The 113,502-nt window shown below is 34.9% G+C and overlaps 7 protein-coding genes across 11 annotated transcripts in view; 4 read left to right on the forward strand and 3 right to left on the reverse strand.

The window, feature by feature from the left end:
• The window catches only part of LOC117321585, a 10,060-nt gene extending 664 nt beyond the window's left edge, over positions 1 to 9,396 (forward strand). The window contains exons 2-4 of one of the 2 annotated variants that reach the window (XR_004531382.1): positions 793 to 886; positions 4,176 to 4,487; positions 6,703 to 9,396. Coding sequence is in view for 1 of the 2 variants with exons in the window: in XM_033876052.1 (XP_033731943.1) it covers positions 793 to 886; positions 4,176 to 4,450 (369 nt within the window). In the remaining variant the exon portion in view is untranslated. Of the gene's footprint in view, positions 1 to 792; positions 887 to 4,175; positions 5,074 to 6,702 lie in introns of those variants that run through there. The other variant, XM_033876052.1, reaches the window with a different exon arrangement.
• A 10,847-nt stretch (positions 9,397 to 20,243) lies between these two features.
• Positions 20,244 to 23,058, forward strand: LOC117321586. The gene is made up of 3 exons (XM_033876053.1): positions 20,244 to 20,346; positions 21,831 to 21,870; positions 22,176 to 23,058. The coding sequence occupies exons 1-3, from the start codon at positions 20,320 to 20,322 to the stop codon at positions 22,637 to 22,639; spliced, it is 531 nt and encodes a 176-aa protein (XP_033731944.1). The 5' UTR covers positions 20,244 to 20,319; the 3' UTR covers positions 22,640 to 23,058.
• Positions 23,059 to 32,351: 9,293 nt separating this feature from the next.
• On the reverse strand, positions 32,352 to 40,299 carry LOC117321588 (LIM domain-containing protein WLIM2b-like). Its single transcript, XM_033876054.1, has 3 exons — positions 40,182 to 40,299; positions 33,596 to 33,720; positions 32,352 to 33,194 (listed from the first exon to the last, which is right to left on the reverse strand). Exons 1-3 carry the CDS (start codon positions 40,194 to 40,196, stop codon positions 33,098 to 33,100), a joined length of 237 nt encoding a protein of 78 aa, XP_033731945.1. The 5' UTR covers positions 40,197 to 40,299; the 3' UTR covers positions 32,352 to 33,097.
• Positions 40,300 to 41,417: 1,118 nt separating this feature from the next.
• Positions 41,418 to 70,557, reverse strand: LOC117321589. 2 transcript variants are annotated; one of them, XM_033876055.1, is made up of 6 exons: positions 69,431 to 70,557; positions 56,124 to 56,141; positions 52,456 to 52,546; positions 47,809 to 48,738; positions 45,456 to 45,549; positions 41,418 to 43,787 (listed from the first exon to the last, which is right to left on the reverse strand). In XM_033876055.1, the coding sequence occupies exons 1-5, from the start codon at positions 70,372 to 70,374 to the stop codon at positions 45,481 to 45,483; spliced, it is 2,052 nt and encodes a 683-aa protein (XP_033731946.1). In that variant the 5' UTR covers positions 70,375 to 70,557; the 3' UTR covers positions 41,418 to 43,787; positions 45,456 to 45,480. The 2 variants fall into 2 exon arrangements, with proteins under 2 accessions (XP_033731946.1, XP_033731947.1); XM_033876056.1 differs by lacking the exon at positions 56,124 to 56,141.
• Positions 70,558 to 70,985: 428 nt separating this feature from the next.
• On the forward strand, positions 70,986 to 93,600 carry LOC117321590 (phosphatidylinositol polyphosphate 5-phosphatase type IV-like). Of its 3 annotated transcripts, none has more exons than XM_033876059.1 (13): positions 70,986 to 71,082; positions 74,536 to 75,791; positions 76,228 to 76,348; positions 76,916 to 77,013; positions 78,850 to 78,974; positions 79,227 to 79,346; positions 82,081 to 82,098; positions 86,236 to 86,337; positions 86,744 to 86,914; positions 87,509 to 87,624; positions 87,907 to 88,043; positions 88,361 to 88,407; positions 88,812 to 93,600. In XM_033876059.1, the coding sequence occupies exons 2-13, from the start codon at positions 74,590 to 74,592 to the stop codon at positions 88,892 to 88,894; spliced, it is 2,340 nt and encodes a 779-aa protein (XP_033731950.1). In that variant the 5' UTR covers positions 70,986 to 71,082; positions 74,536 to 74,589; the 3' UTR covers positions 88,895 to 93,600. The 3 variants fall into 3 exon arrangements, with proteins under 3 accessions (XP_033731950.1, XP_033731949.1, XP_033731951.1); XM_033876058.1 differs by lacking the exon at positions 82,081 to 82,098 and adding an exon at positions 85,222 to 85,245; XM_033876060.1 differs by lacking the exon at positions 82,081 to 82,098.
• Positions 93,601 to 93,873: 273 nt separating this feature from the next.
• Positions 93,874 to 99,353, reverse strand: LOC117321592 (DNA-directed RNA polymerase I subunit RPA12-like). Its single transcript, XM_033876062.1, has 4 exons — positions 99,135 to 99,353; positions 95,986 to 96,086; positions 94,548 to 94,657; positions 93,874 to 94,209 (listed from the first exon to the last, which is right to left on the reverse strand). Exons 1-4 carry the CDS (start codon positions 99,265 to 99,267, stop codon positions 94,185 to 94,187), a joined length of 369 nt encoding a protein of 122 aa, XP_033731953.1. The 5' UTR covers positions 99,268 to 99,353; the 3' UTR covers positions 93,874 to 94,184.
• Positions 99,354 to 99,536: 183 nt separating this feature from the next.
• Positions 99,537 to 103,978, forward strand: LOC117321591 (multifunctional methyltransferase subunit TRM112-like protein). The gene is made up of 4 exons (XM_033876061.1): positions 99,537 to 99,675; positions 100,678 to 100,779; positions 102,421 to 102,513; positions 103,305 to 103,978. Exons 1-4 carry the CDS (start codon positions 99,598 to 99,600, stop codon positions 103,404 to 103,406), a joined length of 375 nt encoding a protein of 124 aa, XP_033731952.1. The 5' UTR covers positions 99,537 to 99,597; the 3' UTR covers positions 103,407 to 103,978.
• The last annotated feature ends 9,524 nt before the right edge of the window (positions 103,979 to 113,502 follow it).

Below are 113,502 nucleotides of genomic sequence, written 5' to 3' on the forward strand. Positions count from 1 at the left end.
GCACAAGTTGATCAGAATTTCAAAATCTGTTTTTATTTCCGTTTATTCCAAAAAAAGCACATAAACAGTGAGATTTAATGTTAATTTATGGGTAAAAAGTAAAATACTTTAAAATTCGTCTCATATAGGCGACGAAGATATTTTGACCCAATGAATCGGTGAATGCATCCCACAAGGATGTTGGGTGAGTACTAATGAACGCTTCAGTTTGACACCTTGATACAGTGGTATCTATATCATAGATGTTATACATGGCTGCTCAAACCAGTTAGAATTGAGTCAGGTACATATAGAAAATTTGAAGTTTAGCAACACAAGTTAAAAATCTCATGTAAGCATCGGTTGTAAATAAAACTACATGTTACTTGCAACGTGCCACAAACATACAAATCCGCTTATCGTCCACAGATAACGATAACAACTATATATATCCAACTATTGAATAGATAACTGGTTTTAACAGGAAAGTGCTTGACAATTTATGTGTATAATTGTGTATGCGTATTTAAGGAGACTAAGGATGTGTCACCAGATAGTATAAAAATATAAGGTTTTGTAGAGTATATCACTATATGTACCAATGGTGTACAAACATTTCCTGTGTAATGTTACTGTACAATAATTATTTAATCGCGTTTCAGTATGGGTGTCCAGATGGTTCGAGTAACCATTTTAAGTTTTCGCAATACCGACACAAACACTTCCTGCTGTCTTTATAAATATTTTGCACTGAAGGTATATTCTACGGGTTTCAGATCACGACATGACACACATGATTCTGGTCTTTTTCAGACAAGAGGTTTGGAAGGCTGTTCTACCAGACCATGTCCTAAACAAACCAGATGTATACCAATAAAGAACAACAACTACACATGTATCATCTCAGGTACGTAACACCCTATACAGGCGAGACATCTCAGGTACGTAACACCATATACAGGTAAGAAAATTCAGGTACGTAACACATGTACACGTGTGACATCTCAGGTACGTAACACCATATACAGGTGAGAACTCTCAGGTATGTAACACCATATACAGGTAAGAAAATTCAGGTACGTAACACATGTACACGTGTGACATCTCAGGTACGTAACACCATATACAGATGAGAACTCTCAGGTATGTAACACATGTACACATGTGACATCTCAGGTACGTAACACCATATACAGGTGAGACATCTCAGGTACGTAACACCATATACAGGTGAGAAATCTCAGGTATGTAACACATGTACACGTGTGACATTTCGGGTACGTAACACCATATACAGGTGAGACATCTCAGGTACGTAACACCATATACAGGTAAGAAAATTCAGGTACGTAACACATGTACACGTGTGACATCTCAGTTACGTAACACCATATACAGGTGAGACATCTCAGGTATGTAACACATGTACACGTGTGACAGCTCAGGTACGTAACACCATATACAGGTGAGACATCTCAGGTACGTAACACCATATACAGGTGAGAAATCTCAGGTATGTAACACATGTACACGTGTGACATCTCAGGTACGTAACACCATATACAGGTGAGAACTCTCAGGTATGTAGCACATGTACACGTGTGACATCTCAGGTACGTAACACCATATACAGGTGAGACATCTCAGGTACGTAACACCATATACAGGTGAGAAATCTCAGGTATGTAACACATGTACACGTATGACATCTCGGGTACGTAACACCATATACAGGTGAGAAATTGCAGGTACGTAACACATGTGGCATTCAGTGTCGTGCATTAAAACTGCCACCAAATCATCCCTTTTCGTGTTGAAATAAGCTAAAATAGACAGGACCATTTCTAAAATGTTCACAAAAACAAATTTTCAGGGTGTCCTATCAATGGTAGCTATATTCGCTTTAGGGCCCCGCATTACTGGTGCTATATATTAATATATCATGTCTTTCCTTATTTTATGCTATATAAAACGTAGACTATTTGAACACATTCTCCAAAAATGTTATTAACTGGTTTAATAGTCAAAAGTGCTATTTACCCAGAATGAGCTCTTAAATCCGCATTTAAATTTTCGCGTTTTTTTCCCTCGTTCATTCAGATTTGACAATGCATTTGTAATATCCCTTCGGATTGTCTCTATCGCCATCACTCGTATTACGATACAGCCTGAAAGCGATTTAAAAACCAAGACGAAGCTGACACACTTTGTTTACTTACATTGTTCGAGTGAATGCTACAGCAACATTTCTGAACACGGCTTCATCTACAAGATTCTATAATATGTTTGAAGAAGCGATGGAGAGGATTGTTTCTGAAAAAAGATAGCGGTAACACACTAGTTGTAATAAAAATGGCAGTTAGCATAATGAAAGATTATCTTCGGAAAAAGCATTAGGAACACTGGAGGATCCCCGAATGTGAACACTGGTTCGAGAGATGGAATAATTTATATGTGAGTATAATAAAACAATTATTGTACGAGTATTTTCGGAATTAACACTTTTAGTGTCCCCTTTGACATTATCTATTTCCCCGGCTTCGACTCAGGAAATAATTAACGTCACACAATACAATAACTGTTAGTGTTCATCTGTACATCTGTCCGTCATCACTTTCGTTTCCAGATCATTTCTCAGAATCCGTAAGACCAACCTTTCTGAATCTTCATATGGTGTTTTGTTGTGAGTATAAGGACAGCCTCTGTATCACCAATCTGATTAAAATCAACTGTTACTTGGCTACGTTTATTAAGTATTAAGACTGAACATCTGAAGGTGCTCCGATTATGTTCACGTTCAGGTGACCTTTCGATTAGCCAGTCACATTGCCAATGGCAAAATCTTTCCAGAACTTCGATATTCCTCGTGACGGTACACTTAGCCATGATAAGATCCGAAAGAAATGGAACAGAACTCAGCGAAACAACACAATATGGCGGTGGCAGCGACGCCCAGGAAATCGCACGAATTTTGTAATTTGTGTGTACTTTGCGGTTTTGCCTTTGTTCAATCATTGACACACATTTTATGAAAGAAAACTGAAATTTGCCTATCGCTTTATTTAAATCTGCCTTATTTGTCGCATCTTGTGTTGATAATCAAAATGCAACTAAAGGCTTTGGAAAGGTCATCTCTGATCGACTAATATATAATGAGCATTCATTGTCGAGGGGGTCACCTGAACGGGACCTTGATAGGTGAACCTTCAGATGTTCAGGCGTAGTACGTAGTAAACGTATAAACCATGTCACAGCTGATCATAATCAGATTGCGGTAACATGGACCAATAAACACTAATAAGGTTGGCTCCTGTCTCTCCTCTAGTATTAATGTCTTCTCAGTTCTCCTATTGATGTAGAGCTCGAAAGTTTCCTTTGAGTCTTGTGTTTTTGTATTTTCTGCTTCGACTATGAGTTCATATATTGTTTGGCGGTATTGACGACGTTTGATGGTAGCATACAGTAATTGTATGAATGTGGGGAAACAGCACTTTTATTGTCAAGGGGGACAATGAAAATGCTATTTCAAGAAATATCCATATTTTATTATGCCAACATTTAAATCATTCCATCTCTGAAAGCTGTAGTGTTTATATCACCCCGTGTTCCTAATGCTTTTTCCCGAAGATAGTCTTTCAGTATGTCAACCGACATTTTCACTTGCATGTTAGCGCTGTCTTCCTCTCCTTTCCTCTCCATCGCCTTTTCATACATATACTAGAATCTTGTAGATGAAGACATTTTCAGTAATGTTCCTGTATCATTCACTCGAACAATTTTAGTTAACAAAGTGTGTCAGCTTCGTCTTGGTCTCGAAAACGCTTTCGATTTCGAAAGCCCTTTCGGACTTTATCGTTATACGAGCGATGACGGTAGAGACGATTCGAAGGAATATGACAAATGTATTGTCCAATCAGCATGAAGGAAGCAAAATAAGCGAAAATTCGACGGGGTTAAATAGCTCATTCCGAGTAAATAACACTTTTTACTATTAACCCGGTTAATACTATTTTTGAGGATGTGTTTCAAATATCATTTCTATTGCCTACTTTTACATAGTGTAACATAAGAAAAGGTATAACAATACATGCTTTTACCGCATGTTCAAATGTGGTTCGGCTGTATTGTGGCTTTATAGATACGATATGAATGTTATGCAAATTTTATCACTATTAACAATCATGTGTGTATTTCAGAGTGTGATTTTGGTGTGAACATTGACTATCTAACGGGATGGAATTGGCGGCCAGTAGGTCGGACGAAGACTTTAAAGTGTCGTTCCAATTATTATCTTAATGGAACTGCTATTACAAGTACATGCCTTGCGAACGGCACTTGGTCATACACGGATGAAATCATCGCTGAATGCCTGCGCATACCGGAAACTACTACAGTGGAATATAATACAACACTTCCCACGAATGACTCCTCTACGACGGACGTTCCGTTAAATACCAGTACCGTCCCGTGATATGTATTAATGACTGAGAACTAATTGGTTATTTGAGGTATATACATTTAGAATGTATTATTACAGTCGTTTTTTTTTTTAATTTAAAGTGGGATTTGATTGAAAAATGATATGCATTATACAAATATGTTATCATTACACAAAATAACAACTGAGAATACAAACATTAAAGCAAAACTGCGATGTTAACTCAAGATCGAAGGCAAACAAATTTAATTTTACATTGGACCACTCCTCAAATTACAAGTCCGAAGTTTTCTTCTGCTTTATCGACAACCATCTTTTAACATCAGACAGGACTAACAAACGTCTTCACTTTCATTTATCTTTGTCTAGACATAAGCGTATCACGACTTTTACTCTAAATTATTTATATTTTCACGTTAATACGCGAGGAAAGTCAATCGCCAATTCAAATCCTCCGCGATTATTTGTACGGAAATAACACCTTGGGATGGCGACCAAGCTACCGGTTACCGAAATAGAAATCTCGTAGAGTCCATGGCTGAAAAGCTCATCATTTGCAAATAAAAAAGAATATTTCTACATCAACGTTTGAGAAATCATGTATTCGCGAATATGTCTGAATACGTAAGTTCGTGAAATAAAGTTTTTGGGATTTTTACATTTTTGTTTATGAACAGCAAGCTTATCCATGCACAGGTTCCATATTATGAGTTTATTTATGTTGGTATACTCATTGATTTTTTTTAAGTTAAAAGTCAAATTCGTAATTAAGACATACTTTTAGCGGTGATATCCGGGATCTTGGGCTCGGCGTATAAATACAGACGAAAACGATTGGCAGTATTACCATATTTTTACCGTAGTCTGGTCGTGAATGTATATATGACAGTATTTACCTATCTAGGTTGTATATATGACAGTATTTACCTATCTAGGTCGTATATATGACAGTATTTACCTATCTAGGTTGTATATATGACAGTATTTACCTATCTAGGTAAAATATATGACAGTATTTACCTATCTAGGTCGTATAAATGACAGTATTTACCTATCTATGTCGTATATATGACAGTATTTACCAATCTAGGTCGTATATATGACAGTATTTAATTATTCAAGTCGTATATATGACAATATCAATTTATCTAGGTCGTATATATGACAGTATCTACTTATCTAGGTCGTATATATGACAATATTAACTTATCTAGGTCGTATATATGACAGTATTTACTTATGTAGGTCGTATATATGACACTATCTACTTATCTAGGTCGTATATATGACGGTATGTACTTATCTATATCGTATATTTGAAAATATTTACTTATCTAGGTCGTATATATGACAGTATCTACTTATCTAGGTCGTATATATGACAATATCAATTTATCTAAGTCGTATATATGACAATATCAATTTATCTAAGTCGTATATATGACAATATCAATTTATCTAGGTCGTATATATGACAGTATTTACTTATCTAGGTCGTATATATGGCAGTATTTACTCATCTAGGTCATATGTATGATAGTATTTACTCATCTAGCTTGTATATAAGTGATTATGACAATATTACTTATCGTGGTCATTATTTGACATAGCTACATTATTATAATATCATTAACGCAAAAGGTTGGATAGATCCTTATAAAGCTCTGTATTAATCTTTCTAAATACATGCTTTGATATGTATACTTCTCATAAATGAATGATATCTGTTCATTCTGACCTTTGCCTTTGTGGTGGCACCTGCTGTCATTACCATATCTGGTACATGTAAAAGATACATGTAGTAGAAATTCAGTACAACACCAAACAAATTCTTCTTGACATTAAACTCTAACGCTTTTGAAGATTTCCTTTTTTGAAAGAACTATGCATTTCGTAAAAAATATTAACGATTTGTGTCTTGATTTTATTGATGCGTATGTGAAAAGGTTTGTTAACTTAAAATCCTGACTTTACAGTTATAGTGAAATAATAAAGTCATAAATTTCGACACACATTTCACGGGACATTGATGATGGCACCATGAAAATGATTCACAGCAACTTAGAACTTCTTAAACACTTTTTGAAAGTATATGAGAAAAATAACCATTCATTGGTCTGATCAATGGACAGGGACATATAAACCCTTGTGCAAAGGACTGGCTGGTCATTAGGAGGTAAGCCTCTAGCTGGCAAGCCGAACACTTACTCTCAGGTTGGAATATTCTTGTCCCTGTCCTTGAAGCAGGGTCATGTAAGATTCTAATATTCTGTCATACTTTACAGGGTGAAGAAAAGACTTTACCGGTCTTTACCGGGGAAGGGAACAGCTCAGATCACATGCACTACGATGTCGTAACAATGAATTTTTGACATGACGGCATTGTATTGTTTCCGTGACGACAAAGAATTGTTCTGAATGGGGGATCCCTGTGTCAACCCTATGATTGTTGTTTTTTTGGGGGATGGATTTCAAATATAATAATTTTGACTGGCACTTTGTATATTGATAAATATGCAAAAAATAAATAAATGGTTGACGAGAGGCTATTTGGTGTTTCTCTGACGTCATAAAATGAAAGTGAATGAGTAAGTCTCCGTTTCAAGCCTGGATGGGTTTAGATAAGGAATCAGATCGTTGTTTATTCAACTGGGATAGGTTTATCTGTAAATATGTGAGAAAAATTATCAAAATACGAGTCTTTACAAAAAATGGATAGGAATATCTCAACCTTAGCGTAAAAGAGTTTTGCAGGCAAAGCGAAAATCTTACACTCGGGTTGAGATACCCCTGTCCACGTAACAGACCTAAATACAATTGTATCTATGTCGGTGCCTGCTTTGCGCTGAAACTGTATGATATATATATGGCATCTTGGCATACATTTTACTTTGAGTCTGAATGAGATCATAATAATTCTCGGTTACCCCTGTCGCTAACATAAAGCGCCCATGGATCAGGTATCAATAATAGTACACTATATTCAAGGTTAATACCATGTATTGGGTAGCATCCTCAACACAAAGTGTCTTATTATGTTCTACAATAGAACAATGCTTAATATCAAATGACGACGTCCGTGTCGTTATATTCACAGGGAGACAACTCTCATTTGGATTAAAATTAGTGACAAATGTAGACAAACAAAGATTGTTTAGAAGCTAATTCACAGTAGATTGCACTCTCGTTGTAATATACTGACAAAATGTGTGAACATCCAGTGTATATGATAACGTGGATGTAATGACCATTTTGGTGATACAATTACGTACGTATTACCTGTGAATATAATATTGATATATACACCGTGATGGCCAACAAACACGTGCAAGTTGACGTATATGAGTCAAGTTATGTATTTGTGTAAAAATGATGCAGAATAAAAAAAACAAGAATCCTCTGATTTGAAGTGTATCATTTCCCCCTCAGTCTTTTAAATTATGATGGCGCTACAACTTTACCTCTCTATGATGGCCTTCATTGTGAAATAAAACGGAACTTATCATCCAAGTACGCTGTACTAATGCTATATGATTCACTAGCTATGCTCTACAAGGTTTGTGTACTGACCCGTTTCTAATGTTTAATACAATAACATATATAATGTACTGTGTTTTGCATTCAATGAACCATTATTATGTTTTGCTAATCCTCGTTTCCACGATTGATCACTATTTTTGTAACTTTATTTTACATTATATAGATATGTATATACACACACATCGTCGGTAACCCAAGGTCCTGACGCTTACGGTCCGTTACCGACGATGATACATACCTAGAAACTGTCAATTTTATCATCATTGCAGCTTGAAAATTCGACGGAGTATGTTTTATGTCCATATCAATGAGTCAATTCCTAACGTAATACGTCACTTCAGTCGATATTATTCCTAATGGGTAGTGTAATTGGAGTCCACTTACATTTACATAAGGATGTGTTCAGTAAACGTATCCCTCATTTGAAATTCTTTTATTGCTTTGTGTAGCTTGTCTTCAAAGTACGTCTTTGATTTACCATTGACTTTAGATCTATACTCAATAATACAATTAAGATAAACTCGCTCCGTAAAAGATATGTAAACGATATGTAAGAGATACTTCAGGGTGTGTAAATGGTTATTTTGTTATTGATACCTGGTTTGGTTTTGTACAATTTTCGTTCAATGACTGAAAACTGAATATATCTGTAACTTTTAAATCTTTTTTTGTCTTGATTCAAATATACGGGAAGGAAATTATCATGTTGCAATTTGCAAATGGAGAACCACCATCAATGTCGGCCTTGGTATGAAGTTCATATAGTACATATATAACGGACATGATCAGTATGTATACCATCAATACATTGTAATTAATATCAGGAATAAGTAATATCGTCTTGGTAATCTAATGTGATAATATAATGAATGATAATCCCGGTAGGAAAATCATTGGCCATGAAAAGGTCAATAAATGGTTTATTTAATGACAGACAATACATTGTTTTTTATGATGTTTCATTCGTATTGGTGTTTATTTGTCGCTGTTTTGGTTTGGATTTGATTCTATACTTTGTATTATAACATTGACGTTGTGACGTACTTCCAATTACATAGTGTCGCTTAAAATATTTTATGCTAATATTGGCGAAGTAAGTTGATGATGGCTTGTTGTTTGTTTTGAAAACTTGCGTGTTGTATTGATGAATTTCTGTTTTAATCAGAGAGTGTTTCCGTACAATTGTATACAAGGTTTTGTATAAGTTGAACCCTTATCAGTGACCTCTCTTAATTAATGGAATAAATAAGCCTTTATAATTAAAATGCGAATAGTGGTTGTTTGAAGGGTTAAATAAAGTGTGATTAACGCATATTGTATTTGAAATACTGCACTAGATAATTACATTAATCGTGTGGAGTGTAAACAACAAAAAAGATAAGTTTGCCCGTTGCCCATTAAAATATTTGATTTCTAATATGCCACAGGAGTTGCGTAAATCCTTCGAACTCAATTTCCTCTTTGCTTATCGGATTAAGAAACCCTTTAGCATTTCCCTTATTTAATTAATTTATTGAGTCTTTTATTTGATAAAATCATTTTATTTGATTTTGTTCTTATGCGCGTTTGAAAACCAGGCAATGTTCAGATCAGATCAACGATTTTTGAAATAATGTCATTACAAAAGTGGCGAAAATCGATATCTGTTTTGTATTGAGCATTTACGTCACAGCCAATACACATTCAAGCTTCATGTCAATAAATAGACAATGCGATCTACGGACAATTTTAAGTTTCGTTCTCTTTGGTATGACAGCCGTATGGAAACATGGATATAGTCAGGGGAGGCGATAATGTCCTCAGCGATAGATATGCCAGATGCATAAGAGTATTGTAAAGTGTGCCTTTTCCGCAGTTATACGAATCAATTTAAGGTTACAAAAGATACAATAAGAGAAAAATAACAGTGAAAGGAAACTTTTTGTGATCTTATTAAACATCAAACATGCACAGGATTGTTATAGTGATGATGCCCGAATACGGTATGTAGACGACCATACCTTATCAGGACATAACAAGAGTGAAATTTGCCTTTTACATCAATTATAAAATAATGCAACGGGAACCGTGATACCTCGCAACGCTAAACAAAACGCTACACGAAGTATGGGCGAACGGCACTGTCAGTGATGTCTTTGGAAACAATTGGATATTTTGTTTTACTATTTAGCTTGTTAAGCATTGCTTGTCTGTCACAATGTAACAGACAAAACTGTTTCACTTTCCATAAAAACAGAAGATTTCAGCGCACGTTTAGTATTTTGAAAAACATATCCTTGTATCGGTGCGCTACAGAGTGTTTTCTAAGGTCCGAGTGTTTGTCGATCTCCTACAAAGTCCACGAAGGGCATTGCAGGTTTCATGACAAAGATGACATATCCAAACCAGAACGGCTTCTGGTGTCCGAATCCTTTGTCTACCTTGGCATGTATGAATGGACAATGGTAAGTTAAACTAAATGAAAAACAAATATATATCTAATAAAATGGAATCAATCAAACGTACCAAAATGATTATTCACGTTAAGCGGTTACTAATTTACCTCCCTCAAAGGTATTGCTACCTGTTATCTGGTCTGCTCTGAATTGTTTTTAATTATGCGCGATATGCTTTTCTGTTAAACATTTTAAGTTAAAGACTCTCCCTAATTTAAATGCGTTTATGAAGCCGGGGACAGGCTTACCAGGGACCATTTTGTTGGTATCGTTATTTTATTGGGATGAGTACCAGTTTAAGTAATCGCTTATATTACACAAGAGTAAGCTTGAAGGATTGGTGATACTAATTGTCAGAAAGCAACGTATATTGGAAAACCTTGGTAAAATTATATCCTTTCCTACTGACTTGGCTACCGAAATTCCATCCGTAAAGCCTGAATGATTAAGTGATATTAATGAAATTGTCCTAAATCTATCAATACTTGACAACTCTTGTAAAATTATATCCTTTCCTACTAACTTACCTACTAAACATTCGTCTTCAGCAGTAAACCTCTACAATAAGTTAAGCACGTCAGAGGGGCTTCAGGGTCCTCATTGCAGGAACTGAATCTCGGTTACATTTAATGAAACATTACATAATCATTACAATACAGAAAAAGAACACCAATATAATATTGCCGTTGCATTTATAATAACAGCAGAATGGGTTTGGAAGATGGGGTTTAATTTATCATTATTACAACAGTGAACATATCTTTAAAACGAAATACTCCTTATCATTTACAATAAAATATAAATTATTTTAGTGGCGGACGATACAAAACTATTGATTTGCTATACCATCTGCGTAGTTATATCATTACCTAGCACTGAAATTCCAAACTTCATACTTACAGACAGATGCACTTGGTGGATGTATTCCCAGACCCTGTCCTGTACATACAAGATGTACGCAACTTAGCAACCGCAACTTCACATGTGTAGTTTCAGGTGAGTACAAATAACGCAATCGGTTTCAGTCCTACCCAGACAACGTCAGAAAAGATACTTAGCCCTGGCCAGATAACGTAAGAAAAAAACCGTTTAGCTCTGACCAGACAACGTCAGAAAAGGCGTTTATTCTTGACCAGGCAGCGTCAGAAAAGATGTTCAACACACGAAAAACAACGTCAGAAAAGGCGCCCAGCCCTGGCCAGACAACGTTAGAAAAGACTTTAGTCGTGACAAGACAACGTCAGAAATAGAAAATACACGGGTAGTATGTTACAATATAAGGTTCATTTTGGTGCTCGACACGGAAAGCCGTGTATCATGTTTATCCTACCACATTGTTTAACAAGTTGACGACATTCCAAACAAAGTTTCCGTTTTGTTTTTCTTTCCTGGATACGAGTGACCCCGAGTGAAGTGTATTGCTACATCGCGCGGGAAAATATTCACTGTATGGTTATTCACTACCACCAAAGTATTAACTATTTATGCGCTATTGCAAGTTAGTTCCAGGTTTTTCATGTGATTCAGAGTTCATTTTCACTTAAACAGGTATAGAAATATAACAAAAATATAAATTATTCCCGGCAAAGACCCATTTGATTAACAATACGTTTAAAACTGCAATTAACAAAACGATTTGAATTTTGCCAATATTTACATTTATCCGTCAGTAGTTATCGGTCATTATGTGTGGCAGTTGCAGGGTAAAAGACGTTTAGCCCTTGACAGACAGCGTCAGAAAAGACGTTTAGCCCTTGCCAGACAGCGTCAGAGAAGACGTTTAGCCCTTGCCAAACAATGTCAGAGTAGACGTTCAGTACTGGCTAGACAACGTCAGAAATGTTTTAGCCCTGGCCAGACAATGGCAGAAAAGGTGTTTAGCCCATACCAGACAACGTTAAATCTTGACCATACAAAGTCAAAAAATATGTGTAACCTTGACCGGGCAACGTCAAAAAAGACCATGGTCCGACAACTTCAGAAAAGATATTTAACCCTGGTCAGACAATGTCAGAAAAGACGTTTAACCCTGGCTAGACAACGTCAGAAAAGATGTTTAACCTTTACCGGATAACGTCAGAAAAAGACATTTAGCCCTGGCAAGACAAGGTCAGAAAAGACGTTTAGCCATGGCCAGACAACATCAGAAAAAAAGTTCATCGGTGGTCAAACCTAGACAAGACACAAAATTTACTTTTACGCCACATCCTTTATGTTGACAACACAGGTATTCTGCCGATGTCATTCATTATTTCATATTATATTTGATTTCCTGTGTTGATCAGTATTTCTGATACAGCATGTCAAGTGTCTTGATGCCAAATTATATATGCTACCGCAGTAGTGCTCTTTTAATCAATAATGGAGGCATGATCTTGACAAGTATAACATTTAAGTTTGATCATAAAGAGGCACTCCGTTGTTATTTGTAACTAGTAATGGGATATGACAGGAAACATTATTACAATATGTTTGTCATTATTTTACGTTTGCTTTACTATTTTATGTGTATTTTAAACTTTTAATATGTTATATCTTCAGCCAATAAACCGATTTTATTTAACAAAAATTTAACTAATTAATGAAGAAAGTTCGAGGATTTTAAAATATTTCCTTTGCAGAATGCGATTTTGGCGTTGAAATCCCAAACGTTTCTGGCTGGCATATTAGAAACGTGGGACGAACCAAATACCTACGGTGTGCACCAGGATATTATCTTAACGGAACCAGAATTACAAGTACCTGTCAACCCAATGGCAAATGGTCATACACAGATGAGATTGAAGCAGAATGTGTACCAAACCCGTAAACCACATAAAATATGTATTTGGTAATATAGTATTGTGTTTGTTTGTATTTCAGATTTTTGTTGATCATAACCAAAAATGTAATATATGTTTTATGTGTATCTCTGAACAGATCGCGATAACTATATTTGATCACATACATAACAACTAGCCCAGAGAACATAGGTAAGTGGTCATTTAAAAAAAACATGTTTATGTTCTCAGTTAAGAACGCCCAAATAGTAGCTAAGGGCATGACGCGCACTACAAGTAACTTAAAAAGCCTATTAGACTGTAAGGTACGGTTGCTTTAAAACGCCGTATCTTGATATATAGGAATAATCCACAGAGAACGGAATGGGTAAATAAAAGGAAAATAGTCCGATGTTAATGAGAGTGTTGATTATCGACCGCAACCAACAATATGTAGTCCATATTTACATATATGTATACTTCTCTAATTAAGTCCGCACAAATGGAATTGTTTTTGTGCATGTTTCTGGAACTTTTTTCATCAAATATTAAAAAGTTCATTGTAGTATATATTGGTTACTTTATTGGCGTTTTCTTTCCTTTTGTGACAGAGTCAGTCGTTATGTTAAATCAGTCGTTACAATAACGTTAAATGTCGTTAGTAGCGATAATATACCTACCTACCTGGAGCGAACATAAAACACACCGAAATATCCCATTATGACCAATTATATCAAATTATCAATATAAAAAAAACATCCGATGGCTTTTAATTTGTAGTAGACAGACCGAACGATCGATCAAGTTTGCAAAGTTGAATTATAAAACCTTCGTTATCAAAAATATGTTATCCGAATACGGTAGACATCTGTATTGATATATGTAAAGTGACGGTTGTTAGAATGCGTATCTAATTCGAGTTAATAAGTGTTTAAATCCAGAAAAAGACACTGGACATGAGCTTTTGCGGAACCTAAAGAATTATATAATGGACCTTATTTTAACGTTTTATAATGGCGACTTTAGATTATTAAAACGTTGTTAAAAGATATATTCCAAGAATATGTAGGTCGAGTAAATAATTCATTTTAACCATAAAGAATGTCTCAAGAATTTGAAATGCGTCATTCTGAGGATAGGCTCAAGTTGATCTCTAGGTCACTGTAGTCAAAACATTGGTTTGGTTTGTTTTTGTTTAACGTCCTATTAACAAGCAGGGTCATTTAAGGACGTGCCATGTTTTGGAGGTGGAGGAAAGCCGGAGTACCCGGAGAAAAACCACCGGCCTACGGTCAGTACCTGGCAACTGCCCCACGTAGGTTTCGAACTCGCAACCCAGAGGTGGAGGGCTAGTGTTAAAGTGTCGGGCCACCGCGGCCCCTAGTCAAAAGAGCTAAAGATGTCAAATTCATTCTGAAGTTTGTGTTGTAGTCTTATACGGAATTACAGTGTGGTTGAACAACGAAATGGAATCAATATTCTGTATTTGTAATATAACTAATTATCTTCAACTCTGTCCTGTCACATCCTTAACAAGTAAAACAGCACATAGTATGTCATCGATAACATATATTATATTTAACAAACAACAAATAAGATATTTAATCTTGATATAATGTGGAAAGTATGAAGACTGACAAGGAACAGAATTTGCAAATATTGATACCCTTAGAAAGAGGATGACTACTGTTTTAATGCGGTGAATACAGAAAGAAACAACACTGGGACCGTTGCTCAATGTACATATACCAAGGCGAAGCTCTTATTTAATGCGGAAAGGGTACAGACAAAGGAAAATGGTCAATGCTGAAATTTGATATGGTAAGATACGGGTTGGATACTACAATAATAAGTAAGGTGATGTAGTACAAACATGTCGGAAATCTCTAATGACTATATGTAAGCCTGTATACTTCTAGTATACTTCTAGCCTTTTCGGATTGAATACATATCGACGTGTAGTAGTAATTGGTCGTTCGATCGTTATTATTTAGCAATGAGCATGAATTTAATTGAATTTTTCTGCTTTATTGTTTCTGTGGTATTGAATAGAAGGAAGCTTATCATATTGGCAAATTCTTCTGTTTAAAAAGACACTACGGTAAAAGTTTTATCGATTGAACATATACGCGTTTTATTTTAGTAACGTCTCTACGCTATTATGATATCTACAATCAATTTCCATTTTCCAGCTTGACCACTCGATTTTTTTGAAATCCCTGTCAAATTTAGCGCCGATAACATCACATAACAAACGAAAGAGGCAGTTAATTGTAAATACAAACACAAACATAAAGGGGGATATAACGGTGTAGTACACAAACACGAAATTAACGGTCATCAGATGTGTTGTGGGTATGGTAGCAGAGCAAAGCCAGTTTAGAATGGCGATACAGAGATGTAATACATTATCGTTGAAGTATAAGATTGAGAGATATACTAAAAATAAGAACATATTTCCTCAACCTCTTACCTTAATTATATAATATACTATCCAAAGTTATTTTTATTTTGACCGTTATTATCGTATTAAAATGCATGATCATGACTATTTCGGTAAGGAGCGGTAGGCGATGATAATTTGCAGGAATTTCAGAACAACAACGATATCGGAAGATTTCAAAAATCAATATGTCTATCAATACATGTACATTGTATAACCTTTATCTAAGAATTTTCTTTAAATTTTTAACGACATGTACCCTGTTACACTAACTGCCTGTATTATTAACGTGATAAACCCCTGTTATACTGACTGGTTTTATTATTAACGTGATAAACCCTTGTTATACCGACTGGTTGTATTATTAACGTGATGTTCCCCTGTTATACCGACTGGTTGTATTATTAACGTGATATTCCCCTGTTATACCGACTGGTTGTATTATTAACGTGATATACCCCTGTTATACCGACTGGTTTTATCATTAACGTGATATTCCCCTGTTATACTGACTGGTTTTATTATTAACGTGATAAACCCTTGTTATACCGACTGGTTTTATCATTAACGTGATATACCCCTGTTATACCGACTGGTTTTATTATTAACGTGATATTCCCCTGTTATACCGACTGGTTGTATTATTAACGTGATAAACCCTTGTTATACCGACTGGTTGTATTATTAAGTGATATACCCCTGTTATACCGACTGGTTGTATTATTAAGTGATATACCCCTGTTATACCGACTGGTTTTATCATTAACGTGATATACCCCTGTTATACCGACTGGTTGTATTATTAACGTGATATTCCCCTGTTATACCGACTGGTTGTATTATTAACGTGATATTCCCCTGTTATACTGACTGGTTGTATTATTAACGTGATATTCCCCTGTTATACCGACTGGTTGTATTACTAACGTGATATACCCCTGTTATACCGACTGGTTTTATTATTAACGTGATATACCCCTGTTATACCGACTGGTTGTATTATTAACGTGATAAACCCTTGTTATACCGACTGGTTTTATTATTGACGTGATATACCCCTGTTATACTGACTGGTTGTATTATTAACGTGATATACCCCTGTTATACCGACTGGTTGTATTATTAACGTGATATTCCCCTGTTATACCGACTGGTTTGTATTATTAACGTGATATACCCCTAGTATACCGACTAGGGTTTGTATTATTAACGAGATATTTCCCCTGTTATACTGGCTGGTTGTAGTATAACGTGATATTCCCCTGTTTATACCGATCTGGTTTTATTATTAACGTGATATACCCTCTGTTTAATCCGACTGGTTTTATTATTAACGTGATATTCCCCCTGTTATACTGACTGGTTGTATTATTAACGTGATATTCCCCGTATACCGACTGGTTGTATTATTAACGTGATATTCCCCTGTTATACCGACTGGTTTTATTATTAACGTGATATACCCCTGTTATACTAACTTGTTGTATTATTAACGTGATATTCTCCTGTTATACTGACTGGTTTTATTATTAACGTGATATACCCCTGTTATACCGACTGGTTTTATTATTAACGTGATATTCCCCTGTTATACCGACTGGTTTTATTATTAACGTGATATTCCCCTGTTATACCGACTGGTTTTATTATTAACGTGATATTCCTCTGTTATACCGACTGGTTGTATTATTAACGTGATATACCCCTGTTATACCGACTGGTTGTATTATTAACGTGATATACCCCTGTTATACCGACTGGTTTTATTATTAACGTGATATAACCCTGTTATAACGACTGGTTGTATTATTAACGTGATAAACCCTTGTTATACCGACTGGTTGTATTATTAACGTGATATACCCCTGTTATACCGACTGGTTTTATTATTAACGTGATATACCCCTGTTATACTGACTGGTTTTATTACTAACGTGATATACCCCTGTTATACCGACTGGTTGTATTATTAACGTGATATACCCCTGTTATACCGACTGGTTTTATTATTAACGTGATATACCCCTGTTATACTGACTGGTTTTATTACTAACGTGATATACCCCTGTTATACTGACTGGTTTTATTATTAACGTGATATTCCCCTGTTATACCGACTGGTTGTATTATTAACGTGATATACCCCTGTTATACTGACTGGTTGTATTATTAACGTGATATACCCCTGTTATACCGACTGGTTGTATTATTAACGTGATATTCCTCTGTTATACCGACTGGTTTTATTATTAACGTGATATACCCCTGTTATACTGACTGGTTTTATTATTAACGTGATATTCCCCTGTTATACTGACTGGTTTTATTATTAACGTGATATACCCCTGTTATACCGACTGGTTTTATTATTAACGTGATATTCCCCTGTTAGCTGAAGGCGCTGACTGCTAATAAGATAGATATGGTTGCCTAAACCGAGTAGCATGTAAGTGCATAACCAATGTTCAACTTTACATATTCACGTTAATGCTGATTATATTGTTTAACAAATGAAAAAGGTATCCGCAGGGACTAGTTGGTACTATGAAGTTAATACAATTTTCATTTAATAAGGCGACGAAGAAATAACTCACTTTTGCTTTCATGTACAGGCACACAATACTTCGTCGTTAAACTCGTGCCGACACCTTTATAGAGTTACACTTGGAACAAAAAGATATTATCTTATATAGGACACTTTTGTATTGTAATCATTCTCTCGAAGTACAGACAGAGTGGCGGTTTTGACAGCAACATGGCGGTCGGAGGGAGGTGGTATGTGTTACTGCTGTTTAGTATAGGTAAGTAGATATTCGATTCGTTATCAACAACATTTATACAGTTCATCGATATAGGAGTTCTGAATACTGATGCTTGGATCTTTTCATGACTGTCTTTTTGTTCACTACGGCGGTAGTAAGAAAATTTAGTATTAAAATCATAATGGATCATAAAACGTTAAATTCTGTGAAGTCTGAACTAAACCGTATTCTGTAACCACAGCAAAACAACGAAATTAACTGCCCTCCTCAAACCAATCAGAGCTCCCCGGATGTTATTCATCGATGAACAGGGATGTGAGAGGTGTAGAAAAATCTCAAGATATCGTGCATTTTCCTCGCCGTATAACCGTTTACTCCCGAATGGCGCGGATAAAAAAAACCTGTTAGTTTAAACTTAGAAACAAAATGTGTTGCGTCTCAAAAATGAGCATCGGTAATCACAAGAAACTTACAAGTATAACGAATAATCTTATTTCTTATGTGAGGGAAAAACCTTAGGCTAAGCATCGCCATGTCCTTATAGAACTGAATCTTATCATCGAAAAGGGTGATGTAAAATGAAGTAATATACGCCACGAGAGAATCTCGTATAAATAAAGAAAGTACAAAGATATATGCTAGTGTCTAGTGTCATATTTCAATATGACTTTGGTAATAGAAACAGTACATCTGTTTGATACCTAGTTATATAAAATGTATTCATCGATTGCTGCTTTAATTTTCAGACTTACTTTCAACCTATGGAGGGAACTATTCTCTGTGCTTTATAAGACACCTTGGTTTGGATCCAAAACAAAATCTTGTTTTTGTAGCCCTAGATGTCAAAGTTGATGTAACCGTTACCAAGTTAATTGACTCGTCATCCTCTGCTATTATACTTGATCCTAAAGAAAGGCACCGTTTTGACCTTACATCGCCCGAAACCCAACTTCGGACAGGCAAAGAAAACAAAGGGATTCAAGTAACAGCATCCAGTGAAATACATATTTTGGGATACGACGAGAACAGGCAAAGTACAGACATTTTCATTCCGAGGGAACACGGTCATTTAGGACACCATTATGCTGTTTTGACACATTGTCAAGATGGCACACGCTGTATGGTGGGGATTGTTGCAGTTGAACAAGGTATCGAGACAACCATCAGCATAATTTTACCCCCAATAATGCCAGAACAATGGTATTATCGCGGGAGAAACTATACTGGAGGTGATGTCATTTGCTTCATATTGACCTCTCAACAGACATTTCATCTTCGCTCACGATCGGATTTGACCGGTTTGGTGATATTATCTGATGCTAATTTGGCAGTGATTGTCGGTGCAGGGAAAACGCGTGTTCAGTTACCCGAATCATCTACTGACCGCATTGTGGAAACGGCACCTCCAGTGGACTTCTGGGGTACCCGCTACTTACTCATTAAACTAGATCAGTCATATACAGACTATGTTAAGATAATAGCCGCCGTAGATAACACAGTGGTAACAATATTATCATGTGATGGAACCACGACACTTTTGATCGAAAGAGCATTTCAGGATCATGTTGGCTATACAATGGTCTGTGACTATAATGTCATATCCACTGAAAGACAAATGTATATTTTAGTAGCGCATTTCATCCGAATGAAAAATGGAAATCCTTCCTTATACTTTCCACTTCCAAGGAAGCATTTCGCCTCTTCCTACGTCATTTCCTCTCCCCCGATATCTATTTATTGGAACTGTAAGGTAGTTCTGGTTGCAAAATTGAGAGCAAACATAATATACAATTCTATTATTAAGGTAAAAGGCTGGAATCCAATCCCATCGACAGATTTTTTGTACACGTCGTTACCTGTACCTACGTTTGGTTTAGGAAACACCTTCACTGACACTAATGGTATTCCATTTGGAGGATATCTGCGCTGTTTTGGCACGGATAGTACTGCTGCTACAGCCCTAATGCCTCTGTCGTATGACCCACTGCAGGTAAGATATATTATGTCATATTTATATCGACTGATTAGTATCTATCGAAAAGTAAACTGCTGCTGGTTATCAAATATTGAAGTACTAGTCTATTAATTATCAAATGGAACAACTATTTCTGATCATTTTTATAATCAACTTACACAAAACAAAGTTATTATCAATCAACATACAAATATCTCATCAATTATTGATACTGAATTATAAGGAAGACACACAGGACCTAAGCAATTTTCAATACAAATCGAGTGCTGGATACAGTGGAATGAATTGAATTAAACTGCACCATACAACTGTTTCGTTCATCCTAGACTGTTTAGGGTCTTAAATCGAGGCGACAGTGGCAACTAAGGTCAAAGGAAATGTCAAAATCTGGACTGGGAAGTGCCGTTGCTTTATAATTGATACATTTCACATTTTGTAATATTGGATTTCAAAAGAATGTTAAGCGTATTTGTATTTTCTGAAATGTGTCATTTTTCAAAAGAAATAAAACGTGACAAGAAGGTCTCGGCAAACCTCTGAAACAACCAGCATTATTTTCAAACTTATCATCGTACTGTTGAATTATATGTTTTCAACATCACACACATCGCCTAGCTAACATCCTCTTAAGCTAGCCAATCTATGCGTTTTATCAACACGTAACCATGCACTAAGTAGAATAGCTACACCAAATGAACAGTATACGTATCTGGCGCCTGCTAAACGAAATCAACGTATGTCCCTCTGAGTAACATGTAACATGCTGATTTCTTTAAACATTTGGAAAATAATGCATCGGCCACGAGTTATCTCAAAATAATGAAGATTTTAAGCACCAAAACTGTAAAGACAAAAGTCCAATCAACTCTAAAAAAAACTGTCAATCAAGGTTAAACATCTGAATAAAAACACGTCTGTCGTTGGTACATATTTATTTAGGACAAACCGTCCGTCGATGGTACATATCTATCCAGGAAACCCATCAGCAAAGGCTATGTATCTACGTAAAGCACAATAGTTAAGTTTTCATATCTACCCATGAAACTGGTATTACTCGTTCAGGTTCAGGGTTTGTTAATAGCATCCAGCGAGCGAAACGGAAAAGGGAATCATCAGTGGAAATGCTTTATCAAACGTTACCGCGGTGTTATTCATTAATAAGACACGGAACAGCCACCTAAGCTAATTACCACTCTGTTTCATAATTTAAAGTAATTACTTCGTTTACGCCAGTCACTTCTCGTAATTGCAACAATTAAAAGTACCTAATCATTGATTATTGTAAACGTGGTTGTTTCTGCCGGGGTATAATTTCGCGATTTCAAAGGTACACTTTACGCGAACGAGATATTTCTACCATTTTTTCTTTCGCATCTGTTCCATGTTTCCGGAAAATTTCGCGGCCTAGAAATTACAGAAGTTTAAACGCACCCCCAACATTAATGCAATTTTCAAGTAATGAACGTTTTATAAATCTATTAATTTCGTTTAATTTCCAGATTTCTTCGTCAATTTTCTTCAGACCAGAAGACATCATGGGTTAGTAAATTGAAATGGATAAGAAAATATATAGAAATGCTTTAAAAGAAAAGAAATCCTGTAAATATACCTGTTTATATTTTTATTTATATTCTTCCACTATATTACTATTGGATGTTATAGATAATCAATAAGGAAGCATAATGAATAGTTTTATATATCATATTCTTATAATATTTGTATTCATTGGAGATAATGAAAACAATAACTGATGAACAAAGTAGGAAAATGAAACAGTTTATTTATTTTGCTCCAGTATAGATGAGGCTTCCATTTAAAAATATGTTTCTTGTCTTGCTTTATAGCCATTGACATATGCAATAAAACCGAAGCATCCACTGACGACACTTCAGTGACAGACACATATATTGACGTCACTTCCGTTGCAATCGACAATATAACCATTTTAGCAGACGAGATAACGGACAACCAAATACTTTCTACCGCTGGAAATGACGTCACGAATCTTTCGATTCCAATTCGAATACCTTGTTCGTGCTCACTTTGCAGAACTACTGGAAACATGACAATCGTTGATCTTAACAAGTTTCTGCAGGACATCAAATCTGAAATGCTCATTAAAAAGAATGAAACTTCAGCATGGACGAGGAAAATGAAATGCGCTGAAGATCCCCGCCCATCATCCCAGGGGATCGGATTAGTGGGTTCTTTACTTCTTTGTCTTGCTTTGGGTTTAGTTGTTCTTATTGATGTTTCTAACTATTGTTTGGTCTTAAAAAGGCGGAAGGTTAGATGTTCTAATCCATGAGGGTACGTATTATAGTTTTCACTTACCCTTAAAAGTGTTTCCAGCATAACACACAAGCTGATAATATAATTTTACCACCAATGGTCATATCGACAATAGAGGCTGTGTTTCGAATGTCACGTGGTTACTCGAGACGAATCAATTAAAAACCTATTGTGATGTAATAACGGTCATTTACGTTTCACTATTGTTTTTGATCATATAATAAATATATTATAATAAGTTTTGTTTACCTCTGTAAACACGCGAGTATAGGCGGTGAAACGCACTGTATATTTATATGTATAGGTATCAATTTTAAAAAATGTATAACGCTCTTTCTATCCAAGGTTACATAGTTTATTAAAGCGTATATGGCTGGCAATTAATTTATCATATTACAATATTAAAGATAAAAAACAAAAAACTATAATTATAAATCTAAACCATTAAGAATAATGCAAAAGTGTTACTTTTGATTTGCCCGTTTAGCTAAACGTGTCATCAAACACATTAAGCACGAGTTTGTGTCATTTCAAACTTGTATATCTGTTCTAGTCTTTTGCCATACGATTTGGTTACAATCCAACGTGGTGATAAGCTCACGAACATGTTATGTAGGTAAATTAGAAGGTTGTAGATGTTAACGCAACTTTTCAGGTGATACTGTAGTAAAAATCGTTGATTTTTCTCCCTGGACTGGATTTTTTTTCACTCGAGGTGTAAACCTCGCTCTTACACTATGCCTTCCGAGGCATACAGTCGTGCTTTCATACCCATGGGTATTAACCATTGTGTTGTCCTGTTTCTGAGCCTAAGTGACCCCCATATATCTTCTATAGAGGAGGCTGGCTCTGTTGCGGATGTCAAAACGTTTGTAACTTAGGTGCTTAGAAAATCATCCAATTGCATCCTAAATATTTGATAAGAGTTTTCTTTTGAGTTTAGATGCTTGACAAGAGATTAATTTTGCAACGTAGATACATGTATTTGATAAGACGTTTCCATGATGTTTGTGAAGATATAGTGTTTTATGATGCGTTCTTATTTTTAGAACAGATTTCGTGATGATGATGACACCGTTGAAAGATACAACAGTATCTTCTACATCCATCAGCCGCGTTACTAAATCATCAACACAGGTTACAATGATATCTACCTACTTATCTGTATGGTAAGCGACATGGTTCGTGTTACCATGTTGGAGTTTGAATTCGAGGTTGTAACTTTCCTGATCTCCAGACCTATGGCGTAAAAATCGATTCGATTGACAATGACATGCTCCCAATATCTTGATTCAAATGATGGAATACGCCATAGTGTTTCGTGCCCATTGAACCGTCATATTACCGTACGTAAAAGTGTCGAGACGGAATTGTGTCCATAATTCATGGTTCTTTTATAGCTTATTTCTCCTATGTGGCAATTAATTGGGTTGGCGTATTCACTGCATATTTATGAAAACAACTAGTTCGCATTTATTAGAATATGACGTAATTCGTTTTTGCAAGTAAACATATCGATTCCCCAAATGCATATCATTGCTTCACGTATTCAAGGTCAACCATTGATACTGGTGGTAATACAGATTTGTCACGTGGCAATCAATGCAAACCGCTCACAGACTACTATTCCCTATAGCTTCATCTAGTGTTTCGTATTATTTCAAATACATTTTTCTCTAATTTAATTTTATGTTTGGCATTAATATGTAATAATTTGTACGGGAAAGTGACTACATAGAAATAGTTATATTTATATGAATTTATGTTTATATTCACAAGTTATCATTAAACAGTTCCATTGTGTCATTATATTATCAAATGAACAAATGATGTTGTCCACTTTTTTTTCTACTCTAAATTGGTCCTAAATGGATTTGCTGTATGTTTAATCAATAACGGAGAAATCCGAGTTGTCTCCCCTCCGCCAGTTTGTAATGTTTTTAATTGAGAGAGAGAAATGGTTTAATGGTTTTGTTTATCGGAACAGGCATTGACACAAACCTAAACAAGTCCTTTCAATTCACTTTAAATGATAAAAATGACATGTTTTAGCTAAAGCAAATTTATAAACATTACCGATTTCCAACTAAATTGATATGCAGGACACTGCTCGCTCATTTATATAAATGATATATATATATATATTAACAACCGGAGGGTAACAAAGGAAACAAATTAAGGCGAACATAAAACGTTCTCAGTTTTCAGCAATGTGCATGTCTCGAATTTGTATCATTATGAGCATGTCCCTAGTGAATAATGATAAAATACAAAATGTAAACAGGAAGGTTGAATAGTTGCCATATATATTCATTTCATTGTTTCCCTCCGGTTGTTGATGTTTATATATATATAATTTAAAAGAGGGGTTTAAAACTATCTACTCTAGTTAATCCTAATTTGATTGGTGATGCCATGCTCATATAAAGCTCAGATTGTACATTGTGCTAACATTATATATAAATATTGTCCTGATTCTGTGTTTTGTTTTATCCATATTTTGTTCATAATTATTTCCATTTAATGATAAATGTGATAGGATCACAGTTAAATTTAAAGGCTTACCGTACCTAACTGAAGCCAAAATACGCAGGCATTTTTTTTTCAAAAGCAATTCAAACCTAATAAATAAGAGCCCATCTAATCTGTTGTCTCACGATCAATAGTAAGAAGAAACAAAGCAGCCCAGCCTCCACCTACATTAACTCTGACGTGGTTGATTGTGTACTTGAGAAAGGTCACAATATATCAGCGGAGTTACTCTGCTGAGCATCTTCGAATTACAAGGACGCTGGTCAAGATATGCATATTGTCTAGCTCTATTGAACTATTATGGCATATAAAAATATAAGACTCACGGGTAGTAATTTGATTGAAATCAGTCGAAAATACCGCTGTATATTAATTCTTGGTTCCTGTTTACATCATAAAGATCTGATGGTTACAACGTTTCCATTATATTTCCTTAGACAAGTCGTATCACCAACTAGGTGAGGCTTACCGAATTGTCCATTACATCACCACATATAAAATGTGAGATAGAAGAACATAGAGGATATGGATATCTAGAAGCGAGCCATTGGATTGTTTAATAGACATATAACTATTAACACTTTCAATAATTAGAAAAAAGTTCTTTAGGGTCACATATGAACTAAATTGCATCATGCAAATGTTTCATATTTCTAGGACTGAAATTGATTCTAAGAGCCTATAAAGTGTTGCTATCTAGGAGGCTTTCTTTAATAGCCTAGAAGAGGTGTTTTATCATTTAGTCTTAAACACGCCGATCGCGGACTATCCTATAGAATGAAGTACTGGTAATAGTGCTGTGTGGAGCCAGGGTAAATATAATCATAGAACCGACTGACGACTTAATTCGGATTTCCGGAGACGTTGAGAAATTAATGATTTATTCCAAACATTACATACATTCAAACATAAACTGACGGAATCAGCCGAACTGGTCATCGTCATCAGTGTTTACAATACATAATGACTTTCGTGGCTGGTCTTATCCTTGTTGGTAGCAATAGTACGGATTGGTAAGGCGGTTTCCATTGAAAACGGCGATTGCTGCAAAGACACAAAAATACGTTGCTTAATCGTTCATAATACCTGAAAATTGAACATATTGTATGTACGATCGATGAACTGAATCTAGAAATTCGGAGCAGTTCTGTCGAGAATATTTAAACAAGAAACACCATGAGAAGTTTCACCATACTAGTAACAAATTCAATACGTCATATCCAGTGCTTGACTGACATCTCAATAAATCTCATACAGCATTTCTACACCGTACATTTAATGAACATTAAGCAAATTCACCATTGATTACAATACCTATATGAAATTTGCGATAAACTAATACTATGAGCCAGCAATTCATATTCAAGATTTAAATGACGAGAATGCAAACTATTAAACATAAGAAATATTTCTTTGCTAACAATCTCATTGCTGTAGTATATAATATTAAAAGTAAGATCGTTAGTCAAAAGGATGTCAGGTGACCACACTTACGGGGTATTCCACAGGTACGCTGTCCAGGGAGGTCACACATAGCGGTGACAGGAGAGGCATCTTCATATTGATGACCCCGGCAGGTCAACGGCGGCCAGTGGTTCCTACACACCTGTTGGATCCAGGGCTGTGAGGAAAGGTGACATCGCAATATAGTATAAATAATAATGACATGTTCTATTGTGAAAAAAAGATATGAATTTACGTACGTTGACTGAGCGTCATAATGAAAATACATAGGGTGAAGTTCAATGGCTCTTGCGGTTGCTGATTTTCTTACGAATCAACGCCTCAAAGAATATGGATTAACTTATCTTAATGTTGCCTCTCTATTCTTCGCACATAATGAATTATAGTACAATGTTTACTTTGATGTGCAAGTTTAACTACATTGTGCTATTAATGAACAATTCGACGATCATGGATACCCATGAAAAAGTTATAAAAGGTTATAAGAACAGGAAGTATAGTATGGTATTAATCATCTATAGCTTCCTGATCTAGATTTCCGTTACAGACATTTACTAATGACGCCAATACCATCAACACAAGGTTCCAAAACATGCATGCTGATGAAGACCATGGAAAAAACTTAATGGTCGACATCACGATCTTCAGAAATATTCCCTGTGCAATTGAAAGTGTTCGGGGATTGTTGATATTTATAGTGGTTTCGTTGTCATCACCGTAGCTTCAATTTACAGAGTATGTCTTCGCCCGAATTTGAACGCTAGATTTGCGTGGCGGGTGTCGTCAATGAAAACAAAGACACTTACCGTTCGGGAACGTCTAGTCCTATTTTTTTGGACTTTTTTCATTGTTCTCCATCAAAATCTATACTTTAGTCCAATCTTTGCACCCTTGCCTCGATTTTATTTCATTGTTCTCCATCAAAATCTATACTTTAGTCCAATCTTTGCACCCTTGCCTCGATTTTAAGTGAGAATAATAATTTCGTTTTAATGTCGGTATCTGTTGTCTTCACGTGGCATATTCCGATATGACATTAATATGCGTGCTCTTACCTGACGTCATAACTCGAACGATTGTTTTTGAAGACAAATCCATCCGATATTTATTAAATAAGACATGTATGTGGTGTCAGATGTACGTTAGAAATTCCGTTTTACAGACATGTATAATTGTTTCTCGAGTAATTCATCTCCTCTGAGGAGTCAGTCATCTGTACAAAACCAATGCATATTCACTACACCACTCCATTTTATATGTAATTATATATGTTTGGTAAGGAAATGAAAATAATAGACATAGCTTACCTTGAAAATATGAAAATTTTAAAGAAATGTTTGATTAGATTAATAATTACTAATTTTACATACCGTGCATGCTCGGGCTATGCTGGATGGGTCGTTCTGTGTATGGAACATATGGGCGTACCCCACAAGAGAAAACACCTAGAAATATATAAGAACACATTCATGGGGACAAATTTTATATCAACATCATACATATTTACGTATCATGTAATACGTCTGACTTCATATTTCGATGACCATGTGTTGTATACCAAGATATATACACTTGTATGTTTTCATCATTGGTATGTCTGGTTGGAATTTTACACATCTCAGTAGTCATAAAACTTATATTACTATAAACGTATAAGAGTATCCCCATTTCACTGATAATGAAAACTGTCAACTTTTGACAGAAATTAAAACCATATTGTAAAACTTCGCCTCATATTTGTTATAAATAAGAAAAATAGGTAACATAAAAATGTAAAATATCTAACGACCCGTTCTTTATTTACCTTTTTCATTGTTGTATTAATATGGATATAATGTTAAAGAGGATAATTGACAAGCAGTATTATGAATCAAAAATCGATTTTCTTTCTTATAATAAACCTTTCAATAACATATATTTCACTTCAATGATAAAATATTGGGACACCACTGATTGAATTAACACTATTTATTTATATTTACAATAACATACGAAAACGTATTTTAAAATAATAACTCACCAGCAAAGACACCGAAAGCGTGTACATGTCGTCAGCCACTGTGCAATACCACCGTCGTCAATCCGTCCTATCGGTCTACCTTTAATGTGATTATCTATCAGTAATTACAATGCATTTTACCTGTCTGGTAACCATAATTAGCCACTTTGACATCATCTGTTTCATGTCACGTATGCCAAAAAAGCCTGAGGCAAAGGTTAGCGGATCGCACAGTCGGTATCCTGTGTGAGAACCCACAGCTAATTGATATATAAAAGTTGCGGAAATGTTTTGTGGACACTTTTTAATATGACGTGATAAAAAGGCATTCTTTAGATCACACTTGGGGATCCCATATTGTACGATTGTTTACTTCCTTAGTAAGGAAATAAACAAACAATTTGTTTAAAACTCCTTGAAAACACAAGGATTGAAAAATATAAGGAAAGTGGATCTTAATTACTTGATAAAAAGGAATGTCGTATGATAAAAAATGCAAATCACAGAAACAAACCGTATTACATGTGCGTGTTCTCGAAGAGTTTAAAATGATGTTACTTTAGTTACACAAATTTATTTCTTCCCTATCTTGAAAGTGCCTACTTGCATATTGTACCATCATAAGTTATTTTGAGATTGTATTAATTAGGTATCCGATATTTGACATACATGTACCATACCAATAAGATACCTCGCAAATACAGATGTGCTTTATGTTAAGGTTCCCTATGTGTGGTTGATTGTCCAAGTATATGATAAAGGAAATGTCATAAGTACCTTATTCATGGTGGTTTTATTTATGACGCATTAGGTGAATATATGTAATTAAGACAATAGTTTACTTACTTAGTTTTGACTGTCAAATAAATAATAAATAGTCTTTATTAACAGATACAATATGTATACAATCTACAAATAGATTAACCTTCAAAGCTTACAAACTACAGAAACATCGTGATAATTCCCTTAGCTTACATTATTCGAAGGTCAAGATCCGTGTTCAGGTTCTAGTACCCAAATAACTATGATTTTGTCTTTTATAAGCAAGCTATACATTCCATGCAGATACACTTGGATTCTTGTCTATTAGATGTATATACCGTTTTACTTCATTTAACATGGAATAGGGACCTTATGAAACATACCTACGAATTATCTTATTCATCATACATCCGAAATATATGCCGTCCTCGAAAATCACATGGATTTTAAATATTGAACAGTGGCCGATGAAAAAGAAGTTCTGTTGCCTTAGATTCGTGCTCAATTCACTTTAGGACCGAAGGTCATTCGAAATGTGATACGATTTAATGAAAACATTTTTGAACACACTGTAAGACGTATTCAGCAATGCATTTTTTTAGGAATTAAAAACCACTCTTATGCAAAATTTCCTACATCCTGGACAAAGTAATTAATTCGAAATGGCTCGAACAGAGAGACAAAAACAAATTTGGAACATACAATGACATAATATACCATGTGTTATTAAGAATCCTACCGTGGATTCCTGATCCTTCATTAACTTCAGTTGCGTTCGTGAAAAACGTGTACAATATCGTCTTAAACAGATTTGCGATGTATTGCTTTTTCACGTTCTAACAAAAAAAAAAAAAAAAACCATAATATTAATTGACACATAACCTTTACATCTAATGTTAATTCAATGTGTATGTCGAGCTTTACTTAAAATGTTCTTTCAACATTGATGAAATTCATTTAATAACATTTTTAATATAAAAAGATATGCTATAAAATATATGCAAACTTGATCCCTTATCATTTAATTTTGTCAAACCTTAAATCGACACTTGCAGTCAGATTTCAATCTAACATATCATATTCTACTATTTGAAGAACATGACGAGCCGCTGATCCAATGAAGCATGCCTTATATGTAATGTGTATCATGGTCACGTGACTCACGTCTATGTCCAACTGTTGATTTATGACCGTGTCCGCTAGCGCGCTATATGACGATGGATGAAGGTACTGATATCATGCAATCATTTAATACACTAATCTGAACCTGCTTGGTCGGAATAAAGTATGTCCACGTTGCGATTTAATGTACAACAGAACCTCGCGAACATCAGATTCGGATGATATAATGGTGTCGCCTGATCTGAGGTCAAACTATGAGTGATTGTAGATTCGGTATGCATAGCATTACTTACATAATCTGTACCAACACCTGTCACCTGTATGTCACGATCTTACCTGCTGGTTAAGAATTATTTCAAACTTTGTCACGAGGTATTTGACATTTTGGTGATCCGCAATCTGAAATAGTGCTGATGTTAACAGATTTAACATCGACAAAGATGTAGTCGACAATCCATAAGCTGATAATTTGGATTCTGAATAAAAAAAATGCCATCACCAGGGTATTAAAACAATAACACCAAAATATATTCCTACAAAAGAAAGTCAACAATTAATCAACTTTTGTTTTCAAAATTTAAGTTGCAACTATTTAAGTGTCATATTAGCCTCGTGCCGATGAATGTGTGGCCCCAAGAATAGTCATAATGAGACACAGATCAGATGGTATGACAGTAGAGTAGGTTTGAATTGAATGATTATTATTCACCACGTTTAAGTTTCGAGGGACAGTACAGAAACGGTCAGTGTTCGGGGTCTTTCATTTCATTTCAGAAACTTTTAATACACAGAAGTTCGAAATTACAAAACGTATAACGTAATTAAAATTAGACTTGTAATGCCTGCTCCTCTATGATTCTCTGCAATGCTTCGGGAACGTTACGTAAGCATTTAATACTGCCGAAGAATGAAACCACACCGAAAATTTCACAGGTAGTGCGCTGATTGACCGAGCTCATGCTGAGATGGCCTCCTTTCGGGAGTTGTTACATCTTGTATTGCAGCGTATCGTAGAATAGCAGAAATCACACGTCTGATTTTGATTAGATTGACAAGAATTATTATGCATGTACTCATTAAATCAATAGGATGTATTGGATGTAGGAGTGTTAATTGATATCCTTTGAATTCGAGTTATTTAATTATGACTTTGCCGAATGGGAAAAAATATCGAAATCCTAGTAGAACTTCACACAGCTGTTTATACATGTAGTTTGTTTCTTGTATTTCTTTGTGTTTTACTTCTGAGAATTCATATACAATTAAACGGCAATTAGTGTGTTTTCTTCTTTCTCGTTGGCTATATTTGTCTGGAGTCAGGACCTCGGCTGTTCACCCTTGGAATAACAGTCAGTTTATTTTTGAAGCACTAGCTTAAACAATTTACAACGGTAAGAACAAGGCATTATTATTTGCATTTCCCTTTTAGATTTGTCAGTATCCTTCCGATACCACGAACATGTAGAAACATCTAAAATTGATGCGATACACTCACCTTAACATCAATCTAAATGCTGAATGTGAATTTTATACTGTTAAGACATCCATGCTCTGGCCTATGTTTCATCAACGTTCCTTAAACTAACTTATTTTTTTCATAGAAAAAGGAACATTACTTCAATTCTGTAATGCTTTCGTACGGAAAATGTTAAGCTAAGGAATATTGATGAAACTGACTCCCGATGTTCATCCTGTATTATGAGTGTCATCTATGATTTTTAAACACAGATCGAAATGTCTTGTATGAAAGAGAATGTATCTCATAACTGGTATACGGCCCTGCTGTGATAACAATACGTAATGTTAACTTGTTAAGCGATCAATTGAAATAACACAATAAATCAATACGTATCTTTATGAAACCATTTATTGAAACATAACTTGATATAAATAAGAATTGTTACGTTTTAAACAAAACAAAAAAAAACACTTAACTAACTTTTAACTACATTAGAGTTATCTCCCTCCAGACGCAACCATTTCTGAGTATTTAGAAGATACAAGAATCATGTTATTGAACACACTCGGGCTATTGCTGATTACAATACGACTGCAAGAAAAAATATCGCATATATTTCCGGTGAGGATGGGTTGGTAATCTCAACCAGGTCAATAACATTGGATTTATCGCGACATGTTTGAGGATTATCATAAATTACTTTTTATAGTAATTATAACAATGGCGGCTAGGTACTAGTGGAGCCAAAGAGGAAAATACACCTAACTCCTAACGTCAGTAGATCGAATACACACCTGACGGCTTGACACAAGTATGGTTACAATGAAATTTTAACTGCCATGAAAATTCTCTGAATATCGTAAGGTATAGTGCGGAAAGGAAAGCACAGAAGTGATATGACACATATTCACAGGATATATAATAAGAATGCAAAATAAAGGTTTCTAAATCTACAATACCCCTACCACATTCTTAGTTTTGTCATTTACATTCAAAAACTATTTTCGTATGACTAAGCATCGCACGTGTGCACTACACACTGAAAAATATACAGCTCTCAAAGGTTCATTGTAATGGAAAAAAACTGGACGGTACGTATGAATGTGATCCCCTTCTTCTGTCCGCAGGCAGGATCACTAAAACACTGGCGCCTGCGTATTCTTAGCCGTCACACAAGAGGCGAAATGGTTCTTGCAGTATAGGGTCTTGGCTTCCTGTGCATAGTTGTTCAAACTGAAAAGAGGTGAAATACATGTTAAAAGGTCGATAATCTTTTGAAACTGAATGATATGTTTTTGATAACATAAAGACTTTATATAGTTATACACAATATGCTAAAATATCATATGCTTAATTTCTAGTACTTATACTGCATTAATGTATCGGAAATACAATGTAACTACGCTAATCAATTGCATAGCTCAAGTATCCGTGTCAACATTGACAAATTGAGTAAACTGACATAGTCATTGTACAAACTGTTTCAGATTCATTGTACGCCAATCTGTCTGTGCGAGGTGTAAGACACCATTGCAAACTGTACATTTTAGTTGCCATAAATCGTTTGTTAAAATCGAGCAACGGGGCACCCTGGGATGATACCGAGATGAGATTTATTTTCTTTCTCTACTTACTTCAGCTGCATTTTGCATTCACTGCATTTGAAGCAGAATTTGTGGAATGCAACTCCGCCAGCTTCGATCCTCTCGTTAGCATACACCGACTTTTGGCAAATGACACATTTCTCGCCACCACCACCCTGCAATATGTCATATTGTTATATTATTAAGGGGCATCTAAACAGCAAATCCAGTCAAAACATTGATATTTTACAGGCCTATAAATTCCTACTATGGTGCAATTTCACAGAAGTAACATGATGAACTTTTATAATGTATCATGGCAAACCGTCGGACTTCCTGTTGGCATGTAATTTGTTAAGCTGTTGGTAAATTACAACAAAACGTAAGAAAATGCATGTTTCAGGGGAACATAATTAACTCATTTGTATCCCATATATTACACAAACTTGCCATGTCGTTTTGCTCACAAGTGTCTAAAGCACAAACTAGGAGCATTGGTTTGACCAAATTTGACGTTATCATATGTATAAACGCTGTTTTTATTTGACCTTGAATTGCAAATGGCGGTCGTGAATGATATCACAAAAATATGGCATATTAGGAGGTATTGAAAATATCAAAAATGCTCTTATTAGACAATATAAAGAATTCTTGAAATGGCAAGAAGACTGCTTTTAGGAAAAAAATTTCAACCGTTGAGTTTGGGGTAAAATATGCCAATTTCTGAAAAAGGCCACAAACTCACCAGTTTAACAATTTGACTTTAAAAGGTCCTTCTTAATATGATGAGATATCTTAAAAGTACAATATAGGAGTATTGTTATTAACTGAAATGCCTCCCTTTAAGCCATATTTGTGTAATATTATTCACAGCCGCCATTTGCATTTCAAGGTCAAAACAAAATAAGTGTTTATACCTACATAAAGTAAAATCCGGTCAAATAAATGCTCCTACCCTGTGCTATAGACACTTGTGAACATACCAGCTTGGCTATTTTTCAGGTTTGGTCATTTTCGAGACTTAGAATTATTCCATGCTACATCTTACCACAAAGTTACTATATGGAAGAAACTGATAGCATCTACAGCAAATTATTGGTGATTGTAAGAAGCTGCATGTCCAAACAAACATTTTGGTATATAACATGACTATTTTTGTGCAAATCTTCAGATAATTATTCGTGTTTGAAATTCAACATAATTCTGCTATATAGATGACCCTTAAGAGAAGGGAAATGTTACGAATCTTACTATAATATGAATGGCGTTGCTTATATGAGCCAATCCTCATATGGTCATAATGTATATAGCTATCATTTCATGGCAATACAAATCATTAGATAGTGAGTTTTGTACTTTATAAGAGAAGGGATGACATGTTTCAACTGTGAACATAGATATGCATAGATATATAGTATATCGCTGTACTCTGTTTTTGAATATGCGTATGGACGTATGCATGTACATGAAAGTGTAGGTATTTCAGAGTGTAACTTCTACATGTATAATGTTGTTAATGTGAAAATTATTGATATTTGTTTGCTTCTGCCATGCGTATTATTAAGCATAAAGCACAGGGACGGGAGAAAACCAAATGTATTTATAGCAATGTTAGATGTTTTGGAAGTTAGGTCGATATTTGGGGAAAAGACAACTACCTATAGCATATAGCATGTATACAATATTGGACTTTACCTCATTCAATCCCTAATAAAGCTATAAATACAACAGGAATTGTCCAAATCCACATGTAACAAATTCCCAGCTAATAAGTGCATCACTATGAAATGGCCCTAGAGCATTTCTCTGATCACAAAAAGATTCTAGCTGTGCCACGAGTATTATATGCCCCATTACTTTCTAACCTTGCATGTCAAAATACTTCAGCCGCTGCATGTTTGTATTGCGTCATTAATATACACATGTTACAGAGATGTACGCGAGCATGACCCATCCCTGTTGTCTGCTATTGATGTACCGATACCACGGATAGCATCACGTAAATGTCTGCCAGAAATCCAAATTAATCGGAGTATTTTGGTCGGCTATATCATAAATGGACTATTCAGGATAGATATAAGTGAAGTAGAGATTCCATTATAACAATTCGTTTATTAACATTATATAACTGTAAAAGCTAGCATCATTTATTAGTGACAACACCTGCCGAAAAATGTATTCATATTTGATATATTTGTGGTTGCCAGCAACACTGTAATACAGAGCTATAATAATATTTGTTCTATCATTATAACCTTCATAATTCTTATATAACTCGTAAATAAAGATTCAACCACGGATACGAAATAATGGACAGACTTGGCAAATCGTATGGTTGATGTCAAAGGTGCTATTCTCTTGTGAGTGTTTTGTATCATTTGAGATTGCAGTCTGCTAAGCTCTCCTTGTCTGCTCCGAGGTGTGCCATTATTTTGCTTATCACGTCTACATTCCTACGAAAAGTTGTATTGGTTCAGCCAATTCAAACGTACTGCAGGTCTTTTGTCTTTTAAAAACAAACACAGAATACCAACATGCAAATGAAGAAAAAAAATCTATATATATAAACAATCTGAAATCATGAGCTCAGTTTGATTTTCGCCACATCCCATTTCTATAATATGGCCACTATCATTACTTGTTAGCTGTATTATTATCCAAAAATAAGAGTTGCTGCTCATGTTTGTCTCTTTTGTACAATTACTAATTAATTGTCGATCAGCGTTGTACAATTACTAATTAATTGTCGATCAGCGTTGTACAATTACTAGTAAATTGTCGATCAGCGTTGTACAATTACTAGTAAATTGTCGATCAGCGTTGTACAATTACTAATTAATTGTCGATCAGCGTTGTACAATTACTAATTAATTGTCGATCAGCGTTGTACAATTACTAGTAAATTGTCGATCAGCGTTGTACAATTACTAGTAAATTGTCGATCAGCGTTGTACAATGATTGGGTAAATTGTCAAGTGGGCGTTAAAGGAGCAATACAAATCTGGGGACGTAAAATAAAATGTTTAGTGTTACTTAATACAGATCTGTACAAATCAAAACAAATTATATTGCTATTTAATACAAATCAAAACAAATTCTATTGCTATTTAATACAAATCAAAACAAATTATAGTGCTATTTAATACAAATCAAAACAAATTATAGTGCTATTTAATATAAAGATGAGAGCGAAAAAAATAATTATATTAAAAGCTGAGGACGAAAAATTAAATTTTAAGTGCTATTTAATACAAATCAAAACAAATTCTATTGCTATTTCATACAAAGATGAGAGCGAAAAAATTAATTCTATACAAAGCTGAGGACGACAAAACTAAATTCTATATCAATGTACCAGACGATAGCCGTTTCTACTGCATAGATATGCCATCGTGTAAGACAAAACGCCTGATGAAGAAACTTTAATTCATAAGATTGCTCCTGGTAAAGTGGAACACACCCAGAAAGACTTCTACATAATTGTAAAAGTAGCCACTAGATGGGCCCCGAATAGTTATAATTTGGCAGACATCGAATGAAAGGTTGTGTTCATGATAGCACCAAAGCAGTTTTGCGTAATGACTTTGCCGTGTGGGTGCCGCGAACAAAACTGACGGTTTACTTGGGGCCTGGTGGAAAAGCTGTCCTATACAGAAAGACGAAAAGAAGAAAAATAGACAGTATTTTCGGAAAGATTAAGAAAAATAGATAGCTATTTCAATAATTTAAACAAATTAAAAATTTCACTATCAGTGTGCAAGTTGCATTTTGACCATTTTTATAACGTGAAGTATTAATTCACTTTATTTTAAAATACCTAATTATGCCACCGGGAAGTTGAACGGTTAAAAGCTCATAAACTCATCGATACTGTGTATAACAACTCTATACATGTATGTAATTTATAGCATAATTCAAAAATTGTCGTTTATCAACGTAATATGTGATTGCTAGAAACTCAAAATGGTATACACCTGCCAATGCCTAGGTTTTTGATTGACCAATCTACTGTCTCTATAAACACTTGAAAATTATTTTATACTTTCGATCATTTCGATGCGTATATGTTGCACCAAATAAGGAATAAGCCTATCAAAGAATGATGGCCGAACAGCTTATTGCCAAAGTAACATTTTTATAACTTGAAACATTGATTTATGCTAAAAGAAATTCAATGAAAATGTCGTCCTATCCTAATAAGGGTGGACCAACTACTTTACTAACAGTGTATAGTTCGCAGTTTCTACCGGGCCTACAATGCTGGCACTCAATAATGTATTAGTTCAGTCTGCAGGAAAACACAGCGTGCCTGTATCAGTTTTCACTGTGTGAGGAGCAAACGTCAGAGAGAGGGTCTTCACCTCATTGATAACCAGACAGACAACATTATCACCGATAGCATCAAAGTACGGACAACACGTAGCATTAGAAAGTTCCGACCAGTTATGGCGGGTGCTGTAAATAAACAGGAAAAAATAGTTCTTCCTGTATTTCAGGGATAACCTGATCATCATTTAACATTACCTCCTACACATATATTTTTCCTCCAACCCAGCCTGACACTAATCCTGGGTGCGGTGCAGCATTAGAGTTCTGCGGGCGGTATATTTCTGGCGTTTGTAGCTATAATGGTTATCTTACATCAGGATGTTACTAGAGTGTTTACATGAAAGTTTATTGCTTAGTACAAGGGTACACGCATACTTTTGTTCACAAATTAATCTATTCCTTTATTTATACTTTGATTTTGTTCTTTAACGACGGTTAACATTTGTATAAGTGAAATGCCTGATTGGAAACTGACCCCATATTATCCTCTCTAATAGCATCACTTTTTATTTGAGATCCTCTCATGGCAGACTTTAACAAGCATTTGTGAAAAAAAAATCTGTGTGTTTTGAAAATTACCCAAAAGATGTTTAAAACGTATACAATTCATACTGCATTGTACATGTAAATGACTCTATCTAAATGGACTTTGAAAGTAGCATTGTTCAGTTGCAACATGCGTAATGTCCTAAGTTTAGAGCACGTTTCCCGATTAAAAAAAACAGCATTTGCTCATGATGACCAGATAACAGTACCTCGTACAGTGCTATTACCATATGACTCCTAAAATGACACATAACAAAATTACACCTCTCAATATTGACTGTATTCTGATTCTGTCACAAATAAGGAATACCAACGAGTTTAATCAATGCTTGCAGCGTAATCATAGCTAACACATTATCTAAGTTCATGTGTTCTGAGTAAACGTATGTTTGTTACCAAAGATAGCATAACTAAAAATAGCACCTCATATGTGCAAAGTGCACATGTGCCAGCTTCGGTTGTCTTGAATGACAGAAGCCTAGCATTGGTATTTCAGAATGTATCTACTCCTTTTCAAACGGACATACATGGAAAGCAACGATTTTTAGTATAAAACTTCCAAAAAGGTATTGTAAAACTACTGAAACATGCATACGTTAATGAAACATCCAGAGGTCTGGCTTACAGGAAGCAAATTATGAGGGAAATATAGATATTTTGATTTAAGCTTGATAACTAGGTCAAGAGGCTCCTGGCCGTGTAAACACGTGTTCCCTGTAGTAGTACAGGAATTCTCACTTATCACCCTGTATAATTATTAATAGGGGCGCACTTACTTTAACGAGACTAAACACACAGCATTCAGATGATATGAAACACATTCCTATGTATATATACAGACGCTGATTATTATAGTAACTCTGTGTACAAAGATGGTTAGTGTGTGTATTATCTAGTTTGAATGTTTCAAACGATTATATAGATACTTTGTTGTTATAATGTGTATGGGCTAAGGTGAATATATCATCCTCGCAACAATTCCATTTTTGTAATATTTCATAACAGCATAAGGGCTTACTAGATCATACTATCAATGTATACACGGTTAGTATTCTATAAATATGTATAGTACACATTATGTTACAGTCATGCAGTTAGTATATAGTTATAACGTGTATGGGATAATGTTAATGCTTTTATCCACATAACAATACTTTCTCTGTGATATTTCATAAAACCTTTAGAGCTTTGGTACGATATAACAATCAAACAATCATTACATAGGAATATACCAATACAACGTAACGTATGCTATGTTTATACATAAAGCCGTTACAATAACGACATTTCCTATCATACACATCCGCATAACATAAGGTGGATAACATTACGATTATACACCAATCGCAGCCCCATTTAACTACCTAATTATAAAACCGTATCATATCAGAAGGATCCTTTTCAGTTAATGCATTTATCTTGCTTGTCAGGAAAGAAACTATACCGAGGTTATTAGTATGCAAAAAAATTAAAATCAAATGGAGATTACGTCTACAGAATGATGGACGACTCAGTGAAACAAGTTCGTACAGAGTTCATCAAGGTCACATTGAAATATAACTGTCTATACTGTAATGCTTATTTGATATGGATACGTTATCGCGTGGTTACCGTGAACTGTACATCATTTCCACAAAAGCACTGATATCAGTCTTTCATAATAAACCATTATTGATCAACGATGAAAATCATAATTTACTACACAGTGACATACTTCATGCACATCTCGCCTAATTAGTAACAGGTGACATGATATACTTACGAATTTAGGAGGCATGTTTGTAGTGTGATTTAGGCTGTAATTTGGACGAAAGCTGTTGTGAGAATGAACTTTTCACACGACTCTATAGATTTGATGCTGTAAAGTGTCGTGTGCAAAAGAGGGGGAGTCTTACTTACACATATGTCTGTTTTGGTCTTATAACATGTACTCTCACGTGCGTGATGCGATAATCAAACTTAAATGAAATGTTATATTCGAACTATTTGAATAAAATACAACAAAACTAATGTAACGACGGAAATGCTTAAGTATTACTGAGGAGGCGACTGTGTTGGTTATAAATAGATGTGGTGTTAGCTGAGGGCAAGTCGAGATAATGAGACTGTTTGTTTTTGTAGTACATCACTGACGTACGCTTATATCTCAAGTGGGGGGAACGTAACACAAAAGAGTGACCAAAACAGGGAAAGATCATAGCATCAACGTGTACACAAAACCGGGAACCAACAAAACGCCAGAGTGTTTAGAAAACCGATGAACATCAGAGCACCAATGAGTAACAGTGTTAAAAACCCAGGATATAAAAACACAAGTATGTAAACAAAACTAGGAAACAACAGATCACCAATGTGTAACAGAACCTCCGGTAAATAACATAACGCCACCGTGTAAAACAACAGCATATAACTGAGAACACGTTAGTGTAAACAAAACCGGTAAACAACAGGACTCCAAAGTGTCAAAAAAATACCGAGAGGGTAGGGTGGTGGTTGCAACAAGACACACAGAATACAACAGTGTAAATACTTGAAATATTGCAAGCAAACAACAAAAATCTACAGCTAACGAATATACTATTTTGTAACAAATGGCTTTGCGGCATCAGAGAGGTGGCTACGTACATATCACAAACCCACAATACTTGTTGTTGAAGTTGAAAATCTACATTCTATTCATGCATTCCAGACATTTTTACTATGAGTTATCAGTTTTATTTCATATTCAAATCCTTGGCGTGTATAATACTCGTAATTATTAAGGCTGGCGTTTAACACCTCTTTGATAACTTGTATGTTCCAATTCGAAGTTGTTTGAAAGATGAAAAAGGTATGCATAAAACAAAAAAACAGCATGTTGACTATGAATGCACTAGAAACGATGAAATTAGTTTGTCGATAATTATATAAATGCATTAGTAATAGCACTTTAAACATAAGTTTTCATTTCACTGAAATGTCGGACACTTCACTCTTAAAAATACAAGCAAAACTGTCGTAAAGTAATAATTTTATTGTAGGTCATAAAACATGATCAACGATTACGTTTACATATATAGGAAGGTTTAACATCTTCCGTTCCATGCAATTGAGTTAATGATTCAAACAACAGGGATAAATTAAGGACCTTACACCACAAAGTATAATTGCTTGCGTTGTACACTTTTCAACTTTCACCATGATCCAAGGTATACATATACGTGCCAATCTTTTTTTCAGCGATTCTCATCATAAAAAAAACATACTGAAATATGAAATGGCCAGTCACATGGGTATGTATGATAACAATTCATCAATCTAACAGTATCATCACCCGTGTTATAATATAATAAACAATAGTTATCACAGAGAACGTATCGTACGTTTGTGTTTGGCAATTACATGAATACATTTCGTAAGAAACTGCGTGTTTTGTTCTTGTCTAGTGTAACTTTTTAAGGTACAGTATCTTTCTTTAAAAACAAAAATTAATGACAGTATATGACGAGAAAAAGGTCTCACTTTGGCAATATATTTCGACCCCATTTCAAGCTTTTTATAAATTTTGTCCTAAAGATGATCAGTTTAATGGTATACATATGTAGAAAATAAATCATCACCGAGCGGTAAAATTATATTCAAAGGTTACAATACACCGTTTTATGCTAATGTTTCAGGATGCTATATAAAGCGGTGCGAGATATCGTAAAGTGACAATTTATGTTGTACGCAAGTACATGGGGTCGTCCATATTCGACAGATAGTAACTCCGCTAAATGATAAATGTATATATCTCAACAGAAGATACCAGGGACAATTACAACATGAGCCCGCTCGACTTTTATTGATCCCTCTGTCTGGTACGTTTATGTATGAATTACGTAAAACCGTGAGTGTATCCTGTTAATGACGTAGTTTGATTTATTGGTGTACTTGTCAAAAATCACGATGTGGAACAAAATACATGTATGTTTTATTGCTTCGTTGCACTGTGTTTATGGGTACCGATAAAGTATTTCATTTTAACTTGAGTTTATACACTTTCGGATACATTATTCTTTTGTTATATGCTGTAAAACATTCCACTGAAACAATAAACATATAAGAATTTTGGCAAAGATATATAGAATAAGTATATTTTCATAAGGCATTTTTCCGGTTCTTAATATGAACGCATTGATGTAGGATAACAGTAAACTACAGATATCATTGATATACCAAGCAATTTTTATTGTTATCAGATCATTTTCAAATCTAATTAACTAAATTAGCAATAAATTTACAAGCATTAGAAACAATTCTGATTTTGACAGAATGTAAAGGACGAAACAATTAGCACCTCATTTGTTCTGGGCATGAAAGTGTTAAGGTCTAAATGTTTAATGTTAACAATATCAATGCATACGCTATATAATCAACATGCATCAATCCTGCTTGTAACACGCTCGAAGTTCTCATTATCCTCGGACAGGATACAGCCAAAAATAATTCCTTCACTGGTTTGATATTTAGATAATAAACAAATACAAAACACATGCATAACGACTGTTTAAAACAGTCAGGTTTTAGGTTCTTATAATTTATTAAGTTTCATTAACTATATAAATTTTGTAAAAAGAAATAATTAAGTAAAACAATAAAAAGGAAAGACATTAAAATTCTTGTAAAAGTGAATAGATATTTAAGAAAGTATTACATGTATTAAATATTATTATTACGATATATATCCTTAACAAATTAACAGACTTGATCATTCCGATTAATTTACTTATTTGTCCCACAGTATATCACTTCTCCTATATAATTGTATAACATACTGTTGACCAGCCACATGAGGCACGCTTCAGTTCTGAAAAAGGGTGGTACGAGAACGTATCATAACAGGATACGGGGTCATTTTCCATCCACCACCCTTGACTAAAGGCATATTGTACCTATGCAGCAGAGCATTTTCTGCGTTGTTAACATCCATACCGGGTCCGTATGGCTTCGTGGACGTACATCGCGAACCCGAAGACCCACCAGCACTGCATAAGTCATCAGAGTCATCGTCAGATGAGTCGGAAATATCTGACGATACTCCACGAAACCGGACACTGTCAGTCAACCATTCAAACTGATCTGTGCCTTTGACTTTGGCCTGTTCCAGTAGATGTTTCATTCGCCGTTGTTCATAAAGATGAGCGCGAGTAGACTGGGCAACGAGGGGAGTAGACTGGGCAACGAGGGGACCAGAAGCGTCTGGGCTTTCTTTCGGAGGATCCTTGAAGAATCGAATCCTGGGTGGTTTTGGTTTTACCTTTTCTGGTCGTTTGTTCACCGCTCGGAGAAGTTCGAGTCTCTCACACCAGGTGAGCCCTGCAGCATCAGGTGGAAAATCAGGCTCGATCTGGTGACAGAGGAAATACAGAGGATGAGAAACAAATATATGAATACTGCTAAGTATATCTACTCTGTATTTCATTGTGGTCTCTTTATGTAGTAAAAACAGAAAAAACGCAATGCTAAATAAGAGAGATAATTATATTTTATATGAGAATTAGATGTATATATTCACACAAAAATGCACTGCAGTTGCTTAAGTAGCATAACATGTCAAAACGCACGCAAACCAGAACACACATCAACACATAAAGAGCATATAAATTTGAAAAAAAGACATCTAGGAAAAACGAAATTACAAACCTGAAATGTTATATATATGATAAACTGGTCAAATAATCAAAATCATCTTGAAAAGGATTCAATACACAGAATTAGTGAAAGTATCAAGAAAAGAAAACAATTTAATAACATATCCATAAATATATATATAATAAAACCCCTTAAACATAAACATAATGATCTTCTTGGTGATTCACCAATATCTTTCAAATGATCCATTAAATGTTTATCAACTTTTGATAAGGATATACCCACTACATGTATATGAATTTTCAACTACTAGCCAAAGCCGATACAAAATGTGGCCTAAATGAGTATTACATGAAACTCTTTATTGTAATTTGCGCCAGAGGATGAAAAAAACATTAAGTATGTGGTTGTACGATGCGCAAAATGATGAAGCAATATATGGATCAACTGACTATGTTGTGTAAGAAGGGATACATGGTGACTGTATACCGAGTGAGAGGATGGCAATGCACGTGTATGTATGATGGACACATATACATATTGTAGTAAAGTGACAGCACGCTTTGCCATAAGATATAAATTGAAGTAAAACGTGACAGTATGCTAGTGATAGTATATACAAAAGGATGAATCTGATGTAATAACTAACAAACATTGTGATATGTACATTATCGTATCATATTTAAATACACACACAAAAATATTATTGAAACGCGAAGAACTCTATGCAACCAAAAATCTTTGCGTGTCAATAATATTTTTTTTGTATTTATTGACTTGCATTTCGTCATTTTTTAAAAATATTTTCTATATATACATATAATTAGTCATGCAATAATAATGACAGTACAGACAAGTAAATTGTAAATAAATTTACTTGTCTGTACTGTCGTTATTTATACATGATCAATTATTTATTTCCAGTAATACGCATCTCATATGAAAATATTATGACACAGAACCACAAAAACAACGTATTGAGCCAAGTTTCTAACGACAGATAGAAATAAGGTAAAATTACAATTATAGAAGTTAAGAATATAGGACAGGTGTAAACATGCAAATAACATACATGTACATATCCGGTTTTTACCTCATATTCAAGATAATAAATTCAAAAGTCTCGAATGCATTATCGGGGATTAGGTGACAGTAACTTTCATCCTCACGAGACATTAACTCGAATATGTATACAGATATCAGTTTCAGTAGTATTCTATAATAAAATAGCAACATGGGAAAAGACCACGTCCAAGCCTTGATAACACATACTGAATATGACCAGAAAGGGAGAACGATAAAATAAGCTTCATGCTGCAATGTTGGAAATGACAATTACTTGGGGAATGTGTGTTATATAACAGGACAGTTTAGAGAAAGCTGCGACAGGATATAAAACGAATGGGATCATGTGGAATAATACCTTGATGATTCAATATAATAAATGATCATTTCTTGAGAGGGTCGTAGCGAGCTGCAAGGCTCACATAAGCTCTTCCTGCTGAATCAAACCACATCTGAAAAGCAGGCATCATGAAGGTAAATAAAACACACAAACATATTAAGAAACAAATCATCTAAACACAGCAAACATGAAAACAAAATATAAATTGTATGATTACTTATGTGGATATATGTTTGCGCGTATTAAAAACAATTCCAGTTTCAATACCGTAAAAGTATAAACATGATTGGATTTTATCATTATTACAAATCGTATCTGTATTTAAAGAACAATCAGATATTTCTTTAAGGATATACTGCACTATCTAAAATACAAAAGATCGCTAGCTATAATGTATAACTAAAGTTGTTAAATTGAACAAACTACCATGGGTTCGATTCGAAAGCGTCTACATAGTCAATGATATCATTCAGCTATAATAAAGAGATGCATTCCGTCGAAAATCATAAATGGATTATCCGTAGGCGTTTACAAAATATTCTCGTACAATATTTTAGCAATGCTTACGGCGTAAATGACAACCCAAAACAGCAATATTAGTATATTACATTAATACCATGCTGTGATAAAATTAAAAAAAATGTATAAAAATGTTATGACAGGTGAAATGAAAATTCAAGACGGAACATAGCTCGGCATACATTAATTAATTATGCAAAGGATAGAACTTATTATTAAAAATCTGAGACAAAATAAAATCAACCAAGGGATTAAACCATCATCACTAACGTCATTACCCGAAAACCTCATAAAACTGCCATAGTCATTACCCTAGAACCTCATTAAACTATCCTAGTTATTATCCTAAAAGTTCAACTAATTTTGTTATTAACCCAAACCATCATTAAACTTTCATATTCATTACCCTAGGACCTCATGAAAATTTCAGAGTCATTACCCCCGAACCTCATTAAACTGTCATCCATTCCCTAGAATCTCATTAAGCTTTCATTATTATTAACCTAAAACCTTATGAAACTGTCATGAATATCCTAGAACCTTATTAAACATTCAGTCCTTGCCCAAGAACCTCATTAAAACTGCATTCATTATCCTAGAACCGCGTTAAACTTTCAGTCATTGCCCCAGAACCTCATTAAGTTACCTCATTAAGCTTTCGTGGTTATTATCCTATAACTTCATTAAACTTTCATAGTTGATATCCTATAACCTCATTAAACTTTCGCAGTTATTATCCTTTAACATCATTAAACTTTCGTTTCGTAGTTATTATTTTATAACCGCATTAAACTTTCGTAGTTATTATCCTAGAACCTCATTAAACTTTCATAGTCATTACCCTAGAGCCTCATAAAACTTTCACAGGTAATCACACGTAACAGGGTCAAACGTACGTAAATAGGAGAAGTCCGTTTATCGTTAAGATACGTGATGTAACGTGTTTGCGATAAACTAAAGTGCATCTAAAACTGCAAATGATGCAATCATAACCTTGTATATTAATATCATATTTATTATCAAAGTCACTCGTGTTTGCAAAGCAAGTTGGTGCCAATGGACAATATATTATTCCATTGTTACAAGAACAAAAATAAATGTAAAGGCAGTTATGGGTTTACTCTTAACTCTTTCAGTCCTCATTTTTGTTGTATCCATCTGCACGCATGATATATACTAAAGAACCGTAGATTGATAAACATGTCTATTGGAACGCAATTATCTGCATAATTAAAAACCTAAAAGCTTGGACCTTTGGTCGATGTGGCGCTTTGTGAAACTAAAATGATGTATGTCTTACTGATATTCACATACATGTAACCATCAAGCCGATACCATCATTTTGGTAGCAAACCAAGATGACAGTCACCTTGACCTCAAATATGATTTCTTAAGGCTTTGGTCACATTCCTACCACTTAATGTCTCGTTTTCTTTCGGCCAATGCTGCTTTCAAATATAAAATATTTGATTAGAGCCACGAAATTTGATCATGGTCTTAGGTCAAGAGAACTTCTTGCGAAAAATGGAATTGATAAAGGAGGTTAGTCCCGACATAACTGGGTCAATCAAGCATAAAAGGTTCTGATCCAACATCACATTCATACGCTATGCACTACAACCCTGGATACAGTCAAGGCAGTCTGGTTGAAACACTACTTGCGATTCTTATTCGGGATGTGAACGCCGACGAGTAAAAGGATACTATTGTGCTCCTCAACTCACTCAATATATTTATAATCAACAGTTGCATTAGTTAGTGAATGGAAAATAAAAAACAAGGTGCGTGTGACTTTTAATGAGTGATTAGGTCATTTTGTGGATCGCTTGTGCATCGGAAACACACAATATACCCCATGTCTCGGTGTTGGAGTGTCAGAGTTGCCCTCATGAAGTGTTACGTTATTTCCACTGCAGTTGCTTTCTCTCAGAATATATTCAGCTACTCTCTTCATGCTTTCGCTACTCTCGATCGTGGAAGCGTCCACGGCATTTCCATGAGTAGACTCCTTCTGATATTCTTCCGGTTCTTCTGTCCAGTAATTTAATCCCGAATTAGTAGTCTCTCCTTGAAGGCTCTCAGTCACTTCGCTCCTATCTGACCGTACCACTCTGGCAGAATATGCGTGTCTATTAGTGGATGCATTTTCGGATTTCCGCAAGGCACTAGCACGTGTTTTTTTTCCTTTGATGTATCCGGCAAATCTACTCCTCAAATTTTTTGTACAAAACAATTTACTTGTTTTTTCGTAAGAGGCGCTTGATGCTTTTCTTTCTGAAGTAACATTTTCGCTGTGGCTTTTTGTAGGAGCTGCTTCCTTTTTAAACTTCGCTTGATCACCGAGATTGATATCAGTGGCAACTAGCATACCATTCTTCGGTTTGATGACAGGGAAATCCACCTTTCCCGCTTCTGTATTTAATACTAGTTTCATCTTTGACCTGTAGTCACCATTTGGATCTATTACCTTGGCATAGCCTTTAAACGGAGAGGAAATCATTGTTTCTCGTTGATTGTCCCTTCGTTGCCCAGGCGAGGAAATAGCGGGATTCCAAAGAATGGGCTTTCCTGTATTCAGTATAATTGGCTGTGCGTCAATAACTGCTTCCGTGGGAAACAGATGAAATGTGCAAGACGGTTCTAGTCTTTCGTTTAGCCGCACCTTCATTTCTGCTCCAAGACACGTTGTTGAAAGTCTACTTAAGCTAATATCACTCTTGCAGTCCATGTTGTCAGGCGAGAAGGCCACATTTGGGGACATGGGGTATTCGTAGTAATAACCCTGGCAATTGTGAAGATAACAACGATGCTGATTATATCTATTACAATTTACCTGCAAACATTATTTAGTATATCATTCAATAAGTATACCTATATATATCTTTTTGAAGTTATTACTAAAAACGCTATTGCTTCAAAAATAAGTATACTACCTTAACCATGATAAAACGCAAAACGATATATGCTTAAGATAATATTATAAAGATGTTCTTAACACCGAAATTTAAAGACTCTTGAACATTTTTACAATTAGTCCACCAATGAATTAAACCTTATCATAACGTCAATCCAAATGAGTCCTAGGAGTATAATCTTATCAAATCACCCAAATTATATTACAGCAAATAAAATACCGGTTTTCCAAAGATTAAAAGAAGCTACCCTGTAACCCATTAAACAATCCTTCACCATTGCGAAAAATAAGTAAAATCAGTTTCTAACTAGCACTTGACGTTTCAGGCGAGCAGTGATGATCGGATTCTGAAAATTTAGAATGAGGAAATCTGTCATTTTGCAAAATTAAAAGGAAGACTCGATTTCAGATGGCTTTTCTTGTCGAAAAGAATATAAACAACAGAAGTATGTTTCATATAAATAGCCAGAAATTACATTATTAAATATTATGTCATCATAAGCATTGTTCATTACTACTTAGCATGCAGGTAATGCAACATAACATGTAATACTATTTGGAAACATAATCAAATGATTACTATTTTTCTTGCATTATTCCTGAACGTTTTCTATCAACGGGAGCATAAATGGGTCATGACATACATATTACATGTTTATCATAACATGAATTGGTGTAATTAAACAATGCTCTGTACCTATATGGTGTTAACAGAAAACAAGGAGCATGCATTTCTTTGATTTTTAAAAGCAATCAAAGTATAACTACAGATGGAGAAAGCTCAATAGAAGCAAACACAGACCACACCTATGCAAAAGAGCAATCCCTAAGGAATAAAGAGATATTTGACAGAGAAAAAAAAAACAAAAACAAAAACAGGTATGGCCAGCAAAGAGAAGCCATGACTCTAGATCAAGGAGGAGGTTTATCAGGGTGCATTTACACACAGGCTGACCAAGCCGTTACTGAATATAACAATACAACCTCGATATTGTTTTCTCAGTTGTTATATATTAAAACGTTAACTGGTGTAGACTTGTAGTATTTAGATATCAACGTGTTTTCATAATTGGTTACTCTTGTAATCAAATTAATTCAATATTACAGAGCATGCAATATATCATACCATTTTTCCATAGCACGAATAAAGTGCATGTGAATCTGATGTACGCATCATCTCGAATAGTTTTGACGGAATCAGTAAAAAAATATAAAAGAAAAGTCTCTACAAGACATGATCATGTTTTTCATGCATTTCAATGTTCAAAAATATTAATCAAAACACTTAGTATGCTTAACTTAATCAGGGTATACACAACGAATATCGCAAGCAAACGTAATGTGAAGTAACTTGGGCAAAGGAATAATTTACAAAACCTAAAAAAAACCTAAACCTTAAATCATCAGTTTTTCGCGAATCTGAAACTTCTTTTACACCAGGTCAGGCCAGGTGATGCAGTATGACATAGTAATTATTTCATATGGCATTGTAATTAACATATGCTATTAGGCGATACGGTACAAAGCATATAATTGACGTAGTACGATAGCGTTGGTGCAGATAAAAGAGAATGGTATGATTCATACTCTATGACGATTGAAGTGCAGATATGTGATCATGTGTTGTAGTATACTGTGTATGATCGAATTCAACTTGTATCTCTACCTTTGGTCTGCCCGTAACACATCTAATCTAAGGTGTATATACTCATATCTATATATATATATAATTGGAAAGGAATCATACTTCACTCTTAGACCTGGCAAAACTTCGACCATTTACAGAGAAACTTGTTGACGGACGTATTAAAGTGCGCCCTTTCGATGTGGATGGTCTGACATCTAGAATAACGTGCCCAAGGGTTCTAATATTGGTAAATGTGCTGAATGGACGTCGCTAAGGAAATCGACAACAATTTGTGATGACATCAACGCCCCAGTATACATGTATGTGATATAGGGAGAACATAATACTTTGAATTACTATTACATAAACTCCAATAATTAAACCGTATAATTTTTTATATATGTTATATTATTTATATATGTGTACTATATACTGTAATTAACTGCTTTATTGTCATTTTCAATGAAACACGACTGATCATATAATTAAGCCATTAATATATGAATAATTCTCTATTTGCCACCAGTACGCAGCCCCAACTACTCTTAACTTAGGCTTCTGTGAGAGAGACACCATGCATTCGTGTAACTGTGGAACGGAGTACAGCGCAAGTGATATTGTGGTCATCATGCTAAAACCACTTAAAACGTGAAGAAAACGAAAACTGTTTAACTTCCTCTGATGGCCTATTTGATACTATACTATACAGTACTGTTATAACAGTAGCGCAATTATATCATTATGCGATTAATCTTCTATTTCGCTAGGATATGCAATATTTAAATCGATATTAAAACCTGCCTAACTACGTTTCTGAAGTTGACAAGACACTAGTTCTTTGAAATGTTATATTTACCATCAGTTGTTATATTTACTTATATTTAACAACACGTTGGGCCAGAAAACGCTGAATGTTTTGATCTTTCCCAACACAAGCGTCATGCTAATTTCTAATTGTCCTGATAAATAACTCGGTAATTACTAGTTTTTTACAAGATATATAAACTGATCGATCGTTTAATTTCACGGGTATAACATATATACCAGTTGTCCTGGTCGAACTCAGCTTGTGGGAATTGAAGTTTATGCAATACCACTTTGTAAATGAACACTTCTCTGAACTTGAATGCATTATATAAAATATATATCAAGTCACGGCATAATAGACCGCAAATATAGCGAAATCCACACATAGAATGACAAACCGCTTCATATAAGGATAATCAAAATGAAAGAAACTAATAAATTCAGATAGCAAACAGGAAAAATTAACCGAATAATCGACTTACATCCGTAGACTTTTTTTATAATGCAACGTAACTGTGCCCAAAACGTATCAAATTTAAATAATTTTGCTAAATAAATGAAAAGTATGTAGGTAAATAAAATTGTAAGTAATCTAAAATTCTGCATGCGTCTTTGATCCAAAATTTTATGAAATTTACCTTTTTGCTTTTATGCTGGGAAAGTAAATCGCTGTTCGACTGAGAACAACATTTTTGCATATAATTAAAGAGCAATGTCTTTGAAAATGTCAAAATATGACAATATCCTACCCGTATATCATGTGCTCACACAAGCCTGATATAAGTGTGGTATAACGCATAGTAACGATTCACCCCATGCAACAACAGTTTTAATAATATCTTCACCTTTCCTAAAATAAAGCCATTTTCTTCACTTCAAGACTGCATACACGAAACTGTTATAAAATATTCAATATACATCAAATTTTCTCGGCGTTATGAAATAAGAAATTAAAAAGAAATTTTCTTAACTGACCGATTATATATTACCTTGGAATCTAGTAAAAAAGATTAAACAATGATAAGCGATGATGTATTGGTGTTTTATCACACCACACAAACGATCCTGTAAAATACGATTACATGGTCATCAAATATTTGCAATCACGATTATGCCAGAAAATGTTTTATTACTATCACATGAATACTCACTTGTTTTTCTGCCGCTACACAGGCAAGCGTGTCTAATGTTCTGGAGGAGCTGTTAGTTTGTACAGGGTTGTCTCCCGTTTGCTTGGCTTGACTATGAAACATACATATTTAAAAATCAGTATCATATGGATCAAAAATTGTTCCGTAAAATAACTTATTTCTCATATGAAATAAGCCGACGATATGAATATAAATACATAGATGTATCATACCAAATTGAGAAATAACAAATGTAATTTCCATAAATCATAATTTTTAACGAGTGTTATAAAATTAGCAACATGAAATACAAATATAATAAAGCCCCTAGTTTAAAACTAGGCAGAGAGAAAAAGTCTGTCATCTCTGCTTTATTAAAATACATCCTATATATTTCCTACGATGGAGTTCGTTATCCGACTCATTTTGTATCGTCTGCTACCAGGTACAAGAATAATCCCTGTTTAGATACAACTGATCACCCTGGTAACTATTACATCAGTATTTGTCTGTACCGAGATGAATTAAAGCAGGAGGACCGATCTGTCGGACAGATTTCTTATCAAGTACTATCGATTTCATTCATTCAGCATAAGACATATCCTCGCATCGATCACTTCTCATATACACGTCGATTAACGCCATTCGCATCGACCACTTTACATATGCATACGTAAGCATCCATATTAAACTATCTTCAAATTTCCGTCACGTATTAAATGGACTATTAACTTTTTAATTCAAAGTAATTACTCCTTTTTCATTTTGTTGAAATATATTACCATAAGCGTTTCATAAAGTGATGTGTATCTTTCCGAAGGTTTTAATGTGAAATTCGAAATGAAGTAGCTAGTATGAGCCTAAATCTTAAACAAAAATCGATTTGATAAAGAAACGATGCAGTAGATAATTGGGAGCAAAGTCTCAAAATGAAAAACAAAGTAAAGCAGTGAAATATACGATTGACAAGAACGTTAATAACACCGCCACCATGTTATACAGTGATATCGGGATCAAGTCGTTATGGACAATTTAAAAGACGAAGAGTTATTCGTAAAGTGTTTCATTAACACTTTTTAACAGCCTGTAATGATAACAAGTTGACAATATATCATTTCACATGCTCCGTAATGCTTCGTTTTAATTTGGTACATGTAGCATACACGTATATAATACGAACGACATATCTTCAGAATGCATTGAACATAATACGAATATATAAATTTTCAGAAACATGAAAGTATATATTACACAAAATAATACATCTTATTCCTTACCAAATGATAAGCAACACGAACAAATACTGACAGGTGAACGAAATCGTAATTATATTTATATAATCAAATCGAGATATGTTTATAATCAAATGATTAATAGATTACTTCCACACATAAAAATCTGTATATCACCATAAAATATTCACAGAACTTAAATTTATTAGTTTCATCATTTACGCACGAACACACGAATTACAAAACGGGTAAAATGCACGAATAAATAAAGACTTTGTTAGAAGCATTTCAGTTACTTTGATGCACTTCACTGAAACAACGTTTTAAAATCAAATTAACTCTAAAACAATATCAAACGCCCTCGCCGTTTAGTAAAAAACAACATTCCAAACAACGCAGCAAGATAAAAAGCACGTCATTGCTATTCATTTAATAAAAAATCAATTAATTTCGAAACAATATGTATTTCCAAACCAAAATTGATTCAAACCCCCAAAAATATCTTTGACAAGCCCGGTCCACCAGGATAACACCTAATATCATAATACGGTTACCTCTTTTCATAACTGAAATTGCATATTAAGTAAGCTTTCGAATGAATGTCCTTTTAAATATCTCTATAATAACATCATATTGATAAAATATATTACATATTCAACAATAGCAAAGATTATATTGAAATCACCGAGACATTTTTTAGTGAAAATTAACATGACAAAATTATGTTTTTATCACTACTTATAGTCTAAAAAAATTAACTGATTCCATTTCACAAAATCACATCAAAACATTATAAAACCGTTATCTTAAAAAAAAATCAAGGGAGATCATGCATTCCCTTTAAAATCAACATAAACATACGTCAGATCCTGCCAAAGACAGATTTTCTTCTTAAATGGGCGTCTTCCATCACTAATAGCATTTACATCTAATTAGTTTATGACACTTTCTAACTATTGCAAAAATCTGAAGCATGATATATGTTCATGATAAAAAGTAAAATATCTCTACCTTACAACCACAACGTCGTACCTTTCCTCTGGTAAACAGAGTTACATAAATGTTTATTATAGCTTCGAAAAAACAAACGTTGTGATCTTGAGAAAAAACTACATAGTTCACTGTCATCAATTTCTGGTTATACTTTTTAATAAGCCCTTTGGTATGGATACAATAGACATAAAAATTGATCAATTTTCTAGTATGTAACGATTCAGTTCAAATTAATCCTTTCAACACTGGATTACCTCATATATCTCAAAAACCATCAAACATAATTCACCTCTGTGAGAAAACCGGTATCTATCGTACGTAAACAAATGTTCCCTAACGTAAAGAATTATTTGCAATTCTAGAGAATGGTCGTGGAATAACTGAAATCAGTTCTATATATGTTACTTAAAGACATGATAACAGCTTTTGCTCCCATTAACATAAGAACTGTCAACAAAGCTAAGAGTAACAATGATGCAATTGATTGGCTTCAATGGTGGATTTAATTGGCTACCAATACCAAAATCAAACGAAAAAATAAATTTACATTAAATTTAGTTCTATACAGCTAACGTTATATATCACATCTACTGTATACAGTGTAAAGAAATATATAATGTGGTACTAATGATATGAATCACTAGAAATATAGTCTACAGGATAAATATTAGGAAATTTAACTAAAAGGATATGAAAAGGATAAATATGCAAGGTATTCCAGTACTACATGTCTTTTATTGAAATGAAGCACAGTTATATCCGATAGTGCTGTTTGTCCCTGTATAACAATCAATGCTACCATTGGAAGAACATACATATACATTTATCAACCTTTATCAAAAAGCATTCAAGGATAATTCACAAGGACTCGGAGTGCAGTTGATATACCAGTCGGTCACAGTGACAGGTATGGTAACGCTGACAAAATCAATTGATTTCGTAGATTTCGAAAACGTGTATTTTAATGTTTGTAACAACAAGAGGACAAGAGCTCTTTTTATCTTTATTTTGATGTTGATTTTATGTTCTTAAGGCATTGACATAGAGCAAATGAGCTCATGACATTTGCACATTAATATCATGATGTTGCCTTTTTTTCATTTTAAGATACTGATGCAATATCTGAATATTCAATTTCAAAATGAACTGAAAACTAAAATAGTGATAGATCAAGTTGTGGGTAATTTTGGCCAAAACCCCTTGTTATGTTGCAAAATCATATTATACAGAGATTTAATTTCGAAAATGGAATAAGATAGGCAAGTTTTACTATCTGAATGATAATTACACCATCCACAATTTTGAATTTTGAAAAAGAAAACACTAGTACACACTGTATATAATTATCACGACAAAGTCCTTGAATGACGTGTTTGAAACAAGGTTGAAAAGTGCAATTGCCCCTTTTAGGATACCAAACAGAGTAGGAAGACAGACGATATACTCCCAATAATTCACACTTACCTTGGCAGTCTCCATGCCCTGTGTGATCAATTAATACACATGTTCAATAGGTCTGCAATGATTAAACAATTGGACTAGAATTGGCGATCTTTAACCCCTGCTGATGTGACGATATCCGTGACGTTTTGGTACCTACTTATAATATCATTATGTTTTAAACTGGTGGAAGGCTTTCAAATATTGAGACTGATTAAGTTCCGACTCTATGACAATAGCTGTCTTTTTTATGAGAAACAAAGTCACACCAGGGCTTTTTTCTGATGGCTTTTTGTGACCGTTAATTTCCCAATTGAAATTATTTCATATTTAAGTCAAATTCTCAAAATTTGCAGTTTACTCCTAAAAAAGTCTTTCCCAATTCACCAATTGTCTTCCGAAATGAGAAAAAAAGATCCCAACCCAAACCAGTGAGAAAAATCCATGCACACATAGCTTCCACATCAAAGATACATACATGTATAAAGTCAGTACAAAATATTATATAAAACATATACTGTGTAACCCCAACAGAGCTGGGCAAGTATTTTTATTTTGTCTCAGCAGACGTCAGCCACGCACGACTTAGTTTTAGATCATACACTTACAGTGAAATCCTTCGTGGTGGATACATCCATACAGAGGATCAATTCGACACCTGTACATTTATATAAAATACCTGTACACATTTGGTCCTAAATGACCTATTGTGCCGATGGGTCGTAACCTGTACACATACAACTTCAATGGTAAAATTGACTATTTGACACCTACTGTATAATGTACGTTAATATAAGGACAGTTTGGCACCTGTATATACTATACAATTATAGCCTTTTGATGAGGTCGATGCATGGTTTTATTAACCGAAGAAAAATTATCGACCGAGGACGAAGTCCGAGGTTGATAATTTTTCTTCGGTCAATAAAACCATGCATCGACCGAAATCTAAAGGCTATAACTGTTTTATTATTTTTCTTGGTTTTGTGTTCATCAAATAAACAATAAAACATTTCTTCAAATTTGAACATTTATTTCTGTCACAACAAAAGAATTTTCATTTCTGAAAAATGTTATAATTGATGGTTATGTTATGCCGTCGTGGTAACTCTTTTCGTGTTTGCCGCATCTGCATTGTTAAAGATTCTGTCTTTTTCATCCACTGACAGAGAAGCAAACCTGTCAGCCATTTCGACTCGTCTCGTCTGCGATTGTTTACAATCAAGATCACGCTAGACGCTTGACTGTTTATTTCAGTGCCCTTCTGAATCAAACGCTCAAATGACTAACATGCTCTGATGCTCTGCCGCGGTTTTTTCCCGATCTATTTATAGATGGATCGGTCAATCAACTTTTTCAATCAACTTTTATCGGTCGATCACTGTTTTAAGGATGGTCACGTGGGGTCTCAACGTCCAATGATATTGGCGCAAAAACTAACTAAAATAATAAAACTATATACCGTTTCACTGAATGTCTTATAATTTTACATAAAGGCAAACATTTTAATTCGACATGTTCACATGAACGACATTTTGACACTCTGTACATTTCTACTAATTAAGGAACATTCGACTTCTGTACATGCAAGCAAATTAACAACTTTACATGTACTGATCTGTTAACGACAGCATGAACAACAAAGACTTGCTTACTCGCACTGCTTTCTCTATCTAGTTGCAAGTCCTTACTTTGCGCAGATATAACATTTTTATTGAACGGCAACATGTGTTACTATAAAAGCTAGGGATTAAGTAACAAGACATTGCGTTTCTACCCAATTGTGGGATCGAACCATGAACCATTGCTTTCCTAGTCTGCCGCTCTACCAACTGAGCCAAAGGATAGTTCTGCTGTGCATGAAGCTAAAGAAGTATTAACAATTAAAACCTCTTATAGATGTGTTGATTAAGTAAAGCATGACTAGGCTAAGAATCACTAATATGTCCACTATGCCATAAATGACACTTCTAGAAACACAAGCGTTGACGTTATCAGAACACAACGAATCTTTTACTGTGCATTGATATACTCATGACACTGTAATCCATAGAATATGTAGCCAAAAAAGGAGGTTCAATTTATATCTCTATATCTTTAGTCTAGCTCTATGAAGATAAATAGTATTTGGTACATTAGTCGCTATCTATTAGTATCTGAACGATGAAATTCATTCATACAGACCTATGTCTCTGTATGCTCAGTAAATACCCAGATAGCTACTGTCATATGCACTACCAACCATGTGTACATTAATTTTGTAATGCCACTAACACAAAAATTATACACGCAGATATTCTACCAGTGTCTATTAATCCTAATCATGATACAATATATCTTTAAACTACAACCATTGCTACCTAACATCCCCTCTCAAATGTCATGAACTGTTCCTTAATTCCTAGTTCTTCTATTTTTCCCTGTTTGGTATAAACTGAAGGGTGGATAAACCTAACACAAGATTGTAATCGACAGGCATTAACAATTGACATGTGTACAATGTAATGTATATCGTTCTGACAAAGTAAATATCTGGTAACACCAGTCTACAGAATGATCTGTACTTAATCAAAAATCCAGTTACTAGCAAAAGGCCCTTTAAATACTATACATTCATGAATTGTCAGCCTTATGGAGTTTATTGGTAAATATAAGTATACTAGTAGCATTTGCCTTGTGTGCTTACCAATATATAGAATTTTTCCACGTTGAATAAGAATTGGAAATATAAATGAGTTTCAGAAAAAACGGTTCCAGGTTCGATAGAGAATGGTCATGCGCATGTATTATTAATTCCACATAGCCATGTACGAAGTTTAGTCAAATGAAACAAGGTATACACTCTATATTGTAAAATGTATGTACATTTAATCAGAAGAGAAAATTTTCCCTAAGGAGAAATTCTCCAAGAACCAACGTCCTGCTGAGTTCAAAAATATGCTTTGTTTCATCGCTGGGTTCCAGGAGGATCCATAGTAGATACAGAGGCCTCTTAAACAATCCAGGTAAATAACAAAATAAAAAGAAGAGAGCCAACTCCTGAATCCAGGTATCTAAACGTTGTATTGAAAAGGAATGCTGGTTGCCGACATGTTTCGGCCTACTAGGTAGGCCGTCCTCAGGGCACAGCTTACATAGTACAGTGTTACATGATGTACAGGTAGTGGTAAGTGGAGACAATAGAGGTCATGTGATAATAACAAGACATTATGACGTCATCAATAAGTTGCCAAGGAAGTGGTAAAGGAGTAGAGACATAGTTCACTTGTGATTGGTCTAAAATAAAGAAATAGATAGGAGAGCAATAAAAGAGTTTTCTAGTTCTTTGAGCAATTGTATAGACAGATAAAGAGTAGAAAGAATAATTTATAAAATTCAGAAAGCTAGTAGACTGGCGGTTGTGCATAGTCCAAGTATAGCGCAAACTTTAGTAATGAGAGAAAGCATGATTAACAGATAAAAACATGGTGCTGAAAAGTCTGTAAAGGATGACTCCCGAAGAAGGAAAGGTCCTTGCATCAGAACAATTCTGTGGGATATCCTGCTTATTTCCAAGGTCATACATGGTAATGTTCAGTTGAGGATGGTATGGAATCTGTTAGGCATATTGAATATATGGTACAGTACAAGTTCGTGTAACATGGTGTTGAGCAGTATTCAATGATCTTCTCTTTGTGTTGAATGAAAATTTCTAGGGTTGATGCTGGAATTCTTGGAAGAGTGAAGAGTAGAATAGAGTACCGTAAAGTTGAAGCCTTCTGTGAAAAAAAAGTTCAGTATGTATCAAATATTAAGTCCATTTGTATAAGGCCTGAATTGAGGTAGCATATAGATCCATGGTGGTGTTCATTCCATAAGAAATACTAAATGACAGGGTAAATATAGACTGCTAGGTGCAGATAGTTTCTTCTGGGTTGCTGTTGGTCTTCTAAGTCCATATAAGTTCTTTGGTCTTCATCCAAATGGCCAGAAGGTTGGCGCAGGTCAGGAGAGGACGGATCCCCCAGGGGATGCAAGGGTTCTTAACAAATCCAGGTAAATAAAATCAGAAGAGAAAATTCTCCCTAAGGAGAAATTCTCCAAGAACCAACGTCCAGCTGAGTTCAAAAATATGCTTTGTTTCATCGCTGGGTTCCAGGAGGATCCATAGTAGATACAGAGGCCTCTTAAACAATCCAGGTAAATAACTGCTACCTCAATTCAGGCCTTATACAAATGGACTTAACATTTGATACATACTGAACTTTTTTTCACAGAAGGCTTCAACTTAACGGTACTCTATTCTACTCTTCACTCTTCTAAGAATTCCAGCATCAACCCTAGAAATTTTCATTCAACACAAAGAGAAGATCATTGAATACTGCTCAACACCATGTTACACGAACTTGTACTGTACCATATATTCAATATGCCTAACAGATTCCATACCATCCTCAACTGAACATTACCATGTATGACCTTGGAAATAAGCAGGATATCCCACAGAATTGTTCTGATGCAAGGACCTTTCCTTCTTCGGGAGTCATCCTTTACAGACTTTTCAGCACCATGTTTTTATCTGTTAATCATGCTTTCTCTCATTACTAAAGTTTGCGCTATACTTGGACTATGCACAACCGCCAGTCTACTAGCTTTCTGAATTTTATAAATTATTCTTTCTACTCTTTATCTGTCTATACAATTGCTCAAAGAACTAGAAAACTCTTTTATTGCTCTCCTATCTATTTCTTTATTTTAGACCAATCACAAGTGAACTATGTCTCTACTCCTTTACCACTTCCTTGGCAACTTATTGATGACGTCATAATGTCTTGTTATTATCACATGACCTCTATTGTCTCCACTTACCACTACCTGTACATCATGTAACACTGTACTATGTAAGCTGTGCCCTGAGGACGGCCTACCTAGTAGGCCGAAACATGTCGGCAACCAGCATTCCTTTTCAATACAACGTTTAGATACCTGGATTCAGGAGTTGGCTCTCTTCTTTTTATTTTGTTATTTGTATGTACATTTGTAAACGTAGTTTAAAAGCTTAAAAGCTGGGTTCAGACCCAGTTATAACTATAGTTATCAAACTAATATATAAGTGCGCCATTCAATATCCGTGAGAATTGGCCATCTATTAGAATAAACACAACAATTCCAGTAACATACAAGAGTTGGCTTAGAGACTTTTGTTTGGATTTATAGGCATTCAAGATCAGTTTTAGAGATCTGGCAGTTGAAATATGACAATAGTTAATAAAAGAAAACCCTTAATTTCAACATTTCAAATACTGAAATTGTCTGCAAAGAGAGCGTAAAATTATTAGGTATTGATATGGACCATCTATTGAAGTTTGACAAACATATTTCAAATGTTTTATATAATTTTGATTATCATTTCCTTTGGAATTTCTGCAGTATTTCTGCCACAAAGAAAATTGAAAAAATAAACAAACTTCTGACCTGACAGAACTGCTTGGTAAATCAAATTTATCTTTCCTCAATATTCACAGGATGAAACTAATGGACTGTGAAGACCTGTTTTGATTTTTAATAATATAGCTCCAGACTATATTTGTAACCCCATTAACAAGCAAGAAACTTCATATATTTTCAAGGCAGAGAAAAAATTAAAGCACATCTTCCCAGGGTTAACACCATCAGGTACGGAAAACTCAAATATCATTTGCACAGAAACATCCTTCAAAATACCTTGCAAAAGTTTGAAAAATTCGCAAAATACCTTGCAAAAGTTTGAAAAATTCGCAAACTTCTGGAGTCTGCTCCATATGTTGGACGGCCAGGACTGCAAGTGTACAATACGATCGATATACACTTGTATAATATGTTCAGTTTTTTGTCCTGTGGTGTTATTTCCTTTTCGTTTATTTCTTCTTTTATGAGTGGTTTCAAATGTTGTAATATGCTTTATTTATGTGACTTGTGATGTATTGATCTGAATATTTTATGCGTTTGTCTGGTATATTTGTCCCAAAGTATCAATTTGATTCTTCTGCATTTTAGTTTAAAATACATTTTTTTATATATTTTTTTTTTTATTAAGATTATTTTTCTTTTAATATACACTAAATTAGTGAGTATTTTGGAAATTTTACTCTTTGCTCCATGAAAGCATATATATATCACTTTTCAATAGTGTTTTAATTTCAAACTAAAATAACACTTTAAAATGTACATGTACGGTATGTGTTTTTTATATAATTTGTTATAGTATAGTGTTCATTCTCAATTTTTCTGTTCTTAGTTCATAAATGTGTGATGAAGTACAATCTATGTCTTCCTAACTTGGTAACTATCTAAATTATTATAAAACGTGATACATTCATGTTGTTGCTTGCATTTGTTTTATTAATATATGCTAATTTAAATTTGTCTAAATATAAGCTCTTTGAGCTTATGCTACGCTATGTTGTGTATTTGATTTAAAATCAAGTTTCTTTTACCAGTACCAACCAATTTATTTTAAAGACACTAATGATATCTCAAATACAAGTCATGTAAACATTTTACAACTCCAGGTCATGTTCATGGTTTCTAAACAGTATTTTAACTATTAAGGCTATTTAAATAACATCTGACCTCAAAATAATGTCCTTTCATGTAATTACCAAAATATTTCAATGTAGATAAAAGACTAAAATCCAAATTACCAGTAATTTCCTTTTGACATGATATGAATAAAGATAAAATAATTTTCTGAATACTGGTTTATAAAGTCGATCAGCTATAGATAATTATAAGTACAAATGTATTAAGGCCAAAATTTAAAGTGATTTTATGAACATTCTGGATCCATTTAGTATGAAGCAATAATGGATATTTCATGATACCAACTGATATATTCACCTTCGTTTCTAAATGCAAAATACATGTCAGGTAATTTATTGTAGCGACTAAATCTTTAAAGGGACGATTTAGTCAAGCATGTTTTTATAATTAAAGCCGAACCGAAAAATCTGCAGTTATTAAATACATTTTTTGTAGTTATCTGCTTCTACAGCCAAAGTCCAGTATAGTTAGCTTCTACAGCCAATGTCCAGTATAGTTAGCTTCTACAGCCAATGTCCAGTTTAGTTAGCTTCTACAGCCAATGTCCAGTATAGTTAGTTTAAGTTTGGAGATGGCTTGCTCATGGTTTGTCCCCCTTAGATCCCCCATGCAATTAATTAAAAAAATTTGTGGAAAACATTACCTTAGCAATATATCGGTAAAGATAGTTCGTAAGGAGTACAGAACTACAATTTCATGAAAGAATTTGTGACATGCTAAAAAAAAATAACAAGCATGACTAAATTGTCCCTTTTTAATGTACAGCTGTACATGTAGTGCTGAATTTCATACACAACAAATATCACAACAACACTGGCACTGAAGGGCACAGGAGAAATAACATAAGTAATGTTCCATTTCAAACTACAAAAGAGCTTACTTAATGTAATTCAGTCATTACATGGTTCAATTGATAAACAAGGAACATTCGAGATTTAAGTAATCTAATAGGATCAATACACGTGCCTGTTATCGCAACATTACATATCAAGCTCTGTGTATAACAATGACATCATTAAACATGAGCATGTCAGTGTATAACTAGGCACAGGTACAGTGTATCATGACATTAAAGGCAGACAAGGTAACATTACAACAGAGCACAGGGACTTGACATTAACTTCCCACCTTAATTTATTAGCTTGCTGGATTTATCTGGCCCTAGCCTGTGAACAGTAAACTCCCCACCTTACTCTGTTTGTAGGTTTGCTGGATTTATCTGGCCCTAGCCTGTGAACAGTAAACTTCCCACATAATTAATTTGTTTATTAGCTTGCTGGATTTATCTGGCCCTATAGCCTGTGAACAGTAAACTTCCCACCTTAATTAATTTATTAGTTTGCTGGATTTATCTGGCCCTAGCCTGTGAACAGTAAACTTCCCACCTTAATTTGTTTGTTAGTTTGCTGGATTTATCTAGCCCTAGAGCATGTGAACAGTAAACTTCCCACGTAATTAATTTGTTTATTAGCTTGCTGGATTTATCTGGCCCTAGCCTGTGAACAGTCAGGGTCATTTTGAGGCAGGGCCTCCTTGTAGTAGTTGGTGACTACCTCACTGAACAACATACAGGAGGCCCATCGCATGCCATCTACAGCAATCAGGGTAAAATATAGCAGCACATACTGGTCAGTTTCTTAGCTTTCCAAGAAACAGAAACTGACACATGTACTGGAGCATCGGACCATGAACCTCAGATTTTTACCAGAGGTTATATTACTACATATAGGTCGTGGCTCCAGCCGACTGAGTTAATCATGGCCTCCTTTCTGCCTAACAGTCTGATTACCATATATAGGATCTTGACACCAATTCCCAGTCTCATGGTCCTCTAGGTCTCATATATATATATAGCATAAAGGTATCATCAATCTATATATCATATACAAACTGTGGGCTTACAATTTTGAGCTTAATCCCTGCGTAATATATAAGAGAGTAATCACAACAGGCGCACAAAATATATAACATCAATATACAATTGCAAGTTCAAATTAAAATGCTCATTGAACTTAGTTCAATTAAAATATTCATAGAGTTAAATTGTCAAACAAGAAAAACTTGCATAGACCTGAAAAATTGTTATCAAATTGGTGGTAGTCCAATTTCAAATTGAAAACCTTCTCTGTCTCCCCAATCAACACGGTGAAAGCTATACCTTTAATGAAGTATCATGATAAGATCAAACACTAACAAACAAAGCTCTCTCTTGAAATCAATATCCACATAGACTGTACAAAGGGAGCATATTTATTTCTTAAGAACGTATCGTAATTCCTCTATCGGAAATCAGTGTAACAAATATTGCTTTACCATAAGGACAACGTTTTTTATAAAATACGGTAAATTCACCTAGTGTTTGATAACATATTAATTAACATAAGTTTTGAAAGCAATTAACAAAGTAAGAATCTATAAAAGATCATGAAACTCTTGCTTTAATATCAATTCTTACAGTGTCAATAAGTAGCTAGGAACTCTTTGAAATTCTGTAATTATATACATTACATGCATGTTTTCTACATGTATTGTTTTCAATGAAGCAGTATTTCTATTTGAATTTTACATGGCACTTAATTACAATACAGACTTTATTAAACGACGTGATATATGTGTATATGTATGCAATGCCTATCTACGTATACCATACCATTAAAAAAAAATTTATCAGACAGGCTCGTGAAAATCTCTGTATGGGAGGGTCCGATCATGAGGATGCCCATACTTTAAATGACACAACATGATAGTTTAATTAGTCCTCAAATATAGGTACAGGTAAGTTAATCATGATTGATTATTAATAAACAATGATATTTTTGGTTTAAGTTGAAATGAAAAATTTAATGAGGAGTCCTGTATTTCTTTAATAATTATAATTATTAACTGATCTATTTGATTTATCATGTCATGAAATTCTTTTTTTAATATGACCAGATAAGATACATTTTTATATACATAATTACAATTAAAATTTCTGGTAACATCTATTTCTACCATTAATGTTCAACAGTGATCAACATCCTCAAATTAAATTGACATCAAAATTCAACGACATTTACAGCAACAGAAAAAAAAGTACACACTTTTCCTTTTAAAACATACTTGAATGGCTTTACGATTGGTTGTATTTTTGTCCAGTTATGACAATCTTAAGAGGTTTTTCTTAACACAGATTTAACCAATACAGAATTGGCATTCCACCTGATATAATTTATACGGTCTTTTGTGTTTATTAGCTGTAGACTTGGGGCTAAAACCTCATGAATGAGAACCTGGCATACACAAATCACTGTACAGTCAATAAACAACCTTTATTTACCAAGTACATTATTGGGATTTCTTCCTCAAAGAAAAGAATGAGAAATTGTAAAGGGGATAAAGTTTCTTTGATGATGTAGTCGCATCAAATGTCAATATGATCACAGCCAGGATTTTAATCACACTTCACACTCAACAACATGTGCTTTAAAGGTCAGATAAGGAGTCTTTATAAGTTTTCAGTATCTCATAGAGAGATTACACCTATAATAGCATGTTATGTCCAGTCACACAGAATATTTCCCAGTCAACATCAGAAAAGGTCATTTTCATGTGGAGGTACATTTGGTACACATGTATGCTTATCCTAGACACTCCATATATACATCCCTAATCTAATGAACTGTAAAAGATTTGCACTTAAAGGACATAAAATTAATGATAGGATGTATATATTCAATTTCAAAGGAATTTCAAATAGTGAGATTATTGTCTTTGTTACACTTGTTAACACCAGACTACAAAATAATGGGCACATTTTAAGGGTTACAAATAATATCTGTTATTGTATGCATGTATTTTGATCCATACTGAAATAATGCAAATCATTACAATAATCTTTTTATAACTTTTTTTTTAAGCTAGAATACAGCACAGAGCATTACTGTCAACACTATACTGCTTTCAAAATTTTGATTAGTTCCAATGAATTGTATTATTCTATATTAGTTAGAACTCAAAACTTGTGTGACTCCAAAAGGAAATGCATGAGTTCATTTAAAGTGTCACATATCAATTTATCATGAGTTAATGTATTTTTTTCCCGTTTTGAATAACATAATGCTTTTTAATACACTTAAAATGTATCCTTTATTATAACTATATACTAGTAAGAATGACATATATATACATGTACTATATATATATATATATAACCCTTTAGAATATGTCTGAAGATTTAATATTGCTCCGTATATCTTAAATAACACTATAACAGGTTAATTTTAACCAGATAATAGTTTAAGCAACTAATGCCTGTAGATAATGTACACCTATGTAGATAATGTACACCTATGTAGATAAAGATAAGACGTGATTGTATCATTATAATTAGAATTGAATATTTTCTCACAGTTTGTACAAACTACTTATAAATATATCATGTACTAAATAATGAGCTCACTAAAGCAGTATTAGCTACACCATCCAAATGCTATGTGGCTATCCTCACTGTTGCAAAAAGGTGCTGAGATGGAAGTAATGAGGCTCAGAAGAAGATTCTGGGGTTTTGCCACTAAATATTTTGGGAATGAGACATAAGAACCTGTTCAACAGTATTTCAAAAAATAGAAAAGTTAGATTAAACAAAATCTACACACCAACAGTCCTTGTAAATTAATTTTATAATGCCACTTGACATCAATAGAATAGTTAATATTCAGATTTCCGATCATTTCTATAATTAAGGCAACATGATGAACTTGAAGGAAAGTATTAACCAAAATTAGGAAGATGCTGTGATTAATTTTCAGTGGGAAACTTATTTATAAGTGTATAACAATATCAATTACCCCTTTCTTTATACCTGCAGTAAAACCAATTCCATTGACAATCAGAAATTCTACAAAGTTCAGGACCTGCTTTAATTCAAACTTAAAGATAGATAATATCTTAAAATCAATTTGGTGCTCCTGAAAAGGACTGGTAACAACTTATAAAACATGTAGCTGATTAAAAACTCAAAAATACTTTAACAAATCAGTTTTTGTCAAATCCCATATTTTCAACAAACAATCCCCTGCATTCATCAATAGCAAATTGTAGAAATCTAAATAAATCTTAAACATGATTATTTAAAAGCTAATCATGATAAATTACATTATAATTCACTGACATTTAAATCACATAAATACAATCTTGGGGAAAAAAATCCCCCAGATTCCAAAGTTGTGAAGTTTCTCAAGTGACACAGAGTCATTTCCATTTAAAGTGTTTTAATTTCCTCAAAATGTTATCCAGCAGTAAATAAATATATTTGAAAAGTTTAACCATTGATCTGTAAATGAAAAGTTTAAACTTTATCGTGTTGTGTATTGGAAAAGACACACTTTATCTACCACTGCTATAAACCCATAGATATTTGTTTGTCCTGAGCTACAAATCCTCCTTTGTAATCTAGTTACTTTAGACCACATATAAAAATATATGTAAACAATTTATTAAGTTAAAGAAAAACGTTCTGTAAATACTTCAGGACAGGTATAATCAATATCAAAATAATAGGGTTACTATCAGTGACATGTGAATTAAGCTCATGAGGCCTATATCAATATGTACAGTCATTGTACAGTGTAGAGCAAATATCCCATGCTGAGAAAAATATCGTTAATCAAACATTTGCAATTAAAAAAAGAAATGTTGTATTGGAAATAAAAAATTCAATACCTTTATAATGTGATTATGACATTTGAACAACTTCCCTTAATAAAATCAACCCTCTATAGGAGTATTATTATTATATTACAGCAATATATAAAGTTAGACCCTCAATCATATTAGGAATGAAAACTTGAGTTTTCATGACCTTTTATGTAATGAAATAAAATGAGACAAATGCTGTCAGCAATACATAGACCTTATTAAATTTTCTGATTTGTACACTTGTCATTTGCATGGCTCAACCACTGTCCATATATATATAAATATATATGTTTCAATTTTATCTATACTCACTATATAATCTTAACAAACAAAATACAAAGTTATCAGTTCATTATTCTCATTGGTGTAGTGATAATGAAGATCAACATTGTCACAAAAGTGCCACTATATCATTATATATATGTCAAAAACACTTGTGCTTACAAGATTGAAAACCCTTTTTACTAAATGTTACTGCAACAATTTAAGTAGTTATGTTGTATAAGAGATGAAATTTAATAACACTGTTAGAGGTACAATGTGAAGCAAAACTTATTTGTATCAAAATGTTTATGTCTAATACTATAACTGCCTTATTTGGAAAGTTAATGTCATATAATTTATAATTCTCACAGGATTGCAGACAAATCAATTATAACACATTTAAGCAGGTTATTCAATTCATCTGCAATCCTATGATGAGAATTTGAAAAATAACTTTCAAATGAGGCAACAATAATGCCAATGGTACATGTAACTTAATAAAAGGTGAGGCGAAATGTTCTTTTTAATTCTTAGATAATTGTAATAGTGCGTATAGTGCGCAGTGGTCTTTTTCACTTGTCAATTTTTGAAAAAAAGTGCGCACTATACGCGAATATTTACGGTAATTATTTAGCAAAACTTTTTATGTTAGCAATCATAGATAACAAAATAAATGAAAAGAACAGTAAGAAGGGTTTCCCTACCATACGCACAAAGTGAAAATGAAAATTTCATGTACATGTATGTGATTAACTGCATGTTTCACTTTCATTTCTGTGATCATATTAATTAAAACATTAATATTAAAATTCCCTGTTGATACTTACACAGTGACAGTCTGTAAAGGGTGACCTTTAAGGGGCCCATTGGAAGCACCTGCAGGAACCATGACTTTTGTAGGAGATTTCCCTCTGTCTCCTTTTGCCGAGTTTATCCTTGGAGTTTTAACACCGTCATTTCGGTCCGAATCCACACATGAAGATTGAACAGAATCTGATCGCCATGCAGCATCGGGGGCTAGCTTATACTTGTAGGCATGATCTGGATTAACATGACTATGTTTACTACAATGATGTCCATGGCTATGATTGTGATTGGTACGAGGATTACTCACTGAAGCACCATTAGGTAAAGAAACAGAACTATCCTTCCGATTGGTATAGTACATGGACGCAGTTATCAACTGCTGATTACTGCTCGCATTTGTACACTGTGTACAGACTGTTGAAACCTGAGTTTGTGTTGATGTTGGAGTTTGTGTTGAGTTTTGATGATGAGTAGCACCAGCGCTTGGGGTTGGAGCAGAATGGTGATGAAGATATTTCCGGAGATCTCCAATAGGATTATCTGACTTTGGAACACCAGGAGGCCGAAATCCATTCGCATTAGAATGCTCCTCACGATATTGTTGAATATATCTTTTCAGGTCCCCATAATGTCTAAACATATATGAATCCTCTTTTTGTTGTTTTGCCTTGTAATCTTTCCATGGCTGAATAAATTCTTTCGGTTGTTTATTAGATTCCTTTTCAGGCTTTCTAAAATTAGTTTTGGTATCAAATATCCATCCTGTAACTTCCTCACTCCGTACCTGTGCTTTATAAGCCTTACCGTCAAGCCTGACATTTTGCAAATATCTTGAATCTATGTCCTGTTCGTCGAAATCCAAAAGTTTGTTCTGAAGTTGACGATCGAGAAAAAAATTATATTCATGGCTCGATTCTGGCTTTTCATCTGCTGTCATGACACCAGCGTGCAAAGAAATAGTCATTTAGAATTATTGACCACTCGCATAGGTCTGCCTAAGACATCTCTGCAATACTCTTTTAACATTCGCGTTTCGCCCTGCTACATAAACAACTAAGCCCGTCCTCCATTGTTAAACAATTCGTGTTGGTAAGCAGTCAGCTTAATCAAGCATTACCTGTCACACTTCAGGGGCGCAACGAGGGAGAACCATAACATGCTAGCAAATAAAACTAATGCAGCAAAACTAAAACAAAATATGAAATTCAAACTTACTGGAAGTACAAATGTCAAAAAGTATTTATACTCGTATTATAATATAATCCTTGTAAAGTATACAAACTAATTCATATAAATAAGAATAATCTAAGACAAGCACCTGCGATGGTGCCTCCTTTTTGCGACTTTCAATTACGCATGTGGTACACTATATCATTCTTTACTAACAAACGTAAAACATGGCATGAACAGTGATGACTCAATATTTATTTTTTCTTTCATTATCATTATTTTTAACTAAGTTTAATTTTGCGACATTTTAGCATTAGCTTTAGTGGGGACGCTTGAACCGACTTAAACGTACGTGTAGTGAAGTTCTTAAAAGATTCAGATTTAGATATTACTACTGCGCACGCGCAGCTTCTAAAATTCCAACATGGACGAATAAAACACGAAAAATCGCGTCCTTGTTGAAATATTTTGGAAATAACAGGTTTGATACTGAATTTATCAGGTATGTAGCATTGTATTTGGAAACTTTTTTGCGGAAGTGAACGCACAGAAAATACCATAGATACCAAACATTGCATTTGAGCGCAAAATGCATTTATAATGAAGTTGCTAAGCATAACAATATTTGCAATTTTTTGTTTTGACAGTGGCTAGGCGGAGAAATTACATTACTCATTAATGTTAATCATTTGGGGGCGTTTTTTTCTGGAAAGTGTGTTGTGTTGTTTACTTAAAGTTTTTGATTCTTCTCATAATTTGGCAGATCATGCTCATGGAAACAGGTAATAATTTCTGTGCGTCTTATTTGGATAACGGCAGTATCTGTACAGTTCAGTAGGCGTACTCCTGTGGTAGCGAAACAGGGTTTAGCATTTTGTATTGTTTCAAAAATAGTCAATTTTAACTGCCAATTAGTTTTTGTAACATTAATGCAGATTTGGATCTACATTGCACACGCGTTTTACATTATGATGTGTATTGTACTAGGACCTATATATAGAGGGTATTTTGTAAAATTATGTGTTCGTTATATAAATGTTAAAGGTATAAACGTGGAATTCTCTGACACCATTTGGTGTTGCTAAGATTTTGGTGCAAATACAATAAAATCGAGTGTGACATAACAACTACCATACATATATATTGATAAATGAAATATTTATTCACCTCAATACACGTATATCAAATTCAAGCCGTTTCACTACCCAGTTGTTTCGGTACTCGGTCGTACTTTTGTAAGTACCGAAACGATCGACTTTCGCAAAGTACCGAAACCGAAATGACTTCCGCAAGTACCGAAACAACTTCCGGAAGTCGTTTTGGTTTCGGTAGTACACAAAAGTAGTTTCGGTACTTGAATATAAGTCATATTTTTTACCAATAATGAACGTCTAAGACCATGTTTTGACGATTAATGCTATTTTACTGAGTATTCTGAATGAACAAAGGGAGAAAACTCTAACTTTCAAACAGAATAAACATCCCTGAGATAGACTATGTATGTAATAATCGACTCTCTTCATTCCGTTAGAGCTAAACAGAATTGCTTCAATTATTTTGGCTCCTATTATCATCATCTTAAATCCGTCACAATCTACGATTAGAGTCCCTACAAATGTCAGAGATTGGAAGACATGCGCCATGACTATTTGATATCTTCCTCAAAATTGTACTGCATATATCTATTCCCGCCAATTTCGGTTGTTTAAACAAGTTTTAATCGTTGCCAAATTACAAGGAAAATTATGAGAGCAAATTATTGTTTGCAAATAATATAAATTTAGAACAGTGTTACTTGCAAGTGCTGGCGAGAATGGATAGTCCACAGTTCATTTTAAGTATGTTGTTTTATAAATGACAAAAAGATAAAATATTCAATTTCATGTTTTTATTTTCATATTCATATATCCTTCCTATGAAAAAACACTCATACACTCATTCATCTTCTATACGTTACACTCATTCATCTTCTATACGTATTATAACAAAATATCTATTCTTTTTCTCTCAAACGGTATCAGTTAAAATGATAAACATATACATGTATTAACATTGGACATTGTAACTAGCCACTATTGTTTGATATTGTCATATTGTTTCCTTTTGATAAAATAGCTACTATTGCTAGCTGTGACACATTTGCACTTCAAACAGTTCTTCTACCCAAGAAGGGAAGCGGCCTATATATAACATGTTAAACCAATAAAACAACTTGCTAAGTATATCGGGACATATATGACATGTTAAACCAATAAAATAAATTGCTAAGTATATCGGGACGTATATATATAACATGTTAAACCAATAAAGTAAATTGCTAAGTATATCGGGACGTATCTACATATATAACAACTTGCTAAATATATCGGGACGTATATATCACATGTTAAACCAATAAAATAAATTGCTAAATATATCGGGACATATATATGACATGTTAAACCAATAAAATAAATTGCTAAGTATATCGGGACAGATAATAAGTTAAACCAATAAAATAGATTGCTGAATATATATCGAATTGTACTCACCACTTCCACAGATCTGGTGCTGCCATCTGCTGGATGCGTCACACTGTATTGCTTCTTGCCTTGGCCGAACAATGGTGTCGCATTCGGTACACATATCAGCCAATGCCATGATGACATAATTGATAATTTTGAGAGTGATACTCTCATTTTTATGACATGTTGGTAATTATTTCGAGCTACTCTGATCTACTCAATTAAGAAAACAACCGTTTTGCGGCGGGATCACGTTTGAAGTGCGATGTGCGTGATTGTATAAACAAATCAGACGGTAAGGTAAACGTTAAATAAACAACCAACAACCAGTTAATTATCATTATTTAATATCACAATGAAATACCGAAACAACTCTTAAAGTATCGAAACGACTTTAAAAAAATGCCGAACCGACTTCCGAAAAGTACCGAAACAACTTTTTTTTAAGTACCGAAACGACCAGGTACCGAAACGACTGTATCCCTGTATATCTATTTAGTCCTATATTGGTGTTCTATTCCATCCGTATAGACCCTCACTTTACGCAGGTCAAAATTTCACACTGTTGTTGACCCTCCGTTTTGTAAGTGACAGTAACCATTCAAATCGGAACACGATAGACCAAAAAGAAGAAATATCAAATTATTGTGTTTTTCTTCTATACATAGTTTAAATAAAGAAAACTAAGCTTATAATTTCCCAAAACCTGTTATATCTAATGCATGAATATGTTATTTACAAATTATGAGCGGTATACTGTATAGAAATAAATGTTATATTTTTTTGTCTTTTCGCTCCATTGTGTACTGATATGGTAATTAGGCCGCCCGGAACCTACATAGTTAGCAATATGACGTTGAGTCAAGTGTGATATTTTGACCAGCCTAAAGTGAGGGTCAGTATATGGATGGAATAGAACATTGATTTTGAACTAAATGGGTGTTTTTTGGGTAAATAAATATCTCTTTTATCCAAAAATGTAAGGTAAGTGTTATATCATGCCTGATTTAATTGTGTTTGTACCACCTTATATTAGTGACACCAAACGGTGTCAGAGAATTCCATGTTTTCACATAGTAATCATGCATTCTGGTCCTTAACACCAGACAATGGATAATTATCAGGTTGGCACGGCTGGTTAATAGTGTTAATACAGTACAGTCTTTTTCACTCAGCTCATGAAGCATGCTTCTTTGGCTCAGGAGGTAGATCTAGTGCAGAGGAATATACCAGAGAACTTGATTTGATTCCTGTCAGGACACATACCAGGAATCTGCTTTTCTCTGTTCTTTAATTGAAAGTATAACTATATTTTATTTCCGATTTTATTTTAGTAAATGAGTATATATAATGACACAGAAATTATATGCCAATTTTGTAGTTAACTATCTTATGAAAAGATCTTGTAAAATTAAATTTGATTTACCTGTATTTCTTTTTGCATTTTACAGATTCCATGGAATCTTTGACAGGAAAATCTTTGTGTGTGTTTTTTTATTTTGTTGATGTATCATGGAAACAAGATGGAGGTGGAAACTACTACACTAAACCAGAACTCTAAGAAGCCTCCAACAGAAACAAGTACACCTGCCCCCCACAAAGGGAAAAAAAAGCGTAGTGCAATATCAAAGATAACAGAGAAAAGACGCAACAATGAAAGTGGAAGTGAATTTGGTTCTACATATTCACTTCAATCAAATGCAAGTAGATTAACAGAAACCAAAGAAAGAGAAGTCAATAAAACAGAACTAAACTACAATGGTAATAAGGATCTCAATAAAAGCCAAAATGCTAAGGCAGCAGTGGAAAAAGTAGCTGCAAGTGTAAAAGATTCTGATTATCATATTTCTGGGAACAAAGACAGTGTCAAAATCACTCCAAAACCCAAACCAAGGGATAAAAAATTTGAGAGTGTGTTACGACCAGAGGAGTTATCTCCTCCTCCTATGGACATTGATTCTGACAGTGATGATGATAAACATGATGGCATTAGTAGGAAAGCACCTTCTGATGCCACAATTCATCGTTTTAGGGCCTTGAAGATGGCAACAAATGAGAGAACCAATTCAGTTGAATCCTTAAGAAATAGTCCTTTTACACCAAAACCGCCATCTACACCTCGTTCCGAGCAAAAAAGTAACTCAAACAAAGCAACATCTCCGCCTGAAAGTGATAAAAAGGTGAGACAAAAGAGTGTCAAACAGAAAGGTGAGAAAAGATTTCGCGATCCAAACTCTTCTGGTGAGGAACCAGAGGTGGGAGCGAAATCCAAAAAGCAATCTTGTTCACAAACAGATCTCAAAAGAATGGATGATGTGCAACAGATCAGTGATACTAATCCTTCATCAAGAGGTGACCAAAATGCAACAATAGATTCAGAAACAGACAACAATAGGTATCAGAATATTTTGACTGGTGATTCTCTTCCACATAAAACTGGACGATTAGCACCAATTACATCGAAGAATCACCCCCCACCTTTAACTGAAGATATTTCTTCACATGCACTGAAAACTGCCTACAAGACTGACTCATCTTATACACTTAATAAATACCTTGAGAGTGTGCCGACTGCTGGGTCACCGAGAGTTCCAGGTAGCCCCCTTCAAAAACCTCCAATTCATCCACCATTTGACACGATGTCCCAACGATCTATGTCGTCATCAGGAATTCTCCACCAAATCCCTATAACAGAGGCTCGAGCAAGGTACACATATATGATTATAATTACAAACCATAAATTTGTTTTATTTTTTTTATGTTGATGAAATTGTCATTCTGAACTTATGATAATGTTGCATGTAAAAATTAAAACCATTACTAAAACAATACCCTTGGTAGCGCGCATGTATCGTGGATTTGATGCAAAATACTGTGTACATGTACATGTTCTGTAGTGATAACAGAGAAAATGATACTATAAAAATTACAATTGTAATCAGCTGGTTAAGTGTCACAATATAGAAGTTAAGGTAATGACATAGAACTTTCTACATGCTTATATACATAAAGAACCTACATGTAGGATCATACATTCATATAGTTCATGTGTTTATTAACTGCCTCATTTTTTTTCATATTCAGCTTTAGATTTCTTATTTATTCTTGTAAGTGCTACATTTTGTATTGTCTATTTGCTGAAGAACGGGGAGTGGCAATGCAAGTGTCTCCTCCAGTTTGTTGGGTGCCTCTGAACTTGATCGATACCTTCAAGACAGACGGATCAAGGTGTGGATAGGGAGCTGGAACATGGGTGAAATTAAGGTAAAGTGTTAAACTGTTTAATATTGACATAAAATTAGATTGACCTGTATCATCTCTGTAACTTATCTAAATATATACATGTGGAATGAAGACATTACAAAATTGTTTTTCTTGAACCCCTCCACCAAAACAGTCCAAATTCATGAACACCTACATATGTAAAGTATGCATGATGGTCCCCTCAACATGTTTTATAAACTTCCTGTCCAGTACTTATTTCATCAGAGGACCTGAGGAGGATTGTTGTATACATTATGACATATACATGTACTTCTGTTTGAGGGAGCTGCCTCACCGTCAACAACAACAACAACAAGAGACTCCTATCTGTTACACAATTCACACATGAAATAAAGGCACCCCAAGACCGGGACATTCTCCTTCCATCAACAGAACACTGACTTTGTCATTGAAAAATAAAAATGAATGTCAATACACCAACCAACCAAGTATGTAGTGAACCTACTTGGCTATACACTACTTATTATAGTCAGCCCCTTTATAAAAAAATATTTGTTGGTGTCTTAAATTGTGCCTTAGTTGATATTTTTATATGTTCTGGTGTAGGAATTCAAGGCTAGTCTACAGGATTTCCTACTGCCAGAAGCCAGTGACTTTGTACAGGACCTCTATGCAATAGGAACACAGGAAAACAACATGAACAAGTAAATATGACCTCAGCATGGCCTTTATTACAGATATATGTATATATAATGTTGTGTAGTAATGTTTATTACAAACACTGTAATTTAATTAAAAAATCTTTTTTTTTTTAATGTTTGAATTAACATACAATACTTATCCTGGATACATGCTCTATCATTGTCAACAATATCATGTTAAGGGCATGATTTTACTGTTTTGATAGATGTGTATCATGCTTGAAGCTTCACAGAATTAATGCCATAGCCAAATGATAAACCTAATACACTATAGGGAACAACCAACCAATTGAAAAAATATATTTTTGAAACAGCCCCTGTGTATAGAACGTTGAGCCAAGGATAAAATGTCTGGCAGCCACTGATTGGCCAGTATGTTATGAAGTGAGAAAATAGATATGTAGCCTGATAGGTAACTATCAATAAGAAATGTTGATATAAATTTCTTAAGTCCGATTGGTTTTTTTCCCAAAAGTTCACGTAATAATAGTAAACAGGTAAACATTTAAGATTTTTGAGAATTTTTACTGCGAAATTCACCTATTTTCAAAATGGCTACCCTGGAGAAAATTTGAGCTGAAGGACCCAACTTTTTTTTTTGATTAGGTGTTATATCAGACCCTAAACTTTTGTTAAAAACCATAATCGTCATATTCAATTCAAGAATTTGTATGAAATAATCCAAAACGTTAACACAATGGTCTATGGGAAAGCAATTGGTTGGTTGGTCTCTACATATAGCTACCGCATATGACATTTTGTGCCATCTAGCGTTCCTGGAAACCAGATGATGGGACCGACTAGCACATTTTCGGACGGGATTCTCATCTTGGAGGCATTGTAGCAGAATTTAGAGAGAAATTGAGATTCAGGGGGGATTGATGATGAAAATATGACACATGTAGTGTTACAAGGAGGACCATAGACCGGACAGATACGGACATACATTCTATATTTCAATTGTAGCGGTATATATCGTGGCTCGAGGTACGGTGGTATGCTGGTTGTACTGCTGGCACTACCCCGGTTCAATGTGTGGGTGTGTGTCTGGTTGTTCTGTTGTCACTACCCCGATTCGGTATTCGGTGATATGTTTGGTTGTTCTGTTGTCACTACCCCAGTTCAGTGTTTGGTGATATATCTGGTTATTTTTTGTTGTCACTTGCCCGGTTCCGTGTTCTGTGTCTGTGTTTCGACTCTTTTATCTAAATAATGGCTCCACTCCTAATTTTTTTTCTCGTTCGGCCTTTTTTTCTTCATTCTTTACAAAAAGACCAGAAATTAGGGGGTGGGGGAGATAACATTGAGTTATCTCCCCCTGATCTTTATTCTATATCTTATTTGTTTATATTTCTGAGTAGCACGATTTCTATACTTGGCTATTAACCAAAAGCCATCACTTTAAATTCAAAGCTTATCAAGATATTAAAATTTACATTTCAAAATGAACTCAATTTTAATGTGGTTTTCTCTTTAGAATTTCATATCCGGTACCAATAGAAGAATCAACCTACCAGCCTAAGACTTGCAGTCAGGCACTGCATATTTTGATAGCATATCCTATGGTTCTATCCCGTTCCAGAAAAGTTATCTTTGAAAAATGTGAAAGATGCTATTAAGTGTATATATATCTGATATCTTAACCTTGACACAAGATTATATCTTTTGAGGTCAAGGCCATTATATACATGTACATTTTATATAAATTTTCACATAAATGCCCAGGTCTATTCTGTCATTAAAAATGATGCAGGCTGTGTAGCAGGCATATTTTAAATGATATTGTTGTCTGTTTTAAATGATTTATATATTTGTAAAATGTTAAATATGTGTGTACAGGAAGGAATGGGAGGTGATCATACAGACAACACTTGGTACCTCTCATGTACTCTTCTACTCTGCCACGCATGGCTCATTGCATCTTGCCATCTTCATACGCAGGGATCTCATCTGGTTTTGCTCAGGTACCATTCTCCGAAAAAATTAAACATATTCTTTTCCTAAATGGGTTTTAAAATCTAAAAATTATTATTCATTCAAACCATTAAAGTGATACTGTACTGTGTTAATACTTTATGATTATGTTGTAAGAAAAGTTTATATTAAGGACTATTGCACTAATACTCTCTGTAGGTATAGCACTACAACATAGATAAATTTTATATGTCAAACATAAATATGCACTGTTCAATTGTTGGGATTTTTTATGGTTGCAGAAGCTGAAGAAGACCAGGTAACAACAAGGGCCGTTACCATGGTAAAGACCAAGGGTGCTGTTGCTGTCGCATTTTCATTCTTCGGAACTTCATTTCTCTTTATCAATTCACATTTTGCATGTAAGTATATACTCAGTATATAAGATGACAGTATGTTTGTTCTGGGCAATAATTTCCATTCGTATGTTTATAGCCCACCTTCTGTTAAATTCACATCTTCATCCTTTTTAATGCCAGTTACAGTATATATTGCATGATGACACTATTTTTACATTTATACTGCTGTCTTTTGTTAAAAAGAAGTCTCAATTAATAAAGATGAAAAGTCTGTTATCACCCTTAGTCCCTTCCAGTTGATGATAAGGTTATAGATGGGTTATAGTCCAGGATATCTCTTTAATCTGGTGTGTGATGCACTGATGGAATAAAGGAATATTCTCAATATTTAGTATGCTGGGATTATACTGTTATTCATTACAGTATGGTTGTGATAAAAATGATACCAACACGTGATGTAAACATTAGACCAAACACATAATAAAAAGTTTTCAGAATCATTTAATCAATTTTATTGATTGCCTTGTGAGGTATACCCAAAAATAAATTTGTCTAGCCCTCTTAGAATATGTTTATATCTACTTTGTATCTATATTTTTCATAAGAAGTCTTTGTTCAAATCTGTTACAATTCTTAGATTATATTTATTATTAAACTGATTGTCAATTGTTTTTTTAGCAAACAGAAGTAACCACTGTAAGAATCTGATTTGAATATTAGCTGGTCTCTTTCTCTATAGTTGGTCTCTATAGTTGGTCTCTATAGCTGTATAACTGACCTCTATAACTGGTCTCTAGGTCTTTTGTAACAAGCCATTCAACACAAGTATTACACTTTTCCTAAAACATTAGTACTTACATTATATTATTCATATACTGATCGTTTTAAGATTGATTATTAATGTTCCTAGAGTATAGAGGGGTATAATGCTACTACTTGCAGTAATTGTTTTGTCTAAGTATACACGGGTGTGCCGAGAAGTAATTCATCAAGCTTTTCTAATCCAAAAGAATTCATCAAGTTTACCGAGCAGCAGCTATATATGTCTTTGAGGGTTAATTTGATGTCAATAATTAATTCCCAAATCCATGCGTAAGCACAAATGTGACAAAGATCATTATCTGTAACCAACATTATAGTAGTACAGTATCTGGGGCCTGCACTATCATAACAGAGTTCATTATCTGGTGCCTGCACTATTACGACAAAGTTCATTATCTGTTGCCTGTAATACTGCAACACAGGTCATTTTCTAGTGCCTGCACTTTTGCATCAGAGGTCAGTATTTGCTGGCTGCACTATTGCAGTAGAAATGAGGTCATCATTAGGTGCCCACACTATTACAAAGTTAACAGAGGTCATCAACTGGTGCCTGCCGTATTACAATAGGTCATTTTCTAGTGCCTGCTCTGTTGTAATAAGGTGGGCACCTTCTCATTGATAATGGCATCTGCTGCAATAGTGCAGGCACCAGTTGACAGAGGTCATTGTGACAGAGGTCATTATCTTGTAGTAACACTATTGTGACAGAGGTCATTATCTGAGACAAGTAGTACTCTTGGTTACACATTTTAGATGAATTACAATGTACCTAAAATTTCTATTAACATCTTTTGTCAAATGCTTTTGTACATTATTGGATATATAACAACTCATGGCTAGCCCAACTCTCCCATTTCACAGTAAAGCTTGCAGACATAATCTTATTTTAACTATTCATTCCGAGTAGGATTTTTAGGTCACCTGAGACGAAGTCTCAGTTGACCTATTGCAATCTCCTTTTGTCCGCGGGCGTCGTGCGTCGTCCGGCGTCCGGCGTGCGTCGTGCGTCATAAACAATTTACATTTTCAACTTCTTCTTAAAAACTGCTGAACTAAATTCAATGAAATTTTACAGGAAGCTTCCATGGCTGAGGGTGAACCAAAATTGTGAATTATATGGTCCCCACCCCCCCTGAGGGGCGGGGCCAAAAAGGATCAAATTGAAAACATAGATAAATTTATATGTCAACATAAATATGCACTGTTCAATTGTTGGTATTTTTTATGGTTGCAGAAGCTGAAGAAGACCAGGTAACAACAAGGGCCGTTACCATGGTAAAGACCAAGGGTGCTGTTGCTGTCGCATTTTCATTCTTCGGAACTTCATTTCTCTTTATCAATTCACATTTTGCATGTAAGTATATACTCAGTATATAAGATAACAGTATGTTTGTTCTGGGCAATAATTTCCATTAGTATGTTTATAGCCCATGGCCACCTTCTGTTAAATTCACATCTTCATCCTTTTTAATGCCAGTTACAGTATATATTGCATGATGACACTATTTTCACTTTTATACTGCTGTCTTTTGTTAAAAAAAAGCCTCAATTAATAAAGATGAAAAGTCTGTTATCACCCTTAGTCCCTTCCAGTTGATGATAAGGTTATAGATGGGTTATAGTCCAGGATATCTCTTTAATCTGGTGTGTGATGCACTGATGGAATAAAGGAATATTCTAAATGTTTAGTATGCTGGGATTATACTGTTATTCATTACAGTATGGTTGTGATAAAAATGATACCAACACGTGATGAAAACATTAGACCAAACACATAATAAAAAGTTTTCAGAATCATTTAATCAATTTTATTGATTGCCTTGTGAGGTATACCCCAAAATAAATTTGTCTTGCCCTCTTAGAATATGTTTATATCTACTTTGTATCTATATTTTTCATAAGAAGTCTTTGTTCAAATCTGTTACAATTCTTAGATTATATTTATTATTAAACTGATTGTCAATTGTTTTTTTAGCAAACAGAAGTAACCACTGTAAGAATCTGATTTGAATATTAGCTGGTCTCTATCTCTATAGTTGGTCTCTATAGCTGTATAACTGACCTCTATAACTGGTCTCTAGGTCTTTTGTAACAAGCCATTCAACACAAGTATTACACTTTTCCTAAAACATTAGTACTTACATTATATTATTCATATACTGATGGTTTTAAGATTGATTATTAATGTTCCTTTATAGAGTATAGAGGGGTATAATGCTACTACTCGCAGTAATTGTTTTGTCTAAGTATACATGGGTGTGCCGAGAAGTAATTCATCAAGCTTGTCTAATCCAGAAGAATTCATCAAGTTTACCGAGCAGCAGCTATATATGTCTTTGAGGGTTAATTTGATGTCAATAATTAATTCCCAAATCCATGCGTAAGCACAAATGTGACAAAGATCATTATCTGTAACCAGCATTATAGTAGTACAGTATCTGGGGCCTGCACTATCATAACAGAGTTCATTATCTGGTGCCTGCACTATTACGACAAAGTTCATTATCTGTTGCCTGTAATACTGCAACACAGGTCATTTTCTAGTGCCTGCACTTTTGCATCAGAGGTCAGTATTTGCTGGCTGTACTATTGCAGTAGAAATGAGGTCATCATTAGGTGCCCACACTATTACAAAGTTAACAGAGGTCATCAACTGGTGCCTGCCGTATTACAATAGGTCATTTTCTAGTGCCTGCTCTGTTGTAATAAGGTGGGCACCTTCTCATTGATAATGGCATCTGCTGCAATAGTGCAGGCACCAGTTGACAGAGGTCATTGTGACAGAGGTCATTATCTTGTGGTTACGCTATTGTGACAGAGGTCATTATCTGAGACAAGTAGTACTCTTGGTTACACATTTTAGATGAATTACAATGTACCTAAAATTTCTATTAACATCTTTTGTCAAATGCTTTTGTACATTATTGGATATATAACAACTCATGGCTAGCCAAACTCTCCCATTTCACAGTAAAGCTTGCAGACATAATCTTATTTTAACTATTCATTCCGAGTAGGATTTTTAGGTCACCTGAGACGAAGTCTCAGTTGACCTATTGCAATCTCCTTTTGTCCGGCGTCGTGCGTCGTCCGGCGTCCGTCGTGCGTCGTGCGTCGTAAACAATTTACATTTTCAACTTCTTCTTAAAAACTGCTGAACTAAATTCAATGAAATTTTACAGGAAGCTTCCATGGCTGAGGGTGAACCAAAATTGTGAATTATATGGTCCCCACCCCCCAGGGGCCTGAGGGGCGGGGCCAAAAAGGGTCAAATTGACTAAAATTTCAAAAATCTTCTTCTCTACTCTCAGATATGGTAGAATCAAATACTCTTCATAGATGGAAGGCTCTTAAGGTGCTTTACCAAAATTGTGAATTTCATGACCCTGGGGTCTCACGTTTGCCCCTGGGGAGGGGGTAAACTTTACTATAGTTTATATAGGGAAATCACATTTTTGACTATTATTTGTTGGATTTCTATTGGAATTTATTCTAACTTGGTTCAAATTATCAGCATAGGATGACAGTTTGATGGTATGTACATGTTGGCCCTGGTTGACCCCCAGGGGCTGGTGGGCGGGGCCAAAAATGGGTCAAATTGACTGAAATTTCAAAAATCTTCTTCTCTACTCTCAGATACATTAGAATCAAATACTCTTCATAGATGGAAGGCTCTTAAGGTGCTTTACCAAAATTGTGAATTTCATGACCCTGGGGTCTCACGTTTAACCCTGGGGAGGGGGTAAACTTTACTATAGTTTATATAGGGAAATCACATTTTTGACTATTATTTGTTGGATTTCTATTGGAATTTATTCTAACTTGGTTCAAATTATCAGCATGGGATTACAGTTTGATGTTATGTACATGTTGGCCCTGGTTGACCCCCAGGGGCTGAAGGAGCGGGGCCAAAAAGGGTCAAATTGACTGAAATTTCAAAAATCTTCTTCTCTACTCTCAGATATGTTAGAATCAAATACTCTTCATAGATGAAGGGGTCTTATGGTGCTTTACCAAAATTGTGAATTTCATGACCCTGGGGTCTCACGTTTGCCCCTGGGTAGGGGGTAAACTTTACTATAGTTTATATAGGGAAATCACATTTTTGACTATTATTTGTTGGATTTCTATTGGAATTTATTCTAACTTTGTTCAAATTATCAGCATAGGATGACAGTTTGATGGTATGTACATGTTGGCCCTGGTTGACCCCCAGGGGCTGGTGGGCGGGGCCAAAAAGGGTCAAATTGACTGAAATTTCAAAAATCTTCTTCTCTACTCTCAGATATGTTAGAATCAAATACTCTTCATAGATGAAGGGGTCTTATGATGCTTTACCAAAATTGTGAATTTCATGACCCTGGGGTCTCACGTTTGCCCCTGGGTAGGGGGTAAACTTTACTATAGTTTATATAGGGAAATCACATTTTTGACTATTATTTGTTGGATTTTTATTGGAATTCATTCTAACTTCGTTAACGTTATCAGCTTGGGATGACAGTTTGATGTACATGTTGGCCCTGACTGACCCCCAGGGGCTGATGGGCGGGGCCAAAAAGGGTCAAATTAACTGAAATTTCAAAAATCTTCTTCTTTCAACCCAAATAAGGTAGAATTAAATACTCTTCACAGATCGAAGGGTCTTAAGGTGCTTTACCATAATTGTGAATTTCCTAGCCCTGGGGTCTCGCGTTTGCCCCATGGGAGGGGATAAACTTTACTATAGTTATAGGGAAATCACATTTTTGACTATCATTTGTTTTATTTGTTTTGAAATTCATTCTTTCATTCAAATTTACTGAAATATTTCAAAAATCAGGTGACCGTTAAGGCCCATGGGCCTCTTGTTTAATGTAGTTTTGTTATTTTAAATACTGTACTTTCCTGTTTTCCATAGAGATTTTACAGTAACTTATGTTATCTTATTTCTCATTTCCTGTCCTGTCGCCATGCATACACAATGTTACTATGAGTTACATTTTTTGTATTCTGGCAAATCTGGTATAATCAGCAATATTCCTTTAATAGGTTCTAGTTTTTCACCTGTAGTATACAGATATGGTCCAATGATGGCATCATTTATTGTTGATTATTGTTGGATTTTTTTATTATATAGCTAACCGGTCAAATCAGACATCTAGTCAGTATTTTCTTTTATTGTCTTAACATTCCGAATGCTAACCTCCTGAAAGTTAAATTAATCTTTAGAATTTATCTGTTCCTATTTGATATACACGTAACCCTTTGTCTTCATATTGTGTGTTGACCCTCTGTTTGCTTTGTGGCTGTTTATTTGTTGATGTTTTGGATACGTGTACAAGGTTTAACAATGTTTGATCCTTCTGACTGCACTGTAGCCTGTACGGGATTGGTTACCTGGAGCACAGATTGCTTTGTAGTGTGCACATCAGAGAAAAAGAAATATTATCCTGTTGTATCCATTAATTATAGCATTTATCGATTACATATGATACTGTTACTATAATGTCATTTTACACTAATTACAGTATTAAATGTTTGGTTATATGTTTTGTATTATATAGTACACTTTTTCAACTTTGATATATAATACTCTGACAGCTGCCAACATTTCCATTAAAAGTATAAAGTGCCAATATTTTAAAGTTTTTGAAAAAAATGTGAATTAATTATTGATCCCAGAACTTAGATTTCATATCCAATAACCTAAATATCAAAGAATATTAAATACTATCAAAGTAGTATTGAAATTATGAGAATGAATGTTGCAATGCTTTGACTTATTATTTACACAATAACAATACATCATGTCATATTTCCTTCATACTTTAGTAACTTAATTGCTTAATGAATTTTACAAATGGTGATATAGGATATTCAATATACATTTTATATGTCTGGTATCAGAATGAGACTTTTGATAAATTAGGTTCAGTTTAACTCTCTATCATTTAAATCCCATTGTGAAAGCTTAATGTAGTATTAATCCCATCTTAGACGTTATTATCAAATGGCTAATTATACTAATAAGTAATTTCTATTAATTAAAAATGAAAATATTTAGCTGGATATTTAATCTCTGGTTGAATGATTGTTTTAATAAATGGGTGTAGAGTATGATTTTATCAGTTTGGATATTTCACTTTTACAGCTGATTCAGGAAAGCTAAAAGAAAGAATTAATGATTTTCAAAAAATCAACAGCTCATTGAAATTGCCAAAGACAGCATCTGGGTCACAGACAAATGTACAAGGTAAGACTGTTATATTATCATTATATATATCACTAATCTGTGATGGTTTTAATTTATCAGATTTATTATCAAATTGTCAATTTAACTTGATGTAAATGAATATACATTGTAACTGTTTATTTAAGGGATAGGCCTACTGTCCGTTGATAATAAAAATTTGCATATTTTTCTAAATTCAAACATTTCTCTCTTTAAAGATGATTTTTTCAGCTTTATATTGCTCTTGTAATGTTTTAATGTTTTTAAAAATGTCCTTAACCAGAATGAATTTATTTAATTACTGAGAATATAATTGTCAAACAAACCCTATTACATATGTATGTTGCAGACAAACAAACCTACTCCTTGCCATTGTTAAGCAGACAAACAAATCTTTATAATTGATATTTCTCTCACCTGTTAACAGGACCTGCCAGTTCAAAGTTTGATTCAGTTTTCTGGTTTGGGGATTTAAATTTCCGCCTGGAGAAAGGCCGACATACTGTGGAGGATCTTGTACATGCTATTGTGGAACAGGAACACCCAAATTTCGAAGACCTCCTCCTGGGGGATGAGTTAGCACACTGTATATACCAAGGTAAGATGTGTTTTTTTTTTTCATTCAGTCATTAAATTTTGTTTCAATCAAACATTCATCACATATATATCAGGTTATCAATGTATTTGGTTTTCATAATATTTCTGCTGAAAAGAATGTAACTATATCACCTCCCTTTTTTTTTAAACATCTATATTTAATTTGTACTATATAGCAAGTAAATATTAACAGTTCAATAAACTATTTTGTTAGAAATTTACAGGTAATCATCTTTCCTTGGTAAAACATTATATTTTTGTGCTAGGAGTTGATTTAAAAGTAATTACCAATATTAATGTCTGCATGGTACATGATCTGTCCATATTCTCACATAATTATTACCATTTTAAGTGCAGTTTAGACATTCTCCAAAATGAAAACAAGAACTAAATGAAAATTGACTTAGAATTTTTAGGTCCGATACTACATACAATCATATATCTTCTAATGTATATAATTTCATACAAAATGTATATATTATATATATAATATATATGTATGTATGTAAACGTGTTCAGTTTTACAAAATCTAATAATTACTTTTACATAATATCAACTCTTGCACTGTTCTTACCAATTCATTCTTGACTTTAGACAAAGCATTCCAAGGATTTACTGAGGGAAGAATAAACTTCAAACCAACATACAAATTTGACCTGAACTCGGAGGCTTACGACACATCCCCAAAGTTCAGGATACCTTCATATACAGTGGGTAGCATTGGCGATTTATTGATGGTTGTACCACTTTGAATGGGTTAAAATTACATACATATGTGTGAATGCAACTGAAATATACTTCAGCAAGTTTTAGACTCTAGCTTTGAGTTCCAACATACAGATTTGAGCTGGCTTTTGCAGGAAAATAGATTGAATTGATGAAAATTTCCTTTAATGTGCTGATGCAGTATTCTTAACTGAATACTACTTAATTAATGCATATTTAACTGCAATTGTAAACAAATTACATGTCAGAATTATTCATTGTTTCAGGACCGAATACTGTACCATTCGAAAAAAAAGAACCAGATAAACTGTGTGCATTATGATGCGGTGATGAACATCCGGGTATCAGATCACCGACCTGTATATGGAGTTTTTGAGGCTGCTGTTAAGCCTGGAACAGAAAGGTTAGCGTACATTTGTCCCAGTGTTAGCAACGAAATATAATCATAACTTGTTTTGTTCTTAAAGAAAAAATGTCATAATGCTAAAATTTATATACAATGTAATATGATATCTTATATTCTTACAGGATGAATATGGCCAAGTCTGTATCTAGAATGGATTGCACTTTGAAGCAATAGATTAGATTCTCTATTAATTCTTTACTGTAGATAATAGATATTCATGATGTACTTAAAACAGCACTTTTTATAAAAATAATTCAAGAAGGAAACTAGCAAAGCATTTGATTCTTGTAATATAATTATTATTTGTATTACAGCACACAGCTTGCCAATGGGAAATTTGACCGAGATGTCTATGTGGCAGGTATGCTATTTGGTTTGAATGCAATACACAATCTAACTCAATTTTATAATGACACATTCTACTATCACATTATTATGAAAATGATATTTTAATGCCTGTTACAATTCTAAGCAGCGATAGATGAAACTAAAAAGTTATATTTATGTTATGTTAAATAGAGATTAAATATTTTTTTCCATTTTAACAAAATTAGTAACTTGTAACATTTATGGTAAGTGCTGTGTCATGAACACAACTAATTCATATTGTATAAGGATATTTCATCCCTATGGGATTTTTGTTATAAGCCCAATATATACATGTATTGCCTTCTATTATATCCCAATGTGTTATACATGTATTATCGATTGGCTAGCTAGGCATTTCTTATATTAAAACTTACCATTTATTCAATATATTTTCAGCCCAAAAACGCAGAGCACTCATTACACCAGCTCCTGCTCCTCAGCCCTCCCAGAAATCTAGTGGTGTGTGTTCTATACAGTAATGGCGAGACTCATCACATTGCTCCTGATTCTCAGTACAATTATACATACAAAATGTGCTCAATACAACAAAGACGAGCCCTAATCCTGCCAGCTATATCTCTGCTCTACCAGAAGTCTGGTGGTTAGTGCTCAATACAGTAAGGATGAGCCCTCGTCGATTGTTCCAGAAGTATGATGGCCTGGGCTTAGGATAGAAAAAATGTCATCATCATTTCAGCTGTGTCTGAGCTCTCTCAGAGGTCTAATGTTTTGTGTTAAGAACATTCTTTAAATGGTGAGCCTATAATGCATTAGGTCCTCACGATCAGTTCAGAAGTGGTATTTGTTCAAAACTGAGCCCTCATCACACCAGCTGTATCTCAGCCTTCCCAGAAGTCTAGTGGTGTGTGTACTCAATACAGTGTGGAGAACCACATTCAAATGATGTAAAATGAATCGGTGTATCTGTACGTCAGTAGAATATAACATTAACAAAATGTTAGTCAAATCCACACTGAAACATGAAAAGTTACCATACTGATTTTAGCTTGTTAGAAAATTTTAATTAGCTTCAACAGGCAGCTGAAAATGAACTATGTTGTGAGAAAAGAGCCAAGACTCTAGATGCTGTTGAATATTTTGTTTGAATCCTCATCCTTATAAACTGATGATCTGGAAATCAAGGGAATGGACTGTATAACTACTTCTGGATGTTGAGAGATTTTTTTTATTTGCTGAATAATAAACAGATTATTTTAGTGGAATTTTTGTCCTCATATACCTAGCTATAGCTAGTATCAACCAAGTGATTCTAATTTAAGAAAAAGCTGCTTTAAACAGTCTAATTTCGGGGGTTACCATTGCAATATCATTTGTTTCCATTTAGAAAGGAGATAACTGAAAGTGATATTTTTGTGTATGTAAATTGTTTGTAGTAAACAATGTATGTCTATGTATTATGGTCATCACCAAGTCAGTTTATCACTGTTAATATGGAACTAAAAACAGTTTACCCTGTACAATATTTGAGTGGAAAACCAGCTATTGATAAAATTCTATAAAGGATAAGATGAATTATTTTATCCTCATTGTAATCCTAGGCCCCAGGTATTATTAACAAGCATACAGCTAGTTTGTTGTATTTGTCACTGTTCATGTAAGTAGAGAAAATATGAGTTTATGACTTAGTGCTGACTAGGTATATATACGTACTGAAGAATTTTAAGTGTTATGCGTTGTGTTATTGGTGCTATTTTTTCCATTATTGTAAGAACAATGTACGTGTATCTCAATTAGCTGAGCATTTATTGACCAGAAAGACATTTTCTGTGTTGATGGGTTGTTTAAGATTGTAACAATAATCTTTAATGTGACAAGTAACTGTATAATTGTTAATTTTGAAGTCAAATATTATGATTTATTGATTCTTAAATGATATTATTGTTGCAATAGATGTTTAATGTGAAATTCTAGAAAATGCATTTTCACTTAAAAGTCTTCAACATGTTTGGTTTAACATTGTAAAGAAGACAAAAATCTGTGCACTTTATATTTGTGCAGTATTATATTTTTGTCTCTCCAAGACAGGTTGTTATATTTTTTAATGATTGTGGTTTTCAATTACAGAAGGGACTTAACATTAACTATTTTCAACAGTATACAGTCATTCAAATTCCTGTTCACAGTCACTGATAAACACATGCTCTTTCCCTAGAGTTATGTCCATTATAAACATAATTTAATGGAAACTTTTAAAACTCATTATCCCAAGACACACAAAGTAGTCTCTATTGGTCTTGTGGCTGGAATACCTTACCGAAAAAATGTCTCTAGTGTTGTAATGCATACATAAATTACATGTGTCTTTATAATTTACAAACATGTGAAACACTGATACCCAGTATTACTGTGATAAAACAGAATACAGGTTATAATCAAAATAACTAGAGATGGTTACAAACATTGTCCATGATATAACTATAGATTAACAGTACATTATGTACCACATACCAAAGTATTATTACATATTAGTCTACAGTACATATTATAAAAGTATGCCAAATAATTTTAAAATATTTCTATAACTTTGAAACCTTGTGACAGTAAGTGTTGTGATGTTTAGTGCTAAGTTGCATTTTATTAAACTGAATAATTTATATTTCTAGTTTCTTTTTACTTAGTGTTGGTGAAATGATTTTACATTTTTTTAAAGTGGCATTCTCTGTAAAATTTAAGCAATGTGTGTTTTAAGGGGGGAAAATGTTTTCTTGAGGATATAATTTGTATCAGCATGGAAGAAGAATTTCAAATACTGCAATCTAAACTCATCATGAAATTGGTTTAATCAATATGTCAGAAGTTTAGCACATGTATTTGTCAGCTATGTATTTTAACAAGTTTTCAAGTTTTCCTGTATGTTGATACCGTTACTACTCCTATAACATAAGAGGCCGCTGGTCGGCTCTTTTTTTATCAGATATATGATTTTGCCGGTTACACAGCGCCTGTCAAAAATAGCTGGCCGTGTAAAACCTCTAACATTGTTGGAGTAATACGGTTACTAGGTATGCTATGATTGTGTTTTTATTTCTTCTCATAGTGTTTCTGTCTTCCTTCAGTAGAGAGTTAATTCAAAGGTATGACTAAAATATCACTTTTCCATTATTAACAGGATATGTTGGCTTAGTGGGAAGACACCTATGTATTGTACATGTATTATTGCTGTGTTTGGTATGCCAGGTACATCAAGTGAGAACAACACTAAATTGGACAAAAGTAATCGACAATTAGTAATTCAATCATCCATTTTTGAATGAAAAACATGAAATGGTTGATATGGACCTTCCTTGAGAAGTTATTCAAATTGAATTGATATTTTTCAAGACTTTTCAGGTGAAAATAATGGTTGATTTTGAGAAATTGGTGATCAAGTATTCAGAATTGTATGTATACTCCTGTAATAATGTCTGATTGACATGTTATTTGACGTTTAAAAATAAAGTAAAAGACACAAATTAAATTGTGTATGTGAAATTTGAAAATGTTAAAGCAATTAATCTCATTTTGTGTAAGTTACTCGAGATTACTTTTTAGTATACATTTGCTTACAGTATATGATTTATGTAATAGTTGTTCATGTTGTATTTTCGTCGTGTAACCATCTTCCATTTTTTATGTTCTGATAAAATTGTTCCTTCAACTACATCAAAATACTACATTAGAAAATGGCATATTATACTGATGTATAATTGAATTGTTACTTTCTTTCTGTTTTTCTCATTTTGTGTAAAAGAATAAATAGTTGTATGTATATTGTATAGAGATATAAAATAGTAAACCACATAATAAATAGCCTTATTATGTAGTAGATCGTGTATTAAACAACTTTTATTTATTTATTCTTTTTATAAATTATTTCAAACTGCATATTTTCACAAATGATTTTTCTGTGGAAGTGATATTTTTTTGTTCTTTTAGCTACAAAAATGTATAAACTTTAAAATGAACTTGTCTTTGGAATTCACTTGCATTAGTAATTTTCATAATGGTGTACTTAAAGCTATTTAGTATCATCTTAAATTGTTTTTCTTTATTCTTTAAACAAAAGTATAATCTGCATTCTGTTTTCTAGTCAAAAATAATAGCTGTAAATTCAGTGATTGGATAATCAAATATTTAGTCTCCATGCTGTGGTGATATAATACATCCATTCCATTATTTTCACTTTTCTAAGTATTTCATAGAGAGGGCAGTTTATCTGCCATGGAGTCCTTGCTCCTATAAATGAGTAGGATTTCAAGTTAAATGGGCAGAATCTCAAATATATATTAGATCTTGTAACACAGATGCATTTAAAACACAAAATCAGTTTTTCATGTTCAATTATTATACCGTAATACTCCTCTGCACAAAACTGATGGGATGTATGTCATCCCATAACTTATCCATATTTACTAAATGTGGCATATATAAATACATAACAATCTAATATGCCTCCTCAGCTACATTTAGCATGCCGAATAGTTTAATATTTAATTCTATTAACATTTTCTAATATCAGTAATTATCATGTTTACTGTTAACTTTAGTACTTGTCAATATTTTCAAGTCATTAAAATATTATATTATTATATCATTATAATAAAGTTTAACCTGTCAAATTGATTTTTGAAAATATTATTTTAATTTTTGAGAAATGAAATACAATGTACATGTACTGTAAATTTACTCTGACATTTTCAGTTATAGTTTTAATGTTGCATGGTTTGTAGATTTTGATAAATATCATCAAGAAGAACTAGTGAAATTGATTGTTGAGACATATTCTGTTAAGTATGATTTCAGTTATAATTGGTTGGGGCTGGATTTTGCAAGAAACATATCATTTAAAAACTACTCTATGTTTAGTAACATCTCCTGACTAATTAAGTCGGATATCTGTTCATTGATTTTAAAACTGTTTATGGTAAGTTTTGATCAGTTCATCAAGTAAATACTACACATATTGTTTTTAATAATCACATAACTTTTTATGCAAGAAATTGTGTGATTTTTATTGTGAATATTATGACTTTGATGTTAACTGCTTAATAGCAGGTCACATGATGTGTGATGATAAATCAGTTTTAAGAGTACAGAGAGGTAAAATAAACTACACAATATGTGTAAATCTAAAATTGTTATGTTGATTTACAGACTAACAGAAAATAAAATTTCAAAAACTTCAGTACCGTTTATAATTGTATGTAATTTTCGTAATATGATATGGTGAAGAGTTGTACCCTGTATAGACAAACAATATTAAAAGTTGAATGTTCCAGAATTATCCACTAGGTAACAATGGATATGAGCCAAATGAGGATTAAACATTTTGCATGCCTACTTAATGAATGCTTTTCTATGGCAAATTTGTTTTACCAGTAAATTATACAACAGTTTTCGATGTAGAAGTTCTTGTATCATTCTAAGTTGTTTAGAAAAGAAAATAAATATTTAAAAAAACTTTCATACTACTTTAATCTGCCAAACAATTTCTTTTCACTTGCGTTGAATGATTATATTTTTTATAATCACAGAAGTCTCAGCGACATATATAGAATTAATAAAGAAATATTTTCTCTCATAATGACAAAGACAGTTTGGTAAAGAAACAATTCTCCATATATATGGTAACATTTCTAATGATACCACTCCAGGTCGAGGTGAACAAGTTCTTCACTGTTGGCACTTTGAGAATTCAGTCATCAGCAGCAGAGTCATATTCATTGTCATAAGATAATACCACCAGCTGTATATTGAAGTCCTGTGATGTCAGGAATATTCAATCTCCTGAAATCTGAGGACAAAATGAAGAATGTGTAGAGAATGATGAAAACAATACTATAATCCTTGATTGTTTATAGACACAAGGAGACTATATTCTTGGGTCGTTATCAGCAGATATTTCCATTTCTTACTGAATATAATATCAGGACTTTTTCTGAGGACTTTTAGGGCCATTAATGGGCCCCATTCCCAATTGGAATCATTTCATTTTAAAGTCAAATTCCCAAAATTTCTTTTACTCCTGAAAAAATCTTTCCCAGTTCACCAATTTTCTTCCCAAAAAGAGACAAAAAGACCCCTATCACAAATTTAAACCAGTGAGAAAAAGCCCTAAACATTAATACATACCTGCAGTTAGGACAGGAAAAGAAGACAGTCTGGCCTTCATCAGCTGATCTTGTCTGTCTTGTGGTATACACCATTCCTTCATGCTCGCATTTAGGACATTTTCTGTCAACCTGTATGATCATTGAAGAAGTCTTTAATGTATATGACTGTATAACTGTTCCTCACATGGCCACCGAAAATAACTAGACACAATTTGAGAAATGTTAGTTAGAAGATGGTCAGCCTCTGGTGTCTGTAAGCTTGTAAGCTTATTTCATAACAGCAACACATACTAGTAACTGGAGTCTTCTTCATTATGATTTAAGTACAATGTACTTCATACATGTAATTAGTCAATTCAAGCTAATGTAATGAGGGGGGGGGGGGGGGGGGGAGCATGGAGTAATTATACCCCCGCAACGAAGTTAGTGGGGTATACTGGAATCAGGTTGTCAGTCCGTCCCTCCGTCGGTCCGTCTGTAGACGCATTTTGTCCGGACACCGCCTCCTAAACCGATGGGCCAATTCCGATGAAACTTCACACAAATATTAATGATCATGTGTAGATGTGCATGCCACTTTATTTTTCTCAAAATTATGGTTGATATGTCAACTGGTCACTATAAACAGGTTTTCCGATAAGAACCATAACTTTAAGTTTGTCCGGACAACTCCTCCTAAACTAAATGGCCAATTTCAATGAAACTTCACACAAATATAGAGGACCATGTGTAGATGTGCATGCCACTTTTTTTTTCTTCAAAATTATGGTTGCTATGGCAACTGGTCACTTTAAACAGGTTTTCTGGTAAGAACCATAATTATGGTTGCTATGGCAACTGGTCACTATAAACAGGTTTTCTGATAAGAACCATAACTTTTAAGTTTGTCCGGACAACTCCTTCTAAACCGAAGGGTCGATTTCAATGAAACTTCACACAAATATAGAGGACCATGTGTTCATGTGCATGCCACTTTATTTTTATCAAAATTATGGTTGCTATGGCAACTGGTCACTATAAACAGGTTTTCTGATCAGAACCATAACTTTAAGTTTGTCCGGACAACTCCTCCTAAACTAAATGGCCAATTTCAATGAAACTTCACACAAATATAGAGGACCATGTGTAGATGTGCATGCCACTTTCTTTTTTTTCAAAATTATGGTTGCTATGGCAACTGGTCACTATAAACAGGTTTTCTGATAAGAACCATAACTTTAAGTTTGTCCGGACAACTCCTAAACTAAATGGCCGATTTCAATGAAACTTCACACAAATATAGAGGACCATGTGTAGATGTGCATGCCACTTTAATTTTTTTTTCAAAATTATGGTTGCTACGGCAGCTGGTCACTATATTACTGGGTTATCTTAGTTAACAGTTCCAATTCACCATTGACTCGTGCAGATTGCGGGGGTATTAGTCAGCCATCCTGGCGACAGTTCTAGTTACTTACTGTGGGTCCAGTTAGTTCACCAGTCTCCTCCTGGGCCTTTAATGCTGCCTTATCAGGTGTGTTGAACACGATTCGTGAACATGTTTTCACATTATCAAATTCTGAAGGAAAAAAGAAAACACAATTTTATATCGTTATATCATCACACCAGAGCTTGCAATTGTACACCAATGTTTCAGTCCAAGTTTACACATAAAAATCGGGTATGGGATTCACTTTATTCACTTCAAAGTAACAGACACTTATATAAAGGGCTCAATATCAGAACTACATATAATAAAAAAAACAGTTGCAATACTGTACGCAATTATTGTATCATACTAGTTTTACTTGAGGTAAATGAAGTATTTATCTCATAGTAAGCCTGGCCATGCCCATGCCTATTTCAATTATAATTACCAACCAATGCATATGCTATTTCATTGTCAACATGCATATGCATCCTCTGGATTTGAATTGACTTTTAAGCTGTACGTGACTGCAAATTTATAAAGGACACTGGGCTTATAATAGCTAAGTTAACATATAATTTAGGATTAATTTATCAGAACAGCAGATTTTTAGCCCACCATCATCAGATGGTGGTCTATTCAAATCGCCCTGCGTCCGTGGTCCGTGGTCCGTCCGTCCGTCCGTCCCTCCGTAAACAATTCTTGTTATCGCTATTTCTGAGAAAGTGCTGATGGGATCTTTCTCAAATTTCATATGTAGGTTCCCCTTGGTGCCTAGTTGTGCATATTGCATTTTGGGACCGCTCGGAAAACAACATGGCCGACAGGCAGCCATCTTGGATTTTGACAATTGAAGTTTGTTATCTCTATTTCTGAGAAAGTATTGAAGGGATCTTTCTCAAATTTCATATGTAGGTTCCTATTGGTGCCTAGATATGCATATTGCATTTTGGGACCGATCAGAAAACAACATGGCCGACAGGCAGCCATCTTGGATTTTGACAATTGGAGTTTGTTATCGCTATTTCTGAGGGAAGTACTGAAGGGATCTTTCTCAAATTTCATATGTAGGTTCCCTTTGGTGCCTAGTTATGCATATTTCATTTTGGGACCAATCAGAAAACAACATGGCCGACAGGCAGCCATCTTGGATTTTGACAATTGGAGTTTGTTAACGCTATTTCTGAGGAAGTACTGAAGGGATCTTTCTCAAATTTTATATGTAGGTTCCTTTTGGTGCCTAATTATGCATATTGCATTTTGGGACCAATCGGAAAACAAAATGGCCGACAGGCAGCCATCTTGGATTTTGACAATTGAAGTTTGTTATCGCTATTTCTGTGAAAGTACTGAAGGGATCATTCTTAAATTTCATATGCAGGTTCCTCTTTGTGCCTGGTTATGCATATTGCATTTTGAGACTAATCAGAAAACAACATGGCTGACAGGCAGCCATCTTGGATTCTGACAATTAAAGTTTGTTATCGCTATTTCTGTGAAAGTAATGAAGGGATCTTTCTGAAATTTCATATGCAGGTTCCCCTCAGTTCCTAGTTATGCATATTGCATTTTGAGACCAATCGGAAAACAACATGGCCAACAGGCAGCCATCTTGGATTTTGACAATTGAAATTTGTTATCGCTTTTTCTGCGAAAGAACTGAAGGGATCTTTCTCAAATTTCATATGTAGGTTCCCCTTGATGCCTACTTATGCATATTGCATTTTGAGACCAATAGGAAAACAACATTGCTGACAGGCAGCCATCTTGGATTTTGACAATTAAAATTTGTTATTGCTATTTCTCAGAAAGTCATGAAGGGATCTTTCTGAAATTTCATATGCAGGTTCCCCTCATTGCCTAGTTATGCATATTGCATTTTGAGACCAATCAGAAAACAACATTGCTGACAGGAAGCCATCTTGGATTTTGACAATTGAAGTTTGTTATCGCTATTTCTCAGAAAGTAATGAAGGGATCTTTCTAAAATTTCATATGCATGTTCCCGTCGGTGCCTAGTTATGCATATTGCATTTTGAGACTAATCAGAAAACAACATGGCCGACAGGCAGCCATTTCGGATTTTGACAATTGAAGTTTGTTATCGCTATTTCTGTGAAAGTACTGAAGGGATCTTTTTCAAATTTCATATGTAGGTTCCCCTCAGTGCCTAGTTTTGCATATTGGGACGAAAACAACATGGCCGACAGACAGCCATTATAGCTAAATCTTAAATTCTGTATATAGGTTCCCCTTGTTTGAAAAGTACTAGAGGGCTGTTTCTGAATTTTCACAGATAAGTAAGACTTAGAGGAAGGGAAAAGTAGGGAAAAGATCAATCTGACATGGAACCTATAAAGATCATTCAATGGTGGGCGCCAAGATCCCTCTGGGATCTCTTGTTTTTAATAGGATTTAATAGGATAATTACGGAATGCAGACATTGGTATGCCTCTATGTCCATATCTTGAATCTTATGATAATACATAATTAAACATTAGTTAGTACTTCCGGGTTCCAGTCTGTAACTAGCTAAATGATTATATTTAAGTTCCAGATTTGCCCATTGGTTATCCAAGCCTATCTCAAAGTCCCTTATTGTTGCAAAGTTTATAATATCTTCAGATAGACTGTTCCATACATCAATAATTCTAAATCCAAAGGAGTATTTAAATTTACGTATGTCTAATTTGCATTGTTTTTTCTTTAGTTTCTGTGAGTGACCTCTGGTCCTGGATGTTGTATCATGCTCAAATATTCCCATTGTAACATTTTCGTCATGGAAATTGTTCATGATTTTGTATACATTGATGATATCTCCTCGTAGTCTGCGGTATGCTAATGAAGGGAAGCCTATAGTCTCTTTAATCTATCACTGTATGGTAGATCCTTTAGCCTTGGAATTAGTTTTGTTGCCATTCGCTGTACTCTTTCAATTATTTTAGTTTAAACAATATTTTATTCATTAATCAAAATAATCAATACATATACGATACAAATATTTTTTATGGGATGGGAAAACAAGCTTATTTTAATTTGATTTTCCCAGTAATCATACATAATACACATTCCAGAAAGTCAAACTCCCCATTATGCATCCGTGGTAAATTCAGAAACTCGTTATCCTATGTAGCAGAAGAATTTGAATGTCTCAACATTTACAGTAAATAAATACTATACTAAAAGTAAAATACTTGCCATTAACATCAATTTTGAAAGAGCACGATTTACATGCGACGGATTGTTCCAATTTCGGCAAAGGTAACACTGATCCACAGTCGGGACAGAAATCCAGATCTGTTGTGAACACACGAATTTTCTTAGTTGACATTTTAAAGTATATAGCATTAAAATTTCACGAAAGCAATGCTGTCATGCATTTGATGGGCGCAGACATCTTGGTTAATATAATATTCATTAAAAACCAGTAAATAAAACGAAACGCATTTGATCATACACAGATAAATGATAAGCTTCTTCTGCCATTATTTTGTCGTATTTTCCGATGTTATAGTGTAAAACGCTATATGAATTCGTGAATTATCAGCAAGAACATAAAAAACAAAAATGGATATTCATTGCGATCCACTTGTTTATGTTGCGTAAATTTTGTTTCTACTTCCTGTTTACCTCACCACATGGTGAAGAAAAAAGCAGCAAGATGAAGTTGATCACCCATAATATGTTGACTTCCAACATAATAAAAAGCGTATCGAATGGATATCCGTTGGCAATTGTAGTAAGTATGGCCTATTTATATGCTATTTGGACGATAATTAAGGGGATGCTGGTTTTATTTTACAGTTTTAGCTGGCCATCATCGATCATGGGGTATACGTATAACAACGGTACACGTCGGTCCTAATTTTACCTTAGTACGCGAGCACTACATGTGTGTTTAGGGTGTTAGTCTGTTAGATACCAGATACAAGTGCAGGTGTATATCAAGAAAAAGTATATGAAACAGGCACTGGAGCACAGGCACAAATATGCCCATAGGCACATTTATTTAGCTGTAATAGATCGACCATAATGAAAGCTGTCAATATACATATGTATGTTCATGTATGTAACTGTCACTTTGTACAATCTAGCATTGCACAATTTTTTGTAATGTGAACCGTCCGCGTTGCTTGAATTTTCATTATGATTTAAATACAAAACAAAAACAAAAAAAATAGTGTTGCATTGAATGGGAGTGGTCCTGTTAACGTTTATGAATACAAATATTCCAAACGTTGTTTTTTTTAGGAAAGAGGAATGTCATGTGCCTGTGGTATCCGAATGATACATTAATCACACATTTCTTACTAATAATTAAATATATATTTTCAGAAAGCCACAATTCTTTTAGTCGTCAGTGATTGTACACTTTTTGACACAAGTGTAAATTTATAGCATTTATTCATCATACATGATATCAAAATGTAGATTGAAAAGGACTGATCCTGAATGTCATCATCAAAAATTAATTTGACTTTCATAATGAATGAGTAAATGGCATGTACTCTTTTTTTCAAGTGTTTTTTATTACTTTATTCTGGTTGTTGTGAGTTTTGTTTTAAGCATTTACATCGTTCTGAGTTGCAAAAGAGTATGTCAATTAATTACACTCTGTATCCTGAACAAATTTATTTTATATATATATGCTACTAATAGTTTTACAAGTCAGAACTAATGCATCATGACTAAATATTTGTAAAAAAATGATTGTTGATATGCATTATTTTGCTTTCAACAGCCCAAACAAGTAGAAGTAAAAACTGTTGATTTCAACCCAGAATTTATCACACGGATGTTGCCTAAAATTGACTGGTCAGCACTGTATCAGGCTGCACAATCAGTAAGTATATATATCAGTAAGAATATAGTCGTGATCAGCACTTTATCAGTCTGCCATGGCAGTGCCTTTATACAAAACACATGAAATCATCAATGTACCTAAATTGTTTAATTCTGGTATACATGCTATGTATATGTTTTAATAAGACAACATGGATCCAGCTACATGTACCTGTGTTCCTCATTTTCATGGTAATTTACACTTTTGTAAATTCCCAAAATGGTCAGGGAAAACATTAAAGCCACATACTCCCGAACAACCTAAAATTCTAGTTGCACACATGTATTAATGACAATCCAAGATGCTCATTCACGCTCTAGTCTCCCAACATTAAAATGACCACTGGCTTGGACGCTTGACCGGGGGAGTCCTTGAGACATCAGTGTATAAAAATAACTCGCCACATTTATATTTATAGCGAGATTTGTCACGGAGCCGAGAACGAGTGCACTGCACATAAACTACACACATAGCTGTTGTTTACATATCGAGCATACATGAACTTTGCCTAATAATGCTTTCATTTAAAGATATTAACAGAATATTCGCATAATACCCAGGTAAATGAACAAAATAAACAAACATAGTTTACATTTAAATACTTAATTTTAAAATGTAGCTATATGCATACAACAAAACATCGATAAAATCTTAGATCGGTGAAGTTGACAATGTTCAAGAGCTAACCAGCAATCTAATATACGTCCGGAAAAATTGGAATTCTTGTCTATTCCTTTTTCTTCTCTCGTTAAGTTCAAACGAATCATTTCCTTTCCTAGGGAAATACTTGGGTTTTGCCGATTCAACACACTTTAGTTTCTTTTTTTTGGCAGAATCTGTCTGCATTTTCGCAGTTCCACGCTTGCGGCATTCCACCATTTTGTATGGACTGTAAAACCTGTCGTTGCATTGTGGGACTAATTTTCAGAGAAACTTGGTCTGGCAGCCAGTTATTAGTCCCCTGCCATTTGAAAAACGGGGGACTTTAGGTTTACCCTCCGGCCGTCTGTCTGTCTGTCACACAACAGTTGTCCGGATAACTCCTCCTAAAGTACTACTCCGATCTTAACGAAACTTGGTATACATGATCAGTATAACATGTAGTTGTGCATCCCTCATTTTATTTTTTCGAAAAACCATTTTTCAAAATGGCCGCCAGCTTCTCATTGGTTGAGGCTTGTCCAGACAACTCCTCCTAAAGTACTACTCTGATTTTAACGAAACTTGGTATACATAATCAGTATAACATGTAGGCTAAAAATGGGAAATAAATAGGTGCACTCCTAGCTCAGGCAGGGGACTTTGTATTGCTGTTGCAATACTATCAATCCTTGTTATTTTGGGCAATTCCCCGTATATTTTCTTAAATACACATTTTCTTTCAGTTACTGATTCACGATAATTTGTTAGGTATGTATCAAGTCCGAAAACTGTAAAAAGCTCAACATGTAAATTTAAACATTGATATGTTTCCTCGTGAGTATGTGGCTTTTAAGTATATGGTCAAGTATATGATAATCAGTACTATTATTACTCTATGTTTGATTTATGTTTTTTTCATTTCTCTATGTACATATGATTTAATTTTGGCATTGAAAATTTTAAAAGGTCATCATAATATAAAAACGTTTTGATTTGCAGGTCGGTCATGGAGATGGCTTACCAGAGACACTCAAAGAAAATTACGAAGAGGATGAAGGGTTACTTCAGAAAGTGCACCATGTTCTGATGCAGGTAAATACATGTCATGGTGTATGTGTGATTGTCATTATATATTTGTACTAAAAGCTATTTTTCATGAAAAATATGTAGTGATAGCATAAAATATATCCAATGAATCAGTCAGAATAATATTTGTACAAGCTAGGATTTTATTAGATTTTTTTTTTATAATAATTGTACAAGTTAAGTATCTATTTCTCTTATGAAAAATGTACACCTAAATTTACCATTAATATAAACAAACATATGTATTATGATATTTAATTCATAGAAATTCTTTATAGATCTAGATAATTTTGTGAGACCCTGATTAAATCAAAACAGATTTGCATTGTATTAGCCAAACAGTATAAAATATTTTTATACAACATAAAATCAGCATTAACTAAGGCTGACCGAAGCAATGAAATCTTGACCCATAAGTTATAAGTGAATAGCATTATATGCTATGCACTTGTGTATTTACACAATACATATAATCTGTGATCCACTTGCCCTTCTGTTCTGAATTCCCATATGTGCTATATTTAGTTGCACTTATTTTATTGGGGGGGGGGTATCTCCGCCAATTTTGCCTGTCCAAACAAACCACAGTAAAGTTATTTTGATGGTGACAATAGTTTTAAAAGTCATAAGAAATAGTTTTTAAATAGTACAGATTGTAACTTGGTGCAGAATATCCCTTTAACAAGGCAAGGGAGATAATTCCTTTTCAAATGATGGCATTTTAGTGGTGTTAGATACTACTGTTACTACATTTGTATTAGTATCAAACTACACACTGTATACTATTTCTGTTTCAGGTTGAAGTGATAGAAGGAAATCTAGTCTGTCCTGAATCTGGTCGTGAGTTCCCCATCAGCTCTGGAATTCCAAACATGTTATTGAACGAGGATGAAGTTTAAATCTTGGATATAATTTCTTAAACAAATCATTTCATTAATTGAAGACTACGAAATGTTTCTGTGGAAGACACATATCTCAACAAAAGTATGAATATGTATTACATTGTTGTACCAACAAACAATGATACTGTTGCATTAATTGATGACCGAGGACACATTTATGTATACAGTTGAGTTCAGCAGGGTACTGTCAAGTTCAAGGTTACATTTTTTAGGTAAACATTTACAAGTTTAAACAACATGTATCAAAAGACAAGAGTTAAGTGATGGGGGTATATTTATAACCTTTTGATACATGTATACTAGTATAGGGCTATAAAGTCTGAACTGGTTGAGTTTTTGTGTTAATTTCATCCCTGGTATTTGTACACAGTATCTCAATGATTACTGGTATATTGTATGCCATACGTATCTGAAATATTTACTTGCACATGAGCATTATATCTCTGCCTAACTGTGCATGTACATTATATATGTGTTAAGTGTTATGTGAATATACATATTGAAAGAGAGTGTGTATGTAATGAATGTCATGGAATACCTGTAAAATAAAACAGTTTGATGTTTGATCAGTTGTTTTATTGTTTTGCCTGCCATGGAGTCTGGAAGTGAGACTATGGTGTTAGATTTCTGGCAGTGACACCAATGGCTGCATTACTAATAACATTTCACTATAAAGTTTTGCATTTAGATCCGTTGCTCAAAAAGTGTATGCTCTTAAATTATACCAAACTTGATGTATAGTGTGATCCTGTAGTAAACATCTCAACACAGTCTTCAGTTACACAATATCATCCCGAATGTATGGTCCAGTGACTCCCGAATGTATGGTCCAGTGACTCCCGAATGTATGGTCCAGTGACTCCCGAATGTATGGTCCAGTGACTCCCGAATGTAGGGTCCAGTGACTCCCGAATGTATGGTCTAGTGACTCCCGAATGTAGGGTCCAGTGACTCCCGAATGTATGGGTCCAGTGACTCTGAAAGTCAGGGATGCTGGGAATCCTGGTGTTTAGTTCAGTTTCTCAAAAAGTATCAATATTCCAGCCAAACCACGATGGCTCTGTAATATGAACATCTCAACACACCCTACAGATTACATAAATTTTAATCTTTGCTGTATTTTTAGGTTGAAATCCATACATTTTAAGAAATTGATAAAAATCCTAATTGCCATTCTCCAATATATTTATGAACTACATGTAGTTGATTACCAAATTGCAGTGAATTTTATAGTGGATGTATTTTCTTCTCATTTTTCACTAAGAGTGATTTTGGGGGTATATATGGCATACATTTGTATAAGTGAAATTTGAGAACAAGTGATTTTACAAAATTTGATATTTCTTTTGTAATGCATCAATACAGTCAAACCTGTCTATAAAGACCGCTCAAGGGGAGTCAGGAAAAAACGGTCACTTTAGACAGGTTGCCTTTATGTTATAGACAGGTCAAAATTATCACACCAACCAGTCTATGTGAAACTGCCATAAATAACTTGTCATTGAACAAGGCATTTAGTAGATTAGTCAGTTTTAACATTTTCAGAAGTCAAATCTCAATGCATACATTTATATATATAATTTTTTTATTATATATTTATATAAATCTGAAGTGTTAAATCTTTATTAAAAAAACTTTTCCATTAAAAACCCAAGCATAAAATATGATTGTGGAGTCCAAGACAAAACATAACTCAAAAATGGATACAAAAGTAACTTTAAAAAAAAAATTTGTTCTGAATTATTACTAAATGTATTAATCAAATTATCTCCCATTTTTTCTTAAATTAGAAAAAAATACACAATTGATAATACAGAATACAAATACCATGAAATTAAAAAAAAACTCATTGTTTTCTTCTGTAACAGTTTAAATTTGTGTTAGGGTTCAGTAATTTTTACTTCTAAGAACAGAAGAAAATATTCCTGATGAACTTTGTCAAGCCTCAGTAAAGATTCAGTTGATGTTGCTTGAAAATATTGTTGTCTGGACAGTTCAGTATGCACATGAACACAATGCAGTCTGGTAACTCCAGACCCTAGTTTCATCAATATTCATTCCCTTAAGAAAATCCCTTAACTATAAATATTTCACAGGAGAAAACATTTAAGGGGGAAATCTTCAATAAGAAACCCTCCTTAAATTCAATATTGCTGAAACATGAACCGGGTACTGTACTGACAGGATAGGGCCTCCGCTTTTGACGTCTTCATCAGGACCGTATGTCCGAGTTGTAAAGCTTTGTTAGTATTCACGGACAGCAGAGAGTCGGTCTGGACAACCTTTGTGAGATATAAATCTAGCCCGAGTTTCCTCTGGCCCTGACATACGAGACATGGTGTCAGGGCCAGGGGAAACTCGGGCTAATATAAAGCTTGCAGCTATTCACCATGACTTGTAACGTGATTGTGCTGTGCCATCTCCTTGGTGTAGAGAGACCTACCGCTGTGTCAATACATTCTGTCTTACATGTCTTATGTAAAATGTATATGATTTGTATAGTTGATTTTTTTCCATGGCAATCCCTCAAAGTACCCGGCCAAATTTTCCAGAAACACTTTCGCAGTCATTGTATCTATGATAAAGCTATACATGCACCCTTTGGTAAACTTGCGAGACATCAATGGCTAGTGTACTGCTTTTGGACGCAAGCCTTGCACGGAACGTCAGAGGTACCCAACAATGTCAGAGGTTCAACAAGGCGAGGAACTTGTTCGACACAATAACGTCAAATAATAAAATGGGTAGGTCCTAGGGACTTATTATGTAATTAAGTCTGGTAAAAAGGGTGGTCGGGTAATCTGTACTTATCTCTCCTGCTTAAAAATCTTTTCAATATTACGTTTGTAGGATAAAGTATTGTGAGGAAGATGAGATTCAAACCTTTACTTGAACGCTTTATCATAAAGATTTGTTTTACGTTTGAAGCACTTGTAAATCTTTACAACACTTGACATTGACAGCTTTCCCTTTATTGAATTGTATCTTGCATTCTAAGTCAACTGCAATGGGAAGAAATGGCATACAAAACTCTGCTTCAACATACCGGGACCTGAGAATGTGTTACAGTCTATGTGTAATCGGACCTTCCCTACTCCAACAATGTTAGACGATAACACGACGAGAAACTTATGACGGGTGCCGAGTCGGTTGGCCAGCGTCAGAATAAAATAGCCAGAGACCTTTAGCTAGCTGAACTAGACCTTTCAAAGTGTGTATAGCACATTTTCAGACGTTTTGCCGAATTTTCATCTCGCGTCTGAAAACGTCTGAAAATATGCTATACATACATAAATGTACTGTGACACATTCTCAGGTCAGGCAATCACTGGCGCATGCATTGCTTAATTTTCGACAATAATTGGTTTTGATTTTTAGAACACTCGCGTCTCGTCCACAGTAACACAGTTCTAAAGTTTTCATGAGTTTTCACAACCATATTTTTTCTTAGATTTTGAGCACACTTTAAATGTAAGGCCTGTTGGTCAGATGTCAGGAGACGAGGGATCCATGGGGCATAATGTAACAGCCATGTTTCCTCTTTCATATCAATTTTATCTTTCCTTAATTTACTGACCGTCCCGAAAACAGATTTGTACGTGATTGGAAAGCACGGCGAGATTCAATATAGCCGCGTAATTCAATACTTCAGTCTCAACCACCATTTTGGCATTCAAAATTGAATGCACTGGCCAGGAGAGCATATCATTCGATAATGTTTATCTTGATTACTTCTTGTCGGGCCGTGCTAAATTTTTGCACCTGCATTGCTACATAGATTTCTTTGCAGTATGTCGTTGTTTGAACCCTGTAGTTGCGGAATTTTTTTTAATAATGAACCCGTAGATGAGATTGGGCGTGTATCCACTCACAGGCGCTTGCATAGAAAATATGATTTTCATTTTTTTTGATATGACAGTGGTATGTGTAATCTGTTAAGCTCTTGAGCTTAACAGATTACACATACCACTGTCATATCAAAAAAAATGGAAATCATATTTTCTATGCAAGCGCCTGTGAGTGGATACACGCCCAATCCCATCTACGGGTTCATTATTAAAAAAATATGGAGTTTTTGTCAGGACATCTGTGTCGTAGAATGAGAGTAAGGGTCTGGGGCTTGGTAATGCCAGAACACCTCTGGAGGTTGTTGATGTGATCGGTACACGCTACAGAGACGGGCTACTACTCCTACACGCCATCTCGTTCATGCATCACAACATTTAAACCACAAGTTGAATGCATTGTGACTACTCGACAGACTACGGTGTCTTGTCATATGATTCAGTTTCACCCACATTTCACCTGACCTTTTCGCCCACGGAACAAGAGAAAACAGCATTATTTACTGGTGGGGTAGACATATGTAGTAGGAGGGGCTGATATAGTCAGGTAGTTGCTAGATTGCAAGTTTGGTGGATATTTTTGAAATGGAATAATTACAAACATGGTAGAGAAGGGATGGGTAACGAAGATGCGTATTAATCATTGCAACGGGGATAAAAGACGATGAAAAATCGACAGGGCATATTACGGGGCGCTTAGAAATAGGACAGGACGCATTTTTAATTTCCAGATTAAGGGCACGGCGCCGCGCCCTGATAACTCAACCTAACTGGAACAATTTAAGGAGGGGGCAAGTAAGACAGTACTTAGGCGACTGATATCTCTTAATTTCTGTGTTCCCAGTGGAGAGACGAGTGTATGTTGTCCGTTTATTTGTAAACATTTTATCACGCATACAAACAGAACATCAGTTCCGTTTACTCTCTGTCGCTGACTTTCATGAATCGATTTTATATCAGTAGACCTCATGGTTCTGTAATAATATATTTGATTATAAGTTTGCTACACACTCTCACTCTGCTTTGATAAATGAAATGTGTTCCTTGGTTCTACGTACATTAAGTTGGTTATAATTTCACTATGTGGTTGATGGAAGAAATATTTGACAGGGAAAATCTATTGTGAAATTGTTTAAAGGTGTCTTCAACTCTTACGAATAGAATATAAACACGTCTCTTGTCTTTTCCTTATTATTTCGTTTCAACACACCGTACTAGTATAGAAACGAAAAGTGGCGGGACTCTTCATTAAACGGTATTATACTGACTATCCAGATTTATAACATAGTAACAAAAAAATGACAGTATTTCGTATTCCAGAATCCTGGTTCTGTTTGACTGTAAACTAAGTTGTGTACACATATTTATTCTGTTTGACTGTAAACTAAGTTGTGTACACATATTTATTCTGTTTGACTGTAAACTAAGTTGTGTACACATATTTATTCTGTTTGACTGTAAACTAAGTTGTGTACACATATTTATTTGACGACACCTCTTATCTTTCAGTATGGCCTGGAAATGAAGGCAATTTTTATATTTCTCATTCTTGGCTTCAAACTGGAACTTATCTTGACCACAACATGCTGTAATGATAAAGGATGTCAATTGAATTAACAAATGCTTTGTAACATAGCAATCTATTTTAACAAATATGGTATATACTGACACTTAAAGAAGTATGGTACATGTACTAAGTTCTGATCAATACGTGTTGACCAAATGTGATACGCGCTGGTGCTAAATGTAATATCAACATTATGAGAACTTCTAATAAAGGGGAAGATATGCATTTTTAATGTGTAACTTACAATGGAAATATATTATTCTTATAATGTGTGCACATAGAAAATGAATTAGAAAATGCAAATGTATGTATTTTTATATTGTAGGTATGTTATGAACCGGAAGGATTTCTTGTGTGGGTGAAACTGTTACGATCAATGCTAACGTTATTAGACTTCATATTCATTTCTTTTAAATCGACATAGTTTAATTCCCATGCTTCAGATAACATGTTGTAACCATTTGATGTGTGGGTGGATGGGTACGTGGGACCCCCATATGTAATGTACTGGTTTATCGTCTCAACAAACTGATGGTTCGTGAGCTGTCGGCGTGATGTCAGTCTGTGTTGTCTTGTGAGTTCGGTAGTGTACGTCTAAAAGTAAGTATCACTACCGGAGACGACTCGGGGTGTACCATTGTACCACTACCGGAGACGACTCGGGGTGTACCATTGTACCACTACCGAAGACGACTCGGGGTGTACCATTGTACCACTACCGGAGACGACTCGGGGTGTACCATTGTACCATTACCGGAGACGACTCGGGGTGTAGCATTGTACCACTACCAGAGACGAATCGGCGTGTACTGTTGTACCACTACCGGAGACGACTCGGGGTGTACCATTGTACCATTACCGGAGACGACTCGGGGTGTAGCATTGTACCACTACCAGAGACGAATCGGCGTGTACTATTGTACCACTACCGGAGACGACTCGGGGTGTACCATTGTACCATTACCGGAGACGATTCGGGGTGTACCATTGTACCATTACCGAAGACGACTCGGGGTGTACCATTGTACCATTACCGGTGACGACTCGGGGTGTACCATTGTACCATTACCGGAGACGACTCGGGGTGTAACATTGTACCACTACCGGAGACGACTCGGGGTGTACCATTGTATCACTACCGGAGACGACTCGGGGTGTAACATTGTACCACTACCGGAGACGACTCGGGGTGTACCATTGTACCACTACCGAAGACGACTCGGGGTGTACCATTGTACCACTACCGGAGACGACTCGGGGTGTACCATTGTACCATTACCGGAGACGACTCGGGGTGTAGCATTGTACCACTACCAGAGACGAATCGGCGTGTACTGTTGTACCACTACCGGAGACGACTCGGGGTGTACCATTGTACCATTACCGGAGACGACTCGGGGTGTAGCATTGTACCACTACCAGAGACGAATCGGCGTGTACTGTTGTACCACTACCGGAGACGACTCGGGGTGTACCATTGTACCATTACCGGAGACGACTCGGGGTGTACCATTGTACCATTACCGAAGACGACTCGGGGTGTACCATTGTACCATTACCGGTGACGACTCGGGGTGTACCATTGTACCATTACCGGAGACGACTCGGGGTGTAACATTGTACCACTACCGGAGACGACTCGGGGTGTACCATTGTATCACTACCGGAGACGACTCGGGGTGTACCATTGTACCACTACCGGAGACGACACGGGGTGTACCATTGTACCATTACCGGAGACGACTCGGGGTGAACCATTGTACCACTACCGGAGACGACTCGGGGTGTACCATTGTACCATTACCGGAGACGACTCGGGGTGTACCATTGTATCACTACCGGAGACGACTCGGGGTGTACCATTGTACCATTACCGGAGACGACTCGGGGTGTAACATTGTACCACTACCGGAGACGACTCGGGGTGTACCATTGTATCACTACCGGAGAAGACTCGGGGTGTACCATTGTATCACTACCGGAGACGACTCGGGGTGTACCATGTACCACTACCGGAGACGACTCGGGGTGTACCATTGTACCACTACCTACCGACGACGACTCGGGGGTATACCTTGTAACCACTTCACGAGACGACTCGGGGTGTACCATTGTACCACTACCGGAGACGGACTCGGGGTGTACCATTGTATCACTACCGGAGACGACTCGGGGTGTACCTTGTACCATGTACTACTACCGGAGACGACTCGGGGTTGTACCATTGTACCACTACCGTGAGACGACTCGGGGTGTTACCATTGTATCACTACCGGAGACGACTCGGTTTTGTTGTACCCATTGTATCATACACGAGAGCGACTCGGGGATGTACCATTGTACACTAGCCGGAGACGACTCGGGGTGTAATTTGTAACCACTACCGGAGACCCACTCGGGTGTAGCATTGTACCACTACCAGAGGACGACTCGGGGTCTGTACCATTGTACCATTACCGGAGACAACTCTGGGTGTATCCATTGTACCACTACCGGAGACGACACGGGGTGTACCATTGTACCACTTCCGGAGACGACTGGGGTATACCATTGTACCATTACCGGAGACGACTCGGGGGTGTAGCATTTTACCACTATCCCAGAGAGGACTATCGGCGTGTTACTGTGTACCACTACACGGAGACGACTCGGGTGTAACCATTAGTACCATTATCGGAGACGACTCGGGGTGTGGACCATTGTAACCACTTCACGAGACGAGTCGGGGTGTACCATTGTATCACTACCGGAGAAGACTCGGGGTGTACCATTGTACCACTACCGGAGACGACTCGGGGTGTACCATTGTACCACTACCGGAGACGACTCGGGGTATACCATTGTATCACTACCGGAGACGACTCGGGGTGTACCATTGTACCACTACCGGAGACGACTCGGGGTGTACCATTGTACCACTACCGGAGACGACTCGGAGTATACCATTGTATCACTACCGGAGACGACTCGGGGTGTACCATTGTACCACTACCGAAGACGACTCGGGGTATACCATTGTACCACTTCACGAGACGACTCGGGGTGTACCATTGTACCACTACCGGAGACGACTCGGGGTGTACCATTGTATCACTACCGGAGACGACTCGGGGTGTACCATTGTACCACTACCGGAGACGACTCGGGGTGTACCATTGTACCACTACCGGAGACGACTCGGGGTGTACCATTGTATCACTACCGGAGACGACTCGGGGTGTACCATTGTATCACTACCGGAGACGACTCGGGGTGTACCATTGTACCACTACCGGAGACGACTCGGGGTGTACTATTGTACCACTACCGGAGACGACTCGGGGTGTAGCATTGTACCACTACCAGAGACGACTCGGGGTGTACCATTGTACCATTACCGGAGACAACTCTGGGTGTACCATTGTACCACTACCGGAGACGACACGGGGTGTACCATTGTACCACTTCCGGAGACGACTCGGGGTATACCATTGTACCATTACCGGAGACGACTCGGGGTGTAGCATTGTACCACTACCAGAGACGAATCGGCGTGTACTGTTGTACCACTACCGGAGACGACTCGGGGTGTACCATTGTACCATTATCGGAGACGACTCGGGGTGTACCATTGTACCACTTCACGAGACGAGTCGGGGTGTACCATTGTATCACTACCGGAGAAGACTCGGGGTGTACCATTGTACCACTACCGGAGACGACTCGGGGTGTACCATTGTACCACTACCGGAGACGACTCGGGGTATACCATTGTATCACTACCGGAGACGACTCGGGGTGTACCATTGTACCACTACCGGAGACGACTCGGAGTATACCATTGTATCACTACCGGAGACGACTCGGGGTGTACCATTGTACCACTAACGGAGACGACTCGGGGTGTACCATTGTATCACTACCGGAGACGACTCGGGGTGTACCATTGTACCACTACCGGAGACGACTCGGGGTATACCATTGTACCATTACCGGAGACGACTCTGGGGTGTACCATTGTACCATTACCGGAGACGACTCGGGGTGTACCATTGTACCACTACCGGAGACGACTCGGGGTGTACCGTTGTATCACTACCCGGTCTAGACGACTCGGTGTGTACAATTACACGACTACCGGAGACGACTCGGGGTGTACCATTGTACCACTACTCGGATGTACCATTGTACCACTACCGGGGGCGATCTATAGTGTAGAATGATTATCTCCTTTACTACAAATGAAAATAGTTAACACCAAATCACACCATATCCAGGGAAGCTTATAACGTGCTTAAAGTGAGGAAGTGGTTATACTCATCACTCAATCGTGACCACAATTTAAATTGATGGTTCATGTCAGTGTACTGCACCCGAACTGATAATACATACCAGGGATGGGTTTACCCTGTCATGTTTACGTGTGCCGTGGTTACGTATATACTAAGCATTGAACTGTTACCAATGGGTAGTATACAGTCGCATAAGACATCAGTATGGCAAACCAAACTGTCATTTATTCACGGAGCAACGTTGATCCAGGTATTACACAAATTATATAAGATATCTTATAAACTGATATCTCATAAAGAAAAGTTTATAAGATATCTTATATCTTATATATTATATAAGATATCTTATATCTTTTATGAGATATCTCATATATTATATAAGATATCTTATAAACTTTAAATAAGATATC

The sequence above is a fragment of the Pecten maximus genome, chromosome 2 (assembly GCF_902652985.1).
Source record: "Pecten maximus chromosome 2, xPecMax1.1, whole genome shotgun sequence".
NCBI lineage: Eukaryota > Metazoa > Mollusca > Bivalvia > Pectinida > Pectinidae > Pecten > Pecten maximus.

Coding starts and splice junctions, on each gene's coding strand:
- LOC117321591 (XM_033876061.1), top strand. CDS start 99,598: ATGAAGTTGATCACCCATAATATGTTGACTTCCAACATAATAAAAAGC. Junction 99,676..100,677: donor GATATCCGTTGGCAATTGTA/GTAAGTATGGCC, acceptor TGCTTTCAACAG/CCCAAACAAGTAGAAGTAAA. Junction 102,514..103,304: donor TGCACCATGTTCTGATGCAG/GTAAATACATGT, acceptor TTTCTGTTTCAG/GTTGAAGTGATAGAAGGAAA.
- LOC117321588 (XM_033876054.1), bottom strand. Junction 33,195..33,595: donor GAATGCAAAATGCAGCTGAA/GTAAGTAGAGAA, acceptor ACCTCTTTTCAG/TTTGAACAACTATGCACAGG.
- LOC117321592 (XM_033876062.1), bottom strand. CDS start 99,267: ATGTCAACTAAGAAAATTCGTGTGTTCACAACAGATCTGGATTTCTGT. Junction 96,087..99,134: donor TTTCAAAATTGATGTTAATG/GCAAGTATTTTA, acceptor TTTTTCCTTCAG/AATTTGATAATGTGAAAACA. Junction 94,210..94,547: donor TTTTCCTGTCCTAACTGCAG/GTATGTATTAAT, acceptor TTTTGTCCTCAG/ATTTCAGGAGATTGAATATT.
- LOC117321590 (XM_033876058.1), top strand. CDS start 74,590: ATGTATCATGGAAACAAGATGGAGGTGGAAACTACTACACTAAACCAG. Junction 88,044..88,360: donor GTTAAGCCTGGAACAGAAAG/GTTAGCGTACAT, acceptor TTTGTATTACAG/CACACAGCTTGCCAATGGGA. Junction 88,408..88,811: donor CCGAGATGTCTATGTGGCAG/GTATGCTATTTG, acceptor ATATATTTTCAG/CCCAAAAACGCAGAGCACTC.
- LOC117321586 (XM_033876053.1), top strand. CDS start 20,320: ATGCCTCTGTCGTATGACCCACTGCAG. Junction 20,347..21,830: donor TGTCGTATGACCCACTGCAG/GTAAGATATATT, acceptor TTTAATTTCCAG/ATTTCTTCGTCAATTTTCTT. Junction 21,871..22,175: donor CAGACCAGAAGACATCATGG/GTTAGTAAATTG, acceptor CTTGCTTTATAG/CCATTGACATATGCAATAAA.
- LOC117321589 (XM_033876055.1), bottom strand. CDS start 70,374: ATGACTATTTCTTTGCACGCTGGTGTCATGACAGCAGATGAAAAGCCA. Junction 48,739..52,455: donor GTGTAGCGGCAGAAAAACAA/GTGAGTATTCAT, acceptor CACAATTGCCAG/GGTTATTACTACGAATACCC. Junction 45,550..47,808: donor CTCCAACACCGAGACATGGG/GTATATTGTGTG, acceptor CCTGCTTTTCAG/ATGTGGTTTGATTCAGCAGG.